This window comes from Ipomoea nil, unplaced genomic scaffold (assembly GCF_001879475.1).
Source record: "Ipomoea nil cultivar Tokyo-kokei standard unplaced genomic scaffold, Asagao_1.1 scaffold0188, whole genome shotgun sequence".
Lineage (NCBI taxonomy): Eukaryota > Viridiplantae > Streptophyta > Magnoliopsida > Solanales > Convolvulaceae > Ipomoea > Ipomoea nil.
The window spans coordinates 2578816-2716072 of NW_017616616.1; the positions used below are offsets into that span (position 1 = coordinate 2578816).

At 35.7% G+C, this 137257-nt stretch overlaps 20 protein-coding genes and 5 long non-coding RNA genes across 41 annotated transcripts; 14 read left to right on the forward strand and 11 right to left on the reverse strand.

Moving 5' to 3' along the window:
* Positions 1–443: 443 nt before the first annotated feature.
* On the reverse strand, positions 444–4016 carry LOC109182523. Its single transcript, XM_019332663.1, has 7 exons — positions 3700–4016; positions 2502–2762; positions 1777–2418; positions 1482–1655; positions 1230–1369; positions 794–904; positions 444–682 (listed from the first exon to the last, which is right to left on the reverse strand). Exons 1-7 carry the CDS (start codon positions 3862–3864, stop codon positions 601–603), a joined length of 1575 nt encoding a protein of 524 aa, XP_019188208.1. The 5' UTR covers positions 3865–4016; the 3' UTR covers positions 444–600.
* Positions 4017–5137: 1121 nt separating this feature from the next.
* Positions 5138–8022, reverse strand: LOC109182532 (probable dolichyl pyrophosphate Glc1Man9GlcNAc2 alpha-1,3-glucosyltransferase). Its single transcript, XM_019332675.1, has 4 exons — positions 7149–8022; positions 6489–6695; positions 6058–6295; positions 5138–5718 (listed from the first exon to the last, which is right to left on the reverse strand). Exons 1-4 carry the CDS (start codon positions 7926–7928, stop codon positions 5330–5332), a joined length of 1614 nt encoding a protein of 537 aa, XP_019188220.1. The 5' UTR covers positions 7929–8022; the 3' UTR covers positions 5138–5329.
* A 596-nt stretch (positions 8023–8618) lies between these two features.
* Positions 8619–11012, forward strand: LOC109182541 (ATP synthase subunit delta', mitochondrial-like). The gene is made up of 2 exons (XM_019332687.1): positions 8619–9068; positions 10397–11012. Exons 1-2 carry the CDS (start codon positions 8802–8804, stop codon positions 10739–10741), a joined length of 612 nt encoding a protein of 203 aa, XP_019188232.1. The 5' UTR covers positions 8619–8801; the 3' UTR covers positions 10742–11012.
* Positions 11013–16483: 5471 nt separating this feature from the next.
* On the forward strand, positions 16484–17361 carry LOC109182551. Its single transcript, XM_019332698.1, has 2 exons — positions 16484–16755; positions 16881–17361. Exons 1-2 carry the CDS (start codon positions 16631–16633, stop codon positions 17101–17103), a joined length of 348 nt encoding a protein of 115 aa, XP_019188243.1. The 5' UTR covers positions 16484–16630; the 3' UTR covers positions 17104–17361.
* Positions 17362–19562: 2201 nt separating this feature from the next.
* LOC109182560 (probable receptor-like protein kinase At5g47070) lies at positions 19563–22633 on the reverse strand. The gene is made up of 4 exons (XM_019332711.1): positions 21583–22633; positions 20608–20868; positions 20382–20504; positions 19563–20289 (listed from the first exon to the last, which is right to left on the reverse strand). The coding sequence occupies exons 1-4, from the start codon at positions 21931–21933 to the stop codon at positions 19741–19743; spliced, it is 1284 nt and encodes a 427-aa protein (XP_019188256.1). The 5' UTR covers positions 21934–22633; the 3' UTR covers positions 19563–19740.
* A 1793-nt stretch (positions 22634–24426) lies between these two features.
* LOC109182589 (60S ribosomal protein L37a) lies at positions 24427–26071 on the forward strand. Its single transcript, XM_019332742.1, has 5 exons — positions 24427–24530; positions 25195–25234; positions 25488–25576; positions 25661–25743; positions 25832–26071. Exons 1-5 carry the CDS (start codon positions 24528–24530, stop codon positions 25893–25895), a joined length of 279 nt encoding a protein of 92 aa, XP_019188287.1. The 5' UTR covers positions 24427–24527; the 3' UTR covers positions 25896–26071.
* Positions 26072–26356: 285 nt separating this feature from the next.
* Positions 26357–29146, reverse strand: LOC109182567. The gene is made up of 3 exons (XM_019332723.1): positions 27703–29146; positions 27207–27468; positions 26357–26835 (listed from the first exon to the last, which is right to left on the reverse strand). The coding sequence occupies exons 1-3, from the start codon at positions 28848–28850 to the stop codon at positions 26656–26658; spliced, it is 1590 nt and encodes a 529-aa protein (XP_019188268.1). The 5' UTR covers positions 28851–29146; the 3' UTR covers positions 26357–26655.
* A 1745-nt stretch (positions 29147–30891) lies between these two features.
* Positions 30892–34032, reverse strand: LOC109182578 (putative casein kinase II subunit beta-4). The gene is made up of 5 exons (XM_019332733.1): positions 33499–34032; positions 32940–33158; positions 31943–32052; positions 31677–31842; positions 30892–31498 (listed from the first exon to the last, which is right to left on the reverse strand). Exons 1-5 carry the CDS (start codon positions 33728–33730, stop codon positions 31368–31370), a joined length of 858 nt encoding a protein of 285 aa, XP_019188278.1. The 5' UTR covers positions 33731–34032; the 3' UTR covers positions 30892–31367.
* Positions 34033–35418: 1386 nt separating this feature from the next.
* Positions 35419–37285, reverse strand: LOC109182596. The gene is made up of 3 exons (XR_002054389.1): positions 37143–37285; positions 36098–36174; positions 35419–35715 (listed from the first exon to the last, which is right to left on the reverse strand). It is a non-coding gene; the product is annotated as an uncharacterized LOC109182596 (long non-coding RNA).
* A 706-nt stretch (positions 37286–37991) lies between these two features.
* Positions 37992–40021, forward strand: LOC109186995 (uncharacterized protein At1g28695-like). Its single transcript, XM_019337162.1, has 3 exons — positions 37992–38252; positions 38345–38728; positions 39282–40021. Exons 1-3 carry the CDS (start codon positions 38094–38096, stop codon positions 39852–39854), a joined length of 1116 nt encoding a protein of 371 aa, XP_019192707.1. The 5' UTR covers positions 37992–38093; the 3' UTR covers positions 39855–40021.
* Positions 40022–43095: 3074 nt separating this feature from the next.
* LOC109182603 (nucleolin-like) lies at positions 43096–48458 on the forward strand. 2 transcript variants are annotated; one of them, XM_019332754.1, is made up of 12 exons: positions 43096–43599; positions 44244–44797; positions 44880–44969; positions 45073–45312; positions 45755–45976; positions 46064–46364; positions 46440–46729; positions 46824–46936; positions 47028–47134; positions 47262–47338; positions 47434–47527; positions 47793–48458. In XM_019332754.1, the coding sequence occupies exons 1-11, from the start codon at positions 43326–43328 to the stop codon at positions 47524–47526; spliced, it is 2361 nt and encodes a 786-aa protein (XP_019188299.1). In that variant the 5' UTR covers positions 43096–43325; the 3' UTR covers position 47527; positions 47793–48458. The 2 variants fall into 2 exon arrangements, with proteins under 2 accessions (XP_019188299.1, XP_019188305.1); XM_019332760.1 differs by having other exon boundaries at positions 43097–43599; positions 47031–47134.
* A 7821-nt stretch (positions 48459–56279) lies between these two features.
* LOC109182614 (ankyrin repeat-containing protein At2g01680-like) lies at positions 56280–59325 on the forward strand. 4 transcript variants are annotated; one of them, XM_019332772.1, is made up of 5 exons: positions 56280–56431; positions 56475–56556; positions 57319–57368; positions 57780–58381; positions 58454–59325. In XM_019332772.1, the coding sequence occupies exons 3-5, from the start codon at positions 57362–57364 to the stop codon at positions 59198–59200; spliced, it is 1356 nt and encodes a 451-aa protein (XP_019188317.1). In that variant the 5' UTR covers positions 56280–56431; positions 56475–56556; positions 57319–57361; the 3' UTR covers positions 59201–59325. The 4 variants fall into 4 exon arrangements, with proteins under 4 accessions (XP_019188317.1, XP_019188327.1, XP_019188311.1 ...); XM_019332782.1 differs by having other exon boundaries at positions 56280–56556; positions 58454–58756; positions 58830–58993; XM_019332766.1 differs by having other exon boundaries at positions 56280–56556.
* A 1086-nt stretch (positions 59326–60411) lies between these two features.
* On the forward strand, positions 60412–62625 carry LOC109182655. 2 transcript variants are annotated; one of them, XR_002054392.1, is made up of 3 exons: positions 60412–62024; positions 62118–62167; positions 62330–62625. It is a non-coding gene; the product is annotated as an uncharacterized LOC109182655 (long non-coding RNA). The 2 variants fall into 2 exon arrangements; XR_002054391.1 differs by having other exon boundaries at positions 60412–62167.
* Positions 62626–62953: 328 nt separating this feature from the next.
* LOC109182637 (ankyrin repeat-containing protein At2g01680-like) lies at positions 62954–66127 on the forward strand. Of its 3 annotated transcripts, XM_019332794.1 has the most exons (5): positions 62954–63253; positions 64004–64053; positions 64157–64318; positions 64521–65129; positions 65202–66127. In XM_019332794.1, exons 4-5 carry the CDS (start codon positions 64557–64559, stop codon positions 65946–65948), a joined length of 1320 nt encoding a protein of 439 aa, XP_019188339.1. In that variant the 5' UTR covers positions 62954–63253; positions 64004–64053; positions 64157–64318; positions 64521–64556; the 3' UTR covers positions 65949–66127. The 3 variants fall into 3 exon arrangements, with proteins under 3 accessions (XP_019188339.1, XP_019188335.1, XP_019188345.1); XM_019332790.1 differs by having other exon boundaries at positions 64004–64385; XM_019332800.1 differs by lacking the exon at positions 64157–64318.
* Positions 66128–66689: 562 nt separating this feature from the next.
* LOC109182663 (pentatricopeptide repeat-containing protein At1g02150-like) lies at positions 66690–73184 on the forward strand. The gene is made up of 3 exons (XM_019332813.1): positions 66690–67232; positions 67949–69217; positions 72957–73184. The coding sequence occupies exons 1-2, from the start codon at positions 66825–66827 to the stop codon at positions 69167–69169; spliced, it is 1629 nt and encodes a 542-aa protein (XP_019188358.1). The 5' UTR covers positions 66690–66824; the 3' UTR covers positions 69170–69217; positions 72957–73184.
* Positions 70534–73233, forward strand: LOC109182670 (pentatricopeptide repeat-containing protein At1g02150-like). Its single transcript, XM_019332822.1, has 2 exons — positions 70534–71005; positions 71753–73233. Exons 1-2 carry the CDS (start codon positions 70598–70600, stop codon positions 72965–72967), a joined length of 1623 nt encoding a protein of 540 aa, XP_019188367.1. The 5' UTR covers positions 70534–70597; the 3' UTR covers positions 72968–73233.
* A 3849-nt stretch (positions 73234–77082) lies between these two features.
* On the reverse strand, positions 77083–81427 carry LOC109182704 (probable WRKY transcription factor 12). Of its 2 annotated transcripts, none has more exons than XM_019332868.1 (4): positions 80630–81427; positions 80374–80447; positions 79524–79691; positions 77083–77428 (listed from the first exon to the last, which is right to left on the reverse strand). In XM_019332868.1, exons 1-4 carry the CDS (start codon positions 80981–80983, stop codon positions 77266–77268), a joined length of 759 nt encoding a protein of 252 aa, XP_019188413.1. In that variant the 5' UTR covers positions 80984–81427; the 3' UTR covers positions 77083–77265. The 2 variants fall into 2 exon arrangements, with proteins under 2 accessions (XP_019188413.1, XP_019188420.1); XM_019332875.1 differs by having other exon boundaries at positions 80633–81425.
* A 13945-nt stretch (positions 81428–95372) lies between these two features.
* Positions 95373–96287, forward strand: LOC109182780. The gene is made up of 2 exons (XR_002054433.1): positions 95373–95522; positions 95899–96287. It is a non-coding gene; the product is annotated as an uncharacterized LOC109182780 (long non-coding RNA).
* An 8455-nt stretch (positions 96288–104742) lies between these two features.
* On the forward strand, positions 104743–105919 carry LOC109182730 (nucleoside diphosphate kinase 1). Its single transcript, XM_019332899.1, has 4 exons — positions 104743–104890; positions 104999–105047; positions 105268–105499; positions 105587–105919. The coding sequence occupies exons 1-4, from the start codon at positions 104840–104842 to the stop codon at positions 105702–105704; spliced, it is 450 nt and encodes a 149-aa protein (XP_019188444.1). The 5' UTR covers positions 104743–104839; the 3' UTR covers positions 105705–105919.
* Positions 105920–106170: 251 nt separating this feature from the next.
* LOC109182680 (ELMO domain-containing protein A-like) lies at positions 106171–111456 on the reverse strand. Of its 4 annotated transcripts, none has more exons than XM_019332840.1 (10): positions 110936–111456; positions 110595–110694; positions 109990–110099; positions 109168–109236; positions 108956–109071; positions 108733–108787; positions 107582–107702; positions 107194–107241; positions 106966–107060; positions 106171–106672 (listed from the first exon to the last, which is right to left on the reverse strand). In XM_019332840.1, the coding sequence occupies exons 2-10, from the start codon at positions 110692–110694 to the stop codon at positions 106574–106576; spliced, it is 813 nt and encodes a 270-aa protein (XP_019188385.1). In that variant the 5' UTR covers positions 110936–111456; the 3' UTR covers positions 106171–106573. The 4 variants fall into 4 exon arrangements, with proteins under 4 accessions (XP_019188385.1, XP_019188392.1, XP_019188401.1 ...); XM_019332847.1 differs by lacking the exon at positions 110936–111456 and having other exon boundaries at positions 106171–106514; positions 106545–106672; positions 110595–110801; XM_019332856.1 differs by lacking the exon at positions 110595–110694.
* Positions 111457–119142: 7686 nt separating this feature from the next.
* LOC109182745 (protein DOWNY MILDEW RESISTANCE 6-like) lies at positions 119143–120724 on the forward strand. Its single transcript, XM_019332924.1, has 3 exons — positions 119143–119396; positions 119771–120018; positions 120117–120724. The coding sequence occupies exons 1-3, from the start codon at positions 119154–119156 to the stop codon at positions 120685–120687; spliced, it is 1062 nt and encodes a 353-aa protein (XP_019188469.1). The 5' UTR covers positions 119143–119153; the 3' UTR covers positions 120688–120724.
* Positions 119388–120297, reverse strand: LOC109182759. The gene is made up of 3 exons (XR_002054408.1): positions 120211–120297; positions 119793–119888; positions 119388–119708 (listed from the first exon to the last, which is right to left on the reverse strand). It is a non-coding gene; the product is annotated as an uncharacterized LOC109182759 (long non-coding RNA).
* On the reverse strand, positions 120448–122435 carry LOC109182766. Of its 6 annotated transcripts, none has more exons than XR_002054411.1 (3): positions 122285–122435; positions 121522–121600; positions 120448–120631 (listed from the first exon to the last, which is right to left on the reverse strand). It is a non-coding gene; the product is annotated as an uncharacterized LOC109182766 (long non-coding RNA). The 6 variants fall into 6 exon arrangements; XR_002054420.1 differs by lacking the exon at positions 121522–121600 and adding an exon at positions 120760–120821 and having other exon boundaries at positions 122276–122435; XR_002054431.1 differs by having other exon boundaries at positions 120448–120590; positions 122276–122435.
* Positions 122436–129220: 6785 nt separating this feature from the next.
* Positions 129221–132048, forward strand: LOC109186547. Its single transcript, XM_019336572.1, has 7 exons — positions 129221–129385; positions 129808–130281; positions 130821–130964; positions 131200–131294; positions 131382–131565; positions 131665–131823; positions 131908–132048. The coding sequence occupies exons 2-7, from the start codon at positions 130153–130155 to the stop codon at positions 132046–132048; spliced, it is 852 nt and encodes a 283-aa protein (XP_019192117.1). The 5' UTR covers positions 129221–129385; positions 129808–130152.
* Positions 132049–132374: 326 nt separating this feature from the next.
* On the reverse strand, positions 132375–133774 carry LOC109182719 (uclacyanin-3-like). Its single transcript, XM_019332887.1, has 2 exons — positions 133549–133774; positions 132375–132924 (listed from the first exon to the last, which is right to left on the reverse strand). The coding sequence occupies exons 1-2, from the start codon at positions 133703–133705 to the stop codon at positions 132530–132532; spliced, it is 552 nt and encodes a 183-aa protein (XP_019188432.1). The 5' UTR covers positions 133706–133774; the 3' UTR covers positions 132375–132529.
* Positions 133775–137257: the final 3483 nt, after the last annotated feature.

Genomic DNA, 137257 nt, shown 5'->3' on the forward strand with positions numbered 1-137257 from the left:
CATTTTTCTTTGGGAAGATAATGGCTTGAGAGCTCACATGAGCGGTTTAAGTAATATATTAAAAGTGAAGACTCAAGATAAGAGCTTTACCCAATGTTATGTTTTTACCATAGACATACATTGGTCATTTCACTTAAAAAAAATTGCTAAATAAGGAAATCTTTGAACGAGAAACTTTGCCCTTTGAACGTGAGGTAATGGATTTAGAAGGGCAGGTGAGTTGGTAATGGATGTAGGGATACTAGGACCCTAGGACCCAGTGACCCACTATCATCTCTCTTCCAATTAAGATTGGAAAAATCGCTAGACAGACGTCTGGGGATTGCCTAGGGCGCCTAGAGCACATAGTTGGCCGACCGCCTAGCGCTTAGGCACAATTTTTGCAACACTGGTTCCAACTATTACCCGGGGTCCACTCGTGAAAAAAAAAGAGGATAAGGGCAAGAATAGGGAACAAGGACTACATGAAAACATACTGTGGAGCATATATTACACCTTGCAAAGAAAGTTACAGAGCTAAGATGGCAACTGCAGAAAATGCATATATGTATATGTGTGTGTCTGTATGTATTGTATGCATAGAATATTCACAATTTTGCATCATTGCAAAGGGGTTTCTGTGGTTGAGATGGAACTTTGCCCGGGACCATTACAAACGTTGCATCTGCAAACCGGGCATACCCTGAAAGGAAAATCGGAGAATTAAAGTAAACGCAACTGGGAACATTTCCCGTGGAAAGCGGGCAAATAAAGAATCTAGTAGAAAAAAAAAAAAAAAAAAGGTGGAACATACCTGTTTACTTCTTTCAGCCATTTATCAATACATATCATGTGATATTCATGATGACAAGGGAGAACCCTCAGTTTGTCGCCATCTTCATACTCAGCCAAACAGATATAGCACCTGTTAAGGAATAAAAAGAAACAGCGCCCATCAGTTATGTCCCCAACTACCACGCACCGTTGGTCTCGCTATCATTCAAGCACATCAGGATCCGGAAGACATATAATTGCAGTTTTCTTTTATAGTCATTGCCTCAAATGTAATAAGTGTTTTTAACAGTTAGTACAAGGTGAATATGGTGATCCAACATTTTAACGGTGTTTTGGTTTTGATGAAAACAAATCAACGCTTTTTAGCAGTTATTAGAGAAAGTAAATGGCAACGACTAAGGTGTTTTGTTTTGATAATCAAGAATGGCATTGTTTAGCAGATGAAGAAGGCTTACTGCTGTGTATCACCCAACGCATTTTCAACGGGATCTAAAGTTTTGTGGTATTTGAGAGGAAATGCATCTACTGTAGCTTCTGGAGCTGGGAGCGAGAACGTTGATAGTGAGAAAGATTGTCTATGAATCTCGTCGATTACCTACAGAACATAAATAAAAGAAGGCGTGTGAATGTTTATACAACAGCTTTCCTTTCAAGAATATATACTCACTTCATAGAAAAGAGGAGAAGGATAGGATCTTAGAGATAACCTCAAATAAGGCCTCGGCAAGCATGATTATTCGTGAAATACTTGCAAGGGTACTGAACTCTTCAGATGTGAAGAATGACTCGCACGAGCATGTACCATCAGGGTGGAGCCCGGATGGGCAAAATGATGGTTGTGAAACCCGATTTCTGTGGCCTCTGTGAACTCTTTCAGAGATCTATAGGCGTATACAACAATTGTTAAAGAACACCATAATCAAGAACCATATGGAAATGCTATGAAGCATATAGAAGACAATCAATCATAAGTTATAGGAAAGAGTGAAGAAGATAAAGCACCTCTGATCTTGATGGCAATCGTCGTTCGTTTCTGTGATGACCTGTTTCTCCTAAGTAACTGGAACCATATCCAACTCCATCATAGTGGAGATCACCATTCAAATCAATAAGCCATCTGTCATGAGACCCTAGATCATCAGCATTTCCAGTGGCAAAAACAATTGTTGGGGAATCATTATGCCTCCTTAAACTGTGTCTCGATAAAGCATCCCAAAAGAGCCTCCTACTATTTCTTCTTGCTTCACGGTTATTTATATCAGCAACACTACTAGATAAGATGTTGGAAGAGATACTCACCACATCAACATGAAACAAATCTCTAATGCTTCGATCCTGATCCTGATCCTCATCATTGCCCGCCAAAAGAAATCTTGAACTAGAAGTTGTAGTTACTTGAGGGTTATCATCCCCAGGCAATGCAAGTCTTCTAGCCGACTCAAGGACTTCAGAAACTGGCCCGGAACTAGAGCTGGTGTCATCAGTTCCAGGATGTTCAAGAAAATCCCCTCCTTCTGGACATGAGTTCTGCACCTCCTGCACTACATTGCGTGAATTTTCACCATCCTTTTCAGAATTCTGGGTATCAATGTCTTCAACCACCATACTGACTGTTTCAATTTCTGAGATCAATTCACGAGAAGCCTGTTCACAGAATTGAAGCAACCACATCACTATCCCTCCAATAATGCTATATAACAAACCATAGCAATATAATAGTATCTTACCAGATGGGCTATTGGCTGCTTATTCCTCAAACTGCGGGTCCTATGGCTGCTAGCTTCAATATTTGGTAAAGCATCACGAGATATGTCCTCTTTAAAGCTACTACTACTTTCTGATGAAGTTCCAGGTTCAAATTCGGAACTAGCATACCCAACTTCTGCACTAAATATTGAAGATTCTGTTACAGTTTCTTGAGAAATATCATTAATTGGAGCTTGATTTTCCAAGGAACTTATTGGTGAGTTTTGAGGATAATCTTCAAGCTGCATATGAAGAACGGCAAATCATAAAGTTCCAAAAAGAGAACCATAACATCATATGATCCATCAGATAAGAAGCAGCATGTTACGAACATTGTGATGCCATTTCATCACCAAGCTCTTTAATGAGCATTAGCACATTCCAAAAGAAAGAAGACATTAACCTATGTGGCATTGCCATTAAAAAAAAGTTACAGAAAACTACTTCTAGTAATTCAATGGAAAAAAGACTGAATCATTCCAAAGCAGGATTTCAAGGTTTATGATGCAAAAGTTTAATGTTAAATTGCAAGGCAAGCATAATTGGATTCAGAAGAACTAAGGACTTTTTAGTTTCTTAAAGTTAAATTCCATTCCTTATGGCAGAAAATGAAGAACATATTCTCAACCTCCTCAAACAGACTTGTGTATTGACAAAAAGCTTAAGATCCAAGCTTCCTGACATCGCAATTCCAATGTTAATCTCATACCAATATCAATTACCAAGAGCACATTTAAGATAACAATCCAACATTTGGGCATCAATTTGATACTTTATCCACTCATCCACTTTTCACGTCCTTTGGTTGGTAATCAAAATTAAATTTTGGGCATACAATTGGACGTACAAAGATTAGGGTTTCCAATTAATTTCCTTAAAAAGTTTGAAATAAATCAAAGAGAACCCAACCACCCACAAAAAAAGAACAGATTTAGCTCCAGATCATTACAGTTGACTTTTGCCGGGCCAGAACCAAACTTTACTTAAGAAAAGAAAAAGGGTTTCAAATTTCAATCTGCAAACCCGCCATCATCAATTAAACAATCAAAAATTCTCGCGAAACACGAAAAATCCAGGAAAAAAAAAAAAAAGAAAACGAAATCAACCCCTCAACAATCTGAATCATCCAAATTAAAATCAACCGTGTGGGTATCATTCGTAAGGATAGAGGAATGATACCTCGAGGGTTGAACGAGAAGTGGAGGCACCACAAAGGAGAGAAGACAGTCTGTGCTTTGATGCCTTGGGTCTTGACTGAGAAGACCCGGAGCCAGAGGATCTTTTGGGTGGCGAAGATGATGATAAAGAACCCCCGATGCCTAAGCGACTGCTGCTAGAGCCCATGCTGGTAAAGATGGAAAGTTCAATTCACAGTATTTTCGGGGAAATGGAAGACAGAGAGCGGGAGAGAGAGAAAGGCGCACAGACATGAATGGCGAGAGTCATCGCAATTCGCAACCCGATTTGTTTAGGATGGTTTACAGTTTACTCAGACCTTTTATTAAAACGCGTTATCTAAAATGGTTGTCTCTTTCTTTAAATAGAAGTTTAAAAAAAAAAATTATATTTGGTATAATTACATTAGATACTTTATATGCGTCCAATGGTACCCGGGTTGGACTTCCACTTGGAAGATTGTGAGTTCGAGCCTCAGTGAAGGCATTATTAGCTCTTTGTGTTTCAGTAGGTTGAGAAAGTATATGAACAGATACTACAATGTAATAGAGCTAGTAGCATTCAAAAAAAAAAAAAAACATTAGATACTTTATAAACCAAATTAAAACTCATTTTGAAAACCCGAAAAATGATTTTTAAAAAATCTTTTTTGAGTTTTCAATGTTTGGATGCAACAGGAAAATCCAGTCAACGAAAAAAATGGAGCCATTTTGGTGAAAAATGATTTTCGCCAAAATGTTTAAACATACAATTCTATTCATTTTTACATAAAATGAACTAAACACACCAAATTTTTCAAAATTCAACCTGAAATGGAAAATGTTTTCTGTCCTGCCTGCTTTCCAAATGCACCCTAAAATTGAGCGAATTATATAAGCAATATTTAGACAAGTCTAGTTCTCTCAAATGAGAGGTCTCAAGGTTCGAACTCTAGTTTATGCACCCTAAAATTGAGCGAATTATATAAGCAATATTTAGACAAGTCTAGTTCTCTCAAATGAGAGGTCTCAAGGTTCGAACTCTAGTTTAGAGCATTGACTCTTTGTACTTCATTAAGTTGAAAAAGTATGTATGAACCGACTACATTATAACAGAGTCAATAATATTTTTTTAAAAATAAAAAATAAAAAATTATACCGTGGACCAGGATATACCTTGCAAGGTGAATTGTCTATTGATCTTCTCGATTTAAGAAAGTCAACTATGAATAATTTAAACTAATTTACCTATATTTTGTAAATTAGAGTCACAAGGACACCTTTGAGTAGTTGTTGGCCTATTGTGAGTTTTCTCGTCAATCAAATAATAGTAATATATGAAAAAACCATTTCCAGTTCTTCATAATATGCATGAAAAACCTTTTTCATTTCCACCATTTCTCAACAATCTTCTCCAGCTATTTGATGATGAATCATACCCATGTTCACATTCATGGAGGAAAGAATGAAATTTCATGGCAGAATGGGCTCTAGGCAACCATCCCCACATATCTTAAAACTCAACAAAATTGTTCACAAAACATTCTGCAAAAAGAGGCATTACAAAAAGTCCTTTTCTTTGGATTAGCATCCTATCTACAGTCAAATCATAACTCAGCAAGCAAGAAATCGCACATTTTGATCATCGATAAAAGTCAATTCGACTGGATAATGCGTCGAACTTGCCAGATCCAAGAATACGCGATTCCAAGGGAGCAGTATATGGAGATCATCATAAGGGGTAAGAAAGGAAGCTTCTCACCGAGGATGAGAGGATGGAGAAGTAGTCCCCATGTCTCAACAGCCAAAAGCCCCAACAGATAAGTCTTTCCCAAAAATCCAACGAGGAAACCTTCATTCCTCGAAGCACCAGAAGTTTCCACTTCGTCGCCTTCTCTCCTCTGTGTAGCTCGTTTTGGAGCGTTGTTGGAGAAGTGAGAGGAAAATCCCAACCACATAAGAACAGCGTTCAAAAGCAGTAGCAAAACCTTGATAGGATATTCTTGAGCTTCAAATAGGAGAGGGAAAAGCGAATAGCAAGAAACTGCATAGAAATCGGAGTTTCACATTAGTCTTTCGATTTGTTTGTCACAAAAATGTCCAACCTCCACAACACTTCTACAAGACAATAATTTTCCAAACAAAATGTGGTCTTTGGTGATTTACTGTGCAAATTTGCAAGATTAGTGACCTTTTCAGCTTTTCCCCAGGTTTAAATTTTGATTTTTTTTATTATCTATCAATATAATCTATAGGACACAATCTGTCTGTCCGAGTAATAAAATATTAAAATGAAAAGTAATACAAAGCAAGACAGTCATTTCTAATGCCTTAAACAATCAGTTAACGATAAAAATGCAAGGATTAGAATATGGTAAATTACCTATTGACAAGAAGAAATAATGCTTTGCATCTTCAACACTTTTCAAGGCAACAACAGCCAGAGGTATCACAAAGTGAAGTGATGCTTTCTCATGAACATGCCACCCGAACAGAAAGCCACACGAATAAGCATAGGCTACCCATCTAGTTATCATTCCGGGTTTGGGATTTTTCCAAGCCTTTAGAAGACAAGGAACAAGTGCCAGCAAGACCATTCCTAAGGTCATTAAAGGAGTCACCTGAATTTAAGCATAGTCTGAAATAAGATCATTACTCCGAATTTGAATAGAATTTGTAGAAGTTAACAAGAACACGTCATGTTACGTTTTTGGTCAAAGCATAAGCATGAATTCTGTCATCTATGAGCCAGTAGTCTAAGTAAAGGCAAATGACAAAACACAAATATTTAGTAGCAAGAGATTAGTGTAGTACCGTGGGTAGTACAGCAAAAGGAGAGGAATCTCCGACCAACCCACCAGTGAATGAAGCAGCTGGCGCCTGGATGTTGAAACCGAGTTTCACAAGTACAAACGCAAGAACTTTATCAAGAATTATATAAAACACCCAGAAATTCGGAGCCCAATATGCATGACAGAGTCCCCTACCAAAAGGAAACATGCGGCGAAGGACTTGCTGTATCTGTAAAGGTATAATAGTTCACACATTGGTCAATAAAGGATATATGGCTCAGCAATAAAGAGAACATTCTCCATTAACAGTATCATATACTAAACAGAAACTACAGTATACTTGGTCAGAATAAGTCACCAAGGCTGGCAATAAGTGACCAAATGCTCGTGGCAATTCTATATATGATGCTTCCATTTCTAGCATTATTACTAAAGTTTGCAACTAAGAAAGTCTGGCAATAAATTCGTCAGTAAGGAGAATCTTGAGCAATCAACTTAGCTCAAATGACATTCTTAAAGTCAGGGATTGCACAAGAAAATTTGTTGCTCCTTAAAGGAAGCAATCTGAAACCTTTAATAACAATGCTATAAGCTAATATACTCCAGAAAATTGTATACAAGTGATTAAAACTTCATAGAAAGTACAAAGAATGCATTTTTTTGAATCAAACAAGAGAATTACCTGTCCATAGTACAGGAAAGGTCCAAAAGCTACAGCAAAAACAGCCACAACCACACTCCCCATCAATACCAGTCTCCCAAACCCCTTAAACAGCCCACCCCTGCAATAGTGCCTCAACAAATACACAAAATAAACAGGCGCAGCCACTGCAAATAAATGCTTAAAGCAAAGCAAAATGGCGAACAAGAACCCTCCAAGCAAGTCCCTCCCTTCCTCTAAAGCCGAAAGGGAGAGCAGAAGCAGCCCCAAGAGAAACCCATTGTACTGAAAATGCAAATGGTCCACAATGATCAACCCAGGCGACCAAACAACTAAGACCCAGATCAAGATCCGCTCTTTGAGCTCCAATTTTCGGGTCAGCCGATAAACTGCGTACACCAAAACGGCATCGGAGAGGATGACAGTGAGTCTTTGGAAGAGGATAGTGGCGGGGGACTTGTGGTTGAGTCCGCGGCGGAGGTCGAGCATTATAGGGTCGAAAAAGGGGGCGAAGAAGGAGAGAAAGCGCTCGAAGTGGGCGAATAGCGGCGGGTAGTCGAGAGTCCAGGGGCTAGTCTCGTCAGTGTACCATTGGGAAAGAGGGAGAGAGTGGGTAATGGCGAGCCAATTGCGATGGACCTCAAAATCAGTGCTGTGGTATGCCGGGACCAAGAGGATCTTAAAACAAGCGGCGGCAAGGTAAAACCAGACAATCTCTGAAATGGCGGAACTTGGATTTGGGATCTGGGCTTGCTTGTTGCTCTCGCCACCGCTATGGCGGCGGTGCTTCCGGTGGCTCATTGCCCTGAAACAAGAGAAAGTTGCCGCCTTTGCGGAGGAACGAGGCAAGCGTCAACGGGGAAAGGGAGAGCTAGAAAATAGTTTTGTTTGTTTTTTTTTTCATTTTGGTCCCAAAATTATGAGATCATTTTTATATTTGGCCCTAGATTATTAATTTCTTCACATTTAAACTTATGAATTTTAAATCCTTACCATATTTAGTTTATTTGACCTAATTTTTATCATCAATTTTAAATCTTGATTATTTTATTTATTTGACCAACTGGTTAACGGCGACCGATTATGATTCTGTCATCGCCAACAGTCAGATTATCGTCGGAAATTTATAAAATTGATGCTGAAATTCTAATGACTTGTAATAACAGATCATTTATTAATTTTTAAACTTTATTGTTTTAATATAATGTTAAAAGTTTAATTACATTTTTTAGTTAGAGAGCTTGTGGTCAAAAATAATTTTGGAGGGTTCGCGCTTCAGTGAAAGCGCTACTGACTCAATAATGTCTTAACTGAGACTCGAACTCACAATCTCTTATATGAGTTCAAACCAAATGTTATCTGAGCACAAAGTATTTGATTGTAACATGATTAATAACAAGTAAAATTTAAGAATTTATTTCAAAAAAAAATTAAAAAAAATACATAGACCGTAACATTTAGTCCGTAGTCCGTACTCGTCCCTTTTTCTTTTCTTTTTTTTCTTCGCCGTAAATTCAAGAATGCGATAGCGCAAAAACGAAACCTTTATGGCGAGAGAGAAATAGAGAAACCCGTATCCGGCGAACGCCTCTTATGATTGCCTGAGACAGCAGCCTATTTGCTTTCCCATTTCTCCGACTTGCGAGCCGAGCGATCTCCGATTTTGGTGCCACCATGTTCCGTTACGCCGCCACTCGCTTGTTGAACCGATCGGCATCCCCCGTCGCCGGAGGATCGCGACGATTCTCCACTGATCTCGCCTCCGCGCCGTCCGCCGATGAGGCCTTCGTGTCCGCCTGGAGGAGGACGGTTCCTAACATTGACCCACCCAAGACCCCTCTCTCCTTCATGCAACCTCGCCCGCCTACCCCTTCATCTATCCCCTCCAAGCTCAAAATCAACTTCGTTTTGCCCTATGCTTCCGAGTTCTCCAACAAAGAGGTCTTTTCTCCATTATTCTTGCCATTTTTTTGCTTAGTATTGTTCTTTCATTTCTTTTTGACTGAAAATTTCCTGTGATTTGCTTTGATTTTATGCTGTAATCTCACTTTATTATATACATATCTGTGTGTTCCAAACTTTTGGATTGCCTCAAAAAGTAATCTAATGGGTTTGACATGTTTGTGCTCATGGATTTATTTAGTTGCTTGCATCCTCACAAATAAAATTGATTGGTCACTTTTTTTGGGTGACTGAGGAAGTAAATCATCCCGGGTTGCCCATAGCTGACCGGCTCAAACTAAGAAGGCCAATCGGCCACTTCCGTTAGGAGTTGAACTTGTAACCAAGTCAAAAGCCTAACCAACTTGGATGAAGTTGCCCACTTTAATACTTCGTAAGATGGGTGATGAATTTGTATGGTTTTGAAACTAAAATTTTGCTTCTTTCATGATGATGGATTAGCATATTATGCTGGATTCTTGTTTGTGTTTCTATTGTGATGATGCATGTCGTGGAAAACCTGATTGTTTAGAATTGGCGTATAAGTTATATGACATAAATGGAATCGCAAGAAATGTGTTTTCATAGCTACAACTATCGATGAGTGTGAAGTGTTTATGGAGTCGCAAGAAATGTGTTTTCATAGTTACAACTATTGATGAGTGTGAAGTTTATGGAGTCTCTAGAAATGTGTTTCCATAGCTACAACTATCGATGAATGTGAAGTTTATGGGGTCGCAATAAATGTGTTTTCATAGCTACAACTATCGATGACTGTGAAGTTTATGTTACTAATAACCACCAGGGAATACGAAGTGTCAGATTATCCTCCACTAGTTAATTGCTTCAACCCAAACCATGATACGTTTAAGACTTTCGAAAGGTTGGAAGCATATGGTAGAAAGAGACTTAGTAGTTTTTATCTTATGTTGCAGTGAATGTGTCCCCTTGGTAAGATTTTATTCTATTGATTACATATATAGTCAAATGCTTACTAAAGATCACCTTATAGGCAAATGGCTCATTCTACAATTGGAGCAACATGAACCATTTCTTTTCTGAACCACGATAAGTTAAACAAAAGCATTGCTGTAGAATCATGTGGGTGTAGGTTTGTTTTGTATAGCATGAGTGCACAAAGTCTCTAAGAATGGTTAAATGTTCACATAAGAATGAACGTAAATGGAAGATTAATTAATGAGTCAAGCCAAGTTCAGAAATGCTTTGTCCGCTTGTTTGCGCATCTTTATTCTGAATGTAATGAATAATGATCATCAACATGGAAGATTATGTTGCCAGCAGCTGTCTTATCTAGTTATGTCTTGCAGGTTGACATGGTTATAGTACCAGCAACGACCGGACAGATGGGTATTCTTCCTGGGCATGTCGCAACAATTGCTGAGCTAAAGCCTGGTGTCGTGTCTGTGCATGAAGGGAATGATGTGAAGAAATATTTTGTTAGCAGTGGATTTGCGTTTGTCCATTCAAACTCGATTGCTGACATAATGGCTATCGAGGCAATTCCCGTTGAACAAATTGATCCAAGCGCTGTGCAGAAGGGGTTGGCAGAGTTCACACAAAAGCTCAACTCTGCATCTACTGATTTGCAGAAAGCTGAAGCACAAATTGGGGTGGATGTGCTCAGTGCTCTTAATTCTGCTCTTACAGGCTAGGTGTGGCTTTCTCTTCTGCTCGGTTCAATAATTATCTCCCCTTTTGTCTATCTCGACATGCCTCATTAAATCTTCCAATTCCATCCCTTAATCTAGTACTTCGATTTTTATATTTTCTCTGTTGGATAATGGAATGACAAGTCATTCTTGAAACAATTATGACACGCCCCTTGGGAAAAACCGAGTGGCAACTGGCAAATGCTCTTGTGATGAGAATCTCTCTCTGCATCTCTCATTATTTGCAATATTATGATGTTTCTTCTTCTTATGTTGCAAGAATTGCATACTTATCCCCATTCTGAGCCATTTCGCCCAAGAATTGGAAGTTTTGGCAGATTTTTTGGTTTGATGTTTGGGAATGTCTTATTTCTAATAAATAGACCACTCACAGATCTGTCTGATGAAATGATGAAATGAGATTGCTTTTATGTAGTATTTTCTAGCCATTGATTAATATTGACAGTGCAATAATTTTTGGTTTTTCTTGTCTTCACTCAGCACTACCACCTTTTTTTTTTTTAGTGATGAGGGAAACTTGCAGTCACTACCCAATGACGTGCATTAGGTAAACTTCGTCTTGTGGTCTGGCCAGCAAAGGACCATAAGGAAGTAAATAACACTAGGTTGTCCATAGCTGGTCGACTCACATCGAGAAGACCAATAGATTGCTCCCATTTACCCACTAAGAGCACAACCACCTTTTTTTTTTAATGATGAGGGAAACTTGCAGTCACTACCCAATGGCGTGCACGGGGTAAACTTCGTCTTGTGGTCTGGCCAGCAAAGGACCACAAGGAAGTAACTAAGCCTAGGTTGTCCATAGCTGGTCGGCTCACATCGAGAAAACCAATAGATTGCTCACATTTACCCACTGAGAGCACGACCACCTTTTTTTTTTAGTGATGAGGGAAACTTACAGTCACTACCCAATGGCGTGCACTGGGTAATCTTCGTCTTGTGGTCTAGCCAGCAAAGGAACACAAGGAAGTAAATAACCCTAGGTTGTCCATAGCTGGTCGGCTCACATCGAGAAAACCAATAGATTGCTCCCATTTACCCACTGAGAGCATGGCCACCTTCTTTTTTTTTTTTAGTGATGAGGGAAACTTGCAGTCACTACCCAATGGTGTGCACTGAGTATTGTGGTCTAGCCAGTAAAGGACCACAAAGAAGTAAATAACCCTAGGTTGTCCATAGCTGGTCGGCTCACATCAAGAAGATCAATAGATTGCTCCCATTTACCCACAGAGTTTAACTTGGGGCCTTATCGTTACCAAGCCAAGAGTCCAACCAACTTGTTTATATATCAGCATGGCTACATTGTGGTGCCATTACTCATTAGATTCATTGCCATATGCCCATAAAGCAGGATTTGTCATCATCTTACCAATGAGATGGCAGAAATTGTGTCATAGTGTACAGATGCATCTTCTGCATTATTGCAGCATGTATTTGCTTCTTGAATGACACAATAAAATCTCTTCCTCCCCTTCCCCACTGCCCCTCTATAGGTCACTTTCTCCATTGCATTGAAATTATCATTGTAGGTTAACCTAACAGCTTGAGACTATTGATAAGTGAGTTGCTAACGTAAATGCAAGATCGGATTTTATCAACTCTTTTGTGTGTGTCATCTTAAGAGTCAAATGTTGCATATGTGACGTGGTTTGGGACGAATTTAAATTAATTTTAGTGATGAGAATATCGAATGTTTTATAACACACGGGATAGGATAATGCTTTTCTAAGCATTTTGTATTGGCATTCTGAATTATTATGATTAGGAATTGAAGACAGTGACTTAAGGCCTTAAGGGGGGGACACAACTTCCCAATTTATTTGAGGTGTAGGGGACAACTGGTGATAACAGACATTCTATGAACTTGATCATTATAATAAATTCCAAAAAAAATGGGATGGTCACCCTTACAACACAAATGGTGTTCACATGCATTTTCTAGTTTTTTAAACATGTACATTCATGCGCACAAATAATTTTTCTCAAATCTAAGCTCAAATTAAAATCTCCGCTGTTTGTGGTAAGGATCATATTTATATTGTACATCTTATTATTGAAAGAAAGTTTTAAGTGAATTTTTAAAAAATAAAAACTAATACTTCTTCTTGGCATATGATATTGGGTATCCTCTCCACCACCGAGAAATGAATATGGGTTCAGTTCAAGTTCTGCTCACAAAGCTTGACTCTTACAGACTTATCCAAATATATATATATATATATATATATATATATATATATATATATATATATATATATTAGCCTAGAGTTATTTAACGGGGCACATTCTTTGTAAAGCATATATAACCTTACAGTTACATTAGTTGTCTGCTTACCAAATATCTCAATCTATTTGACTATACTTTGAATACTCCATAAATGATTCATATATGTTTTCAAATGAAAAAAAAAAAAAAAAAAATTACTTGAATATAATTTTTAATTATTATTTTTTCTTTTGTACTATCAACTCTATTATAAGGTAGTATATGTTCAATATATTTTCTTAACCGAAATTCGATCCTATGATATTTCATGACGAAGAGTTACAGAGATGCTAACTGAGCACAAAATGGACTATTATTATTATTAAAGAGATCAATAATGGAAGCATACCTAATCATACTTTTGATAGCTTCCTCAAAGTATGCGAACTATTACATTCTAACATAATTACGAAGTAAAAAAATAAAACGAAAGTAGTCAAAGTACATATAATTAGTTTGGAAACAATTGAGAGGTGGCATGCTATCATGCACCGCTAGATCCAGGCCGTAGATTCCGAGCCTTGTTTGGCGCGATGATGGCATCACATAATTTAATCAAGCGCCACGTATTAATGAGGCGATTCCCCGGTAAGATGTCAAGGACGCAAAAGGAAAATACTTAGTGTACTCCCATATTATACTCTCAACTTGTACTCCTTCTCACATGTTCTTGATTTAGACATTTTTCTGTGGACCCACATGCTGATAATAACCAATCCTGGTTTGCCACCTCAGGGAGTATAAATGAGGGAGTACAATTTGGGAGTCTATATAGTAGAACTCGACGCAAAATAATTCGGCTGACCGGCGGGCACGGGCAATAAGATCCCGGGCAGGAAGACAACGACCTTAAATTTAGTGCTGGTCCCACGGGTGGGTCCCACCTGCGTCTCATGATTGGCTTTCATTGGTTGGAAGGTTGTGTGCGTGTTTTTTAAAATATTAAAAAGTGGGACCCGCCGTTTCGTGTCTTTTATGGGTTGTGGGGCCCTCGTCTTACGCAGCTTCCCATCTGGGAGGGAGAGGAGAGTGTAACGGACAAAAGAGTACAGCGTGAGCGTCATTCATTATTCATTTCTACTCATTCCCATTTTTTGCTTTATTTAAAAGTTGGGTCCAAAAGTTTTGAGAATTTCAAAATTTTGCCTCATGATTCTTATTTTATTTGTTGTTTTATTATTATTATTATTTTGGTCCAAGGAATGAGAAACTTATTAGAAGAATTGTGTGTTCAAAACCTGCACCCTTCGTGCTCACAATACACCTACAACAACCGTTGAAAAGATAACAAAACGATATTGATTATCCTAAACTCCTGATTATGAAAAAAGCAAGAAGCAAAGAAGTCCATGAATCTATTATGTCCCTTGTACATACACTCTCAAGTGTTTCCCCCCTACCTCAAGCAGACTTCAATGATATTAGCCGTGCTATCAGAGTTAGCAATAACCTAGAAAAGCAACGAAAGGATATCAATACACCTAAACTCCTTATCATGGCAAAAAGAGTAAGAAAAATGAAAGTATACGACTCTGTTATGTTCCTTGTATACTCTCAAGTAGTCAAGTGTTCCATCCACCTCAAGCAAACCTCGATGACATTAGTTTTGGCACCTTGATTCAAACTCAGCAGTCAACAACAACCTAACAATAGCATGTGATCTAACCTATTCACTTATTTTGTTTTATTTATTAAAATTCAAATGTTTTTATTAAAGGAGACAATCTGCGTGTTTCCAGAAAATAGTAGACTAAATCTTCATCTTTTTGTTTTTTTCCGAAAACAGTGAATAAGGGTTGTTATAATACATAATAGTATTGTTTAAATTGTAAGTCATCCTCCCAGATACTCTGTCGTGTCAGAATTTGAGGCCCTTAGGGTTGGAGATTTTAATCTTTTAAGAATAATGAATTGTAAGTCATTCGATAGAGGGGTCAAATTTGCAATTCAAACGAAAGAAATGTCATAATATATAAAGTTAGTGAACTTATAATAGATTCCCTATAACGAGTGGGAGCAAAGTGCAAAAACTGATTCTTGTATAATTTTATTAGATGCAATGCACTTTGCCAAACTACCATAGGCCCTAGATTCCAAGCCCAAGGATTCTGGAGAAACTGCCACTGGTTTTTAAATAATATAATTCTGTACCCAAAATGCCCCACACAACAATTACTTGCCCTACCTGTTTTTTAGCTACTGGGCCCACAATACTAAATACTCCGTACTTTATATAAATTTTATGGTAAATTTATACTGTAATATCGAACTAATGTTACTATTTTTCTCTTATTTTATATGTATGGTTCAGTTAATGAAATTTGATTAAATTTTTTTAATTTTAATTATAGTCATAAATTCATAGTCCACTTTTATCAAAATATTCACATTTGATCATAGTATTATTGTGACATGACCATTTTAGTCATCTACCAACAAAACACTTTTAATGTCATTAAATACAAAGTCATTTCAATCTTCAATTACGGATTAAAAAAAAACATAAAAATATAGCGGGTCAACTCACTTTGTATAAAAATGACTGAAATACCTTTGTATTTAGCAGCATTTCAAAGATGTTGATAGAGGCCCAAAACTGGTCATATCACAATAATATTATGACCAAATCGAATATTATGATAAAAAAGAATTAAAAATGGACTGCGACCTATAAATCTAAGACAAAAAAATATATGAGGAAATTTCAATTTTGGTCATATGACTATAGGGGTTTTGTTAATTTCAGCACCCGACTTTCAAAAGTGTCAATTTAATACCTCGACTATGAAATTTTTATCAATTTTGGTCACTCCGGTTAAATTGCCGGTCAAATTTCGCCGGAAAAACTTAATCCTTCATTTAGTCTATAATTTGAGGGGCAAAATCGTCTTTTAAATTTTGGTAAAATCGTCTTTTTTTCCGGCGAAATTTGACCGGTAATTTAGCCGGAGTGACCAAAATTGACAAAAATTATATACTCAAGGTACTAAATTGACTCTTTTAAAAGTCAAGTGCTAAAATTAACAAAGCCCATATAGTCATATGACCAAAATTGAAATTTTCTCAAAATATAATTAACTCTTATTATATTATTTTCTCTACATCAATTCTACTCAAATGCTAATGTATATATAATAGTCCGTGAACAACACATGAGAAATAAATCGTATTTAAAAAAAATGTGTTACAAATTTAACTGAAAAAGTATCGATAAAATCAAATTCGTAACTTTTTAATTGTAAAATTGTATTAGATAGAAAATTTCTAATAATAGGTTGTCCCAAAATTAATAGTCCTATATACATATTAATGTAGGGCAAAAAATTATTCTAGAAACTGACACTGGTAAACATATGATTTGTCTGTTGGCTGTACAGTTTTGCTAGCTTGTGTTAATTAAAATACTTAAAAAATAAACCAATCAACTTATAATTGACAATCTCTCTATATATAAAGTTGTTGAATCCTTCTCTTGCCACTGGCATCTTCTCAAAATCTCCATTTTCTCTCAGCTCCTCCAATCTAGCTTCATCATCTTCTCTCTCTGCATCTGCATATCCATTATATTCTCAGACAGAAAAGATCAAAAGAAAAAGAAGAAGAAAATGGAGTCAAGAACAGCTTTGTATTATACTGGGTGTGAAGAACACCAGTATCAACCCCATTTTCTTGATGCTTGCTTCCTGTGCCAGAGATCTTTGGGTCCTAACAGTGACATCTTCATGTACAGGTTAGCTTCCCCATATGCATGTATGTATATATAATATTTCTCGAACTTATAATCTTGTGGTTACTAAGTTAATCTTCTGATCTAAGAATCTTGGTTAATTGGGGTTTTGTTGTGTGGATTTGCAGAGGGAATACACCATTTTGCAGCCAAGAATGCAGGCAAGAACAGATAGAGATGGATGAGGCTAATGAGCAAAGACTGAAGCTTTCATCTTCATCTTCTTCAAGATCTTCTTCTTCTTCAAAGGGATCATCAAAAACACAAAGACAGACAGCAACCCAGGAATCCACAACCCAGGAAACTGACACCAAGAAAGCTGTAAGAACAGGCACAGTGGCTGTGGCTTAATCACACTACAGATCAGAGCTCTCAAGTATAAATTATCTGTAAATAATACTGGTGGATATCAGATGGAGAGAGAGAGAGAGATCCATCAGACAATTTTGAATCTTTTTTGTTTTTTGTTTCTGGGTATTTTATTGACATTCTCCTCTTCAGATGTTGCTGAGATCTATGTTTATACATAAATTGAGATCCCAAGAAATGGGATGTTCTTGCCTTCTTGGAATTTGCAATCTTTAATGATGTTTGTATACAATATGCAAATCTGAGGCTGATGAACATGTTCATAGTTACATCTTTCTGAGATTAAAAGGTTAGAAAGAGAAACAGTTGATGAGAGATTCATATGAGTTGCTAGAACAGAACATATCAGGATTGGATTCTCTGCAGTTATCAGATTCAATCACCACATCAAAGATACAGTCAACTGTTGATAGAGTAATAAGCAGGCAAACTAATTAATATAATAATGTTGATGGGTTTATCATATAAAATAGTTGATGTTATGTGATACTGTATCAGGTTTAAAAATGTAAAAAATGTTATGGAGTATATTACATATTTGAGATTCGTTATGTCTAAGCTGATCTTATAAGTAAGTTTTTACGATCATAAAAACGATTATTATCTGTAAAATAGTACTTTAATTATGTTGGATATGCTTCAATGGTTTATATAGATCGGTTCTTCAAAGTCCAAAATACTTGTATATTAGTAGTCTTAATAGTCCCAATTTTATACCTCTCTTAGTTAATATGAATTGATTCTTGTACCTTAGAGCACCACCATTAATAATTTTTGCTCAGTTTTTGAGGAATTTATAGCTGAAGTGAGGGGAGAGAAGAGGTGAAACCCTCCTGCAAAGAGTAGTTTTTTATCTCTAACATGGGTCCCACACAAATTAAAAAATGATCGCGTTTTCTTGCGTGACGTGCAATATAGTGCCCAAGTGAACACGTTAACTGCGTTTTTTTTCTTTTTTTTCAATATTGCATCATATATATATATTTTTCCTTCTTTCTCCCTTCTTTCTCTCATAGTTGGCACATCAAAATCCACAAAAAATTACTCCTATTTTTGGTAGTAAAACAAAATTTGAATTTGTTAATCAATTGAGTTAGGTATGAGATGAAGATGATTCACTTGAAGGGACTTTATGGTTAATTAAGTTAGAATCTTCTACATAACAGTGCTGTCAAGCTGAAAGTGAGGGGATTAAAGATAAGAGGAGCTGAGTCACACCTCATCAAACAATGGCATCATTTGATGGGACACCACTTTACTGATATAAAAAAGTTACAATTTTTAAAAAGACTTTTAGCAAGGTCATCAAGAAAGAATTTAAAAAGGATGCAACTCCAATAAAGTTAATTGAAAATTTATTCTGATAATCACAAAGTTTTAAGTTTAACTCTTTACAAAAATTGTCTATTAATTTTCTTGATTTTATCTGTATTTTGTTTACTAAAGTTTTAAGGTAAATTTCATTTGATACATAAATTCAATAGCAGTTACATGTTTTTTTTTTTTTTTTTTTGTAAATCAAAGAAAAAGTTAAAAGAAAAGGTGTTTGATAGAGAACTGTGCAATAAGCAAATGCCAAATGAGCAACAGGCAAAAGCAGGTGGAGACAATTCAATCAAGAGCTGTCCATAGTACTGTAGTGAAATGGATTCATTTTCAAGCCTGCAAAGATGAATATAATCAATTAAGCAAAAAGGACATGAAACCTTTAACATAGTAGAAAGCAGACAGTGAAACATTGGGCCTATGTGTCACCATTTCAATCCAACTTGCTTGCTCTTCCATGGTTTTGTTTGATACTAATACACAACTGAATAAGAAGCTTCACTTAAGACTTACTTTCAACAACAGGGTGGAGCTTCGATTTCTGCCACGTATATATAGGGTTCAGGTTTGAGTTGGGCTCCTTGTGTGCAAAATCTCACAGTGAATATTGATGTAGTATGAGATACGATTCTTGAGTCGGTTCCGAGTTCGGATCCTTTACCTACTCCGCTTGTTGGTTTAAGTTCTAAGGCTCGGAATACTTGACAGTAGGTCAGAGGCTTCCAAGCTAATAGCTAGCGTGTAGAAATAGTCAAAAGTCCCCCTCTTAACAATAAATGATGTATTTATAGGGAAGAGGAGGGAGCAAGTTCCGGTCACGCGGCACGTGAAACACATGCACGGGCTTAGCCACGTGCTCTGATATTCTTGAAGGCCTTGCATACTACTACTAGAACTAGGTCAGTAGGTCGGTCACGACCTGAGTAAGTCAGGGCGTAAATATCATAAAGGCACCTTTGCAAGCTGCCCTTAACGGAACTCGGTAAGCGAGGAGATCGGGAGCGTGCGGGTACGAGGTCGGGGCGGGCCCAGCTCGCGAAGAGGGTCCGATACTGACCATCATACACACACGATTATCGAGAAATAATCTCTATCAAATATATTCCGAAAAAGTTGGGAAGTAAATATTATATTCGAAGTTGACAAAAACTCATATATAAGCTCTCTACCTAAGCCAATTTAACATAGTGCAGACAAGTTGAAACCTTTATATACTTCCTAACCATGTTTCTAATCTACACAAATACTGCACAAATATCAATCAAGTTATGCAGAAGAAAATAGCATTTTTTTTCAAGTAACTTTAGCCCTCTGCATGATCATAAACCCTTTTCTGCTAAGCCCACCAACGCGTTCGCTTAGTTTAGCCAAGTGTGCTATCCGTCTTTTTTCTGATTCTGTAGGCCCATTCTGCTCGGGCTCTTGGTCATCGTCGACTGGATCTTCTGCAGCAGACTGGAAACGTTCGAACGAGGGGCTGTTTTCGCTGCAACTCTGAATGATCTGTTGCAGAGTTTCAACTACTTCGCTCATTTTCGGTCGAGCCTTTGGACTCTTAGACAGACAACTATCTGCTAACTTTGCAATCCTCCTAGCTGCACTTTCTGAGTACTGGTTTTCCAGTCTTGGATCCATTATCGTGCTGAATTTCCGACTTTCTGCAGGGAAATGCTTAATCCAGCTCAAAAGTTTCTGTTCTGAGCTCGGTCTGCTTCTCTCGATCGATCTTCTTCCCGTTAGGATCTCGTAGAGTACAACGCCAAAGCTCCATACATCACTCTTGGATGTGAGATGACCAGTTTCGATGTAATCCGGGGCTGCATATCCATACGTTCCTACAGCCTATTCACACAAAACGAATTCTATGGTCACTTATATGTCGAAAAGCAATTTTTTTTTACTAATAAGTGTCGGGTTTTATGAAGGTAGCTTACTGCTGTGGAGACATGAGTGTGAAGACCCGTCGGGCCCTCCCTAGCAAGGCCAAAGTCCGAGAGCTTTGGGTTGAAATCGTTATCTAACAACACGTTTGAAGACTTGAAATCTCGATATATAACCTGTACCATTGAGGTAGGACAAGGTTTAACTAATTCAGATGCACACAATGGAAACGTCTCTCTCTCGTATAAAGCTTCAAAGATAGAGACATGGACGACAAACCTGAATTTCCAATTCTTCGTGCAAATAAGCCAATCCCCGAGCTGCTCCCAGCACTATTTGCAGTCTTCTTTGCCAGGTAAGAGCGGGATAAGCCTTGTTGAAAAGATGGTCTTCGAGACTCTTGTTCTGCATAAATTCATAGACGAGTAGTCGCTGTATACCCCTCTCCCCATCAACACCACAATATCCAATTAGTTTGACAAGATTCGGGTGCTCCACAACCCCGAGAAATTGCACTTCTGCTACCCATTGTTTATGGCCCTGCAGTGGAAATAGCGGATATAGCTAAGCAATCTATTCAACCCAAATTTCCTAGTAAGATTCTTGTCTATAATAGAGCCTAGGAGATCCTATATAATAAGCAAAGCTTATAAACTTGCAAGAAAAAATAGATGGTTTTGAATATCAGCCACTACCTGAGGGTGTGCATTGGGTAAACCATGCCTTGTGACCCTAACCGGTAAATGACCATAGCTAACTGACTCAAACCAATAAGGTCAATAGGCCACTCCCGTTGGGTGTCGAACTTGTAACCTTACGGTTACCAAATTAACAGACCAACTTGGCTGGGGTTGCCCCCGAGAGATATCTATGTTGGCAGAATAAATCATTGTTGTTCTATACCCAAGACATTAAACAAGGCATAATATCATTTTTATGGAATTATTACTCATTTTGGAAGCATAGATTATGCAACCTTAAAATAATCCAAAAGCATCCACAATGACATCAAACAGAACAACAATTCTAGCAATAAACATTAGCTAAAAATCGATGTCAGTGTTATAATCTAAGATTGAGCCAATGTCACTCAACTGAGCAGTAATGCACGTGATCAAACCACACTAAAAGACTGAATCCAATAAATTAGCTGGTCTAACCATGACCTTATAAACCCATATGTTTCTCTCTTATTTTTCAACGTGGGACTCTTAACAGTCAGAAAGCGTAAGCAAAGGGGCATGGAGGTTATACCTGATAACCGTCTCGATTGAGTTTCTTAATAGCAACGACAACAGGTTCACCATTTTCATCAACGGGCTTAATTTTTCCCTTGTAAACGCACCCGAACCCGCCTTCGCCAATCTTCAACAACCTGCTGAAATTATTGGTTCCCTGTCTAAGCTCACTGAAAGAGAAGACTCTCAGGTTCTGAGCTTTCCCTTCATACACCTCAGAGAAACTGGGGTGGGATGAAGCTGAACATGAAGATATTGCAGCCCTCTCAGTTCCTGAAACATCTGATTTACTCTCCTCTTTCAACACTGGTGCAGATCTTTGCCCCCTAGCTTTGCCCTTTTCCTTGAAGTAAAACAAACAACTCATTTTACTTGTTTTTTTTGGCCTTTTTGCTCTCTTTCTCTCCAGATTCTATAAAAGCTATCAAGACTCAATTTCTAGCTCCCAAAACAACTATTTTTTTTTTGCCTTTTTGCCCTCTTTTTCTCTCCAGAATCAACAAAAGCTATCAAGATTCAATCTCTAGCCCCCAAAACTACTCATTTTACTTGTTTTTTTGCCCTCTTTTTCTCTCCAGATTCTACAAAAGGTATCAAGATTCAATTTTTAGCTCCCAAAACTGACATTTCCTCTGACACAAAACAAATGACCAACAATACAGATAAACAACTACTATCAGGACATCAAGTTTAGCTCTAGAACAGAAATGATAGCATGCAAGATACACAAAGAAAGAAGAAATGGGGAGATTCAAGAAGAGTGAAGGTGTGATCCAGGCCAAAAAACATCCTTTAGAATTCAAGAAAGAGAGAGAAATGTAAGCATATATATGTAATCTCAGTGACTCAAGAAGCAAGTTTTTACTTTTATTGCGTATATACGCGTCTTGCCTGGTTTTGTTCAACTGCTAGGACTCCTTAGCCAAGAAAGACACCAGATTTTCAAAGCAGCAGACGAATAGAGATAGCTTGTGAAACTTTCTTGTAATAAAATATGTATATGTATATACCCGAAGAGTGTATGTCAATCTTTTCTTCTGTTTACTGAGAAAAGAGCTATGAATCTTTCTTTGATTTGGGTATGAGGTTGACTGCTCTGATCTGGATTCTAGGCTGTCTCTCCCTCTTCTGTCCATGTCAGGGATGGTGGCTTTAATAAATATATATTTGTTTGTGTGTTCTTTGACTTCATCTAAAGGGAAGCCCGAAAGGGTCCTACGTTAAGGTCAATACTGAATAGCAACAGGAAACCGGCAATTTAATATGGGTAACATCATCCAACAAAAAATTGGGTTTATATTTTTTAAAGGGAAAATGACACTTTTTCTCCCTGTGTTATATGCTTATAGCACTTTTTCCCCCTGAGTTATTCATGCATTCACATTTGTCCCCTCAATTATTATAAAAGTGGCGGTTTTTCCCCCTGATAATATTAAATGGACATTTCTACCCTTAAAACAAATATTTTATTTATTTCTCTTCTTCAACAAATTATTGCTTATACGTAGGGATGACCACGGTTCGGTTCGAACTGAACCAAACACTATAGCAATCAAATTAAAAAATTTCGGTTATGATTCATAACATAACCCAATATTTGGGTTTCCGTTTATTAAAATCGTGAACTGGAAAAAAATGGATCATGAACCGTGAACCAGAGGTTCAAATCTGATTAACTACTAGCAATAGCTTAAATTAGAATCATAATATTTGCAAATAGTGTATGTTTTTTTTCGCATTTATATTGACTCTCACATATAAGTATATATAATCGCGGTTTGAGTTTTATTTTGAACCGTCGGATCACAATTTTGGATCCAATTTGAACGGTTGGTTCAAACTTTCTTTTAAAATTTTATTTTTTATTTTTAAAATATTCTAAATTCAACACTTAATGTATTTTATTTTTTCAAATCGTGGTTATAATTTGTTGGAGAAGAAAAATAAATGAAATATTTATTTTAAGGGTAAATATGTCCATTTAATATATCAGGGGGAAAAACTGCCACTTAAATAATTTAGGGGGAAAAAGTGCTATAAGTATATAACAAAGGGGGAAAAAGTGCCATTTTCCCTTTTTAAAATTATTTTGAAATTATTTTTTTAATAATTGAATTGGTAATTTATAAAAAAAAAAAAAAAAGTCAATTACCTGTAAAAAAAAAAAAAAAAAACTAATTAAATAAATTTAGTAGGTAAATATAATTAATTAGCCTTTAATTTAGTTCATGATGGGAATTGGGCAAATTATGTTGTGCATCCGTATGCACCAAGCATGGTGCATACGGATGCAAAAACGACGTCGTTGTAATAAAATGCGCGTCTCCCCTTAAAAAAAAAAAAAATCAGGTTCGAAACTATAATTCCATAATCGATGAACTATATTTCCATAATCGATGAACTATAATTCCATAATCTAATCTATGAATTAAAAATTTTAGAATGAATGAACTAAAATTTCAGAATCGATGAACTATAATTCCAGAATTGATGAACTATAGTTCCATAGTCGATGAACTATAATTCCATAATCCATGAACTAAAATTTCATAATGAATGAACAAAATAATGTTGTTACTAGGAATCGAACCTGAATTTTTTTTTAAAGGGGAGACGCGCGTTTTTAATAAAACGACGTCGTTTTTGCATCTGTATGCACCATGCATGGTGCATACAGATGCACAGCATAACTATTCTGGGAATTGAGCACTTGACAATAGTACATGAGCCTATTTGACACTACTCTTTTTTTTTTAAAGAAGCATTTTGGGCCAATATTCGGAAAATAGAAGAAGCATTTACTTGGGTTAAATGGGCTGTTAGCCCAAAGTACAAGATCCAATATTGGCCTATATAATCCCCAAAGCGCTAATCGGGCGAAATCTAGGGTTTTACACTTTCATTACAGCCGCGTCATCTTCATCCCCAACCCTCAGGCAGTCTCTGCATTGCTCAATCAAGATGGTACTTCCTCTTCTGTAATTATTCATTTGCGCTATTATTTTTCCCGATTTTAATACTCCGTATATGAGCTAAATGTATACAATTTTTTTTTTTTATTAAAAAGAAAATCTATATGCAATATGCTTATCAATATGATCTGATTTGAGTGATTGTTATAGCTGGTGATTATCTTCAATAAGAAATGATAATATATGAATTTCTCTCTTTTACTAGTTGAAGCAGAGAGGTGTTATTTCATATAATTATTATCGTTGTCGTGCATTATTAAATAATTAGGTATTCAGTCTAATATAGATTTCTATGTAAAATGTAATTGAATATCAGTGAGATTATATTTGTGTTTGAAAAGTAACAGAAATGCTGAAGTTGCACAAGTACTGGACATGGCTTATTGGTTGTTGAGCTATGAAGGTTTTAAATTTCAGTTATATGCCTGTTGCTTGCAATAAAATAATTCCTTGTTTTTTTTTGAAGCTGTAGTTTTAATATGTGGGTTAAATTTAAGCTTATGTGTCAGTTTCTAGCTAAGAAAAAAGGTTTATGCTTTTTGTGTTATTGTCTTAGATTTTCCATTTGGCCGATTATTGTTGCTGCATTATGAAATCCTGTGCTTACTTGTCTTGGTTCACATTCCTGTTGACATGAATTTTGTTGATTTATTCAGACCAAGAGAACCAAGAAGGCTGGTATTGTAGGAAAGTATGGTAAGTAGATTCTCATGTAGATCAAGATTGTATTCATGTATTGTATCATTGTTATGCAAGTAGTAATGCATGTTGGAGACTGAGTATTTTCTTCAGAGCTTCACTTTGAAAGCATTTCTAACATTAAGTTGTTTCATTTTTTTTTCCGACTAGTTAGTCAGTAGTAGTTCATGTTTGATAAATGTGTGAACTCATAGTTCTATGCTTTGGGGTGCTATGTGCTTACCAAGTCACATCTCTGCCAAAATGCCAGGTACCCGTTATGGTGCGAGTTTGAGAAAACAAATTAAGAAAATGGAGGTTAGTCAGCACAGCAAGTACTTCTGTGAGTTTTGTGGAAAGGTTAGTTCTTTTTGTCATTTTGATTGTTATTTCATGTCCTGGTATGTATAGGATTGAGTGTATTATAAAATTCTACCTTTGCAGTACGCTGTGAAGAGGAAGGCTGTTGGTATTTGGGGATGCAAAGATTGTGGGAAAGTGAAAGCTGGTGGTGCATACACACTGAAGTAATTTCTCTTCTGATTCTCTGTTCTGTGTTTTTTTTTTAATTATTCTTGTCGAAGTAATAATCTGGGGTTTCCCTTGTTTTTGCAGCACTGCTAGTGCTGTGACTGTTAGGAGCACCATCCGAAGGCTCCGAGAGCAGACTGAGAGCTAGATTCATTTCATTTTAGATGGAAGTCAAGTGTGAGGCTTTTGTATTACGTTTTCTTTGGATCTGTGACTTTGCAATTAGAAGCAATTTTTATGTTAGCTGAAAGTTTTTGATATGTTTGAATCAACTTAATATTACCGAGTATTTATGATCTCACTTGATTCTAGACTTCTTCATTACATGTTCTTTGTTCTGGTTCCTAATGTTTTTTGTACTATCACGATTAGCATTGTGTCATTTGCATCAGGTATTGTGCCAATTTAGACATGGTGATAATGATCGGGAATCAAACGTTTCCTTGATCCTTTCTTTTGCTTTTTGCAACAATTGTTATATCGTAAACCATGACATGTAGTCATATTATTAAACATGATGCCACTTATAATGTAACAAGATGCATTGATGATGTTACAACTTAAACAGGGCACAAGAGAAGAGACAAAAAAATGTCATGTATTATTAGCTTGTGGCATAACAGGAAAAGATTTGTTGCACCAACTTCATTTAATTTCTCACTAGTCATTAATATACATACAGGCTGGCTGGATAACATTTTTCCTCAGTCGCCAGCTCTCCCTTTATACAGCTACCAAAAATTTACAGTGACCAACTAGCAACTCAATCAGCAGCTTGCTTGTATGGTCATGTTGTACTTGTACTATACTACTATACACTAATACCACTTCAAGTCTGTAAGTTCCACAGACTTAAACTCAGTCTCCAGCACTCAAAAGGTTATGTACACTTAACCCCATGGAAGTCGTTACATTACAGGAATAGGGAGCTCATCACTGTTTCTGCGGTGATGCATTTCTTTCTGCACCGCTTTCACTGCTGCTACTCTTGCTGCATTAGCTGCCTTGTTCGCTGCTGCTACTGTCCTGTTCACTCTTTCGTCAACCTTTGCCACATTGTAGGCCTTCTTGGCTGCATGTCGTGCTTCCTGAGAGATGAAGAGCCATTTTAACATTAAACACACTACTTTTTTCTTTCCCCTATTGTTGGATTCTAGTTCTAGAATAAGATTCAATCCTGATTTCCATAGGATACCCAACAAGAAAGTTCAAGTCATGGATGGTTCAACATGCCAATTCTTCATGGAATGGATATAGGGTCAGAATTAGCATGCATGCATTGTAAGTATGTGACCCTCGGGATCAAACTGTCCTAAAACCTATGGCGTAAGTAAATCCTAACCGGAACAGTGATTGCTAAAGCCACAATTTATCATGTAAATAATAAGAAGATAGGTCAATAACAATAAGCATTCTCCAATTATCTACACACAAAAATAACTATGAATGATGATTCTACCTGGACGGCATTCAACACTTTTGAGTGGTAAACAGCCACGGGAGATCCAGGATAGGGCACACTCTGTGTGCTTGGAAGGTCAAGAACGCCATTATGCCAGTGACCCGAATGGGTTTCTCCATTCCTAAAAGTATATGTCCCCAATCCTTGTCTTCTTCCCTCGTGCCAAGCGCCTTCAAAACGATGCCCATTGGCAAAATGGTACACTCCAAATCCGTGCATCTTATCAGCAAAATATTCTCCAGCATAAGTGTCAGAATTCCTAACACACGAGAGACTAATAAATCAGCAGGGATCAAAACACTATTGATTCGAAAAACAATTAAGGCTTCAACATAGATATTTCCTAAATGTAACTCATTCCAAGAACTCCAAATTAAGAAAGCATGCTTATTAAGACACTGCAACTATCGAATAAAGTTCACTATCTTCAGACTCCAGTATATGAATATATGAATGTCCAACAACAACAAAAGATGAAGATTCTTAAACATGCCTGAAATGGTAGTGGCCAAGGCCATGCTTGACACCCCATTTGAATTCGCCAACATATCGGCTACCATCCTCACAGGTATGCACCCCACAGCCATGGCCCTGGCCATTTGACCATTCTCCAGCATAAACATCACCAGTATAAAACCGATAAACGCCAAAACCATGCCTAAGTCCCTGCCTATATTGGCCCCTGTATTGACTTCCCCTTGCCCATGTCTCCACTCCATGCCCATCATACTTGCCATCAACCCAATCCCCTTCAAATCTTCCACTCATGTAATAATAGTAAACTCCACTCCCATTACATTTCCCCTTATGAAACTCACCCTCATACACATCACCATTGCTATATGCCTGCACCCAACACCCAGAACTCACTTTCTTGTCATACTTTGGCCAAGAACCGATTGACCAGGACACAGGCAAACGCCTTCTGGAGACATGGCTGGATAGAGGGAGTTTGATTGGGAAAGACCTGGCAAGGAACAAACGGATAGAGGGCAGTCTGGGGAGTGCCAAATGCAGGGAGAACAAAAGCGCTGCTGAGAAGGCAAAAGCGGAGAGGAAATCAAGAAAGATGGAGTTAGTGGGGTGGGAAACGAGGAAATAGAAGAAAGGCAAGGAGAGGAGGATGATGAGGCGGAGGTGAATCCGGACGACGCGGCGGAGGTGGTAGAGCTGGTGGTAGAAGTGGGAATGGCCCAGAACCCTAAACGGGTACGGGCCATTCGCGGAGGGCGGGGCGGAATAAAACGGGTATTTATGCAGAGAATTGCTCAGAGTGGGGGATTTGGTCATCGAGTTGATGGAAGAATTGGAGGAATTATTCCCGGGGAGAATTCTCTTGTGAGCGGTGGTCTTCCCGCCGGCGGCCACCGCGGCCGGCGAGGTGGAGGCGGATGCAATCGGACGATTTCCGTCGTTGATAATGATCTGGAGAGTGGCATTATCATTGCTATTATTATTATTATTACTATTATTCCCGGCGGAATGAGAAGAACCGAAGATCAAAGCATGAGGATCGAGGCGGCAAATTTGGGAGTGCTTCTGGTGAAGCGAGGAAGAGGGAGAAAGCAGAACCGGATTGAAATCGGAAGAGACGCCACTGCTTTCTTTCCCGATCTGAACTTCAGACTTCTTCTGATGCATTACCTATACACAAACACTCTCTCTTCACTTCATCTCTCTCTCTCTCTATCAACAAAAACTCTGTTATCTCTGCAAACCAATCTCCGGAGAAAACAGAATTTCATCACTTTCTAGAATTGACGGTTGTGAATTTGCGGTTGACTTTCTCTTTCTCTCTCTCTCTCTCTCTAATATACCGGTATATATAGATATAGATATCGATATATGTGTGTGTATGTATGAATGTGGTGTATGATGGAGGAGAAAGCGGGCGGAGCGGCCGCAGTGCAAAGTGGCGATCGGCCACTAGACAATAGCGGGATAACCAATAAAATAATCCGTAATAAATCCCCAAAATTCTTTTGCCCTCTTAATTTCACTTACTACCATAATGCCACTGCTACTTGAAATATGGATTTTTTTTCCTGTTATTTGTCTTATATATTTATTATTTATTATTATGGATAACTATCATTTTTAATTGAAGTGATAAGTTTTTGGAAAAAGGTTCAAATGGTCCGTAAGTTAAAAAAAAAAAATCTATTTAAATTCTTTAAATTTGTAAAATTATTTAATTAAATACAAATCAATACGTATAGCAAGTTAATTCTTCTCAAGTTTGACACGTATTACTTTTACAATATTTTTTATTAAAAAAAAAATTATTTAAAGAAAAAAGTGATTTAGCCACCGACTGGGACACTCGTCCCAACAATGACGGTCAAACATGAGGTCTAAATCTAGACAATCTGGAACAAAGGCCATCCCATGCCACCCTCGTTCCAGGCCGTTTGCAGTCCGATTATTCGTTATCTTCTTTTGTATTAAAAAAATTAATATTTTGATCATGTTTGATAACGTAATTAACTTATCAGTCAATTTTGACTTATTTAACCATTATTGAGTATTTGATTATTTAGCTTTTTTAACCGTTTATTACTCCAAAACGATAAAATTCAAAAAATTACTCAAAATATTTTTTTCAATAAGCTTTTTGGAAAAAATATTTTTGCATGTAATTAGTTATGAATTAACAATTAATTTATCAAACATCTTTCTACAATCAACTAATACTATCAATTAATCAAACTCACTAACTCAATTACCTAACAACTATTTATCAAACACCCCTTAATCAATTTTCCATTATAATTGTTTTTTGTCCGTTCTAGCCGCCATGAGGAAATATATTCAACAACTAATATTCTAATGAGATGCCTCAATTCAAAAATAATAATAATTAAAAATGATAATTCAATAACTGCAACTATCCAATCTGATATTGATTTAAAGGCCAATTACATTTTGTCTCTCAATTAAACAAAGTTCAAAAGGTCTATTGCTCCAAGAACTAAAATTGAACTCTTTTTTTTTTTTCAAAAGTTAAGAATGTACAACAAAAAGTTAGACTAAAACGACAGGTTAATAAAAGAACTAAAAAAAACACATTTCCCATTATTATTTAATAAAAGAAAATAAATAAACAGGATTTATAAATATCAATTTGGGATGAGGAGTCTATATCTCAGAAGGATGGGGTGTCTCTGAAAGTAAATAATAAAAGCACTTTACACATGACACAGCAGTGAAAAGGAATGAGGGGCAAAGTGGAGGTAGCTGCAAAGAGAGAAAAAGAAAAAAGCAAAAGCAATGATAGATACAACTCATAGGCACACACAAATTCTATATTCTTGTAAGTTCAAAGGGAAGAGTGCATCATAACTAAACACAACCAACCACAATAATAATGCAAGTATTGAAATAAAACAGAAGGGTTTGGTTTCACAGTAGGGCCTAAGCTTTGTCAGCATTATGGAATTCCGCAAATATCAGAATGGCAAATTATTCTGTAGACCCAGGTCCAAAGATACACAATTTATGACCTTGTATTGTATTCGCAAATTCTCAAAACTTAGAAACACAATTTATATTCTAGAAGTTCACAATTCCAAGACTAAAAATACACAATTTAGGACCAGGGTCCACCTTGCAAGGTGGACCTGGTCCATGGTATAACAACTGTACAGAATCTAGAGAGTTTGTTTATAGTAATAATAAAATTAAAAAAATTTAAAAGGGTCCATATCAGATGTTTGGTCACCCAACATTCAACTAGGAAAATACCAACAGGTCTGACCATGTACAATTGGGTTAAAATGCTATAAAAAAGACTGGAATTGGTACATTACCTTCACCATTAAATGAAACTTGTAACACTTGAGACTTGAGAGGGGTGGAGTGGGGTTGGGGGTGGGGGAAGAAATTAAAGTATAAACATATAAGTACAAAGTTGGTTACTGATGACAATTATCAACCAGGATAGAAAAATGCACGCCTAAATTCACAGTGCAGACTAAGGCACGAGTTTAGCTTGACAGACTGGGTATAGGTGCTTTCTGTTTTATCAACAAAGTAGTTCCTGCATATCAAAGACCGCTTTGCTTTACCTGGCTGCTAACGACTTGCACATCAAGGGAGCCAGATCGGAGTTCTCTTGGAAGAAAAATGATTATCCCAACACAATGCCACCACTTATTTTCATGGCTTGTGGAGTTTGAAGCCGAATACTTTTGGGATATAGCTCTGACTTGGTTTTTGTGGCTTGAGGTGTCCATAAGTCATCAAAAAGAGGTGAGGAAATGTAGTCCCAAAATAAGCTCCGTCAATATCTTGACAAGTGAAGGAAATCAAATCCAGGGGATACAAAAATTAACAATGGAAAGGGTGAAGTAGCATGAATCAGGTCATACCAATCTAAAAAACGAAGCAGAGGCACAACAAAAAATAAAAAATAAAAAATAATAATAATAACAATAAACATGAAAAGCCAGTGCATCAAAAGGATACTTCCTTGGTACTTGGATCGTGGATAGTAGATATCTTCGCATCTTGGGCAATATATTTTAACAGTACTTGAGCGTGGAATGTCAGACTGCCCAACAGGAAGGCAAGGCTGTCCACAGCAATAAACTCGTGGGCACCTCCCAAAATCATAGTTTTTGTACTTGTCTAACTGTAAAAGGGTTTAACAACAAATTACACAAGCTAAGCAAATGAATTACCAAAGTACTATTGAAATCCAGATAATGCATTAATCTTGAAAAGCACACTACCATTGCAGTCAAGCCCTTGGTTGTCAGAATATATCTCACATGAATCAGGCCGTACAACATTTCTGCTGCTGACTCAACAAGTTCATTCTGCTCTTCAGTGAATATATCACCTATGCACATACATAATAGGGAGACAATAATGACTCAGAACTTTTATCTAACCACTAAATTCTTGTTTCAAAAAAAAAAAAACTACTAAATTCTTGGGGACCTTCCCTACTTTACTTGTCCATTTAAGCTCAAAGTGAACAAAAATTCAATGAAACAACTTAAGAATAACAATGAAAAAAGCCTCCGGATCATATACAATCATTTTACATAAAAGAATCCAGATTTACCATGTAAATTTAAGAAAATTAGATGTCGCATTGCAGACCAGAATACTGACTACCTAGGGTCACCACAAGGTTCCTTTTATCCTTGCATCCTATACTGGAGGAACAACCTATTGTAGGTTATTTCTTATACTTAGTCAACAATTGAGTCTAACATTTTTTAACCTATTTTCCCTAGGTTTTTTGGTTCAATACCAAAAAATAATTTCTCCTCTACTCTCTTTCCATCTGATGTATACTAAATTGCATATAAATCCCAAGCTCAGAATTGTATCCCTCAATCAATACAAGAGAACTCCAATTGGAATATGGGATCTCTCATTGGCTATATATTTTACCAAGTTGCATATCAATCCAAGGCTCAGAATTGTATCCCTCAATCAACTCTGGAGACAACCCCAGTGGAAATATATATACTACTAAGATTGTGTCGTAAATTATACAGCGTGCAAGGAATCGCCTAGCAAGGTGAGCCCTAGCTTGATGTTCATAATATTTCAATTTAATGTCATTATTATATTGATCATTGTGTTTGAAGTAATATTCAATATCAGAATGTTCATCAAACTGGAACTAAATGTACATGACAGTTGAAGTAAATCCTTATTGGGGCTCATGTGAGCGATGGATTATAGATACCAATTAAGAGCCAAAGAGCTTACCATGGGAGGACTCAACATCCAGAATGAGGTCAAGTGCATAATCATAGTACGGAACTTGACTGCTCAATCCACAAAGGTTGAAATCATCTTGTATGTACTCATCATCAACTTCACAGAAAAACTCATTTCCTCGCAGGTTGCAGAACCATGAAATCCACGACGTATCTTCCCCATCAGAACCGCTAACATCAGACTCTTCACTGTCTGTTTCAGATTCATCTGCAAAATATTTCATTCGTAGAAAGGGAAGATATTTCATTTCGACACATGAAAATCTCAACGTAATTGGAAGGAACTAACTTGAGCAGACTAAATCACATATTCAAAGTTCAACAATTTGCAGTGAAGCCCAGACTTATCACATCTTAAGCAAACAAGAATTAATTCTAAAAATATGATCTTAGAGCTATATTACTAAACTAATCTTAGAGATAAATAACAACTCCATAATCCATATGAGTATGATAATGTCCAGACTACATAGTATCTAAAACACCACGAATGAGCATAATAAAACAAAAAAATTCCAAAAATGGAAAAAAAATCTCGAGGGACCGACCATCGGAGCATTTGTTCTTAGTGGTAAGAGTGGAGGAAGAGCGGGCGTCGAGCTGCTGCTGCTGCAGCGATTTGCCGGTGGCGTTGGAAACTGCCTTATCCTTCAAGGCCCTGGAGGTGGAAGGCGAAGACTTCTCCAAGTGCTTATCCAACGCATCGTTGATTCGCTTCCGATCCAGCGGCCCCTCCGCGATGTCCGTCCTCAACGACGCTCCTCCACCTCCTCTGTACATTTCCTTCCCTGTACAACCCTATATATATTCCTATCTGTCTGTATGTATTGTATGTATGGGTGGGAAATCAGAGGAGAAGTGAAAACCTTGGAATCACAAGTATGGAGAGGCTGCGAAAATTGATATCTGTAGAGAAAGGAAGGGAAACAGAGTGCGAGCACAGACTGTCTGAGGAAGACAGGGAGTGAGAGAGACGATGATATCTAGGGTTTCTTCGTCTACAGAGAGAGAGAGAGAGAGAGAGAGAGAGCCTCCTATAGTCCTATGCTCCTGTAAGGTTCTCTTCTCCCCCCTGTTTCTTGTTTTCTTATTCTTCAGTTTTTTTTTTCAAGGAAAATGACATTTTGATCCTCCAATTATGGAATATAGAATATATATATTTTTGAAAAATGATATGTTAACCCCGTAATTATATAATGATGATATACTCTGTACTATTTAATACTGTTGCAAAAATCGGCCTAGACGGGCGCCCCTAGGCTGCCGTCTAGGTGACCGATCGCTTAGGCGCCCAACTTAGCTAAGTCCATTTTGCTAATTTATTTAAATGATATATATATATATATATATATATATATATATATATATATATATATACCCATACACGTGCATTGCTTTTCTTTTTATAATTAGTTGTCTAGACGACGCTAAGCGCAACTCTTTTTATAATTAGTTGTCTAGACGACGCTAAGCGCAACTCTACCGCATGACTAGCGCCTATTGCAACCATGTTTTTTAATATAATATAAAATAATTTACACTAAAAACTATTTAAATGTAAAAGTGTCACGCCAATAATAAGAATAATGGCGTAATTCCTTTTTTCTTATGGAGTTTATAAAATAGGCATCCATAGTATTGATTTGCACTCAATTTCTCCTCAACAATGCATCTATAGTCTCCATTAAATATAATTGATTTAATCCTTCAATTTTCCATTCCCAATCCACCATGTATGAACACAAAGTATCAAGTCATAGTTGATCTTCAAAATTGTCAAAGGGACGATAAGCACAATAATTTCTGAATTCGAAAAACCTTATAAGTCCTAATTTCTGAATTCGAAAAACCTTATAAGTCCTCCAATCGTACAGGATCCTCTTGTAATCTATCAGAAGGGAGGATGCCCCATATGCCAAGCCCAAGTGATTGATTTATTGTTACAAATGATTAATTGTTAACATCACTATATATTACTCCTTAACGACACATCTAAGAAATTAAAGATTAAATTATGTTGAAACATTGATTCAATATACCACAAATGTGGCCATAATTCAATGCCCAAAAGAGTGAACATACTATTCTACTTATCTGTTTTTTTGGGTGCACACTGTTCATCCTACCAGATTTGATATACAAGAAGTCAAGAACCATTATATGCACCTGACACAATTGCGAGACTTAAGAAAGAAACTTGTCTGCTTTGATGTCATTATTGTCCTCAGAGCATCACATGTATCCACAATAGTGTTTGCAAAAAAAAAGTCTTTCTCCCTATTGGATCCAAAGTTCTTTTTTCTTTTTTTTTGAAGAAGAAAAGATCCAAAGTTCTATTCATCGTGAATTTACCTGGCTTGGAATTTAGAAAGAGGGAATAATGGTAGTACACTTGAGGATAAAGATATTAGGAGAAGAATTATGCATTAAGGAATAATCCCATCAATATGCATTAAGGCAAGAAGCAAGTTACCTAAAAGACAAAATTACTAATCACGTGTACCACAATGTTCAACATCTATAGGTAAATGCAATAATACAGCTTATCAACATCCACATTACTCTAGAGTTATACTGAGAATACGTTATTAGCCTCTGTAATTCGAGCCAAACTGCCTTTAAAGAAAGGGAGGTTTCAGCAATCTATATGAAATACACTGGGGCATTGAGTAATTGGAATACCAAACACTCCTTTAATCAATATCAAAACAGAGTTTTCATGAGAAGAAAGAACGACTTCTATTACGCTCCAGCCGAGCTTCTCTCTGTCACAACCACCAGAAGCCAAAAAGGGGGGAAAAATCAGATATACCACACAAATGACACAATTCTAAATATAATTACATAAATAGCCAAAGACCACATTTTATACAGTTGGTTAGTCTAGATATATGTGCAGAAGAATTGATTCCACAAAAAGTCTGGTTCCAGTTGGGCAATGATCCTACTCATATCCTAGATGAGTTCCCAAGCATCATAAAAGAAACAAAACGCCATCAATGCAACTTTTCTTTTCCACATACAAAGATGAAGAAAAGAACAAGAGGAAATATAAATGAGAGGACTTTCCAGAGCACTAGTACCTATTAGATTAAAGAAAATAGACATCATTAACAGGTGGAAGGAGTTTGCAGATAGTAACAATACCTCCTTTTTCTTGCATTCCTTGTAATTGTCAAAATGTTCCTGGCATTTACTCTTGTCCGTGTGAAATTCTTCTAAACCTGAAAAGTGCACATAGTATAGATGGGGTAAAGCAAAGGTACTATTCCTCAAATACTGGCACATGAAAAAAAAAATCTCATTGGATAATTTATAAACTACTTATGACTGTCCATGGACTCGGAGTGAACTCTAAGCCCATTAGTCAGAACCTCTCTTTCAGATATTAACCTGCTTTCTTCTGGCTGGAAGTACCCCACAGAACCTACATGCTTACTGCCAACTGGGTGTAGTAGAAGTGGCATTTTCTTTTAGATAGGTAAAAAATGTACAGCACACAAGTTTCTTTTGTTCGAAAATATGATCCCCAGACATTTGTTTTATTTTTGGATGGCACGTCATGGTAGATAACTATCAGTGGATAAACGGGAAACTGAGAATTGTGTTATACATTAGATTGTGAAAACTTAGCAATTAGGAGCATCTGTTTAACTGTTCTTCAACTTTTGCTATCGTAGCAAGCTGTACTTTCATGTTCTTCACCTATACAACCTTCCTAGAAGAGTACCCGATAAACTCAAGCACCACCATTGGCTTCAAATACTTGGTAGCTGATAAACCAGCAACATGAATTGGGAACTTCGTTCTACTGATCAAAGCTAAAAAGCAATCCTATAGTGTTTTCTCGTGCTTCAGAGCTTGGTCTATTGATCTTAAGACTTACTCATATGTTATAATAATAAACCCTAAACCCTAAAAACATAGGTGATCACAGAAACCAACGAAGGATGGGATTAGACACCGAATTATAGAGCTTCCTTAACAATATTGGGATGAAAATACTCATAATCAAGTATACAGATAAGCATACATATAAATTAACGAACATGTATATTTAGGGATCAATTAAAGAGATAAGATACAAACAAAAAAACAAAAAAAAAAAAAACAAAACAAAAAACAAAAAACAAAAAAACAAAAAAAAAAAAAACAAAAAAAAAAAAACAGGAGAAGCGCTAGTGTTGTTTACATTTTAGTGAGGCAGTGTATTGAGGATAGCAGTCGGAATCTGCGAGCTTCGCCGCACTTGGATAAGGCGGTGCCTGATACTTCGAAGACTCCATCGCCACTTCCTTTCTCTCTCTTCTGCTGGTTCGCGGAATTGATTTATTTATAAGTCGCGACTTGACCCGATTTCAACGAATGCAATGGTCTGGTCTGGGAGAATGGGCTTGTACACCGGCCCAATTCATCAGTGATGCATATTTATTATTATTATTATTATTAAGTATCATCATTTTGGACTTTATAATACTTATTCCATTTCAATTATATTTCTAGGTATACCAAATATTGGAATCGGGTAATTATATTTCTGCAAACTAAAAACTGAAATTTAATTTGCCACATTATTCATCTTTCATGAAATTGCATTTCTTTTCTCACATAATTTCCTCCCTCCAACCAAACGCCCCGTCAACCGTTGGAAATTCAGTTATCCCTCGATTACCATCTAAATTGTCCAATAATGTCCATCTTTAATGTAGTTTACAAATTTATATTTATATAGAGTTTATATATGAATAGTAAATTTAATATTTTGAAAAAAAGTAAATATTGTTAAATGAATTGAATAAGAAGCACAAAATAAAATGGCCAACGAGAACGTTTTTATTACCCTTATCATTTTAAATCGATTCACTATAAGTAACTTAGTCGAATTTATTTTAATTTGTTAGTACATATTCTTAAATAGTGATTGGAGATTTGGAGATTTCCAGCTGCTACTCAAAAACCCATAAAAGGAAACCAATATTAAAGATGTATTTCATGATTTATGAAAAACCCAAACTCCATAATTTTTAACAACAAAAGCCCCAAAACTACTAACAAACCCCAAGAGTTATTCGTGTCTATGTATATATATCTATCTTTGATCCAAGCACCTCAATTGATGAGATTCAAACAGGGAAGGTAGATCATGACAGCAATCAAAACGGATCGTCATCTTCACGCCAAGAAATATTCCTTCAGCTCACTCGCGATGCTCTCTTTCTTCTTAGCTGCATTAATCTGTCTCTGCACATTCACTCCCTTCTTCTCCGTCTCCTTCCTCACGCAACAGCACTTCATTCCGCCGGTAATTTCACCAATTCCTTCCTCCATTCATCGTTTCCGTTCGAGTTTGCGCGAAATTCTGATCGGATTTGGGCGTTATGCGTGCGTGTGTAGGTGACGGAGAGAGACTACCTGGAAGAGGCGCTGGAGAGGGCGTCATCGGCGAGGAGCAAAACGGTGATCATAACGATAATCAACAAGGCGTACGTGGAGCCGGTGAACGAACATAATCCGTCGATGCTGGATCTCTTCCTCGAGGGATTCTGGGAGGGAGAGGAGACGCGGCCGCTCGTGAACCGGTTGCTGGTGGTCGCCATGGACCGGACCGCCTACCAGCGCTGCGTTTTCCGGCGGCTGCACTGCTACCGCCTGAGGACTAACGGCGTCGATTATGCCTCCGAGAAGATTTACTTGTCCAAGGGTTTTGTGAGTATGATGTGGCGGAGAACTCTCTTCCTAACGGATGTTCTTAAACGGGGTTACAACTTCATCTTCACCGTACGTAATTCTTCTTTTTTTCCCCCATTTTTTTCTCCATTTTCTCAAGATTTAAACGCGTTTTAAGCACAATTTACTTTTTAAAAATAGAAATTCAAGATTAACGATAATAAGATGTATGAAGAATGAATCTATAAACCCACCCAAATATAGTCATATATTTTTTTGGTCCTGCAAAGTTTTTATAGAAGACACATTTAAACCCGTATCATACTCAACTAATCCTGTTAGTACAGAGCAACTCAATTAAGGGGCAAAAGTATCAGCCAGACTGGTTACTAATCCTGTTTGCACAGAGCTCAATTAAGGGGCAAAAGTACTGACTAGACTGGTTTTTTTTAGAAGTTCAAACTCACCTTTGACAAGAGTGCACGGCTACTCACCTCAACCAATCTGGTTAATTATATAGTGTTATTCATAGCCATGCACTAATACATAACATAAACGTTTAATTTATATCTCACAATCCCTCATCACATGTACATTGCATGCATGAGCTACCCAAAATCATATCAAGATTTTAAAACCCAATTAATTAAAGTTTGTGCGGTAGGACACGGACATAATGTGGCTAAGGAACCCATTCCGGCGGCTGAGCCACAACGTTTCGGAGGACATGCAAATAAGCACCGACCAGTTCAACGGCGACCCCTGGTCGGCATGGAATCCGATCAACACCGGCTTCTACTACGTCCGATCAAACAACAGAACCATCGCGCTGTTCGAAACGTGGTACAGCTCGCGGAAGATCTACCCGAGCCGGATGAAGGAGCAGGACGTGCTGGCGAAGATGAAAAGGCAAGGCACGCTGGAGGAGCTGGGCCTGGTGGTCCGGTGCCTGGACGTTCTCTACTTCAGCGGCTTTTGCAGCGACAGCAGGGACGTCACGGCGGTCGCCACCGTCCACGCCAACTGCTGTAAGACCATCCGGGCCAAAGTGGCCGATCTGCGGAACGTCCTCAGAGATTGGAGGAGTTACAGGTCGTCGGCGCCGTATTCTAGTCGAGAAGAACTCGTGGAGAATTTCGAGTGGTCGGACCATGTTTCCTGTAAAAATTCCTGGACGGTGCCTAACACGACGGCGGCGGTGCAAGGGCCGCCGGCGAGTTCGTTTCAGGACTACTAGACTACGTACGAGCTGAGGTCGATCGGTTGGACTTAGCTTGATTAGGTACCAAGTTATATTAGCAGTATACCACGATGTTTAAATTAAATGCTTAATTATGTAGCCAGTTGAGTCTAATGTGACGTTGTTTTAGAGTATTGCACATAATATAAGCGTACATATACTTTTATGGCAAGATATATATTACCCAAATTAACCATTTGATTATCTCATAATCTTTTTGAGTACTATTGACTATGTGTAAAGTATAATATATGTGTTAAACATAAAATACAAATGTGCAATACAACTATCAGCTTAAACTTTTAGTTGAGATGATCCACTTGTTGTTTGGAGCCCATCAAAAAATATCGCTTGTTCACTATATCGCGCAGGTTGTTGTTTTGATTTTTTGTTCATATTAGTGTTTTGGATGTCATTATATTATGATTAATTGTTTTAACTTTTTTATTTTTTTATTTTAAAAATATTTATTCTTATTATAGGGTTATGCATAACCAAACATCAATATCAGTAATTATTCTAATTTCATCATATTACGTATACTTTCACCAAAACGCATTATCATTACTAAGTATATTTAATTTCCATTATGATTCCAATCAAGGCCATGGCCAGGGCCACGCAGGGGCCCAAATATTACATACGTAGTATATATGTGCAGTGTGCCCCCAAATTGTGGGGCACTTTTATTAAAAAAAAAAATATTTTATATTTATATTTTATATATTGGTGTATGTGTACTTTATGTATAAAGAAATCAAGGCACTTTAAAATTCTAAAATGTTTATATTCATAATTCTTAAGGACTTGATTTATGTATAAAGTTATAGTCTCATAACTTATAGGAATTGAGGTGGGCCTATTTGATTATTGTAAAAATTATTATATATAAAGAGTAAAAAATCACTCTTATTCTTATTATATAATGCATACACGCGAGATATGTATTCACAACACAATAATTCGGTCTTAGTAATCATTAATTTGAAGTGCGTTGTTTGTGCATTTGGTATCCTCAATTTTTTTTTATTCTTCACGATAAAAGGATGAAGGTATGTAAATAATTAAATATTTTAATTCTTTAATTCTATTCAAATTTTAAAATTATTAGTTCAATAACTAACCTTAGCTAGGAATTTTTTGATTGGTGAATAACAATCTAATTTCTTGTATTTTGATACTACAATTGCAATATCAATTAGTCTTAACTATTTGCATTACTGTTGTTTATGCATAAAGAAGTTTTGTAAAGTTAAAGTTGTTGAAATCTTACGTATGATCAACTATATTGTAAAAAAAAAAAAAAAAAAAAAAAAAAAAAAACTCAATGGATTGATGAATAATTTTACATCTAAACATGACCGAAGAAAAAGAAGAATGTCACTTTTCAAGTGAAATTTTGAATAATAAATTTGTTATAAACTATTATATATTTTGGTACATACAATACAATATATCTTATATATATATTTACAATTATACAAAAAGAGGGTTAATGTTAATTTTCGTACAGGACCCTAATTTTCTTAAAAACGACCCTGATTCCAATTCTCATGTGCGAACCAAACATATCTTAAATTTTTAATCAAAAGTTACCAATCAATTACATTGTAAATAATTAATTTTGGTTAGGCAACAAAAACCACAAATAAAGATACAATCATAATTATAAATAAATACCACAAATCATAAGTTTAATACTATAATGGATTAAGATACATCTTAGTATAAAGAAGTATAAAATATAAAATAGAGGAAATTTTAATTTTGGTCATATGACTATAGGGATCTTGTTAATTTTAGTCATTGACTTTCAAAAGTGTTAATTTAGTATCTTAACTATTCAATTTTTGTCAATTTTGGTCAATTCGGCCAAATTTAGCCGGAAAATTTTAATAATTAAAATAATAAGGATATTTTGGTCATTTCACGCCTCTTTTCTTCTTCTCTGGCGAGTCCATCCATTTCTCTCCCGTTTCCGACATTCTTTCTCCCTGTAAACCCTATCTTTAATATCATCAAGCCTCATTTCCCCATCACCTTAGTTCATTTCATTTGTCAGGAACGGGAGAGGAAGGGATAGACTCGCTTGGGAAGAAGAAAAGAGACGTGAAATGATCAAAATACCCTCATTATTTTAACAATTAAAATTTTATGGCAAAATTTGGCCGGTAGTTTGGTCGGAATGACCAAAATTGACAAAAATTACATAGTTAAGGTACTAAATTGACACTTTTAAAAGTCATGGACTGAAATTAATAAGACCCCTATAGTCATATGACCAAAATTGAAATTTCCTCATATAAAATATATAAACTAAAAGTAAGTGTAGTCAATAAGACTCGGCTCATAAGTCCCTAAACACAACTATATACACACACATTCTAATCGTTTGTGTAATGGTTGTACAAACAGCGAGTGACGAGGAAAATTCACAGTCCGCCTAGTAACCTTAATAGACAATGGACTACTAGGTAAACTGCACTTTGTGATCTTAGCGGTAAAGGATCACAATGAGATAAATCACATTAGATTACCAGCTCAATGCAAGAATACAACATATCGCTTCCACTTAAAGCAAAACATGATAATTTGTGACTACAAAATTAATAGTCCGACTAATTTATTGTAATTGTCACAATATTGTTTATCATAACATACACAACTAATGAGATTTTATACTATCAGTGAAGCCTCCTGAATTAGTCGAATAACATATTGTTCTGCATCTGAATCTTCTTGTTCTGTCTCTGCAGCAGAAAGAAACTCCTTTTAAAATACAAGCTAACCACATTATTATACTCATTCCCATATATATATCTAATAATGCATGCAATTCATTTAATTTGACTGACACTATTAGAATTATAATTATGATTATTGTATTTGAGTCATAATATGACTCCCTATCATAATCTTCATATAATTCCTCTTGTATATATTCTCCTCACATATACATTATAAAACACAGTTCACATAATACAGTTTCCTTTAGTTTTCATCTACACTACTTATCGAACCTGATGAAATTTCATCTAGGATTTATAAATTGAAATTTCATCTAGGATTTCTAAATTGAAATTTCATAAAGGTATGGGTTTGTTTTATAAACATCCCTAAAACTCAGGGACATGCATTAAATATACACAAAGACTTTGACTCCCGGGAGTCGCCGTTTTACACGTGCCAAGTGTTATAGCTGGTAAAATACGCGCCCCCAAAAGCTTCCGTCTCCTAGTACAGGTGCTCAAAACTTTTCCCTCAGCCTATAGAAATCGATCTAGGGTTTCCAACTTTTTTCCTTAATTGCGCGCCGGAGCTTCGTCCCAATTTCTTCATTCCACTAAGTCGGGTGTATATACACGCTTCTACTTCACCTAAGATATTCAGAATTCCGTTTTCGCGATTCAGTTTTTTTAATTGGGTTTTCGGTTTCCTGTAATCTCGAATTTTCTCTGAAGAACAGCTATGCCTCCGAGAAGGAAGACGTCAGGTGGCCCGGGTACGAAGAGAGGGGTTCGTGTCACGCGGGCCGCGTCCAAAGTCCAGCCGCATCCCCCCGATGAAGCGTTGAAGGTGGAGCAGGTGAAAGAGGAGGCGGAGGAGAAGGCCATGGAGGAGCTCAGAGAGGAGGTCAAGCTCGAGGAAAAGGCTCCCGTTGCTGAGCAGAAGTCGACGCCTGCTAGGGTTAAAGAGGAGCCGGATTCGAGACGTGTGGAGTGCGGATCTCTTGCTTATAAGAGTAAGTGATGTTTTTGTAAAATTTAATTTTGTGAATTCTTGCTATAGATCTCTTTATAGTGTTTCCTGCGTTCAAATTTACTTGTGTGGTTACATGAGGTAGTTTAGCTATTCGTCTCAATAGTATCGAATTAATCTGGTGAATGGTCGTTTTTTTTTTTTTTTTTCCATAATATTAATTAGATAAAAGATAGAATTTTGCCACTCTGTATGTTCTCTGGTATGGGTGTGTATAGCTTTTCATAGTGGGATACCGGATACAGAGTAGCATTTTTTAGGTCAAGTATTTTCCAAGGTGGCTTGTTTAGTCTGCACTAGCCATTTTCAGTCTTGGGGAAAGTCTAGGACTATAGGAACATGGGTTCAAGTTCTATTAAATGATAACTTCAAGGAGGAAAGAGGACATGTGCTGCCACACGGCCCACACTGGCAGCTACTTTCCTTTTGAAAGTGTTTTTATATGCTTTAGTCCTACCTCTAAACGATTTACCTTAGTTGCAGTTTTTGAAACTCATTTGATTATGTATATAAATAAATAAATAAAAATTGAGGCGCTTAGGCTGGAAACTATCTTGTCAGTTGGTGATTGAAATCTTATATTCCAATCTGTTGATGGTCCTGGATGTGTATCTTTTTTCATGGCAGAAGAATATGAACAGAAAGAGTCTGTTGATGAATATGAAAAAGGTGAAAGATTAGATTTGGAGGATAATGATCCTGAATACGAAACCGAAGAGTATGGTGGCCCTGATTATGATGATAAGGGAATTGAACATGAGGATGTGCAGGAAGAGGGAGAAGAGATAGAAGAACATGAGGAGGAATATATTGGTGATGAGGGAGAAGGTGATATGGTTGAGGAGGAGGTTGAAGATGTCAATGAGGACCTTGAGGGTGAAGAGGATGATGAGCAAGTTGGCGAGGAGCATGGTCAGATGGTTGATGACGCTGAGGAGGACGAGCATCATGAAGTTGTTAAAGAAAGACGCAAGCGCAAGGAGTTTGAAATTTTTATTGGTGGCTTGGACAAGGATGCTACAGAGGATGATCTTAGGAAAGTCTTCAGTAAAGTTGGTGATGTTACTGAAGTGAGGCTTATGATGAACCCTCAGACCAAGAAGAATAAGGGATTTGCTTTTCTAAGATTTGCAACAGTTGAACAAGCTAAGCGAGCTTGTACAGAACTCAAAAATCCTGTGGTATTTTCTTGATTCAGTAGTTCTTAAGGTAACTGATTTGAAATTTTTATAAAGAATATCATTCTTACAGTCAAAGTTCCAGGTTAATGGAAAACAGTGCGGTGTTACTCCAAGTCAGGACAGTGATACTCTCTTTTTGGGTAACATATGCAAGACATGGACTGAGGAAGCTGTAAGTAGACTAGGCAGATTAATATTATCATCAAGCATCAAGTTATTAGATCATTTAAACCATTGCTTAACAGCTGTCACTTTGATATTCACTTTGCCTCCAGTTGAAGGAGAAGCTGAAGCACTATGGTGTTGATAATATTTATGATTTGACACTAGTTGAAGACACCAACAATGTGGGAATGAACCGAGGCTTTGCATTCTTGGAATTCTCCTCTCGTTCAGATGCTATGGATGCTTTTAAGCGTCTCCAGAAGAGAGATGTTGTTTTTGGAGTTGACAGGCCTGCCAAGGTTTCGTTTGCAGATTCATTTATTGACCCAGGTGATGAAATCATGGCGCAGGTAAACACTTTCAGTCCATGTTCTCTGAACGCATATATAGGTGAAGTTGTTCCATTTCTATTTGGAACGTCTTTCATGCGCATGAATTTATGCCTTGCATATTTGAAGTGACTTGACTCTTTGGATTTGATTTGTCTGAGTACTGTCCTGTTTTACTTTAGACAAGATCATGCTTTTGCCCAGCTCTGGTACGTGTGATATGGAGCTGCTAATAAAGGAAATGTTTTGTGTGGGGGCATATAAAGATCAAGCTTCCAAAAATACTTAGAAATTAGTAGAATGAATATTGGCAATATACTGACCGTAGTGTCTAGGCAAGATTTGTTTTTAAAATAAAAATAAAAATTATTTGGTAGCTTGCGTTCTATAATTCAGTCTTATGTGCTGGGATTGTATTTCTGCTCTCTCAGTCTCTCTAACTGACTGCTGAATATTAATTCAGGTCAAAACAGTCTTTATAGATGGTCTTTCAGCCTATTGGGATGAGGCTCGTATTAATGAACTACTAAAAAAATATGGGAAGATTGAAAAAATTGAGCTTGCTCGGAACATGCCATCCGCCAAGAGAAAGGATTTTGGATTTGTCACATTTGATTCACATGATGCTGCAGTCTCTTGTGCCAAATGCATTAATAATGCAGTGCTAGGCGATGGGGATATTAAGGTTTATTTTCTGATTCCATGGTTTATCTAGTCTTTGTCTCTTCTAAGTTGATTTCTTAAAGGGTTTTTTTTTTTTTGAATCTTTCAGGTTAAAGTTAGGGCTAGATTATCAAGACCCCTTTCAAGGGGCAGGGGAAAATATGGTTCACGAGGAGATGTGAGACCCGGCCGTGGGCCAGTACGAGCTCCCAGGGCCCCATGGGGTCGTCCAGTGTCACATAATCTCTCCGTACGTGGAACAAGAGTTGGTACACGTGTGCCACCTTTGGTTGATCGCAATTTTAAACGGCCTGCTGGTTATAGAGATAGAAGGCCAGTCATTGCACCACCACCTAGGGCCAGACCTGTGGCTCCTGTGCCTAGCAGGTCATATGAGAGGAGGCCGCCTGGTTGGTATCATTTCTCTGTTGTTTTTACTAGCTTTTCCTGCACCTTTGCATGAATATTAATGATTTATCTTACAGCTCCTGCATATTCAAGAAATAGTTCGAAGAGGGATTATGGAAGCAGAGCTGCTATAGACTATGCTCCCAGAGTGCCTTCTGACAGACGAACATCCTATAGAGATGAGTATTCTTCCCATGGATCTGGCTATCCTGATTTTCCTGGAGGAACATCTAGGACTGCAGTAAGAAGAGCTTATGTTGATGATGGCTATGAGCAGAGGTTTGAAAGACCCCCTCCAGTGTACCGTGAAAGCCGTGCTCGTGAATATGACTCTATATCTGGCTCAAAACGTGCATACACTGCACTGGTATGTGATTATGATTTGTGGGATGTATTAGTATGGTTTATCACATTTTTTTGTCTGATGTAAGTAACGGACTTAGCTTCTAATGGAAATGCAGGATGATGTTCCTCCTCAATATGTTGAGGCAGGAGTTCGCCGTTCTCGTGCACGTTTGGAGTATGACTTTGGAGGACGAAGTGCTTCTCAGTATGGGGATGCCTATGGTGACAGGTATAGTAATGTTACTCTAAAGCGATTAAGTGATAAGGCTTCGATTTCAAGTTTTAGTGATGTGCTGAATTGTCTCCTAACTAAATGATAGCAGACCCGGGAGGCCTAATCTTGGATATAGTAGCAGCAGAAGTTCTATGGCTAGTCAAGATTCTCATGGCCTTTATAGTAGTCGCCAGGGTATGGGTTATGACAGAGGTGTGTTGAGAACTAGCATGTTTTACTTGTACAGGATATCTATTTGATTTTTTTTTTTTTTTTTTAAATTTTTGTTTGTGTATCTGTTGTGTACTCCTTGGTTAATTGTGAATCCTTCTTTTGGCAGGCTCCTATGGTGGTAGTGATGTTGGTGGAGTGTACACTTCAGGCTATAGTGGTGATTACATATCTCATGGCAGTGATGTATGCTTTTAGTTCATTTACCCTCTTTCTAGCTTAATATATCTTTTGCTATTGACCTCTTGACCATGAATGTTCTGTCTATCTGCTAAAATCAGATGGGAGGCAGCTCTTATTCATCGATTTATTCTAATCGTGACCTGGGTGGTGGTGGCTATATGAGGAGTGGTGGTTCTAGATCTTATTATTGAGGTGAGTCATATTTTGTTTGTTTCTTTCTTGCCATTTGAAGTGCCTAGTTAGTAGAGGTAGTGGATTGCTAGTATGCTATCCTTGTCTTCTTCATCGCCAGCCCCTCCCCCCCAAGATGAACAGATAAGAAAATTAGGGTAACAATTAGCAAGGTGTGCTCCTCTGGGATGTGGTTCCTAGAAGTCATATGTTCTGTTTGTTCCTCACAAGGTCATTGAGGATGGAATGAGCAATTTGGTTACATGTCAATTTGTCTATCATACAGATTTGAATGGACAAAGAGGCTGCAGGACCTGCACTAGTTGAAGGCTGCATCATTTTGAATTGGAAGTATATTGAGCAAATAAAGCCTCTTTGTGGTTTGATGGCAAGATATGATAAACACTGGATATTGATATAAGGACGTGCAACTTGGAGGAACTTAGATCTAGTGTATTGAGCTTTGGATGTCTCATATTTTTCTGCTGTAAGGAAACTTAAGAATTGTAGTGATGTGACTGCTAACATTCTGGTATTTATAGTTAATTTTTCCTACTCTCTTCCTTTGGTAATTTGATGTAAGAGTGTACTTGAATAAAAAGAGGAGCACGGTTCAAGTGCTTGTTATCTTATTCACAGCTCAAGGCATGTGGATACATGGTCTTGTGGCTTCTGGAAAGGTTTGGATGATTGCTACATCCCATTTTACGCGATCTGTCTCAATGTTCTGTAATGGACTGCAAGAACAAGGCAATGAACTGAATGCAAAAAGTAGTTCTGGAAACGTGTTATGGTGATATAAGTCGTAAGACCAATTGATTATGCAAAGGGATCAAAATTGACAGACACAGGCTTCTGGAGGTGTGAGTTTATGGTCTCAATGAGAAATATGTTTTAAGTATATCTGGAGTTGAAGAGATATATATTGAAATTACTTCTTCTTTCAGTGTTATTCAATTGCTTTGGCTTTTTATGACCGTCTGGGTGTTTTTGCATGTTACATTCTAAGAAGCTAAGATGATAGGAAGAATGAGGTTGTAAATCTTGTTGGGATAAAGCTTCTTCCTCTGTAATGCAAGTTTGCCTAATATTCTCGTTCTGCTAGGAAATAAGGTTTTACCTAAATATATCTATGTTGCACTTGCATTTGAAGGAGATGAACACTACCGAGCTTGCAGATGCTCTTTCATGTGGTTTTTTAGGAAATGGCTTTTGCTGTGGGAAAAGTTGAGTTCCATGATATTTTTTCCCACATAGCATGATTTAAGTATTGTTCTTTTGTTGGTTGGCAGGACGGTGTCTTGTGAAATAATATTAGCATAACTAATGGTGATATTTTAGCAACAATTTAAAAGCTTAGTTGTAAATTATACCATCTGCCGTGATGAAGTCATTGGAGCAGAAATAATTAGGAGACAAATTTGGTTATGCTTTTACTAGGACTCCTGCAAATGTGTTTTCCCATTACTTGATGAGTTTTAGCTCGAGTTGAGTTTCTGAAGTTCAAAAAAATAAAATAAAATAAAAACCCTAAGGCTTGGAAGTTAGGTACACTACTTGTTATAATATGACTGTTTTGTTTTTCTTTAATGGGGTGTGGGGGTTAGGGTTGTGCTAGTTTCTTTTATAGTGCTGCCTGTATGGTGTCTTATCTATGGGTGCTTATTTTTTAGTATTCCTTTTTCTGAAATATTATATTTTCATAGAAAGTTAACAATGCCAATCAGTACCGGGTATAACCATGTATATTTTGCAGCTGTTCTAGTTACTATCCGGCTCTTGCCATACAATACTCGGTTCAATCCAAAAACATATATGGTTGTACCAGTACTTGGTTCAATCTAAAAGCATTACAATGCTAATGGTATAACCATGTATACTTTTGCAGTTGTACTAGGTACTATCTAGCTCGAGTCTTGTCCCATAGTACTTGGTTCAACCCAAAAGCATACATGGTTGTACCAGTACTTGGTTCAACCCCAAAGCATTACAATGCCAATCAGTATCGGGTATAATCATGTATACTTTTGCAGTTGTACTAGGTACTATCCAGCTCGTCCCAAAAGCATACATGGTTGTATTCGGTATTGATTGACACCTTAAACTTTCTTATATTTTTATCAAAGTTTTGTAAGTTTTTATCATTATATGTGTGCCTGCATCTCCATGTCTGCTGGGTTTTGTCAGATGAACTGTTTTTGTTCAGGAGTGAGGAGTACTAACTGATGTATGAACTGAAAATTTTGATTTTTTTTTTTTTTTTTTTTTGGTGATGAGGAAAACTCACAATCTTGTGTAATAGTATTCAAACTGCATTATGAAGATCTTGTGCGAAAGGCTTGACTAAAAGGGTATTGAGTAGAAATATCTTTTGGTTTCATCTGTAACATTTCTGCCATCTCCTGAAAACATTATGGGATGTTGTGTTTTACTGTATGAGAAGTGGGAATGTCATTTTGACTCTTAACGTCCAATTATGAATGCCTAGGAGTGCACCAAGTAAATGTGAATATAGACTCGAAATCTTATTAAAGAATAATGCTACTTGTATCAGATAATAATATTGTTCCATTGTCACAATTTTGTTTTAAACTACTTTTCACAATGAGATTATAACTTATGGATGGTCTTCCATGAAGTGATGAAGTTTATAACAAAAGTAAATTTATATTTTTACTAATATTTTTTAAAGAACAAGCAAAAATATAATATATAATATTGGTATAACAACTCTAGTTTACTTGTCCTTTAATCAAACTCTAACACGGCGTTTGGTTTTGGAGAGGAGAATTACGTGGGAAAAGAATTGCAATTTCATGGGAGATGAATTACTGAGAATAAAGTGAGAATTTAAATTTCAGTGTTTGGTTTATAGGAATAGAATTTGGGGATAATTTTTTATATAGATGTCATATAAAGGTACAAAATAATGTCATCTCTTAGTTGTGGTGCTTTAATTTTTATATAGATGTGATGATTTATTACCCATCAAAATGTCATGGAGTTATGTTAATCAAGAGAAAAGATACCAAGCTTGTCCATGTTATAGAGCACATTTTTGTATTTGTCAAAAAATTGTTAATTTAACTTGTTTTTTTTTTTTAAAAAATATAATTGAAATATTGAAATTTGATCTTTTAGAAAAACGAGAGTATGATTTATTCGTTGTTAAGTAACTTATGGCTTTTGTTGATTTGGGGAGAGTATTTTGGATAAATTTACAAGTTTTATTAAAAAATTTGTTTCTTTACCCTTGTAATTAATTTTATCAACACAACACTAGCGTCAGGAACCAAACTCGCCACTTCTTAAGGACTAAAAATAGATACACTAATAACGCATGAACTGAATCAATAGATGCGGTAATAATGCATGGACTGAATCGTCACTACGATTAGATTCGCTACTTTTCCAAAATAAAAATCAGAACCCAAAGACAAGAGAAGCAAGAGGACCAAGATCCTGAATGGCCCGGCCCGGCCCGAATTAACCGGGCCCGACGTAGTATATAGATCGGAGCCCGGGAATGAACGCGGTCTGTGAACTGAGGTGCATAGAGAATGAGGGTGGGGAGAGCGATGGGGATTTCCAGGGTGGTTGACCGTCTTCCCATGCCGATGATTTCTAATTCCAAAACTCAACAACCCTTCTTGGCTGTGAAACAATGAAACCATTTCATCTTCTTCTTCTTCTTCTTCATCTCTGCTTCTTGATTTATCATTTTCATGCCAAGAAAAAACGTTCTTGTGAACTTCAACCTCTGGGATCTGAAGTGGAATTAACTCTATAGTTCTGTATATGCTGCTTCATATAATTATTGTTCTGTTGTTATTGTTGTTGATGTTGATGGTGATGATGTTTGTGTAGGCTGTGATGATAAACGGATTTTTGTTCAGTTCACCGGGTGGGGGAATGATCCGCCCCGTATCTTGGCGGGGCGACCGGTAGGTCTGCAGCCATGGCGGTGCGGCTTCTCCTCCGCCCTATTTCACAGATCTGAGCCTCGTTTTTGTTGACAACTAAACCCTAAACCCTAAACGAGAAAGGTATGATCAAAGTACACTGTGTGGACTTGTGTTGCGCGGATCTCTTTAATCGGATCATGTTTCAGTTTCCTGTTAAACTGAACCGGAAAATTAAGATCTGAAAACTAAAGAATGAGGGTATAGAGAGATTTATGGGTTTCTATGGGTGGTTGCCCCTCTCTATTACTCAATGATTTCGTTACATTTTCTGCTCATTCAACAGCCCAAACAACAAGAAATGAATGAATAAATAAAGGTGTTTATTTCATGCATGCATTCATAATCCATCTTTTTCCCCTGTTAATTATTACGGAGTATATTTTGCTACAAATAAGTTGCAGTGATGAAACGTTGTTGGTTATCATGCTTCTATTGGCTGTGATGATAATATGTTTGAGTTGATTGGGTAAGGAAGGACGAAGCCGTATCTTGGTGGGGCAACCATTGGTTTGCAGCCATGGCGGTGTCGTTCCCTTGCTTGATCACATTTTGTTTCTGAGCCATTGCTTGATTGTGTTGCATTTCTGGGCTATTGTCTGTAACTCTGTATTGCATCACTGAGAGCAACACTTGGTTGAAACTGTGAGGTTCTTCAACTAAGCTTGTTAATCTTTTCTCTATGATTCAATTTGTTGATTAGCTGCAGATTGAGACATGGTTGAACTGTGATGTCTCATTACTCTCATTGTCAACAATCACAGTTGTTTTCAAACTAATGTGCGAGGTATGTTGATTAGTTTGAGATGATTCTTGAATCACTCAAAAACCAACAGTACAGCCCATGCTCATAGCTTATGAGGAAGGCTATGGATTCTTTCCACTTCATTGCTATGAATGAGGTTTGCAGTCTATCATTTCACCATTCTTGTCTTCGTTATCCTGCATTCCTGCCATTCTGTCAAATTTGAAGTGATGGTTCTGCTTAAAGCCCCAGTTTCAAGTCATGCAATGATCACATATAAATGTCAGTCTTTTTTCTTTGATAGTAGCATGATTGTTGTTGTTTTTTTCATACTTTTTGCCCGTAACACCCAATATTACCCTGCAGTGAGATTTGACTCAGGGTATGCCACAAAAGTTTGATTCGCTTATTAATGGAAGGCTTAGTCCATAGCTTTCTTTAACATGGTGGTCGGTCTTCGGACCTTGCAATTACATTAGTAACAGTAACTTGGTTCTTCCCATCCCTAATCTTGTAATTAGACTGCAGTCCTAAAGATTTTGACAGAATATCTTTGAAGAAGTATGCCATGTTCTAGGGCAAATGCTAGCATCCAGCATTCAAGAGAATACAGAGATGATCAACACTCCAATACTTCAGAGAGCTTCACCCCTTTGCAGCGGAACCTAAAGTGGGCATATCCCACACTGGCCTTGTCTGAGTCATTGAGTCACCGTGATCTTTCCAAATGGGCCGAGGTGTGGAGGGTGCTTTCGGTTGGGGATTCAACTTTTGGGAGAAGAGAGCTTCACCCCTTGCTCACCTTGGGCAGTGGATGTGAGTTTTCTGTAAATCAAGGGGATGAGATATGAGTGTCACTTCAACACAATATAGGGATGGGTCTTGGATTTTAATCACTACCCGTTTATTTTATATGAAAAATGTTATGTATTATGAACTATACTTGTTTGATAAACTTAATTTGAAATGTGTTTGTAGCATCTCTTTCTTAATTAGATAATAATAATACTCATTTTGTTTTATTATTACGGAGTATTATTTTTAAAGTATTACTGATTCTATTACCACGCATTATCTCTCATTTTACATTTTATTTTGTGTTTAGTCGGTTTAACTGTTTAATGTTAATATATAAAATTTATATATTTAAAAATTGACTTAACTAATAAATAAAAAAAAATATGATAATAAGGTATTAAAAGTGTAATTTTTTAAATTAATCTTTTTCATGCCCGTCTTAAGTATTATTATTTGACTATTTTAACCTTCCAGACTCGAACATTTGCTAGCTAGACACATGGGCCGGCCCAGCACAACATCGCTGGCCCTCATTGTACAGTAAATTCCTCGACATATTATATCGTGCATCCCAGGGCGCACAATGCATTGCGATTGCGCCGTGGTGCAGGATATAACGATTGATATTAAGGAGCCCTGCATGGGTGATAATCTCCTTGGATGAATGTAGAAAGAATGAGGTTGCGGAGATTTGCCGGGATTTCTCAGGGTGGTTGACCGTCTCTGCATGCCGATGATTTCATCTTTCATCAACAATCAACAGCCCTAATTGTCGGTTAACGTTTCTGATGAATCATTGCCCAGAATGGTGCGGGCTAATGGCCGCCCTTCTGGGTCTGCTGGTTTCTGTGTATTCAATGAATCATCATCATCATCATACATTCACCATTCATCAACTGCAACGCTATGAACCTTTTATGGCTTATCTTATGGGTAGCCATTCTTGATCTGCTTGAACCTTCAGATCTTCGGTTGCCTGTTCAGATCTTCGGTGTTATTATTATTATTATTATTATTATTATTATTATTATTATTATTATTATTATTATTGGTTATGTAGGCTGTGATGATGATGATATTTCTACAGTTCATCGGGTATGGAGGGATCCGACCCGTATCTTGGCGGGGCGACCTCTAGGTCTGCAGCCATGGCGGTATGGCTTCTCCATTACCAAATCTGAGCCTAATTTCTGTTGGCAAGTGATTTGCCTAAAGAGTTAATTGCATTTTGGTCCCTTGACTATTAGATTGTAGCCACAATCTGCTCATATGGTAAAGCTTATTAATCAGATTTCGTCTGATCCCTGTTACCGCACAAGAATGAGGGTGTAGAGAGATTTGGGTGTTTCTATGGCGGTTGCCCCTCTCTATGCTTCAGTGATTCCTTTAGGTTTTGTCCACATGCAACAGCCAAATATTTCATTACAACAACAAACAACATATATATATCATTCATCATTCTGTTTCTTAATACTGGGTAAATAATTTACTGCATTTTAGCTGCAATGAGAACATACAAAACAAAACAAAAACATTGTTGGTTCCGGTTGATATGTAGGCAGTGATGACAAATATCTTGATCTGATTGAATAAGGAAGAAGTGAGCCGTATCTTGGCGGGGCAACTGGAATTTTGCAGCCATGGCGGTGTTGCTATCCTTGCTTGATCATATTGCTTGTCTGAGCCTGTTATCTATCTATCTATGTATCTATATCTGTCTGTCTGTCCATCTATCCAATGCTCATATTATTCCTTGAAAGTCCAGTGAGTTTCCATTCACGGTTGAAATGATGTGTAGGGGCATTTATGTTGTTAACAGCCACAGTATTTTTGCCACAATTGTGCAGGCTATGATGATTTGTATATTCACCCTCTTGTATATGTTAGTCTTGGAAGCAACTGACCCTTACCTTTGGCAAGGCATACTTATATAGCCTATGAAAGGGACTGATTTTCTCTTTCCTCTGCATAGCTATTGAGATTGCAGCCAATGTTGTATCTGTCTGTTCTTATTTTATTATACATCTGAGCTTGTTCTCACTCACCGTGCACATTCTTGAAGATCAAGTTTTTTTTTTTTTTTTTTTTTTGGCATACAGCATCCGGTATTCACCAGTCTGAGATTAATCTGAATTCAGCCTAAGTTGCTATTACAGTGTATGATTCTTACTCAGCGGAAAGTTTGGCCAAGAGCTCTTTAACATGACACACCCCTACAAGAGTCGAAACTTTGACGTTGCATAGTTGTCTACTTACCAACTATCCCAAATAGTTAACAATGACGGTAGGGGTGCAAGAGAGATGGCCATGAGGTTTGCAGGCATTTTGGTTTTCTCTGGGTATAACCTGTTGCTTAACTTTCTCTGTAGATTTATTTTCTTTAAGTGTCACTCTCGAAACCTCAGGTTGGACTAATGCTTTGGTTTGCTTATCTTTTTGTGGCTGTTTTTATTTTGTTCCGTAAAGCTCATCTTGTAGATGGTATTTCTTATTGTAAGTCTGTAAGATTACCTTATCTGGTAAGTCAATTATCTTACCTTTCATTATCCCACTAAACTGCTTAACCGCTGCAATGCTATTTCGTTGTAGACCTTGGCTTGAATTAAAAATCCTTGCAATCTTAGTATAAGAAACAAGTGTTTCTCCTAGATTCACATTATTTTGAGGCTAAAATTCTATAGGAGAAAGTGACGAGGCTGCTGAAAAGGGAGATGTTCTGCTGCCCAACTTGAACAAGAATGATTCCCTGCTTTCTTCTCAGAGGAGTAGCACTAGCAAGCTGTGAGACACCTGTTCATATTACTTGCCTTGGTGACCACTTAAAGTTTGTGAAAGACGTTATTGAGACCAGATTTTGCTACAGAACTGAACCAGAATGGCTTCAATCTCTTGCATATTGCCTTGATAATGGGGGTTTTGGAGATGGAGAAGGAAATGCTGAAGGTAGATCGAAATCTCCTCAGGGCAGGGAGAAGAATACCTTCTCACTATGCTGCTTTCAGTCCAACAGCTCAAGACGAGAATTCCCTTCATCTAGCTGTCAAGAACCATTAATTGAAATCCCTCAAACTTTTTTTTTTTCGAGCATCTGAAACAAATAACAAGGAGGATTTAAATAAGGAGGATGACCACCGTTTTGCATCTTGCAGTGTCAACTAAACAATATGAGGCAAGTGAAAATGATCTTCCTTTTGAAATGTTTACAAAATTGCATTCATATATCATCTTTTTACCTTTTAATAATAAAAAAGAAAAATTCAATGGCAGGTTGTTAATTTTGATGAACCTTGTGTTCCTAAAGGCACAATTGAGTTGAATTCCACCTCTTGATATTCTGGTCTTGGAAGCTGGAAATGGAGAAATTAAGAAATAGGTGAAAGCTTGCAATCTCCGCAACGGCAAACTTCATCTCAAAATTGGGTTGTTTCAGTTCAAGATTCATCAAAAGACCAACCAAGCAGAGGCTGAGAAGGGACCAGCCGCTCCCCATTTAGCTGCTGCAAGACTACTTCAAATATGATAAGACTAAAGATGCTCCGGGAAAAGTAAGAGATACCTTCTTGTCATAGCCAATTTAACTGCAACTGCAACTTATCAAGCTGTTCTTGGTCCCCACCATGTGGTGTCTGGCAAGATGATTTTTGGTCTGATAGTAATAATAGCATCCAAAATGATGCCAAACAGAACCTACCACACTCTGCTGGACAAGCAATCAATCAATCATGATTTAGTTTTTAACAATGGGATTTGTGCCCTGAGCCCCTGACAGTTACCATGGGATACTGTTCTTTTCTGTAGTGTTGCCAATCATATCTTACCATGGTGAGAATTGATTAACTATTAGGGAAAAATAACCAAGTTTTATGTCAAGACATCTGTATGAAACTATTCAAATATACATCAGTTCCAGCCTATAAATGTGTCTGATCTTTTACTGAAATTCATGATATTATTTCTTATAAGCTTTGTACTTGTGCAGTCATGGTTTACATTATAAATTGAAAAATCACATTGTTGAACAGAAAACTCTTTCAAAAATCACTAAGTGGAAATATTCTTTAGTACAAAATCGAAGTCTACAAAAGCTGTAGTAGTGTGTCAATATTACCTTATAGTTAATTACATATAAAATTTTGAAATACTATCTGTCCACATTGCTACCTTATTAATTTCTGAACAAATGATTAAATATTTCCTAGTCAAATATATTATCTAGGAGCAGAACAATTAATTAATAGCATTGACTCTAAGTTGCTTGTGGTGACACAATCTGCAAACTAATCCTGATTTCTCTGGCTGACTTGCAGGCATGGATGAATACTTAAATCGGATAAATGAACATCTCAAAGGATGTTAGGTAGGATAAATACTTTGAACACAAGACTTACCAACAAATAAATACATCAAATACAAATACTGTGATCAGAGGACAATCACTAGTTTGTGGGTTTTTTATATTGGGATGAGGGTCAGACATGCCTTCGAGCTTTTCCACAAAAATGCAATTAGACCTTTGATTTGTGTTTCGAATCCATGGCTAAGGATTCTGACTTCAAGATTCTTATCACTTGTGTGAGGCCTTGATGTTTGAACACAGTTTCTGGTATATATATAACATCTTGGTAGAGCGAGTAAATGTGATGTAAGCTGCAATTAATCTATATAAATAGGCTCTTAGTCAAACTAAACTGATGTCACAACAAAATTCTTAATGTATGGGGTTCACATTGATAGGATTCTTTCTTTATATAAATTGACCTGACTGCAGGAAGTGATACTATAGGTATCTTCGGAAGAATGGATGAAAGGCTGTGTGAGATTGCCAGGACAGGAAACGTGGAAGACTTGCTGAGACTGACAGAAGATCATCCCCTTTTGCTGCATACTATTTTGTTGGAAGGTGGAGAAAATCCACTACACATTGCTTGTATTGCAGGGCACGTTGGTTTTGTGAAGAAGGTGATTGGGCTTAAGAAAGAATTCGCTATGGAGCAGAATCAAAATGGTATGACCCCATTGCATATCGCCTCTGCAGCTGGGAATATCGAGATTGCAAGAGAGCTGCTGAAAATAGATAGCAATCTTTGCCTGGTCAAGGGAAGAGAACAAAGGATTCCTCTTCACTGTGCAGCAGTTAAAGGAAGAGTCGAAGTTGTTGAAGAACTGCTTGGAGCTTCTGGAGATTCCATAGCTTACATAACAGCTCGTAATGAGTCTGCACTTCACCTTGCAGTGATGAACTATCAATATGAGGTTCTCAAGGTCTTAGTGGAGCACCTGAAGAAATTCAACAAGGAAGACATCGTAAACCAAAAGGATGTCCAGGGAAGCACAGTTCTTCACCTTGCAGTATCAAGAAGACAATTCGAGGCATGTGTTTGACTAGTTGTGTTCTCTCGTTCTTTAAGCTCTGCTACTACTAATCTTTAGATGATTGAACAGGTGATTTCCCTGATGCTTAATGAAGAGTTCGTCAACAAGAGTGTGCTGGACATAAATTCCTTAAACAATGCAGGTCTCACCCCTCTGGATGTCTTGCTGATTTTTCAAAGCGAAGCAGGTGACAGAGAAATCGAGGAAATGCTAAGAAGGGCAGGAGGTGCAAGGGCAAGAGACTTCTCCCTTCAATCTCTAGAGGCTGATAGAACCGCTACCTCTGATGTTGACCAAGGAAGGCCGCAATCGCCTGCTAAACAATTGCTGGACTATTTCAAATATGACACCATCAAAGACTCCCCAGCTAGAGTAAGAAACACCCTCCTCGTGATTGCTGTTCTCATTGCAACAGCCACTTATCAGGCTGTGCTTAGTCCTCCAGGTGGCGTTTGGCAGGACGGCTCAAATGACCATGTTGCTGGGAAGTCAGTAATGGGTTCACTCAACCCAATAGCATACAGCCTCTTCCTGGTTTCCAACTCTGTTGGATTCTTTACATCCCTTCACATAATCGGCCTCCTCACAAATGCATTCCCTCTGCAGCTAGAACTTCAAATTTCACTTGTTGCACTTATCTTTACATATGATACCTGTATGACTGCTATCGCGCCCAGCAGCCGCATATCTATCATGTTCACTGTCATCTCTATAGTCCTTCCATTTCTGGCACCAGTTCTGAGCAATGGGTTGAGAAACTACCTCAAGGCACCAAGGTGTGAATTGCCACTTACATCCAACTCAAATTCTAGGTAGGGTACTGATACCAAGGGCTTGATTTGTAATATCTGTGCACCCATGCTTTTCTTTCCAGATTAACTACTTGGTTTTACATGTATGACTGCTATTTTAGGTTGAAGCAATTGTACCTTCTTGTGCTAGTCTACTAGACCACTATCTATATAAACTCTTAAAATTCTTGCAAACCAAGATACTTGTTCTTAGTTGATGCAATGGATGACTTTGAAGCAATGGTTTCTATGTTAATGCATTCCATATTGGCTACTAATGAAAATTCAGGTCAAAATAAATGCTTTCAATTAAATCTATACTATACTCATGAGTTTTTTTTTTTGTTGTTTTTTTGTTGTTTTTTTGTTTTTTTTGTTTTTGTTTTTTGTTTTTTTTTTGTTTCTAGTGATGAGAAAACCAATAGTTACTATTTATTGAGTAAATCTCATCCCGTGACTGGTAAACCTAGATTTTTCATAGTTAATGTGACTGGTAAAGGACCCCATAATGAAGTAAATTGACTTAGATTTTTCATAGTTACTCATGCACTGAGACGCTGAAGTAAATTAGCTTAAATTGTTCATAGTTGATTAATTTATTAGTTAGTTACCGGGAATGATATTTCATTCCAGGCCTATTTCACGAGCTAGATGTATAATTAGTGATTTGAGAACATTTACTTGTGGCGGATGCGGGGAGGGGTGTTTTTTTTTTTTCTTTAAATATTAAAATAAAAGTTAATTTTGTAATCGTCACGTTATTCAACTATCAAGTTAACATGTCACTTTAATTTTTTTTGAGTTGGATAACTTAATTGCGGTTTGTTGTGTATTTCGATAGCCGCTTATTTCTAATTTTTTTCATTCCTACTTTTTTTTTTTAGTAATATTGATTCTATTATAATGTAGTATTGTTAATTTTATTTTATGTGCTTAGTTTGGTTAACTGTTAAGTGTTCATATATAAAAATTATATATTTAAAAATTAATTTAACTAATGAATAGAAAATATGACAATAAGATATTAAAAGTGTAATTTTTCCTAAATTAATTTTTTTCATGTACATCTTAATAAAATTATTTGACTATTTTTAACCTTTCTTCCAAACTCGAACATTTACTAGCTAGACACGTGGGCCCTCCCAGCCCGACATCGCGGGGCCTCATTGTACAGTAAATTCCCCGACATATAAAGGAGCCCTGCATGGCCGCATGGGTGTTAAACTCCATTCTTCCCAAAAGGCTGAACCCTAGGGTGTTAAACTCCATGGATGAAGTGTAGAAAGAATGAGGTTGCGGAGATTTGCCGGGATTTCTCAGGGTGGTTGACCGTCTCTGCATGCCGATGATTTCATCTTCCATCATCAATCAACAACCCTAATTGTCGGTTAACGTTTCTGATGAATCATTGCCCAGAATGGTGCGGGCTATTGCCCGCCCTTCTGTGTATTCAATGAATCATCATAATCATCAATTCACCATTCATCAACTCCAACGCTATGAACCTTTTATGGCTTATCTTATGGATAGCCATTGTTGATCTGCTTAAACCTCGGTTTTGCAGTGAAGCTATACGCGCTTGAAACTACAGATCTTCAGTTGCCTGTTCATGTTTGTGTTGTTGTTGTTTCTGTTATTACTACGGAGTATTATTATTATTATTATTGGTTATGTAGGCTGTGATGATGATGATTTTTCTACAGTTCATCAGGTATGGAGGGACCCGACCCGTATCTTGGCGGGGCGACCTCCAGGTCTGCAGCCATGGCGGTATGGCTTCTCCATTACCAAATCTGAGCCTAATTTCTGATGGCAAGTGATTTGCCTAAAGAGTTAATTCCATTTTGGTCCCTTGACTGTTAGATTGTAGCCACAATCTGCTCATATCGTAAAGCTTATTAATCAGAATTCGTTTCTGATCCCTGTTACCACACAAGAATGAGGGTGTAGAGAGATTTGGGTGTTTCTATGGCGGTTGCCCCTCTCTATGCTTCAGTGATTCCTTTAGGTTTTGTCCACATGCAACAGCCAAATATTTCATTCCAACAACAAACAACATATATATATATATATCATTCATCTTTCTGTTTCTTAATACTGGGTAAATAATTTGCTGCATTTTAGCTGCAATGAGAACATATAAAACAAAACAAAAACATTGTTGGTTCCGGTTGATATGTAGGCAGTGATGACAAATATCTTGATCTGATTGGGTAAGGAAGAAGTGAGCCGTATCTTGGCGGGGCAACTGGAATTTTGCAGCCATGGCGCTGTTGCTATCCTTGCTTGATCATATTGCTTGTCTGAGCCTGCTACCTATCTATCTATGTATCTATATCTGTCTGTCTGTCCATCTATCCACTGTTCATATTATTCTTTGGAAGTCCAGTGATTTTCCATTTACTGTTGAAATGATGAGTAGGGGCATTTATGTTGTTAACAGCCACATTATTTTTGCCACAATTGTGCAGGCTATGATGATTTGTATCTTCACCCTCTTGTATATGTTAGTCTTGGAAGCAACTGACCCATACCTTTGGCAAGGCATACTTATATAGCCTATGAAAGGGACTGATTTTCTCTTTCCTCTGTATAGCTATTGAGATTGCAGCCAATGTTGTATCTGTGTGCTTGACTGTTCTTATTTTATTATACATCTGAGCTTGTTCTCACTCACTGTGCACATAGTACATTCTTGAAGACCAAGTTTAAGCTTGGCCAAGTGCTCTTTAACATGTCGCACCCCTACAAGAGTCGAACCTTTGACGTTGCATAGTTGTCAACTTACCAACTATCCCAAATTGTTTGGTTAACAATGACGGTAGGGGTGCAAGAGAGATGTCCATGAGGTTTGCCGGCATTTTGGATTTCTCTGGGTATAACCTGTGGCATAACTTTCTATGTAAATTTATTTTCTTTAAGTGTCACTCTTGAAACCTCAGGTTGGACTAATGCTGTCGTTTGCTTATCTTTTTGTGGATTACCTTATCTGGTAAGTCAATTATCTCACCTTTCATTATCCCACTAAACTGGTGCAATGCTATTTCGTTGTAGACCTTGGCTTGAAACCTTGAATTAAAAATCCTTGCAATGTTAGTATAAGAAACAAGTGTTTTTCCTGGATTCACATTATTTTGAGGCTAAAATTCTTTAGGAGAAAGTGACGAGGCTGCTGAAGGGGGAGATGTTCTTCTGCTGCCCAACTTGAACAAGAATGATTCCCTGCTTTCTTCTCAGAGGAGTAGCACTAGCAAGCTGTGAGACACCTGTTCATATTACTTGCCTCGGTGACCACTTAAATTTTGTGAAAGACGTTATTGCGACCAGATTTTGCTACAGAACTGAACCAAGATGGCTTCAGTCTCTTGCATATTGCCTTGATGATTGGGGTGTTGGATATGGAGAAGGAAATGCTGAAGGTAGATTGAAATCTCCTCAGGGCAGAGAGAAGAATACCTTTTCACTATGCTGTAGCCTGAGGCAAGATTGAAGTAATCAGAGACCTGCTTTCAGTCCAACAGCTCAAGACGAGAGTTCCCTTCATCTACCTGTCAAGAACCGTTAATTGAAATCCCTCCCAACTTTTTTTGCGAGCATCTCAAACAAATAACAAGGAGGCTTTAAATAAGAAGGATGACCACCGTTTTGCATCTTGCAGTGTCAACTAAACAATATGAGGGAAGTGAAAATGATCTTCCTTTGAAATGTTTACAAAATTGCATTCATATATCATCTTTTTACCTTTTAATAATAAAAAAGAAAAAAATTCAATGGCAGGTTGTTAATTTTGATGAACCTTGTGTTCCTAAAGGCACAATTAAGTTGAATTCCTTTAATAAGATGGTCTAGCACCTCTTGATATTCTGGTCTTGGAAGCGGGAGATGGTGAAATTAAGAAATAGGTGAAAGCTTGCAATCTCCGCAACGGCAAACTACATCTCAAAATTGGGTTGTTTCAGTTCAAGATTCATCAAAAGACCAACCAAGCAGAGACTGAGAAGGGACCAGCCGCTCCCTATTTAAGCAGCTGCAAGACTACTTCATCAAATACGATAAGACTAAAGATGCTCCGGGAAAAGTAAGAGATACCTTCTTGTCATAGCCAATTTAACTTCAACTGCAACTTATCAAGCTGTTCTTGGTCCACCATGTGGTGTCTGGCTAGATGATTTTTGGTCTGATAGTAATAATAGCATCCAAAATGATGCCAAACAGAACCTACCACAGTCTCTGCTGGACAAGCAATCAATCAATCATGGAAATCCCAACTCCATTTCATATATGAGCTGTTCTTAATTTTCTACTCTATTGTGCCCTGACAGTTACATATGATACTGTTCTTTTCTGTAGTGTTGCCAATCATAATACCCTAACCATGGTGAGAATTGATAAACTATTAGGGAAAAATAACCAAGTTTTATGTCAAGACAATCTGTATCAAACTATTCAAATATACATCAGTTCCAGTCTATAAATGTGTCTGATCTTTTACTGATATTATTTCTTATAAGCTTTGTACAGTCATGGTTTACATTACACATTGAAAAATCACATGGTTGAACAGAAAACTCTTTCAAAAATCATAAAGTGGACATATTCTTTAATGCAAAATTGAAGTCTACAAAAGCTGTAGTAGTGTAGTCAATATTTCCTGATATTCAATTACCTATAAAAGTTTGAAATACTATCTGTCCACAACAAATGATTAAATATTTCCTAGTCAAATATATTATCTAGGAGCAGAACAATTAATTAATAGCATTGACTTTAAGTTGCTTGTGGTGACACAATCTGCAAACTAATCCTGATTTCTCTGGCTGACTTGCAGGCATGGATGAATACTTAAATCGGATAAATGAACAGCTCAAAGGATGTTAGGTAGAATAAATACTTTGAACACAAGACTTACCAACAAATAAATACGTAAATACAAATAATGTGATCAGAGGACAATCACTAGTTTGATGACTGAAACATGTAGGGTGCCAAAATGCAATGTTTGTGGGTGTTTTATATTGGGATGAGGACCAGACATGCCTTTGAGCTTTTCCACAAAAATGCAATTAGAGCTTTGATTTGTGTTTCGAATCCATTGCTAAGGATTCTGACTTCAAGATTCTTATCACTTGTGCGAGGCCTTGAGGTTTGAACACAGTTTCTGTTATATATATTAATATATAACATCTTGGCAGAGCATGAGTAAATGTGATGTAAGCTGCAAGTTAATCTATATAAATAGGCTCTTAGTCAAACTAAACTGATGTGACAAAAAACTTCTTAATTTATGGGGTTCACATTGACAGGAGTCTTTCTTTAAATCTTTATATAAATTGACCTGACTGCAGGAAGTGATACTATAGTTGTTATCTTCCATCGGAGGAATGGATGAAAGGCTGTGTGAGATTGCCATGACAGGAAACGTGGAAGGCTTGCTGAGACTGACAGAAGATCATCCCCTTTTGCTGCATACTGTTTTGTTGGAAGGTGGAGAAAATCCACTACACATTGCTTGTATTGCAGGGCACGTTGGTTTTGTGAAGAAGGTGATTGAGCTTAAGAAAGAATTCGCTATGGAGCTGAATCAAAATGGTTTGACCCCATTGCATATCGCCTCTGCAGCTGGGAATATCGAGATTACAAGAGAACTGCTGAAAATAGATAGCAATCTTTACCTGGTCAAGGGAAGAGAACAAAGGATTCCTCTTCACTGTGCAGCAGTAAAAGGAAGAGTCGAAGTTGTTGAAGAACTGCTTGGAGCTTCGGGTGATTCCATAGCTTACGTAACATCTCGTAATGAGTCTGCGCTTCACCTTGCAGTGATGAACTATCAATATGAGGTTCTCAAGGTCTTAGTGGAGCACCTGAAGAAATTCAACAAGGAAGACATCGTAAACCAAAAGGATGTCAAGGGAAGCACAGTTCTTCACCTTGCAGTATCAAGAAGACAATTCGAGGCATGTGTTTGACTAGTTGTGTTCTCTTGTTCTTTAAGCTCTGCTACTACTAATCTTTAGATCACTGAACAGGTGATTTCCCTGATGCTTAATGAAGAGTTCGTCAACAAGAGTGTGCTGGACATAAATTCCTTAAACAATGCAGGTCTCACCCCTCTGGATGTTTTGCTGATTTTTCAAAGCGAAGCAGGTGACAGAGAAATCGAGGAAATGCTAAGAAGGGCAGGAGGTGCAAGGGCAAAAGACTTCTCCCTTCAATCTCTAGAGGCTGATAGAACCGCTACCTCTGATGTTGACCAAGGAAGGCCGCGATCGCCTGCTAAACAATTGCTGGACTATTTCAAATACGACGCCATCAAAGACTCCCCAGCTAAAGTAAGAAACACCCTCCTCGTGATTACTGTTCTCATTGCAACAGCCACTTATCAGGCTGTGCTTAGTCCTCCGGGTGGCGTTTGGCAGGACAACTCAAATGACCATGTTGCTGGGAAGTCAGTAATGGGTTCACTCAACCCAACAGCATACATCCTCTTCCTGGTTTCCAACTCTGTTGGATTCTATACATCCCTTCACATAATCGGCCTCCTCACAAATGCATTCCCTCTGCGGCTAGAACTTCAAATTTCAATTTGTGCACTTATCATTACTTATGATACATGTATGACTGCTATCGCGCCCAGCAGCCGCATATCTACCATGTTCACTGTCATCTCTATTGTCCTTCCAATTCTGGCTCTAGTTTTGAGCGTCGGGTTGAGAAGCTACCTCAAGGCACCAAGATGTGTATTGCCACTTACATCCAACTCAAATTCTAGGTAGGATACTGATATCAAGGGCATGATTTGTAATTTCTGTGCATTTCCATGCTTTTCTTTCCAGATTTACTACTTGGTTTTACATGTATGACTGTTATTTTAGGTTGAAGCTATTGTACCTTCTTCTACTAGTCTACTAGACAATACACTATCTATATAGTCTCTTTAAATTCTTGCATACCATGATACTTGTTCTTAATTGATGCAATGGATGACTTTGAAGCAATAGTATTCTATGTTAATGCATTCCATATTGGCAACTAATGAAAATAGGTCAAAATAAAAGCTTTCTATTAAATCTATACTCATGAGTTAATTTTTATTTTTGAGTAACGAGTGAAACCAATAGTCACTATTCGATGATATATTGGTATGCCTTGGGTAAATTTCATCTTGTGACTTGGTAAATGATCTCATAATAAAGTAAACTCATCTTGTGACAGGTAAATGATCCATAATCAAGTAAATTCTTGTGACTTGTAAACTTAAGTTTTTCATTGTTACTTGTGCACTGAGACAGTGAAATAATCTGTTTAGATTGTTTATAGTTGATTTCTATAGTGTAATTAGTATTTGGATCAGCTTAGATTGTTTATAGTTAATTTCTGTAGTTTAATTAGTGTTTGGGTTCGAACCTATGGTTGGAATGAACTAGTAATAAAAAGAAAGGGGAAGAAAATTTAAAACTTAAGGGCAATTCGGTAATAAAATGAAACTTCACATTGAGTAAGCTTACCTTATCTTCAGAAATGTCTAAAACCCTAAATTCAAGTTTTAATCTTATATGGAGTAAGCATGCCTTATCTTCAGAAATGTCAAAACCCCTAAATTCAAAGCTTTAATCTTTACTCTTCTAGCAAAATTCCGGGCCCCGGCAACCATGCTACTACAAGCCCCCGCCACCGCTACCTCGAAAGCTCCGCTCTTCCGCCACCGCCAACACGGCAGCCTGTCGTCATCCTTCTTCCATTCTCTCTCATTTCCGTCTGGGCTTTCAAGCTCGATACTTCCTAAGCCCCTGACCACCGCCGGTGACCCCGCCTCTGTTGCTATCACCTGCGCTTTGAAATCGAAACCCCGCGGCCGTGGCACGGTGGACTACGAGAGGAGGCAGAAGGGGCGGTGGTTTGACATTTACAAGAGATTATCTTCAATGCAGGACCCGGAAGCGGGCGCTGCTAGTGTGTTGAACCAGTACGAGAATGAGGGCAAGAAGATTTCAAAATTTGGCCTCTCTCGTGTCGTTAAGGAATTGCGCAAGTTCAGGAGTTACAAGCTCGCTCTTGGGGTAAAAAAACACTAATTGATTCCATCAAAATTTTGATTTCTGCTTGTTTGTTTGTTTGTTTGTTTTGATTTTTGATAGCTTATAATGTTATCTGTGATTCTTTGAGTGAAGAGAAAACCCGCAGCCACTCTCCAAGAGGGCATTGGATAAATCCCGCCTTGTGACACTTACAAAAGATCACAAGTAGCGAAACTAGCCTAGGTAGGGCACCGGGTAATTCCTATCTTGTGACCATAGCGGGCAAAGGACCACAAGTAGCGAAACTAGTCTAGGTTGCCATAGCTCACCGACTCAAATCAAGAAGGCCAACAGGTCACTCCCGGTTAAACTTATAACCTTTTGGTGACCAAGTCAACAGTATGATCAACTTGGTTGGGTTCGAGCCCTCTCTTGTATGGAAAAACCAATATGACCCCCTTAATTGGGTCGGCCCGGTGCGAACAGAGATTAGTACCAGCTTAAAGGTGTCTGCTACCGTTAGGGTCTGCTCTCAGGACACCTCGTGGTTTAACCCAAAATAAAACTTGGTTGGGTTGCCCCATTCTCATTTCTCAATGATTCTTGATTGATTGTTTGGTTGACTAACTATAATCTAAAAGCGTGAAATCTCAAAGCTACATTCTTGACCTGACTAACTTTTTGCTTGATGGTGGATCATGAAACATGTCCCTGTAATGAACTAATTGGAAATCAGTTCCTTATTGCATATTGTTCAGGTCTACGAGTGGATAGAGAATAGACCGGAGAGGTTTTGGATGACTTCGAGTGATATTGCTATTAAACTAGATCTGATTTCCAAGGTGCACGGGATTTCTAGTGCCGAAACCTACTTCCACAAGTTGAGCGATTCCTTGAAGGACAAACGAGTATATGGTGCGCTTTTGAATGCATATGTCCACGCTAGTATGAAGGAAAACGCCGAAGCTTTGTTTGATAAGATGAGAGAAAAAGGTTTTATGACTCAGGCACTTTCATGGAATGTTATGATGACCCTTTACATGAACTTCAAAGATTATGGCAAGGTGGATGCAATAGTCTCGGAAATGATGGCGAAAAATGTTCCACTAGACATGTATTCCTATAATATCTGGATATTATCGCTTGGATCTCAAGGTGCCCTGGAAAAGATGGAGCAAGCATTCGAGCAAATGAAGCTTGAAACGAGCATCACTCTCGGCTGGACTACTTTCAGTACGATGGCTACAATATACATTAAGGAGGGGCAGTTGGAGAAAGCCGACGAGTGCTTGAAACAGATAGAGATGAGATTCCAAGATCAGGGTCGTCTTCCTTACCATTATATCATCGGTCTTTATGGTAACATTGGTAGAAAGGAAGAGGTACACCGTATTTGGGATGTTTACAAATCGAAATTTCTTAATATTCCGAATGTTGGTTACCGTGGTGTAATTTCTTCCCTGGTGAGATCGGGAGATATTGAAGGCGCGGAAAGTATTTATGACGAATGGCTATCGAAAACCTCAACGTATGACCCTCAGATTGGGAATATTCTTTTGGAATGGTACGTGACGAGCGGGCTCACAGAGAAAGCCCAGGCATTTTTTAACAAAATTGTCGAAGCTGGAGTGGAGCCAAACTCGAGGACATTGGAGATTCTTGCTGAAAACCATGTCCGAGTAAGAAGAATCTCCGAGGCACTGTCTTTCTTGAAAGATGCTTTTTCAGCTGCAACATCAAAAAACTGGAGACCGAGGCCGGCAACCATATCTTCAATTCTCGAGCATTGCGAGCAAGCAAACGACGGGGCAAGTAAGGAGCTGTTATTTGCGGTGCTGAAGCAAGTGGGCTGTCTTGACGACGAAAATTACATGTCTATATGTAACGGGAAGCATACCGGAAATGAATTGGAAACAGACGATAATACTGTCGAAGAGAGCGAAAGGGGAGCTGAACTGATTTTCAGCCAACTACATTGATGCCCAGAACAACTTCCACTCTTCTTTTCAGGAGGATGCAGCCATTATTAATGTGCTTGCCAAGAGTCTGAAAAGTCAGATTTCCAGGTTTCAGAAAAAAAATTGACTTGTCTTTTGCAGTATTGGCCTGGAGAAGAAGCAATCTTTCCATATCTGCTCTTCTTGCCTGCAAGTCTGCAATTCTCACCATGGAATAGAAGCGTGTGTTGTACTGGGCATTGGACCATTGAATATATTGTAGGTATGATTCCACACCAATGTATGGAAATTCAAATACAAGGAAATTTTGATATTCTGTCTACCTTTTTTTTTTTTTTTTTTTTTTTTTTTGACACCACAGCCCTCCCCTTTCTCCTCTCCTTTGTGCTTTTTAACTTTGTATTAGGCCCTCGAATTTTTGTAAGTTGCAATTAAGCACATAAACATGTCACTAGGGTTCCGACGGTTGTTCGGTGAGGTTGCGGGCAAAAATCGACGACGAGCGACCAGTATGTCGTCGGAGAAGGCATTACAGTTGGTCGCCTACCAATTATTGCTAATTTTCATCTGGAACCTCGTTGGACAACCGTTGGAACAGGTCACTAATTGATTTTTAGGCCTTGATGTCGCCATCTCCGTTGACGGAGAAGGCAGTTTGGTCACCTTCCCCAATTGCCATCTTCGGAGACTTGATGGTCGTCCGTCACCGATTTTCACCCGAACTCTAGTGACATGTTATTTCAGGTCACTAATCGATTTTGGGATTTGACCTCACGTATAAAGTTCGGATGTATATTTGCTCATTTTCTCTTTGAAAATTTTAAATAAACAAACAAATAGGTAAAATCTTGCAGCAACGTTTTTAACTAATTATGACTTTTTGACTTATAAGAGAAATTGAGAACTAGTTCAAAGTATAAGGAGCCCACATCGATAACACAAGAAATCATAAACATAAGACTGTAATAATTCTACCTTTATAGAATAATTTTTTCAACTTCTCCTATTCTCGGTCTATTCTTATGTAAACTAGGATTACTCTATTGTTTCTCATGCATCTAGAGCATCACATTTTCTCTTAACTTCCTTATTCAATATCTCGATTTATCGGAACATTATTTTATCCTAATAACGATTTAAGTCTAAATTTAAGAATCTAGTCTTACCAGTAAAACCTTATATTTTGAAAAAAAAAAAAAAAAAAAGTTTATAGGCATTTTCACAAAATCTAGTCTTACCAAGAAATCCTTATTTTTTGAAATTTAGAAAAAAAAAAAATAGATAAAAACATTTATGGGTGAAATTAAAAAAATAAAGACGTTTATGGGCATTTTCGCAATAAAATGAAATTTCATACTGAGTGTGCTTGCCTTATCTTCAGAAACCACTAAAACCCTAAATTCCACAGTAATTACAAAATTACACCAAAAAATCTGGAACCCCTGCAAAATGCTGCTCCGGCTCCCCACCACCGCCACCTCCAAAGCCCCACTATTCCGCCACCGCCAACACGGCCGTCTCTCTTCACCCTTCTTCCACTCTCTTTCATTCCCATCTGGGTTTTCGAGCTCGACGCGACTCGAGCTTGTGACCACCTCCAGCGGCCCTACCTCTGTTGCTATCATCTGCGCTTTGAGATCAAATTCCCGCAGCCATGTCACAGCGAACTACGAGAAGAGGCCGAAGGCATCGTGGCTTGCCGTTTACAAGCGATTATCTTCGATGCCGGACCCGGAAAATGGCGCGGCTAGCGTGTTGGACCAGTATGAGGATGAGGGCAAGAAGCTTCCCAAATTTGTTCTTATTCGTGTCATTAAGCAATTGCGCAAGTTCAGTCGTTACAAGCTGGCTCTTGAGGTAAAAGAAAACTAGAGATTTTGATTTGTGATCTTTTTGATGTTCTGACTATAGCTTATAATGTTCTATATGGTTGTTGATTGATTGTTTGGATAGTTTATCTATCAAGTCTTGTTTGGTTGGATTTAGACTTAAATTGGTTTAGGCTAACTGTAATCTTAAAGCATGAAATCTCAAAGCTAGATTCTTGACCTGATTATATCAACTTTCTCTACATATAGCTTTGAATGGTGCTGCCCGTATGGGCAGCTCAGTTGGTTTTGGGTAGTAGATTGTGGGCAAAGACACATGATCCGTTATTCCGTTTAAAAGAAGTGGGAGTTACACTCAATGCAGTCGGCTCCTTGTAGGCACGAGGCACTAGGCACCGGATCCTCCCACATAATGGGTTGCTTGGTTTTAGGGTGGTAGATTGTCGGAAACGGCACATGATCGAGTTTGAAAGCCGTGAGAGTTACATCTAATGTGGTGAGCTTCTTGTAGGCACTAGGCATTGGTCCTCCCACCTAATGGGCTGTTTAGTCACTGTGATTTGCTCCTCCACTATTTTGTTGGGTCGAGGGTCACCGTGATTTATCCCTCTATTATCCTGTTGGGTCGGAGTGTGGGGGTCTTAGGGCAAGAGAATTTTGCCTTTTGTGGGCAAGCATTGAATGGTGGACCATGAAACTTGTCCTTGTAATGAGCAATTTGTATGCTTTCATGGAATAATAATTGGCAATCAGTTCATTTTTGTATATTGTTCAGGTGTATGAGTGGCTGGAAAATCGAAGGTTTTTGATTACCACAAGGGAGATTGCTATTAAATTAGATCTAATTTCCAAGGTTGATGGGATTTCTAGTGCTGAAAACTACTACCTGAAGTTGAGCAATTCGTTGAAAGACGGGCGAGTATATGGTGCACTTTTGAATGCCTATGCCAATGTTAGCGAAAAGGAAAAGGCCGAAGCTTTGTTTGATAAAATGAGAGAACAAGGTTTGATAAAATACGCGCTTCCGTGCAATGTTATGATGACCCTTTACATGAAACTCAAAGAGTATGACAAGGTGGAGGAAATAGCATCGGAAATGATGGAGAAAAATGTCCCGCTAGACATATATTCCTATAATATCTGGCTATCGTCGCTTGGATATCAAGGCTCGGTGGAAAAGATGGAGCAAGCATTTGAGCAGATGAAGCTTGACACGAGCATCAATCTTGGCTGGGCTATTTTTAGTACGATGGCTACAATATACATTAAGGCGGGGCAGCTTGAAAAAGCTGAATCTTGCTTGAGAGAGATTGAGAGGAGAATCCAAGGTCAGAGGCGTCTTCCTTACCATTTTCTCATTAGTCTTTACGGTAGTGTTGGTAAAAAGGAAGAAGTACACCGGATTTGGAACGTTTACAAATCAAGTTTTCTTAATATTCCTAGTATGACTTACCGTGGTGTCATTTCTTCCCTGGTGAGATCGGGGGACATTGAGGGTGCAGAAAATATTTACGATGAATGGCTGTCGATAAACTCAGCATTCGACCCCCGGGTAGGAAATATTCTATTGGGATGGTACGTGAGCAATGGGTTCACAGAGAAAACCGAGGTATTCTTTAACCAAATTATTGCAACCGGAGGGCAGCCAAACTCGTGGACATGGGGGATTCTCGCTGATCACCATATGAGAGCAAGAAGAATCCCCGAGGCTCTGTCTTGCTTGAAGGATGCTGTTTCGGATACAAAATCAAAATACTGGAGACCTAGGCCTGAAACCGTATCTTGTATTCTCCAGCATTGCGAGCAAGAAAATGACGGGGCAAGTAAGGAGCTATTATTCGAGGTGCTGAAGGAAGCGGGCTGTCTCACCGATGCAAAGTACATGTCTATATGTTCTGGGAATGAATTGGAAGAGGATAATAATAGTGATGACGAAGAAACTAACGAGGGCGCTGAATCGATTTTCAACCAACTATTACCTGCAGCTTAACAAGCTTAGCTTGCCAAGAGTGAAACGTCAGATTTCAGAAAGAATTGACTTTTGGCTTGCTCAGTATTGACATGCAGAAACCATGTTTTTGCTTGCCTTGTAACATATTCCATATTGCTCTTCTTGCCTGCAATGCTTCACCAAGGAATGAAAGCATATATCATGGCCCTGTTTGATAACATAGGTAGCTTTATCAGTTAATTTTGGCTTATTTGACTATTATTCGCTGTTTGACTCGGGTAAATAATCAATGAATGTTTGATTAATTAGTTTTTTGTAACAGCTTATTACTCTAAAATGATAAAATTCAAAGACTTGCTTTTTCGATAAGCTTTTTGAAAAAATCATTTAACATGGAATCAGCTATCAGTTAACAGCTAATTTACCAAACACTTTTCACAATCAACTAATGTTATCAATTAGTCAAACCCACTAACCCAATCAGCTAACAGTTATTTATTAAACACCCCATTATATTTATTGGGCTTTGGAGCATTGAATGTTGTAGTGAGTTTATAAGAGCATCATTATCAGTTGGGAATATTATGGGGATATTGTAAGAGTGATTAGGAAAGAGAAGATGGGAGGGGAGAGAAAAAAGAAAGAAAAAAAATAACAAAACTTAAATTTAAAAAAAAATAGATAAATGAAGCGTCACAGCGTGCCTGAAGCGTCACACATGCGCGTGCAGTGCACGTGCCCGTGTGGCCATCGCGTACAGTTTGTGTTTTGTTTTGTTTTTTTTTTTTTTTTTTTTTTTTTTTTTTGGTTTTCTGACATTCTTTTTAAACTTTACAGGAGAAATAACTCCCTGATTAATCTCACCCCACATCTATAAATAACCCAACTCAAGTTATTTCATCTTATATTAACCCAATACTATGCTCTATTGTGGATGCTCTAATTTATATTGCTAATTCATATGATTCCACCATTATATTATAATGGAAATTTTGCTTTTCAGTTTAGTTTGATACACATACACTGCTGGGCACCAAGATCCTCTGGCTCTCCTTGATGCCTTTAAGTTTGTATTTATATTTTTATATTCATAATTTAGGATTTTTTTACGGTGCTTATTTTAGTACAACCACACCAGTCCTGTGTAGACAATTGTAGTATCTTAATTTGCACCAAGCATAATTACACCAGCACTGTACTATATAGTTTATAAATTTAATTCAAATAGCGTCTTAAAAATTTATTATGTTCTTAGTATCTTATGTCATTATAGTTTGGTCACCTTTAAGAAAACATTCTTGGCTCCACCATTATCAACATGAGACAGATTTTCGAAATTAGCTAGCCAGGCAACCTTTATTTTGAAAAAGATAAGAAAAGAAAAGGCATCTTTAATTTGCAGGAAGATGTCTAGAAGATATATATATATATATATATATATATATAGTTGAGTTCAAATTACGACAACAATATATAGAGGGCTATGAAGACTAATAATGGGCACACAACAAATTAATAGCAGACACACAATTTAATACATAATAGCACACAAGAATACATGTAAACACGAACCTAGACTTTATTAATTAACAAATTTATGTACGCGACATACAAATTGTTGCACACGACTACATTCGGTCATGCACACGACATACAGGCTAATGACACACTACATCTGTCCTCACAGTCCTCTATAATATACTCGTCCTCATTTGAACTCAACTCTTTCTCTCTCTCTCTCTCTCTCTCTCTATATATATATATATATAAATTCATGTGCAGATCTGCACCGCCTAGTATGCATGAATGCACTACCACGTGTTGCACCAGGGTGTGGTGCATTTTTATCGTGCATTTCACCCTAACTAGTGTATTTCTAATACGGTGCATTTATGTATACCTGGTGGTGTAGATTCGCACGTTCACATGAGAAACTTTGTCCGCATTGTGTAATATATATAACATAATATATTTATAGTCGGATTAAATTTTTAGTTGAGTGTTTTACACACTTGAGGGGCGCGTTGCACAACATGCAACAAAATTCTTGGTAGATTATTTATGCTTAATTAGAAAGAAATGGCAGTGATGGTGGTTCTGCTAATGAAAGATTTGATGATGACTCACTAATTTCTGTGGATAAAATTAACATACCAGAAATATATAGCTAGATCAAACTTGTGAATATCTGAAGGACATGCATGCATAATGCACATTTGACTGTTTCAAAACATTATAGTATCTCTTATATACTTAATTGACTCTTAATTAGTCCACCATTAGTGGATTTTGCATGTGGGTGAGATCTTATATACTAGCTAGACAGGCAAGTGCACCAGATCAGAAAGATTAGTGTCTAGAATATCTTTTTTCTCTGTAATAATAATCTATAGGACCTCATTACTAACTAGTTGCAAAGACATAACGTTATTTCCTTATACTTGCGTAACAATTAATGCCACGTTCTGATGACAAGATACTGGACTCGACCCTGCAAGCGTATTAGTAATATATATATATATATATATATATATATGTTTGCAATGGTTTTTATTATGTGTGATTAGGGATGTAATCTTAGCCTTAAACTCCATAAAAATCAATTCGATTAACTCGAAACCAAAAATCAATGGCATGATACCTTTTAAACTGTACATTTTTATGCACAAGAACTCAATCCAAACTTAAACACCCAATATTCGTGACAGGAATCAAACGGCCATCACCCTTCCATTGAAAACAAGTCTTAAACGCGAGCTTTCATTTATTAGACCAATGCCTCGAATGCAACCACAGCTCATTATTACATGAGAAAGAAGCTGGGTATGTAAGTGCATGCAAAATGGCATGTTTACAATAATCATTACCTAGGATGTACTCACAATTAAATTGAAGTAAATGGGATTTGATGAAAGCTTAATTAGTTGGGAACCCATATATATATGTTTAACAAACATGGTGGTGATATTTACATTTGCAAGAAACAATCAATATGCCCTACTTGGTCAACAAAAAGAATCACTACACTCATTACGTACACTTCATCATCTTATTAACTAATAAGTTCTTTGGTTTAGTTTCAATTCAAATGCACTAATAAGCTAGCTACCTTCATCCACTAACTTACTTAAGAATTAGACTTCTTTAATTTTATACTACTAATTTGACTTTCAATGTGTTTCCTGGATATCTAAGCAACTTAACCATGACTAGATAATCTGTCTTTTCATAGCTTACTCAGATCAATACACACACACACATTCCGTGCGGACTTTCAAATGCGGATAATACTTTCCGTGCAAATTCATCATTAGGTATTTATAAATGTAACACGCACTGTTTGAAAATGCACCACAATAAAGTGCACCAATGCACCACAAAATGCACAACACCTCACCGCACCTAATGATGCATTTCTGAACATTTTGTGATGCATTTATGCATACCTAGTGGTGAGTGACCGCACGTGAAGCACTGTCAGCACGTGAACTTGACCATGTATATATATATATATATATATATATATATATATATATATATATATATATATATATATATATATTAGTCATATTAAGTTATGACTAATATTTGTATCATTTTGGTCATATAATATTGGATTTCACCTTTCAAGTCTAACTAATAGTATTTCAAATGAAGTCCAGCTATTATTAGATCCTATTTGATTTGATGAGTTGTGCTTATGGATCCATTCATAATAGTATAATAATACCCCCAATACTCCATACAAGAGGAAGAATACCCAAAAAAAAAAAAAAAAAAAAATAGAAAGAAAAAGAAGATCATAAGAAGAAAAAGCTTGGTCACTTCATATGAATAAGATGCAGGGAGAATAAGAGCATCCATAATAGTGGAGATATTTTATGATTTTTTAGGAGTTTTTTAAATGTAATTAGAAAAGAGAATATGAGAGAAGAGAAAAAAAAAAAGAAAAAAATAAAAAATAATTTTAAAAATATTAATAATAAACACATTGTGGATCTAGATTCATGTTACTACATACCCCGATGCATGCATTCATAAGACTACTCTTCGAGAGTCAAGACTTTATATAAAAGAGAAAATACAACTATACCCTAATAGAAAAAACATTTTTTTTGGGAGACCAATAATAATGTAACAATACATAAATGACAGAGCTGAGCTAGGTAATTTGTTGATGAAACCCTTAGGAGGATAATATAGATACAAACATAGGATCCGAGGACATATATTATTTATGTTCGACCATTACAGATATTTATATATATAATGTTATTATATATATATATATAAATATGGAAGTAGTAAGATATATATATATATATATGTAATGTAGTCTAGAAAGAAGTGAAACAATCATGTTCAGAAGAGTTGGAGTCATCGCAGGGGGAATGATTGTGTCTACCTTCATAAGTTGTTATTACCATCCTGCAATCTTCAGAAAGCCGTTCCACTCTCTTCTTCACCCGACAATTACTGTGTGTACATCGGTAGTAACTTCTGCATACATTTCAACTCTTAGCTTTCTTCATTAATTATCTATATAACACGCATGTGTGTTTGTTCAATATAAATATATACATCAAATACTAAATATACAGTATGTAGTCCATTATTCACTCTAAAGTTTTAGTTAAGATATATCTTTTAATTTGTGTTAAAACTAGTATTTACAACATTGTAATACTAATGTGTGTATGTATATATGGTTAGATCATATTATAGAGGTCTTATTCTTTGGGTCTTCTCTAATGCACCCAAAAAAAAAAAAAAAAAAAACTTTCTTGATACCAGTCTAGTGAAATCCCCTAGCTAGTAGTTAGGCATAGATAAATAGTTCGATTCCTGTTAACATAATCTGAATCAATTAAGTAGTATATGGTTTTTCTACCACAAGTTATTTCTGTTGTGTGGTTTAGGGGGTATAATACTTGAGCTGGGATTTACCAAGCGCCTGTCCTCTCAAGTAGTAGTTATGTATTTTTCTCGTCACCCAAAAAAAGAGATAAATATCATTTTATAGTTAATTTTACTTTTAGTTTATGATATTTATACACTTAGTATTGTGTGTGTTTTTTTTCTTTTAAATTTGATCATATTTCATTTTTTAATTTCAAGTTTCTAAAAATAAGGCTAAATTTGACAGAGAATTGAAGTCAAGAATGCAAGTGGTGAAATTAAAATAGTAGCTACAATTAAATGTAAAAATGCATCCTTGTGACTAAAACTAGAATTAGCTCTAACATTTTATATAACTCTATATAACAAAATATTCATCAAAGTCATATCTTAAATGGTACTAAAATGAGAGAATTAAACACTACACACATATACACAAAACCTAATATCTTGATTTGAAAATTAGATATATGGATCATATATTATATATGTTTTACCATACCATTTAAGCATAAAAGCATTTGAATATATAAGAAAAATGAAAAAAAAATACTTTCGATACTAAATTTTATGTCAACTGATTTGATATTACTTGCGGTAAGTGTTACAATTTTTTATATTTATTTATTTCGTATTATTCATGAATATAAATATTTTACTTCGAGCGTGCATCAATTTTTGTATCAAAATGTTGTTTAACTTCGTTGTTCAATAGTCTCGATTATAATTTAATTTAGATTAATATTTTAATTTAAAAAAAATTAAAATTATGATATTTGAGTCAAGTACACTCCACATTCATGTGCAATTTTTTTTTTTTATTTCAAACTTTTTAAAAGAACTTCAGTAAAAGTTTAGTCAAAGTGACAGCCATCACAGGGCAAAAGAAGACAAGTAAAATTTAGAGTGTCAGAAATGAACACTGATGAAGATTCACAGATGTAATCTAGGGCAAGGACAAATGAATCTTACCCTATATGTTATCATTATCCTTAATATTCTGGCCAGGAATTCGACAAAATCTTATCCCTAATTATCAGTAATCTTTGGTTTATTAACAATTAAGGAAATGAAAAAAAAAATTGTACTAAAAAACCAACCAGGAATACACTGTACTACTAACATTCCCATCCACTTCAGAAATCTGTCAGTAATGATAGCCAATCTGCATTATTCTGTGTACTCCTAACAACTCATTTTTATATTCTTTCATTATGAGTTGTACTTTTTATGACAATAATTCAATTTTAATTATAAAAATTTAACCTATAATTAAAAGATAAAACCAAGCATTAGTCAACAATCTTCTAGATAAAGGGCATATATCATCCTATTCAATTAAATTTTTTCTTTTTTTAAAATCAAACTCTCAATTCCAGTAGCTATTGACCTTCATCGTTTGAGTTATTTTTTTTTATTTTTTTTTTTTTTGAAAGCCATCGTTTGAGTTATTTAGTTATGCTTAACCTAGTTGATTTATCTGCTGATTGTGACTGTGACTTTTCCTAATCGATCACTCAATATCCCTTAACCTAACACGCATAGAAGGGTTGATATCGACCCTTCGTAATTGCATTAGCCCTTCGTTTACTAAGAGTATAACAGTTCGTTTATCAACTGTCCAAAAAGGGTATGTTTAATTGATTGAAGAAACATGCATATATTATGATGAAGGAAAATTAATGTTGTGTTATACCTGGGATGAAGGCTGTTCTTGACAACTTTCTGCCCATATTTCCTCCATTTGTACCCATCATCAAGAACATCAACATCGCTCCTTGTTTGGAAGCAAAATCTGGGCTCTCTCAGCTTTCTCCTCACTTTCACTTTCCCCTTGTCAACCAGCGACGACGAGCTCCTCCACCTGCAAAACCACAACCTTATTCTCATCAAAAAACAATTAAGGAAAACTAATGTATGTATATATATATATATATATAAATGTGTTCTTCCAAGTGGGCTGCTATGTGCAGTTCTAGCAGGTACAGTGTTTTGAGCATTATTATGTATGTTATAGTGGATCTACCACTTCTTGTCCTTCTCAACCTGCACTATACACTAAACTCTACATACACAAATATAGTGAGAGAGAGAGAGAGAGAGAGAGAGAGAGAGGCTATGTTAGAATTAGAAACCGAGCAAGTAATATAAGGATGTTTTGTCTAGATATACATCATCTTCTTGGATGTACGATTCTGATGATCGAGATTCAAGAAAATATGGATCGAAGCTTCTGTAGAGCACCAAAAGGAGATAGTGCCCAAAAGAGGGTATCAACTATCAAAAAGTTTGAGAGAGATAAGAGAGAGAGAGAGAAGCAGGCAATACACCTACAGGTTAAAAGACATCACCTTCAATCCGTGGAAATCTGTCCAAAAGATATATACATATAATAATATACAGAGAAAGGTGGGGGTGGGGGTAGGGGGTAGGGGATTTGTTTCATTTATTTATTCTTATTTGGTTTCTGCATTTTTTGAAGAAGATGAAGATATGAAGAAGATATATATATAGAGAGAGAGAGAGATGTATATATATATATATACCATGAATTGTTACCCTCAGCTGCATTTCCACTGCAATTTTCATCGTTTGCACCCTTAGGATCCATCGTTCCAACCTATTAAAGAATTAAGGAAGAGTTCCAGGAAGAAACTGTTAGAAAAGTGAACTTAATTCAACAGAAATATTTAATTAGTTTTATTCAACAGAAACATAGGAAATCGAAGGAGAATCTGCCCCATAAAGTATGGATACATATGATGTTTTGTTTTGAGGACTAAAACAATGAAATCCAACTACTACCTGGTCGTTATTATTCCATGAAGGTCTGTTGGAAAGCTGCGGCTCGGAGTGGCTAAACCCTAGAGAAGCAGTGGCGGCGGCGGCGTTGCTGGTGGACTTGGCGGCGGCCGCGGTGGTGGAGGCGGCGTTGCTGCAACTGCTGCTGCCGTCGAGCGGCTGAGACGAGGAGGAGAGAGGGGTTAAGAAGCTCATCACCGCCTGGTTGTGATCCTCGAACTGTACAAACCCCATTTCGTGATGCATAGCCGCATGAGGATGATGATGATGATGGTGATGAGGATGGTGGGGAGTGGAGAAAGAGACTTGTAATCCATAATTGGGTAGCCCTGATCTTCCTTCATCACCTTCCATTCCTCTCTCTCTCTCTACCTCTCTCTTTCTTCTTCGGAGATATACGATGATGATGGGATTATCCTACAACACAGACAGACAGAGCAGATAGATAGATCCTGTTCAACCAAGGTGGTTTAGTTTCTGATCCAAACTCTCTCTCTCTCTCTCTCTCTCTCTCTCTCACTCTCTCTCTCTTTCTCTCACTGCATATATATACAGAAAATTAAACTGTCTCTGGTTTTGCTTACTGGGAGATCAGATGCAGTGTTTGGGGTGCATGTAGATGAGCTTCTTCATTCGAGGCAATCTAGGTATAAAAGAAAACTAGGGTATTGTGTTGTTGTTGTTGTTGGGGAGTACTAGAATTTCATTTGTTGCTAGCTGCTACCTTGTACATACATGGGGGTACTCTCTCTCTCTCTATCTCTATCTTTTGAGGAATTAAGTACTGTTTGGCCGGGGTTTGGTCAATTGGTAAACGCTCTGCGGATTTTTGTATTTTTATTATTTTTATTTTTCGATGATTGAATTCTTACTGCCTTCAGATTTTGGTGTTGGTATATTTTGGAAAAGTTTCAACAAGTGCCGAAATTTGTACAAGACCTTTGACTCCTCCAATAGACCAATACTTAGCCATCCACCCTAACTGCTACTATATGTATATATCATATCGAAGGGTATTTTACTAGGGGCACCCCAAGCTAAATTCATTGGGAATAGTTCACTTGGTAACTATAAGATCTTAAGTTTTTATTGTGTAGATAAAACATTTACTATTACACCAATAGTTATAGCTAGTAATGTTAGGTAGCCCAACCGTTTGATGAACCCATGATCCTGGCTTTGATATCAATTGTAGGATCAAACATTTATCACTATTGACAGATAATATACTTTTGACGACTAGATGTATAAGTGCTCGACATGTACCCCATGGGACACGAGGAACAATCCGCGACCCGAACCAACCCGCTTCAGTAACAAGACCCAACATGAATTGAAACACAATCTCATCATATGCGGTATTAACTATAGTGTATTCCGGGCTCAGTCCCAACCCCGTAGCTCGGACCGGGTGTCCCGGGCTGATAAGACCTTTTTTACTAGAAGACAAGCACAGTAGGTAACGCACTACCCGGTCGCAGTAGGCCGGAGTGAGCATGTCACGAATCTTTTCACATGTGGACCCATTGGCGATGCCTCCGACCTCCCCAGTGCATGCGCTACATGTGGCACACATCATGTCGAGCCCCCAGCATGTGTTCCTTACTTAACCCTTATGAATACTGTATTTATTGCTAACAGAAGGTGAGGGACTTTGCTCTGTCAAAACTCTTGTGAGCTCGGGACCCTCCGACCCTCGGTCTTAACTACCCTGAACTAAATAGATCGGAGGAAGAGATCAGACAAATAACCCAACCTCCCCCACTTCAAGAATGGGACAACAATTACATAAGCTTTACCTGACAATAAAAAAAGTAGGGACTTCAGGAATCTTAAGGCACGTGGCAAAATCCGCAAGGCCTCCGGTCTGCCCTTCTGCATGAAGAGCACGCGTCACACATGACGGGCTTCCGGCATGTGTTCCCTTCATTTCCCCTATAAATAGAGCATTAAATGCAAATGGAGTGACTTTTTTGACACTTTCTTCTGCATACCTACTTTTAGCCCAGGAACCTCCGACCCACAGTTGCGTAACCCGAGCTTAAAGACTTAAACCAACAAATAGACTAAGACAGGATCCCTATACGATCGAACCCTCGTACATTACATGTCCATAGGAATCACCATATTTACTACATCATGCTTAAGGTATTTTTCAGCTTAAGGTGCGCCAGTTCAGGACACCTGATCATTTGCATTCATGTTGCCGGGACGGCAGGATGCACATTTTTTTTTTTTTTAAAAAAAATTGACTAATCCCTGTTCGCTCTAAGATGCACGGGAGCTGACCCAAAGAAAATCATAACTTGTGGGAATCAAACTCAGGTTATCCTGAAATTCTCTCCACAAAGAGAGTTCATTTGTCACTTGAGTTATGAAACATTCAAAGATGATAATATATGATTCATAGTTAATCATTTTGATAGTTCAATGTTTATGTGTTACAGATGAAGGCCAGATTAGCGCACAACCCATTGGTGGAGTAATGTAATTAAGTCTTTGTTCCTGATGATAAAAGTCAGCTAAGCGTGTAATTAACTTCCTGGCCCGGCCAGTTCAGGATTTATTTCGTTTTCCATGAATTCCCTAAATTATTCATGTTATTCCTATTACTACAGCTGGACAAAAAGTAATCATGGGTGAAGACTATGTTGTTCTGACGTTCAAACCACGTATTTACATTTTTTTCTTCCTTTCTTTCTTGTTTCTGCCTTTAATGAATTAATTTCCATAAATCATGGTCAAATTGTACTTTGAATATGCTAAGCCTCAATTAAGTTGGACAGTTCTAATTACTAAGTTTTTGTTTGCGTTTTCACTTCAAGAAGGTAAGGATTAAGCAATCATTATTACACTAGCGCTAAATAATCCATTTTCTAATACCTTTCAGTCTTAATTGCATAGCATGTTTATAGTGGGATTCGAACTTATGATGTGTTTAGCATTACGTCAAAAACTATAATTAGTAGTAATTGCTCAATTTTATTTCCTTATACTTGCGTGGTAGTTAACACCATGCTTTGATAGCAAGATGTTGTATTTTACTCTCCGATATCAGCATATTAATTCCTCCACAAAACTAATTGTTGGGCGACTGCTTGGAGAGTCGAGTCCACCATCTTGCCATCGAAACGTGACGCTAATTGTTACACAAATATAATATAACAAACTTGCTCATCATTCGCTACTAGCTATAACTTTTGGTGTAATAATAAACGCTTTATGTTGGCAATTGCATCAGAGCAAGTATGATGGGTAGTTAAGGCTGGTAGATGCACCGTTACACAGTATTAAAAAAAAATAATTTATGCATTCACTACTAGTTAAGCACCCCATCATTTCTTCTTCTCCTAAATACTGCATATTAAATTAGTAAGTTAAGTCACTACGGACAACCTCACCCGTATTCTGCTCAAGGAAGATGGTTGCATCAAATTATTAAGTACAAGAAGTTAAAATAACAAGATGGTGGAATAAAATCAAAGTTAAAATAATTGATACTTACAAAAGGGGATTATTATATTGCTTGATCATGTAGTAATTGTTGTCCCCTTGAAGCAAGGAAGCCCAAGGTTTGTTGGACAGTGGACCGATCCTCAAACAAACAACTAAAACTTTCCATTCTAGGTAGCACATTCATATTGTTTTTTTAGTACAAGCACAAAGAAATCAATACAACTCGAACCAATGACTTCTCATTTAAGGGAGTCATTGCATATCATTTGGTCACAAGATCATTAGCTCATATTATTAGTCCAATAATTTGTTTAATTTGCTTGAAAACATTCATTTTATATATTAATACATTATGATTTTACCTATATAGTGTATATGCCGATAATACTGAGTACAGTTATACATATATTGTTTTTTTGTTAGACAAGATATACTATATATAAGTATCAGTAACTATAGTATCTGATACAATTAAATATATCATATACTTTTTGAAATAAAGTATATCATATATACATATAAGCATATAATATTGGGTATATATATACTTTTTAGTTTTTTTTTTTTTTTTTTTTTTTTTGGGTGTTACAGTGGGTACTATCAACACTCAAGGCAATAATACTTAGTACAATTAATTAAGTATATCATACATAACAGTATCTTTATGGACTATGTGTGTAGACTGAAATTTCTAAGGTCTCATACACCTTGCTTATTATCAACATTAGATACAACTAAAAAGTTTTTTGGACCAAAAGATCAGATACTAATCGTACTTAAAGGAATCTTGAATTGCTTAAACATGTAGTGCAAGGATTCAAACGCATATGTATACATCAACACTTTTAAGAAAGTTGTTAATTCTCTGAATGAGATTTGACTAAAACTCGATTGAATTAGTCGCATCATATAAGTTGTGAATACCAATACACACAGTATTAACAAAACAACAAATGATTGTATCTAATATATATTTTGGTAACAAGTATCTTTACAATACTTATCTATAACTTAGAATTTTTTATTTTTATTTTTAAATATAGATTGGGCATCATATTGTGTTGGTATATTTAGATAGATGAGATGTGAGGTAGATAGGAAAAGCAAGGAGAAAGATGAGACATGCAAAAATTCTAGAGCGCAATAATGAGTGGGTGTAGGGCCATCACAATTTCCATCCATGTCAAGAGAATGTCTTGTATATATTGTATGTATATGTATGAATGAATATAATGGTTGTATGTATATGTATATGTATATATGTGTGTAAATATAGTTGAATGAAAGGGACATATTGTTGGAGAGTGAAACATATATAGCTGATGATAAGCCTCTAGCTAGCTCATCAAATCCTGCCAAATCTATTTCCAATAGATGCTCCCTCCCTCCATTGTCTTCTCACTCCACCCTTCCCTGCAAAAAGATGAAACAAACTATCACACTCACTTCATTCATAATAACCCCCATTCATCATATATATATATATATATATATAGATGTGTATTCAAATGAGGACAAGTATATTATAGAGGACTGTGAGGACAGATGTAGTGTGTGTCATTAGCTGGTATGTTGTGTGCATGGCCGAATGTAATCGTGTGTTAATGTTTGTATGTCGCGTGCTAGATTTGTTAGTTTATAGAGCCTGGATTCGAAACCCGATGTTTACATTTATTCTTGTGTGCCATTATGTATTATGTTGTGTGCCTGGTATTAATTTGTTGTGTGCCCATTATTTGTCCTCACAATCCTCTATATATTGTTATCTTCATTTGAACTCAACCCTCTATATATATATATATATATATATATATATATATATATATATATATATATATATATATATATATATATCTTTCTATGCATAAATAAATAATAATAAAATAGAAAAATTCAATCAGGCAAGTTAATTACTTGATAATTATAACGCTCTAACTTTTGATGAGAACGATTTATTAATTTTCTTGATTTAAGTTATGTGTAATATTTACTCAGTGCATACCTTTGAGTAATGACTGCGGGTTCTCTCATCACCTAAAAATAGTTGAAATATCATACATAAAAATATAGTAATGTAGGTATGTTGAAGTATTTATGAAGCTTATAAAAAATTATATTATAGATATACTTCCATTGCTTTTTATTTTAAGAATATGAGTTTTTAACAAATTGTTTGTATATATCACATCAGGCCACATGTCTCTTCTATTATTGACATATCAACTTATTTAATAAATAATGGTTGTTTAATAAAGAAAAACAGACAAAAAAAATTATAACTTATCATGATTCATGAAATTATTTGATTATATATATATATATATATATATATATATATATATATATATTATATAAACTTCAATATCTCAATAAATGTAAGAGTAAATACTACACTTTCTAAACGTATATTTGTATTAGCAGTAAATTATTATTGTTATTGTTGATGTCGTTGTGTATAGCACCCAATGACCCAAGTGAGACTAATGTCACGGACATAGAGTCTGGCACAACACACAACGCCCTTCCAGCATCTTGGGCCCCTCATACTCGCGAACCAGCCTTACCCTTATATAGTCATATGTATCAAACTGGTTTTGTCCTACCATAGAGCTCATTAGGAAAACGACAATAGATTCCGACCAATTGTGCCCTTAGAATCACATCGATCCTTTTCATAGTCAAGTCCAAGATTCGACCAAACCTTAGTGTCTAAGACAGAACAAGCCTAACGCTATTGACGCCCCTTTACCCATTTGACATGTTAACCAGTTGGCTGATTCATTCCTTGAGTCTTAGCCGTCATGGAAAACCGTCCGTAACACTAATCTAATGTAAATTTGACCATAATCTCACTGAGCTCTCCAATATAGTGACATTAATTCAATCTAGTTCACATTTATATAACTATTTAACATGACACATGTTATGATCGATTCTTTAACTTTATAATTGTATTAATAACCTACTCATTAATTAATTCTGTTAACGAACAAATACACAAGTTGACTCTCAAAACTTGTAATTGTATTATAACCCACTTACCAACTGAATTAAACAACTACTGAACTATAGAATTCCTTAGCTTTTTGACATACACATCATGCATATATATATCCCTTTCCATTTGGAGTCTCTCTCGGCCTTCCACTCACTCTCACCTGTCATTTAATCCACAGTTACGTTGATAAAGAGATAATTTGAATGGATGGTCCCCTTGCAATCCCCCCCCCTACCACCTCAATCAAAGCACAACATAATTAAGTTGAAATTTGTGGTCGGTTCAAGAATTTTCCCAGGTTAATCTGATGATGATGATCAGAGCTACTGGTTTGGTCGTCTGGTCCTTTTTAATTTACACCATTTTGAAGCATACATCGTGGGCTGTTACTGTCATTCTCGACCATTCATTGCTACTGCTTTTTGCATCATATACTTAATTGAATAGCTATTATTTGAAAATATGTTTTGAGTGAAATTTCTTTTGTAATTTAATTGATAAATAATTATAAAGAGATAAATTAATATACATCTGTCTGGTTAGGGTGTGAAGATTCTTGAGATTGAAATTCAACTTTTTTGGGATCAATAAATCAATTTAGGTTATTTATAGTTACCTGACTCAAATTAAAAAAACTAATAAATAACTTTAATAAAAAGTAAATTTAAAATATATTGGAATTTTCATGTGTGATATCTATATATGCTGTCCATTACAGAAACCAGTATAGATTGAAGTATTGTCACTCTCTATGTATTAAGTAGCTCCATGATGTTGGGAAAATCAGTTTCATGAAATATATATTTTTTCTTCTCTCTCTTTCTAGCTTTCTTCCCCTGGATCTCTATCTCCCTCTGGAAAATCAAATATATATATATATAATAAGATCATGCATATATGAATATGAAAGAAAATAAGACTAAGGGGATAAGAGAGAGAGAGAGCAGCCATTTTGATGCATAGAGAAAATGAGGGCCAGGGGGCAATGCAAATAGGGTTCTGAGCTAGTGGGACAAGGAGCCGGTGGTCTAGAGTGTAGTATAGGGAATAAAAGAGCTTTGCTGATCTGACCTGTCCTTATTGTGTCATCCACTGCATTAAAAAGCTCATTATGCTTTAATCTTTATTGCTAGCTGCTTTTTTAATTGGGGTTTTGTCTAAAGCTACATTAAATAATAATAATAGAGTTAGTTGGTGACAATTTTAAATTTAGTCTCAGACTATTAATTTTGTCATTTTACATCTTAAATTTTATCATTTTTTAGATACTTTAGTCCATTTTATAATTTTTTTTTTTATTTTTAGTAAGAATATTTTTATCTCTTCATATTTTTCTTTTGTTATTTTTCGATTTCAACCAGTTTAATTGATTTAAAATTTTACTAAAAATTAGTTGAAAAATATGGTTACTAAAAATCAGAGGTTACCTAAACTTCTAAACAAATTAAATCGGTTAAAACCGTAAAAATAACAAAAAAAATATGAAGAGACAAAAATGCCCTTACTAAAAATAGAAAAAGTCATAAGAAAGACTAAAAGTGTCCCAAAACGATAATTTGAGATGTAAAATGACAAAAAAATAGTCTGAGACTAAATTTGGAATTGTCACCAAAGACAAGAGACATCTGACGAAATTAACTCATAATAATAATAATAATAATAATAATAATAATAATAATAATATATTATTATTATTATTATTATTATTATTATTATTATTATTATTATTATTATTATTATTATTATTATTATGAAAAAGATTAAGTAGGTCCCTGAACGTTACTTAAACAATTAATTTGGTATTTAAACTTTCAAAAATTATAATTAAATCTATAAACATGTTGTTTTAGAGCATTGATATTCAAAAACTCATTAATGACCTATGATTGCAGGTCATTAGGGTTTCGGCCAATTTAAACGAGCTTCCGATCAATTTTCGACAACAAAACACCAATGATCAAACAGTTGTCGGTCGCATTTCGGGAAGGAAAGCAAGTTGGTCGTTGCCTTCTCCACCGAAGGAAAAGGCAAACCAACTGGTAGCTTTCTCCTTCACAGGAGAAGGAGACTAACTTGTCCCTTTCTCCAAAGGCGACTGGGCGACCGTTCGTTCGCGCTAGTTGCGGTGTCCTGTTGCCAGAGATTGGTCGGAGGCTTATCGAGTTGGCCGGAGGATTCTCAGAATACTAATGACTTATAATCACAGGTCACCAACTGGTTTCTAGACTTCAATGCTCCAAAATAATGTGTTTATGAGTTTAATTGCAACTTATAAAAATTTAAGTGCCTAATTTATTTTTCTTAGAAAAGTTTAGGGACCTATTTTATCAATTTCCTTAATAATAATAATAATAATAATAATAATAATAATAATAATAATAATAATAATAATAATATTATTATTATTATTATTATTATTATTATTATTATTATTATTTGGTGTTTTATACTTTTTTTATTAAAAAATTATTATTTTATGAGGTATTAGGTAGGATGGAATTGTAATTTCATTTCTACCCAATTAAATTTCATGGAATTGTAATTTTATAGTTTGGTTGGAGGATATTACAGTTCCCTCCAACCATGAAATTACAATTTCTAAGGTCCCTAAGAATTACAATTTTAATTTTGTGAAATTTTAATTCTAAAGTGAATTATTATTTCACCTTTTTTCTTATTATTCTAAACAAAAAGTTAGACAAAGATTGGTGATTTTTTTCATCAATAATTTAAAAGTGGTTGAAATTTTTTACTACCATCAAAGATATTAAAAAATAAAAATCTTTGAAAAAAAATCTAATTTCCAAACATCAATAAAAGCATGGTTTGATAGTCCGATGGCATAGTTTTAGGAAAAGTTTGTTGACAATAAGGGCAACCCCATTACAAAGATTGTTCACAGGTTTTTTTTTTTAAATTACGGCCATGGATGAAAGAGAAGCAAGTGAGAGAATGCTAAAGGTCCTCCGACAAATAATGTGATTTTTGTGGTTCCAATGCTAGCACCTTTGGGAGACGACAAGTAAAATTTTAAGAAAAGAATGATTCGCTCGACTCGTGCTAACCACCTATCCATCATATCCATTCGTCCTTCCCAATTTTTTTTTTCATGTTTTTATCAAAAATAATAATTCTTTTTCCCTAGGATTATTATTATTTTCGTATATATTCGGCTATCCGCCAACAAAAACTCCATGAATATTGTATGATGATTTAACTATCAAGTTAAAAAAAAAAAAAATAGTTTCTTTTGGGTCATTGATTAGGATCGGATATCAAATTGCACATCCGATTACCGCGCTAACAAATCAAAACCTCTCATCTTAATTTGGATTGAATCACCAACTAATTTTGTTTGTCTAAGAATGGCCGAATGTTGTGTTTATTTGATACCTATTATTAGAATATAAAGAGCGCAAAAATAACCTTTGGAAACTTTAAAAAAAAAAAAAGTAAATAAACTTGGTAAAAGAATGATGATATGCAGAATAAAAAGAATAAAATTGATTATATCCTACGTACAAGTAGCCTGTCGGCATAGACACATTCTCTTCAAATCTTTTCAGGCAATAATAAACAATGGAATCGAAAAAAGAAAGAAAAATATAGAGAGAAAGCACAAGTAGTATTATAAAGATGTCTAATCTTACTGATTTGTGAAGATTTTCTGCGCATAAAGTTATGTTGCCTCTCTCCTCCTTCCTACAAATTCCTATCAATACTACATTCTATTTATCTGACAACAATTTACTTTGGCATTCCCTTTCTCACACACAAACCATTCTTCTGATCTGTTTCCAATAGTAACATTTTCATTTTTATTCCAGTAATATATCATAGCAGCCCCATTATGAGTTTTTTCTTAAATTTTTTTTTTTTTTTTTGGGAAATGTTACTTATTTGAATAAGAAATAAGAGAAGATAGATTAAGGTTTAGAAAAAAAAAAAAAAAAAAACACCGTCTAATGGACGCGTTAGGGTGACCACCAATTCAACTGGTCGCCACACTAACTTTTCTTTGGGAAAATTGTAAAAAATGTCCTTCTATAATATACATATTATTAATGTCACCCCTGAATTATGAGTGATGTAAATGTTGCCCCTCAATTATCAAAATAGTGCACATATAGTCCCTCTCGTAATGGATCTGTGCACAATGTATGTATATATATATATATATATATATATATATATATATATATATATATATATATATATATATATATATATAACTGTAAAATAATAAACAAACATAACTACTATCTTTAAAATTTTAGTTGAAATAAATGCATATTTTAAGGGTCATCATTACACTAATATGTAGATTGGACATCGAGTAATCATAATATTCTTTCCTTCTCCTTAGAGGTTAGAACAACTTTAACCCAATAGTTTTAGTGGAGAAATTTTTTAACAATAGGTGGATTGTAGATAAATAAACTTGTAGTTAACAGTAATATCGTAGTTAATATATTATAACTTATCAAATATAACAGTGTTCTAAGTTCACAATAGATGAATTGTAGATAAATAAACTAAAAATATATAATATATTAATGGTAAGTACATAATTTATGTGAATGTATGTCAACAAAGTGTATAGTAAACCATGGTACATGATATAAAAATTGGGTTCGGAATGGGTGGACCTTGAGAAAATGTCAACTATCACGATAAAATAGTTACTATTATGCTAAAAGCAATAGTGCATAACAACAATATATACCACATTCCAATGACAAATACTAGACCCAACACGATAACACCTAGCTACCTCAATTACATAATCAAACATCACGTAATATGTTCTGATAGTGATTATTAGATCAATAGTTCATTGTACTAAAATTATCTAATAGTAAATACATAACTTTATTTCTTTACACTTGCATAATAATACATTTTAATACCATAACGTTCAACGTAAACCTCTAAATAAACTTCCACCAAATACAAACTCCTTTTAAATTAATGTTTTAAAAAAATACAAATTATTTTAATTTGCTAGATGCATGGACCCACCCAGGCCAGTGTGCACACGTGTTTCAGGAATGTAACACCTCCCCCCCCCCCAAACCCCCCAAACCCCCCAAGCAAGCTAGTGCCACCATCATGTCATGAGAACTAAATATAAGAAGCTCCATGCAAGTTAGTTGCCAACACTATTAAAAAAAAAAAAAGTTTCCAAATTCAGTAATTAAGTATGTAGGATATGATTTTATCAAAAGATTATAAGAGCATTATCATCTATAGTTTATTATTTAAAAAAAAAATTGTCAGGTCAACTTTTTTCATTTTTTTCCTTCTTTTTTCTTTCTTCTTTTCTCTTTCACTCCTCTCTCTCCTACTTGGTTTCTTAAAGATTGTGCAAAAACCAAGTTGATGGTGATTGTGGTTCTATAGCAATTACTTCATGAAATAAGCTAGCTTTTTAATCTGGGGTATGGTTAAGTGACAATTACTCATCAGTCATACATCCTTAACCAAATATCAAGGATTCGATCCTGGACTTTGTGTACAGAGCATACTTAAATCTCCATATCAACTATTCCAACACTTGTTTCATACAATAGAGAGTCCCTACAATTCAACGAGTAAATTAGTTACTAATACTCCTGGCTACATCCAAAAGGAAATAAGCTAGCTTTTTGGTGCCCAAGCTCTACCCTAACACCACAGGGTTAATTTTGAAAGAAAGTTATAAATACTTCTTCTCTTTCCTTTTCTAGTTAGTTAAAGTGACTAAAATATTACAGTCTTTATTTCATTTTAAATAAAAAGCAATACAAGAAAAGTGAAAGTGCTTACCACTACGTTAAATACTATAGTTAATAGTAAATACACAATCTTATTTCTTTATACTTGCATAACAATCAACGTTGAGTACGTAACTTCAATATTAAGATATTGTATTTAACTCTCCAAATCTCCACCCAACAAAAAGATACAGGCCAGTATATATAGGGAAATATATACACATCTGATTTGTTGCAAACAAGCTAAGAAACATGAATGTACAAGTTGTAAACCAAACAGAAGCTGAGAGAGAGAGAGAAAAGAAAATGTGGCATTTGAAAAAAGAAGTTTACCTACGTATCCGACAACCTCATCATTTCATATGTAATGTTCAAACTTGCAATAGATTGCCCTAACCCTCTTCCACAGAAATTTCTTTAAAAAAGAAAAGAAAAGAAAGTTGAAGCAATGAGAGAAAGAGAGATAGATATACACAGAGATAGAGATAGAAAGAGAGAGGGGGTAAGCAAAGAGGCAGGCAATATATGTGATGAATTCCATGCAGCAATAATGGCCATTTTCAATCAGTGTTTATAAAGTCTTCCGAAATTCATGATGATGGAGTGTGGCATCAGATGTTTGGTGGGGTCTAACGTTGTCTCTCCATTTAATTTTATTCTATTTCTTGTCTCTTGTGTTTCGTATGTTTGTTTAAACACACCCAAGAAAGAAGAGAGAGAAATCATAAAATTTTCAACTTCAATTTCCTTCTCAACACAGAATTGAATGTTATATATGCTATTGTTGAGACTTAGTATTCTTTCACCAACCACTACTCTTATCCAATATCTAACATCCAACATTTACATACATAATGCATATATATATAGATGAAAATATGCATCTCATAATCACATACAACTTTATACTGATTAACTTGTTTAAATTGAATATATATATATATATATATATATATATATATATATATATATATATATATATATATATTGTTTGGATAATGGCCAGTTGCCCACAACTCAGTTGGCTTAGCCTATGGGTTCAGCCCAACAAGCTCATTTAGCACGAGGAGTAATGACAAGCCATGCACCAAATGGCCCAACATATTATAAGCGGCAGATTATATTATGCACCACAGTCCATAATCGATTATGCACCGCGCGTCTTTTTTTTTAAATGAAAATTAACAGTGTTTATTTCCGTCGTTTCGCACCCTTTTGCAAAAAGTAATTCTGTTATTCAATGTCATTTTGTAAACACTGCAGTTTCAGTTGAACACAACTACAATTTCATTTTGATATAACTATAGTTTCATTCGATATTTATAGACTCAAATATGTGAAAATGTTATTTAATTTTATTTTATATACACTATAGTTTTATTAAAACACAACTACATGATCATTTTGATATAATTACAGCTTCATTGTACAATATACACTCGAATATGTGAAATGTTATTCAGTTTCAGTTTATATACACTGCAGTTTCATTTCACTATAACTACAGTATCATTTTGATATAACTGCAGTGTCGGTTTGGATATACTGTAGTATCAGTTGGTGTTTAATACACCAAACAAACGGAATCCGTTAACTCTAACGGCGGGCCGTTTCTTTACTTAAAGAAACGGCGCCGTATATGGGCCGCGGTGCATAATCGATTATGCACCGCGGTCTATAATATAACAACTGATTATAAGCGGCAAATTATATTGTGGACTAGGTCCCCAATACATTGTGGTCTAGACATCAAATATACACTCCAGTTTCATTTCAACACAATTATAGTATCATTTTGATATAACTACAGTTTCATTTTGTATACAATGTAGTTTCATTTCAACATAACTACAATTTTATTTCAATTCAATTCAATTGCAGTTTCATTTGATAATATAATAAAAATAATACGTGAGACAGTGTCAGTTTAAACTTTAGATACACTATAGTGTCTGTCGTTTTGGACCATGGTCCACAAAACTTTGTGGACCGCTGTCCACGGTATAATTGTTGATGTTAAGAGTTTATGTCTATTATGTTAAGAGTTTATATATGTGTATTATGTTAAGAGTTTATGTGTATTATGTTATGAATTTATGTGTATTCTACTATACAATTATGTACATTCGAAACAGTGAATTTTTTTTTTTTTATAAGTTAACAACGAAAACGGGAAACATAATTTCTATAAAATAAATAAATTAAAAAAAAAAAAAAAAACAGATACAAAACGACATTATTTTGACCAAGGCCCACACGATATATATAATTTTCCATTATAAGCCAATTGGTATACCATGGACCAATTGCAAATATAAATTTTTGTAGCCTAACTTCTGTTAATCAATAATGCATGCATCCCACACGTAAGCTTAGCCAGCCTCCCAAAGAGCATGTAGTAAGGCAGCAAAAGAAGCGTGTTGTAACAACGCGGTTGCCGGTGGGTCACACAATCTGCGCTGGGCAGCAATATAATATAAAAGGAAAGGATGGGGACATGCCCAATCTCTTCTTCACCTTCCCCGGCCCGCCCGCCCGCACAGTGCCAAGTAGACATGCCCGCCCCAGTTTACTCTATTTTGCTCCCGTACTCGCCGCCGCGAAAGTCCTATGGGCAACCAACCCGCCGACGGTTTTACTAGGGCGCGCGAGTACTCAAACACGGGGGCTTCCACGCAACAGGGTAAAATGGGGAGGTCACCCGGCCACAATTATATTCGTCCCTCATTTTTTTTACCCAATCTCTTCTTCACCTTCCCCGCACAGTGCAAAGTCAACATTTCACAACCATAGAAGCCTCTCCGGTGTTTGCGTATTCCCCATAGTACAATGTATTTTGCCCAAAAAAAAAAATCATTAGCTAAGGAAACCGTGTCACTAAATACATTGTACTATGGGAGTACTCAAACACCGGACGGGGCTTCCACGCCAACAGGGTGAAATGGAGGCGTCCAAGTTCACTCCCGGCGGCTCTTGATTACCCGCCACAAATGTGCCTCTCACTTCTATATATATCAGATTGTATTGTGATATTGTCCATTGTCATTTTAATCTTGCAGGGTTCACTCTCCTCGGGAATTCAATGCTATTTTGAAGAAGTGAGACTGGATCGAGTTGTTTGAGCCTCCTTCGGAGATTGCTGACATGTTGGATACTGAGAAGATCGATGAGATTGTCCTTTTGTAGAAGGGATGATTGAACGTTGTTGTTTGGGTAACCCCTCCCTCTCCCCATAAAATATATATATATATATATCCTTAGTTTCTAAATATTATTGTGATTAAACCTTAGTAAGGATGGCCGGATTTAATTCTCGCCTCATACATTTAGATTAGATGTGTGTTTATTTTATTTGTGAATTGATATGATATTTTAATCTTGTTATTTTAGAGTTTGTTATAGTTAGTTGTATTGGGTTGTTGTTGATGTAATATAAGTTTTTATAGTATTTGTCAATGTTTTCTAAAAAAAATAGTAAAGATGAAAATATACTTATTGTTATGGTTCACATAACAAATATGATCCACATAATAATTTTTCAGTTGGCCACAACTCAATTGACTTAGCCTATGGGTTCAGCCCAACAAGCAAATTTAGCCCGAGAGTAATGACAAGCCATGCACCAAATGGGCCAACATATTACAAGTAGACCTAACAATTATGGATACGACCCGTTAACACGACACGAAACTGAACACGAAAATAACGGGTTAGTGTTTAACCTTAACGTGTCTTGAGTTGACCCGTTATGTTTCGTGTCTTAACGAGTTAACCTGTTAAACCTATTAAGAACCCGTTTAACGTAACCCGTTAATATTATCGGTGTTAACTCGTTTACACAAACTTGTTTGTAACCCGCTAAAATCCATTGTCATTTAGGTAAGAACCATTGTCATGAATGAGATTACAAAATATATCATGAACATGACTAAGGATTAATTTACTTCATTAGGCCAAGATCATACACCAATTATTGATGTTCAACAATCTAAAATTTCAATTTTATTCTTAAAGCTAGCATGTACTTCTTTAATTATGATTTTGGATGTTATTTTATCATTTTTATGAATGTTATAAATTGAATATTTTTTAGTTTGTTTGATGGATTGAATTGTAGGTTTAATTTTTTTTTTATACAACTTAACTTTAAATTTTATTTTTTAATATATTAATAGGTTTAAATGAGTTTCGTGTCATATCGTGTCGCCACGACCCGAAACCTGTTAACAAAATGTGTTTATCGTGTCAACCAGTTAACAAATCGTGTTCGTGTTAAAATTTTGAACCCGTTAACCTTAAACGTGTCGTGTCCGTGTTTAGCCTTATCGTGTTCGTGTCGTTATCGTGTCGACCCCTTAACGAACCCGTATACACGAATTGTCATGTCTAATTACAAGCCTAGTTAACCATACCAATTAACCAATAGTTATGTTGTGCAACCGTGTGCACCATGCATGGTGCATACAGTTGCAAAACGGCGTCGTTTTGACTAAAAGCGCGCGCCCCATTTTTTTAAAGAAAAAAAACAGTTTTGATTCCCCTCAACAGCATTATATTGTGGATATATAGTTATTATGAATTATTGTGGATATATAGTTATGAATTTATGGATATTTAATTAGTTCATTCATTGTGGATATTTTGTTCATTCATTGTGAATATTGTGTTATTCATTCATTTTGGATATATAGTTATGAATTTGTGGATATATAGTTATGAACTTGTTGATATATAGTTATGAATTTGTGGATATATAATTTAAATTATGCACAAAAAAATGCTATTGCCGGGAATCGAACCTGAATTTATTTTTTTTAAAGTGGAACGCGTGTTTTTAGTCAAAACGACGTCATTTTTGCAACCGTATGGTGCACACGGTTGCACAGCATAATTTGCGTCAATTAACTTGGCAAATTATTCTATGGATCTGGATCTAAAAATACACAATTTATATATTGAATGTTCATAATTTACATAATGAATGTTCACAATTTTTATATACTAAATGTTCACAATTTACATACTAACAGGGCGTTTGGTTAGAGGAAATTTAAATAATTAAATTTCATTCCCACCTAATTTCAAAAGCCACTAAATTTCTTTGTTTGGTGGGAAGGTATTGCAATTCCTTTATTTTCATGGAATTAAAATCTCATGTCCCCCGTAATTTTAATTCCATAGATTTTAGAAAGAAAAAAAATGATAATCATGAAACAAAATTACCCCTTACTTTCTTTAACTTAAAATTGATGCCCACAACATTTTGAACTTTATACTACTTATTCCCTTTTAATTCTCATATATACCAAATATTGGAATTAAATTCCCAATAATTAAGAAGAGTTTTTTCAAGTAATAATGCACCATTTGTTGCAGCCATGAAATCACCATCAGCATTAATTAATAATTAGACAATAATCTCCTTCAGTAAAGTTATATACATACAATACATGCATGCAGCTGGCACACTATCTGCGTGTTGTAACAACCCTCAGATCCCATCCAAAGGGCGTGGAAGCTGATCGAGCCGCAGCAATATAAAAGGGTTCATTGCAACGAACAACCAGGCAGGGTACATTATTGAAGGTTTCTCTTATTGTGTTAGGCCTGGCCGGTAATCGGAAACTCATGCAGTCATCTGCGGTTTTTCAAGTCAATATTGTGGTGGCTAAGGAAGGATGGATTCCATGGAATGCGAGTAATATTGGGCTGAATGATTTGTACTATGGCGAATACGCAAACACGGGAGCAGGAGCTTCCACAGCTAACAGAGTCAATATGGTTCAGCTGTGACTGGAGATAGATTTATCGGTAAGGGAATCACCTTCCGAAACACAGTTGGAGCCTCAAACTTCCAAGCATTGGCGTTTAGGGCGGAGTAAAATGGGCTGGGTATCATCTGATTACCAGCCCGGGGAAGCCACTCAGTTCCCGGTGGAAAACCTAATCGATGGTAACTCATGGATACCAGAGACGGGTGTGCCCTATACTCCTGGTCTATAACCAGTTACCATTTTTGTCTTTCAGTGACTTGGCTGTGTGCTAGCTAGCCAGGCCATGTTTGGAACATCTATATGAGAGGTCTGTGGGTATCCTCAATGGATAAGCTGAAAAAGTAGTTTATGAACAGATGTTAAATTGTAATAGAGTCAGTAGCATTTTATCAATTTATATAAACATTTTATTTTCTTCTATAACAAACATTGGTAAACGTAGTAAAAGTAGTTTATGAACAGATACTACATTGTAATAGAGTCAGTAGCATTTCATCAATTTATATAAACATTTTATTATCCATAAATCCCCATTACTGCCATTTTTTTTAGTTTGAAATATGGCATGTGGCATCACCATGTTCCTGTTTTTTTTTTTTTTTTTTTTTTTTTTTTTTTGATTGTCTTTTCAAATAAGCCGAAGCTTTTATTGAATGACAAAAGACATAATGCTTTACAAATACCTTAGGCCCAAAAGTAACCTAAGGTTAACAAACAGCAAGGGCTAAAATAGCATAAGTGTACTCAGGGCCGAAAGGCCTTACAAATTAAAGGGCTAAGTATAGCCTAAACTGTCCATGGGCCCAAGGCCCTAACAATGAAAAGGTTCAAAAGAACTAAACAACAAAAGGCCTAAGCTGCCCAAAGGTAAAGAAACACACGGCCCAAGGCCTTCTTGCACGGCAAATTAATGCATGGACTATGGTCAATATAGCTGTGTGGACCATGATCCAAATCGCCATCGTTTAATACCTAAAAAAAGAATCTTTAGATTTTGATGCCGTTAATCATTTGTTTCCTCTCCTTCATCGGTCATGTGGACCATAACATAAAGTACATTTTTAATCTACTAAATGTACATTATAACATATAATGTACACTCAGTACAAAAATAATGTACATCTCCTGAATACAATGTACTTTATTTTATAATATACAAAATTGATCCATACAATTTGTATGGACCATGATTCACACAATAATGATTGAGATGTATTTGATCATATATTTTATTTAATGGATACAGCCTGTTGGTACAAATTAAAATATATCAGCCTGTTGGTACAAATTAAAATATATATATATATATATATATATATATATATATATATATATATATATATATATATTTAGTTGATATATATTGATTATGTTGATCATGATTGAATCAAAGCAAATTATGGTGATTTATGTATGTGTGTACGTGTGCCCTAAACCCTAGGGTATAGGATTTAGGGTTTAGCGATCGACATATGTAAAAGAAGAACTAATTAATTAAGATAATGCAAATTGAAATTTATTGTGTGTCATTGTATTTAAATTATTCTAAAAAAACATACATGAAAGAAAAAAATAACGAAAATATTATTCTTGCGGGTAGTGTTGAAGACATACCCCTCCCATATTTTTCTTATAATCTTCTCCTATTGTTAAGGCATATGGTTGAATTTTTCAATACTTGATTATTGAATAATTTTATTTTTTAGGATGGAGAGGATTCAAAATCAACAAATTAAATTAAAACCAAAAATAAACCATATATCCAGTTCATAATATTGAGTAGGTAAGGTGCATGTATTGCATGCAAGCCACTACTTCACGGTGAACGTAACATGCATGATATGGAAGCATGCATGTTGTATATCATGCCTAAATTCAAGCTAATTAAGGAAGATAATCAAGGGATCCTACACTATAAAAGGGGCTTTAATTTGTGTAAGAGTTGAAGGGGTGAATATAAGGACCCGATTGGCCGTGGAAGATAGATACATTTTAATTTCTTGCTATTTTGTATCTATCACACTAGTTTTATATATATATATATAACGGTGTTATTTTGTAAGATGGGTTATTGTCTGATTTTGGTTTTTGGATCTTTCATTGTAGGGGTAGGAACCTATATTTCTCTTAGAGATATTCTTGGAGGTAAAACTAACCTATCTCTTACCTCCAAGAATATCTCTAATAGAAATATAAGTTCCTACCATGGCAATCAAAGATCCCAAAACCAAAATTATGACAATAACACACAACTCTATCCCAAATCTTCGACAATTTACGTTAATCTTGAGGTAGCATGCACATGGGAACAGAAATAACAATGTGACATTCAAGAAGTTCACATCTAAGTGCATTGGCGGGACGAAACTTGGATTGCTGTCTTTAATGGCTATCGTGATGGAGGCTGTTGATTTTATGACTTTTGGGTAATCAATGGCTGACAACGTCACCATTAAATTAACATATTATGTGCCTTCAACTAACATATATTATGTGTCTAAAATTTATTTATAGACACAAAATATGTTAATTGAAGGCACATAATATATTACCGTAAATATATAATTAGATGTTATTTTTTAACTACAAATGTTAGGCATACCCTGGTTTATGGTATAATCTAAAAACATAATAAGTCTCAATCAAGGTTATACTCTTGATTTATGTCCTTTTTGTATGCTAATAGATGTATACATTTTATTTTAAATCTTGTACACTTCAATGTTAATAGACAAAACTACCCTTACACCATTACTTTTTAATTCTTTAACATTTATAACTACATCATTATTACCATACACTTATATCTATCATATATTTTTTGAGTTAATACCCAAAATCGTCCTCGACTATAGTGGTTTTTCTCAATTTCGTCCTAAACGACTTTGGTGGCCTAATATCGTCCCAGACTTTTGTGTTTCGCTCAATTTAGTCCCAGACTTTTGTGTTTTTGCTCAATTTAGTCCCTCATTTGTTATTCTGTCAATTTGGTGTTAAATAAATAGACAATTCATTAATTTTAATATTGGCATCTCTTTACTCATAGACATGTGAACTGCGAAATCCTTTTTTTTTTTTACGAATTACTCCCAGAATTACTCCTAAAACTGCGAATATAAAATTTGATTTGCAGGTCCGGGAGTAATTCTGAGTGTAATTCGTACAAGAAAGAGGAATTTCACACTTCACAAGTTGAAAGTAAAGAGAGATCAAAATTGACATTACTGAACTGTCCCTTTATTTAACACCAATTTGACGAAATAACAAATGGAGGACTAAATTGAGCGAAACACAAAAGTTTGGGACGATATTAGGTCACCAAAGTCGTTTAGGACGAAATTGAGAAAAACCATTATAGTCGAGGACGATTTTGGGTATTAACTCTATATTTTTTCTATCCTTTAATTATCATTTTATTAAAATCATTATATAATTAATTTAATGAATTTTTTTGACAAAATTAATTTAATGGTTGATTATATTTCAATTAAATTTCTATGAATTGTAAATCATATGTATGTACAAAATACATATGTTATTTGTGTATATATAATTTGATTATAATTTTTAATTATTTATATTTATTAATATTTTAATATTAGACATGAATTTTTGCACATCGCTTACAAAAATGATAGTTTGAAGATATATCCTATATGCCAACCTCATCAGGAAAAATAACAATTTCATATTGGATTTTGAGTGTTTGTTGAACAAATGGGCCTAAAATATAAGCCCATTTCAATGTATGGTGGTGAAAAACTGAAAATCACAAGTTTAAATGTAGAAATGGGCTTAGCTCATTCAACTCGGCCTAGTAAGGGAAGTTACGCGTACTGCCCCAAAATCACAAGACCTGTCCATAGGCCTATGTTAAATTATTTCAATTAGTAATTAGCTATGTATATTAAAACTGATGATAAAATTATAGAGTTGCTACTTGATAGAATAAGAAAATTTCTAGAAGTTTGTTTTCTCACGTGAGAAATAATTCGTTGCAATGATCATAACTTTTCAGTTTAACTTTCAATGTTAATCATTCATCTCAAGAAAAGCTAACAACAAACTATAATTGAAAATGATTCATTACCTAAAAATAAAACTTAATAGCTTTCATTTAAATAATAATAATAACTTTAAAAATCGATGATTAAAATAAAAAAAAATAAATGGTAATTAAATGAGTAAATCTAAAATTAACTCGACTCAAAAACTAACACTTTTTTTTTTAATTATAAGGAAGGGGATACCCAACATATACAAACTACTTGTCTCAAAGTGAGGTTCGAACCTATCACCTTCCACTTGAGGGAGTAACCTGATACTAATAGACCACAAGTCACTTGATACTTTTTTTTTTTGTTTAATTTTGCCTTGCGGACACGGCTTTTTATAAATATATATATATATATATATATATATATATATATATATATATATATATAGATAGAGAGAGAGAGAGAGAGAGAGAGAGGGGGGCGGAGTTTAAATTAATTTTTTTTTTCTTATTTTTTAAAGTGAGTGAGCCCCCTGTTAGTATTTTTCCACAAAGCTTGTCTAGCTACTAAGCTATATATCCAGAGAGGATGGCATGAGTACTGTGACAGCATTTTCCCCAAGGCCGTCCTGGGTAGATTTTAACCCCCTCCAGGTCGGACGCCGTCCTAACGATACAGTTTTGGATGATAAATTCGTCCTCATTATCATATTTGCCCCGGTCTTGAGCTGTGATAACGTTGATTTTGTTGGGTGGATTTCTACAGTATATATTACTGTTCTGAATGACCGACAATACTGGCGTTATTACCGTTCAATGCCGGAGCAAATATGATAATGATGGCTGATTTTTTTGAGAAGAAAAGGAAAGCTTAGATTAAATCATGATAAAGAACATTACAAATGAAAGGAGGGTTAGCAAACCATTCCATACGTTCAGACTTAGAAACACTCCCTAGCTAAGAGGTGGGCAGTCCAGAATGTGGGACTGTAATATCATATATGTACATATTATGTTTGAAATTTATTTATAGGCACAAAATATATTAACTGTAAGCGCATAATTATGTTTACTCTAAACATATAATTAGATGTTATTATGAACTATATGATCTACAAATGCTAGGTATACCCGGGTTCAAGGTATAATTAATTTGAAGCTATAATGCTATATGCCAACCTCGAGGAAAAATAACAATTTTCTATTGGATTTTGAGTGTTTGTTGAACAAATGGGCTTAAAAATAAGCCCCGTTTAGATGAGGTTTGTTTAACGGATTAACTATATTATGATCTCTCAATTATATTTAAATTTTGTTGTTACGAAAGCATTATCAAATCACACTCACACTATATATCAGTAGTTTCACATTCTCACAAGAAGTTGATTTTGAAGTCTGTCATCTAATTATTTCACATGTCTAATTGTAACGCAATAACACCTATGTAGCTTTCTCAAATGAGAGGTTACAAATTCCAGTGGAGGTACTAACTCTTTGTGCTTCAGTAAGTTGAAAAAATATATATGAACAGATACTACATTGTAATAGAGTTAGTAGTCCTCAAAAAAAAAAAATTAAATATTAAATTATTTCCATTAGTAATTCTCTACGTATAAACTATTAAAATTGTTGATAAAATTATAGTTGCTACTTGCTAGAATAAGAATATTAGAGCTTTGTGTTTCTCGCGTGAGAAATGATTTGACACAATGATCATAACTTTTCAAATTTATCTTCAATGTTAATGATTAATCTCTAGAAAAACAACATATTACAATTGAAAATGATTCGAAATCTGAAAATTTAATTTAATAACTTTCATTTTTAAAAATATTAATACCTTGTGGTCGAATGGTACCAAATTGAACTCCTACATGAAAAGATGTGGATTCGAGCATTGTAATAGGGTTAATAGTATTAAAAAAATAACATTAAAAATTAATGACTAAAATAAAAAATAAATGATAATTAAATGACATGTTTAGAAGGAGAGGAAAACATTTGTCAAATTCCACTTGTGACTGACGGCCCGACGTTGAAAATATGTCCAAACCGTTTGTTTTGGACAAACGGACCACAACATCGAATATTCCGCCGCGGCTGCTGGGTTAGGGCTTCAATTTGTCCGCTGAGTATCACTATAAAATCTTACGCTGCTGCGCTCTGCCTCTCTCTCGCATCCACGTTTTCATCGCGCAGTAGCAGCTTCGCTTCATAGAAGACTCAAAAATGGAGCAGACTTTCATCATGATTAAACCTGATGGTGTCCAACGCGGCCTGGTTCGTTTTCGTTCTTCATTTACTTACTGTTTGTCCGAGGAAAAGGAGCAATACAAGTACTGTAGTGTATGTAATTGATTGCGTTTTCGTGTTGTTGTTTTGGTTCAGGTTGGTGAAATCATTGGTAGGTTTGAGAAGAAAGGTTTCTCTCTCAAAGGTAATAGATTTATGGCTCTTTGATTTGATGCTCTTCCTTTCTGTCGGCTTTGAATTGTCGGTTTATATTGACAAACTGATTTAAGGTTGTTTGTGGATCTATATATTCGATTGTTGGCTTAGTGTTCTGGTTTGTTTCTCAGTATGAATAGTTAATTAGGGCTGGGCTGTTTTTTGTTGATCTGAATGAGTGTGTGGGTTGTGAATATATGGATGTGTAGGTTTGAAGCTCATCACTGTTGATCGTGCTTTTGCCGAAAAGCACTATGCTGATTTGTCTTCAAAGCCATTCTTTAATGGACTTGTTGAGTACATTGTTTCTGGCCCTGTTGTGGCAATGGTGTGGGAAGGAAAGGGTGTGGTTGTAACTGGCAGGAAGATCATTGGAGCCACAAACCCCTTGGAGTCTGCTCCGGGCACCATCCGTGGTGACTTTGCTATCGACATTGGGAGGTATATACTTACTCCCTTTCAACTCATCTCGTGTTCCTTTTATGGATGTGGTTCAAATTGTTGTGTAACACAAACTATTATGTGCAGGAATGTCATCCATGGTAGTGATGCAGTTGAGAGTGCAAGGAAGGAAATTGCCCTTTGGTTCCCAGAAGGTGTTACAGCATGGAGGAGTGAGCTTCACCCTTGGATCTATGAGAACTGATGATATTTCTCAGCTTTAGTAATGGCTTGCCTGTTGTGGTTCCTACTTGAAAGAGTTTCTTAAAGTTGTTGTGTTTTGTTTACTTTCTATAGTCTTCAAGCAACAGTCTGAGGTTTAAATTATGGCAGAAACGTTATGCTAGAATGTATTGTCGTTGTTATTTTGGTATCTTTCTCTTCAAACATGCTTATTTTAATAAGAATAAACTATAATCTTCAACAATTCTACCCCCAAGATTTTAGGTTGTCACTAATCCCCAAAATGCTTAAACAAAGCACTAGAGACTGATGGCCAATGGGCAGCCCAAGGTCTCAGGTTCAAATCCACTCCATTGTGACATGCAACAACTAAGTAAGGGTGCTCATGATGGTGTGTTACCTTAAGGACTAGTCTAGAGAGGTATCAAAAGTAACATGAATATCTTGTGAATGTTAACATAGGTTTATGTGTTGAGTAAGATTTAGGTTACTCAAAATGCACAAAGTGCATATTCTTCAATCATGGCAAACCATTGGCTAAGAATCAGGAAAAACAGTCCAATTTGTATTTGAAGAGGAGCATTTTTGTGTAGCAGCCACAAGCTCAATTACAAGAACCTAATGAGTAATAAAGAATGTGATGAAGAAACGTGTCATTGACAACAAGCACTATCCAGTCAAAATAACTCGTGAGTAGAGAAACCTGGAAGCTGGAAACTGCAACCAATGAATGCCGCGTGTAATGTATGTTTTGCGAATGAAAACCACTCACGTCTAGACTGTCAGCAGTACAAAACTATTTCACTGTCCGTACATGGGGAAATCTTCGGATCTTCCAGCCATGTTGTGTAACCGATTTCACTTTTAGAATGTCAGCAGAGTATAAAACTATCAAGTGAGTAGGCTGTAAGAGGGCAAATCTTCCAGCCGTGTTATGTCTTCTAGTAGAAGTTCCTTTTCTAGCTGCCTCCGCGTAGCCTTCATGACTGACTGAATAAAAAGTAGCCAAAAACAAACTTGGTACAGGCCTCTATATTGTGTAGATATATCACAAGACATGGTGGATGCAGATCATGTTTAAAGTAATTCTAGGCACCTCTTATTTTCAAAGTAACAAACTAGTACAGTTATGTATGCTATTCAACTGCTATACCCAAACTACCACTTTTAATTTAAGTATATAAATGGCAGAAGCTACCACATATGCAGTTTTAATTAATGAATAATGATTGCTAAGAAACTACTTAACCCAAACAAATCTCATAAAAGTTGAAAGCACATACATTGAAATCCATATATGATGCTCGCATGGAAAGCCACTGGTGATCCATCAACTTGAAAGTAATACAATATAGAAGATCAAATGCTGATTCATTCTCTGTTAAAAGGATAAAATGAATTAAAAGCACACACACAAAAAAGAAGAACAAGAAGAGAAACCACACAAAGTTATTGAAATTATGCAAAAGCAAAGTCACCATTAGGACCATGAACTACACTCCAATATTTACCTGCAAGAAACTTCAAGAAGGTTGCTCCAACCAGGTTTCGAGGTTTTACTGCAGAGGCAACACAAATTAGATAATTGAATCCACTAATTTCCCAAAGGAGCCTAGAATACATTTGGATGGTCTACACATTTATACAAATATGAGTTTCATGACTAGTGAGTGGTTTCAGAAATTTCAGATGAGAAAATTCAATTTACTGAAGTAATCATTAGTCACAAATTCACCATGCATGAAAATTTGTATTGCTTAGAACTTTAGAAGAAAATTCACACCTTTTAAAATGCAGAGTGAAATAATTCAACAAGTGCAAGATAGAATGCACATGAAAACAGAAGGGTTTTCCAAAAAATGAGTAGCAGCTACAATCATAAAGAACACAAACTTATACCTGCTTCTAGATCTAACATCTGGATAAGCATGAATGTGATGTTGACACCAGCAACAGCAAATGGGTATTCCCACATGGACCGGTCGCCTTCCCTCTTTTGAAGAAGATCCTGGAAGGAATTCTGCAATATAGCACCAGGAAGCAAAAATTGGGAATTATTAATAGAAAAGAATCATGGTATACATGTACAGATAAATTCAGTTACTTAAGCTTAAAACCTGTACTATACTTACATATTGTATACATTGACTTTTTGAAAAAGTAGGGTAGAAAGGGAAGACACTATACATGTCCAAGACTCACATGTAACAATTCATAAAAGAACATAACAGTAAGACTGAGAGTATACATTCCAAAGCCACTATGATAGTTTGGTTCATACATCACTTAAAATCCAGAGTTTCCTACTTTCCTGATATAGTTATTATTAACTTTAGATCAATACTATCATTATCCTCCTCCTTCACGATAAGATCTTTTATTGATTTATTTATTCATTATTATTTTTTGCTACAATGATCTAACAACACTTAAAATCATTATAGAGATTCTGAAGAGAAACAAGACAAGGACCAAGATAGGGCAAACAATGTACAATATCATTTTAGATGCTCAGACATTAACAGTTTCAAACTCTAGAGCTACTTGTGTCTTAAAGAAGAAACATACACTTCATGTAGTTAAAGATGATCAAATGTTACGAAGGACAAAGACAAACACTGGCTGCCTGCCAAGTGCCAACCTTCTGTGTCTAGGAAGAACAAGGAACTACAAGTCGGAAACTGATTTAAACATCTTTTTGGAAATCTTTACTGGAGCAGAAACAATAACAATAGTTAATCAAGACTTGCATGGCTGAGAAGTCAATTATCAATCACATATTTCCCTGGAGTAAAAGAGCAAGTTCAATATGAAAACATTCTAAAACATTTTCCCAATTATACAAGGAATTGGTTCACATTCAAAAAGCAACATTAACACTGACTGCAAACCCATAAAATGATTGGAGAAAAAGAAGCATTTGGCCATAAATCTAATTCAGCCAAGTGAAGTTTTGAGTCAGAAACACACATGAAATGAAAAGTTAATTTTCCAAGTAATCTGGAGATCATCCACCAAAAGAGAAGGAATAACAGTTGGAGAGGACTTACCGGAAAGTTGTTAGCAAAATATAATAAGTTTTCCAGGGATATAAATCCACCACCCCTAAAAAAAAAAAAAAAAACAACAACAAATCATCAAGATTATAAGTAGCCCAGCTAACAAGACCAAAGACAATAAACACAACTAAAATAAGCATTCAGAAAGAGTAATAGCCAATTAGCCATGCAGCAAGTCAAATACACTTCTACAGTCAGCAGAGTGCTGATATACCTAAAGTCAGTAGCTGGATCTTTGCCTTGCCAACCCATTTCCTTCCACTGCTCAGATATTAGGTCACGTAGTTCCTCTTCAGGAAAGGCAGCATTCCACAAAGCCCTTAAAGCTGACTGTTGGAACCAGGAAAAGCAAGCAATAATGATGGGGAATATCTGTACAACTCTGTAGCTGTTTAAATATTTATCATGCATTGTTAATAAGTGTACCTGATGTTCTGGAATTGACCTGTCATAAGAAATATCCATACGACTCTGTAACCTCTGCAAGCACTCTTCCTGGCATCACCAAAGTCAGTCAACATCATAACCTTAAACCCATTGCATATCTAGTGAAACATGTAATTCAGAAAAAACAGACACTTGACAGACTATTCTAGCACATATAATGGCACTTGTGAAAGCATGTGAAATGATCATCTATAAATATGCATTACACATATTAGACTTCCTATGTGTGTGTCTGTTCATGTGGGCATGCATGTAGCATGTCACACATTCTAGAAACCTGACTAGCCCCAAATATTTTAAATGGAATGAGAACACGGACACTTGCCCCCACTCATTTTGGAATTTAAGCTATATTACGAACATTTATAACAAATTCTATTATGTACCAAAAAATTCCGTAACAATGTTCCCCAATCCACCACTAAGCTTTAGAGAATATTCATATTAACAAGTGAACCCACCCCACAACTCATTCAAAATCCAGGATGCACCCCTAATGCAAACATCTAAATTGTTAATAAAGGTTGGTTTACTTGCTATTTGAAAGTATAATAAAAAGCAATCACTTGTGTAACCGTCAAACTGATCACATTTGACAAAGAATAAAGTGAGAAACAAGTTCAACCACAATCAGGAGAAGTGCCCAGAGAAGGCCATCATGTATCATGTATACAAATAAAATGCCTAATAAGCTGGGGTAAGCAAATGCAAACAACTAGATACTAGGATGTATTTTATGGCCATTATTAATACCATTGACAAAAACAAGAAACCTAGGCTTCATTGGCTCAATCATAATACCTGAGCAGGTGTTAAATTAAATGAGGGGCGAGCATCACTCTCTCTTGCCTGAGCACATATACATGAAAGCCCTCTGCCAAGCCATGCTGCAGATCCTGCTACAACCTCCGCTGTGGCAAAAGAAAATAATTGGCTGAAGGAAACCACCAAAATTTTAGATACCAACATCAACTTGTTCCAATTCATCATACTAGACAGTGATAACTTCATTGTTAGAACTAAAAAGAAAAAATATATATAAGGAATTCTATTATAGGTTAATTTAGCAACTAAATAGCATGATCCACCCATCCACCAAAAGAAAATCCACAGAATTCATAGATTACATGAAGTGCATTGATATAATACTATCTAGAAGTGCTCAAAAACTACTTGTGTCATAGAATCTAGCAACTCGAAAACATATCATGAACCACTTCTAACCAGCTAAACAACGAACATCCTGATGCAAAACTCCTGGTCGACAATCATCAAAGCAAGTCCGCAAGCAATCTATCTGACCATTCTCGTCAGTAATAAATAAGAACGAACCCCTCAGGGCAACAACGACAATAAACAACAGAAATTCAAATTCAGAAACCGGGGATAGCAAATAGCAAACTCACCGCAAATGTCAATGCAATTAGGCATGAACCAAGCTAATTTCCAATTCACAGATCCAAAGCTCGCATCAATTAGAGACACCACACAACTAGTATCTAACATCTACAGACACAGAGAAAGAGACATAGAGAGATACCGCACAGACCAAATAGCTACTGTAGGTAGATACGTAGAGAGAAATGTCAACTACGAGATATTTTATCTTAATTTATTTTTATTTATTTATTTACCTACTTTTCTGTTTTATCACTTGTATGCTTTCCTATAATTTTCGCTTTAAAAAAACAAAAAACAAAAGTAATTGTTAGGCGAAAAAGGATAGAGAAAGCCGAAGAGGACGAACCAGAATCTGAATGACAAGTGTTGCTCCTATCAAGGCCTTGCGAAATTCTCCTTACCGCCACGAAAGATCCTCCTCCTTTCTCGTCCATTCACTCACATAATCTCTCTCTCTCTCTCTCTTTCCACGGAATCAAAATTCGAGCAATGAGAGGCGATCTACAATGCGGCGAATTCGAATCAGGAACGCGAATTACAGACGCGAAATGCGCGATTCCCGCCTTTGTGTTTTTATGTGCTCAAGATCTGGAATTCGAACAAGAACGCCATATCTGATCCTCTCTCTAACTCCGCGCGCGTCTGCTTATTATGTAAGCGGTTGATAAGTATCGCTGAGTATATGTAGGAGCTAGGAAGGAGGTATATACTCAGTTTCTCTCTCTAGATTTTCGGCATTTATGCTTTGTAGAATGTATTTGCTCTGCTACCGAGTACCGAGTGGGCGGGACGACGACGCAAGGCAGCGCTGCGATGTTATTCTCTCACTACTTTGCTTACGTGCGTGACTGCGTGTACCCGTCATTGTGAAACTGTGAAAGAGTCACGTGCATTTCTATTTCCTTTTCCCAATTAATTTTTTTTTTTTTTTTTGCAACCCAATTAATTCTTCATTAGTAAATTATATTATAAACAAAATTCTAAATTGAATTATAATAGCCACAATATGTGAGTTATATCTAAAATGAGGTGGACTAATTATCATGATTTATCATTTTACTATTTTGTTAAACTGAAGTATGAGACTTTGATGGATGAAATTTTACTTTTATGAACAAGGCTAAATTTGAACTTGTCTCCTTTAAGACACTAATTAGAACACGTTTACTAATTAGAGAATTTCTTCAGTTTTCATAAAAATTAAAAATTTTGATAATAAAAAATAGAAAACATGTTTAGTACACAGTTTTTTATTTTGAAAATTGAAAACAATTTTCAAATTTTTTTTAATGAAAAACATAATCATATATCATCTATTTTGTTATATATCACTATAATCATGTTATCAATGTCATCTACTTGCATATTTATTCATTACTATAATTACATTTATTATCGTCTTATTTTATTTATCATCATCTTTTATATTTTATACTCGCAGTTACTTAGCTTATATAACTAATTACATAGTATTTCAAAAACATTTTTTAATGATTAATCATTTAAGTATTACACAAAATAGACTTACCACTTTCTACTTCGATACTTTTCTTTCTTGTCATTTTTCTTACAATATTTCATCCATTAATCATTCTCTAAATCGATTAAGAAACAAGATGTGTTAGGGTTAAAGATTAAAAATGTAATATTTTTGACATTATTTGAAATTGTATTTAAAAAGAAAAACATATAACCATTACTAACAAAACTAATCCAATTTTCTATTTAACTACTATATAAATTCTTTGTAGAACATTACTTATTTAATTAATTTGTAATCTAGTTACCTACTTATAGATAGTTTGGTAGCTAGTAAAGTACAATAAATAGTGTGATAGATGGTTTGGTAGTTAGTAAAATACAATAAATAGTGTGATATGGTGTTGTTACGTTTCAAAATATATTTTACAAACTCTATATTTTATCATTACGATAATATATTATATTATTGTAATAAAAGTAAAACACAACTAATTTTCATAAAAATAAGTTCAAATTATATCAATTGACTAGCTTAGGATTAGAATATGTGCAAATTTAATGATAAATAAAATTTATTATTATCCCAATAAACATACATGCATGGTCTACTACATATAGTGATGAATATGAGTTTCATTATTCACAACTCTATGTTAGTCGAGTCCGTTATATATACACAATCTTTTTAAAATGATTTATCTCTTATTTGTGATTTGTAAATTATTACAAGAATAATATTATCAAATGTATATTCTTAAATAGTAATATAATTGTAGGTTTTCTTCGTCATCGAAAAAGAATATGAATATGAATAATACTTCCGATGTGCATAACATGAAATTTCAGTGACAATTATGGTATATGCTTGATTACATGGTGCATATATGTTTTTTATTTTTTTTTGAATTCTATTGACTCTATTACAATGTAGTATCTGTTCATAACTACTTTCTCAATTCACTGGAACATAAAGAGCCAATAACGCTTCTACTGAAGCTCAAACTCACAAGTCACAACTTCCCATATATATGAGAGTCAAACCCGAATGTCATTAAACCACAAGATCTTGACAATACGAGTATTGATGGTCAAGACTTAATGATAAAGTTGCAGTAATTAATTAATTAATGCGAAGTAATAATGGAATGTTTGCTTTAATTTAATGAATAAAATATAATAATAAAATAAAATATAATAATATGGACTCATTTTTGTGTGATCAAAATTTGAATTGATGAAAATCTAAAGAACAATCGTTCACATGGGATGTTGGCAAAGTTAGTGGTCGCTTGGCCGCCGACCATGTGTGATGGGGAGACTACTTCATTGAAATGGTTTGACCCTACATGCCCCTAACATCATGTTTTCACTTTTAGCATCAATGCCTTATGATTTAAGCAAAAAAATAAAAATTTAAGTAATATATATTTCGAATTTAGTTTTTTTTTTTTAAAATGAATTAATAAGTTCAATGATGAAAATTGTTAGGGCGTGTTGATCCGATCAACTATGCATATAAATCATTAGGAATCTCAATTCTAAGTATTTTGAAGTTTGAATGTTATCTAGAAAGAGATTGGACAACTTGTTCAATTATTATTATTATTATTATTATTATATTATTGGAATTGATGATCATTATGATTTCTTAAGCTAATTTTTAATGAATATATTTAGAATAAAAACTCCTGCAAAGAGTGACAAAGTACTTCGTTATAAATTGTAAGGTAACTCATTTTCAAAACTTGAAACCAAAACGTCTAGTTAAGCTGGAAAAGACTCGCGTCATCTCATTCATATAACATATTGATAACTTGTTGTATTATTACCACATAATCAGTACAACTGCAACGATCAATTAATAGAAAGAAACATACACTTTTTTATTCTTTTATATTATATTATTCATTTCTTTATCAAAAAATTATTAATAATACAAATATAGTATTAAATTTTTTTTATCATATATAAAGAATTACTTAATTGAGATCAGACATCTACAACAATAAAAACAAATTACTTTTAAATTAATGGTTTTGTAATATGTATATAACTAAAGAATACTAAAAGGTCAAGATTGCTTCGAAGGAAGATTAAAAAAAGAAGAATTATTACACTCATGGCTGCATGCATGATGATCATCAACGACAAGCACTACCTAAGCGCCGCATGGGGTCGGTCTGAAAAGGTATGGTTTCTCTTTGCCTGTTAGGCACCTTTTCCAGCATATAGAATTATAGATATTATTTTCAAAAAAAAAAAAAACAAAAACTATAGGTATATTTTGTGAGGGTTTAATTTGGTCTCTTTTTTATATCTATTGCATGTGGTTTGGTGGTAAGTGATAGCTGACTGCAGAGGCAAATAGACAATTTGGTGGAAATTAGTTAGCCTTTTTTACACATGAGCTAGCCAATAACTAAAATGCATATAAAGAGGAGATATGGTCCCAAGGATAATAAGGTTAGAATAAAATTGTAATTAGTAAAAATTTATTAGTTATTTTTAAAAATATAAATATTGGGCATATGTTTTTGCGCATCACGTATAAAAAAGATTAGTAATAATAAGAAGAGGAAAAAGGATAAAGTTGTCATTTGTTTTTGGAATTTCAATTCCGTTGGTTGTGGAATGGCAATTATGATGAGGCTTAGGATTTGCAAATTCATGGTTAGAGGGAATAAAATTGCAATTTCTTTCAACCACACAATAGAATTGTAAATTCCATAGAATTTGGTAGAAATAGAATTGTAATTCCTTCATACCAAACATCCTATAAAATGCTTTTTAAGTGATAGATCGAGTAATGGTTAGAATCTCACCACAAATCGTTCAGAGATGAGTATCACCAATTTAGTATGAGATTCGGGTGGAAGAACATGAGAAGAATATTTTTAAGTACCATTTCATATTTTTTTGTCGAAATCCCATAACAACATGCTCCCAAGTTTCTATACAATTACTAGTTATCACACGTGCATTGTGCGAATAATTCAATGCCCAATGTTTATTTTTAAATTAGTGTTTTAGAATTTATCAAAGTATCATTCAGTTTCCTGTCGTATATCAATTTAAGATTATCAATTTTTTCATAAAAGTAAATATTTCAAAAATTCATAAGTATAACTTAACAGAAATAATGTTGGATTAATTGGTGCAATAGCAATTTTAGAGGGAAGCATCATCACTGGACAATACCCAAGCATAGTTTTTGCCACATAAAATCCTATTAATTGGCGTGACTCATGCTTCATTTTGTTGCTATTTTCGCCAGAAATGAATTATTGATTTGATATAATCACATGTTGTGATCCACTACAATTTTAGTGTTTTGGTGCAGTGCACCTTAAAAAAACAAAACCAAATATTCTTTCCGCCAAAAGACAATGATAATTGACATAGTTTCTCATAATATGTTGAATATATACTTTGACCCTGTTTGGTTTAATAGTTAGCTTATCAGCCAATAAACTTTTTGTAACAACTTATTATTGCTCTAAAGTGCTAAAATTCAAAAAGCTACTCAAAGTAGCTTTTCTTATCAGCTTTTTGATAAAGTATTTTGCATATAATCAACTATCAGCTAACAGCTAATTTACCAAACACTATTCTACAATCAGCTAATGTTTTCAACCAGTCAAACCCACTAACCAATCAACTAACATGTATTTACCAAATACCCCTTTTAAATTAGGTGTGTCCCTTCATCAATGCCCAATGCGTGATTTTAATTAATTGACCAAATTCCATGTCAAATTGTATATTGTACGTATTTTTTAATACACTCTAATATATTCATAGTATGTATATGTTTAACACTTATGTCAATTTTGGTTGGGATGGAGTTCGAACCTAAGACCTTCATTATGAAAATCAATAAGTTAAGAATAAGAAATAGTTAACAAAATATTCCGTTACTAAAGTTTACGCTGACGGAATACAAGGGTATTTAAGAAAAATAAATAATATAATAGATGGTAAAATAGAAAAAAAAAATACTAAAATCAAAATAATATGAACCATTCATTTCAACAAACAATTACACCAACGGCTTAACTTTATTGGCTCTTATTAGGTTTGTATATATATTATACCTCTTTCCTCTTGTTGGTGGCAAATTAATGTGAATCACATGCCAAAACGACGTCGTTGAATTTTATGAGTTAGAATAATGTACATTATGTGTTAGAATAATGTATTTTATGTGTGGTAGAATAATGTACATTATATGTTAGAATAATGAAACTTTTTGGGTAATATAATGTATTTTTATGAATTAAAATAATGTACATTATGCTTAAAATAATTAGCATTATGAATTATAAAAATGTACATTACAGCAAGTCACGTGAAAAAGAATTACATGAAACGATGTCGTTTTCGGACTGAACCACGATCCATGCAATAACTATTGCTTGTTGATTAACTGGGCCATTTATAAGGAATGGCCCGATCCATGACATCTTAGTTTCCCAGCCCAATTTGATCGAAGCAGCTAATAAGACCAAAGTGTCAGCTTGAGCAAATTATATTGTCCACCGTGGTGCATAATCGATTATGCGTCGAACTTCAAAACGACGTCGTTTTGTTTAATGAAAAGAAACGGTACCCGTTTCGCGTTGTTTCGTAAAAAGTAACTCTGTTATTCACTTTCATTTTGTATATACTGCAGTTTCAGTTCAACACAACTACAGTTTCATTTCGATATAACTATAGCTTCATTCGACATTTATACACTCAAATATGTGAAAATGTTATTTAATTTTATTTTAAATACACTATAGTTTCATTAAAACACAACTACATGATTATTTCGATATAATTACAGCTTCATTGCACAATACACTCAAATATGTGAAATGTTATTCAGTTTCATTTTATATACTATACACTCAGTTTCATTTCACTACAACTACAATATCATTTTGATATAACTGCAGTTTCATTCGATAATATATAAAATAATACGTGAGGTAGTGTCGGTTTTGACATACTATTGTGTCAGTTTAGATATAGGGTAGTTTCAGTTGGTAATTAACACACCAAAAAATACACTCTCCGTTTATATAACGGCACGTCATTTCTTTACTTTAAGAAACGGTGTCGTTTTGACCGCGATCCATGATATAACTACCGGTCAGCTTGTTCTCCGATCCCAAGTTCCAACCATTCGAGGAAAAGATAAAAGTAAAAAAAAATCTCCTTCCCGCCAACTATTCTAACGGTTCCAACTTCCAAGATTCCCATTTTACCCTGCTACCGAAACTAACTACTCTATAAAGGAGCCGGAGGCCAGAGCTCCTATTTTTTAGTTACGCTCTGATATCTTCCTTCCACACAGAACTTCACTCCATCTTCGTCTCTGCGGATTCTGCAAAATGCCTCTCCCCGCCGTGATACTCCGTGCAGTAGCCGCTGTGAAAGCATATTTCCGTCGGTGCTTCAACTTCGAAAACTTAACGGACTTGGATGCTTTCTCTCAGGACACTTTCAATATCCTCGCCGAAGTAATATACTTTGCTTTCTCTCTGATCTCTTTTTATGTATACGTTTGCAACTATGCATATACGCAGTTTACATTTATGTCAGTTGTATAATTGTATATATTCTCTTTCTGTTTTTTGACCTCTAATTTGCTGAGTATATATATTTCAAGACAGAGTTTCTTTCAGAAGATATTACGGTTTTGAACTTTGAATTTGTGGAATCTATACTGATTATGCACAAATGCTGCTCGAGAAAATGTTGATAAGCATGAAGTAAAATAATAGTTAGACAATGTGTAATTTCTTCAATGTTGATTGTTTGTGAATTTGTGGAAAATATATTATTGTAGCAGTTATATATGTGATTATTGAATGCTATTCTGTATTTTTTTTCTCCATGTTCTTGAGGATTAGTATTTGATGGTTACTGTTTGTGTTTCTTTCCTTTTATTGTTGATTAATTCTTGAATTCATTTAAAGTGTTTATATCATTCATTTGTGTCTGCTAATTAATTACTCTGATCCGTTCTTTATGCAGAATCCGCAGAGACGAAGAAAGAGCGAAGTTCTGTGTGGAAGGAAGATATCAGAGCGTAACTGAAAAATAGGAGCTCTGGCCTCCGGCTCCTTTATAGAGTAGTTAGTTTCGGTAGCAGGGTAAAATGGGAATCTTGGAAGTTAGAACCGTTAGTATAGTTGGCGGGAAGGAGATTTTTTTTTTTTTTTTTTTCGAATGGTTGGAACTTGGGATCAGAGAACAAGCTGACCGGTCGTTATATCATGGATCGGCCCATTCCTTATAAATGGCCCAGTTAATCAACAAGCAATAGTTATTGCATGGACCGTGGTTCAGTCCGAAAACGACTTTGTTTCATGCAATTCTTTTTCATGTGGCTCGCTGTAATGTATATTTTTATAATTCATAATGTTAATTATTTTACGCATAATGTACTTATTTTAATTTATAAAAATATATTATCTTACCCAAAAGTTTCATTATTCTAACATATAATGTACATTATTCTACCACACATAAAGTACATTATTCTAACACATAATGTACATTATTCTAACTCATAAAATTCGACGACGTCATTTTGGCATGCGGTTCACACTAATTGTTTGTTGAAATGAATGGTTCATATTATTCTGATTTTAGTATTATTATTATTTTTTCTATTTTACCATCTATTATATTATTTATTTTTCTTAAATACCCTTTGTATTCCGTCAGTGTAAACTTTAGTAATGAAATATTCTGTTAATAACTATTTCTTATTCTTAACTTACTCATCGATTTTCATAATGAAGGTGTTAGGTTCGAACTCCATCCCAACCAAAATTGACATAAGTAATGAAATATTCTGTTAATAACTATTTTCATTTATGGAAGCAGCTCCCCCTACAAAAACAGTATCCAGTCAATGTATTCAATGAAACTGTACAACACCAAGAACTTTTAACACATTCAATGATAAAAGATAATTTGGAAATCCATATTCTCTGCTACTTATAAATATGGGAATGATCTGAAAAGGCAACTTCATCTAGTGTACACTACACTACTGCAAAAGGAGTAAATTGTCGAGAACGTACATGATGGAGAGCTCTGCTTTAGCAAGTGCTTCATTTACGAGTGCAACATCACTTACTCGAAGGGGGTTAAGTCATCTCCCGAAAAGTTACATTCTCCCGCCATCAGACCGCCCCAACTGCACCCAAAACACCAACTCCTCTAACTTGCCAATCATCGATCTTTCCTCCATGCAGCATCCTCTGCTTCGCTCTCGGGTGGTTCAGGAAGTACGTCTGGCCTGCAAGGAACTAGGTTTCTTCCAGGTACATACAATATCAACAAATGTCCATGTTACACTGTAGTGTAACACGGATGAGAGTAAGAGAACTATCGCTTCTCCTAGAAAGAAAAAAGTCCGAGCATTTTATCTATCATTCATGTCAATGCATGCAATTTTAGATGATTATTTGAGTAGTATGTTCTAATTTCTCATAAGTGCCATGATGGAATACTACACGCACCAAGAAAGGCAGGAATTTGAGCTCATTGTGTAAAAGTCACATACTTTATGCATGTAGTCATGTAGATGTGAGAATTAGTTTCATCCAGAGTGTAAGGCAACTTACTAACTAGATCTGCACATAAATTATGACATGTATGAAGCATAAAGCACATAAATATACTGTATGCATGGCAGGTCATTAACCATGAAATCCCACCTTTGGTCATGAATGGTGCCTTAGATGCTGCAAATGCATTCTTTAATTTGCCAAGCGAAGATAAAATGCAGCTGATGTCTGATAATGTTCACGAGCCTGTGAGATATGGCACCAGCCTAAATCATGTCAACGACAAAGTTCACTTTTGGAGAGACTTCCTCAAACACTACTGCAATCCAATCTCAGCTTGGATTGATTTGTGCCCTTCAAACCCTCCATGTTACAAGTAATTATATATTCTTTCATTTTCTTTAACTATCCTTCATTACGAAATTAGATAGATATACGAGGAAAACATTTTTCAGTATATATTTCCTTGTGCAGGGAGCAAATAGGGAACTACGCAAAAGCAGTGCATGAATTGCAAAAGAAGCTAATGGAGCTAATATTCGAAAGTTTAGGGTTACATCCCACTTACTTAAAAGAAGACATTGAAGAAGGATCAGAAGTCATGGCTGTTAACTACTACCCAGCATGTCCTGAACCGGAACTTGCATTAGGCTTGCCACCGCACACAGATTACAGCTTGCTATCAATCACACTTCAGAACCAACAGGGGCTGCAAATCCTGGACCGGGATAAAAATTGGCATTCAATACCAGTTATAGAAGGGGGCTTAATTGTTCAACTGGGAGATCAAATGGAAGTACTGAGCAATGGTCAATACAAGGCTGTCATCCACAGAGCAACAGTCAACTCAGAGAAGTGTCGAATTTCAATTGCTAGCCTGCACAGTCTAGCTCTGGAGAAAAAGGTAGGACCAGCACCAAAGCTTGTGGATAAGCAGAACCCATTATCCTATAAAGAAGGCGGCTTTGGTGATTTTCTCAACTTCATTTCTGGCAATGACATCACAGCAGCAAGGTTCATAGACACATTAAAAATAAATAAATGAAGCAGTCAAATGATGAATGGCAACCTCCAACCAGACTACCAGAGGGACAGTTTCTTAAACTATCACTTCTACCTTTGACTTCTCATTCTCTACAATTTGGACATGGACCTACACTTTCACCTCTTCAATCCATGCTGTTTGACATATACAAAACTAATATTACTAGGCTACTCATCAACTTCTCTTAATGTAACTCTGAAATAATATAATAAAGGAAGATGCTCTTTATTAATATGTTTGGGGGTAATAAAGACTTTATTTGAACTTACACTCGAGCAATTTTGTCTCTTATGTGTCACCAATATTGGTTAGACACTTAGACACCTAGCATCCTTTTGAATCACATAATTAATTTTGTTAATCCTAGACAGGTACCCACACATGCAACTTGCCAGACAGTTGAACTTATAGAAGTATGAAACTTGCCACGGTGAATAGTTAAATTGTCGCTTTATTACATCAACCCCAATATTAACATGCACAAAATGCACACCAATCATTACTATGCCACTAGAAAAGATTTAAAAAAACAAACAAACAAACAAAAACAATAGAGGGAATGGGTGAATACTTAATCCAAATTATGCTGTCATCCTTGGAGGCTGCAGATCATATTTTCTCTCTGGGAGTGTCACTCCATTTCATAGTAGTTTTCTCGAGTTACACAGTTATAAGAGACTAGGGAGGATTTCTAAATATGATACAATAAGTGACTACATCATGAATTTGCTAAATCTGGCATCTACTGCAGCTAATTAAGCTAAATGAGGCGATGATTTCTTGTCTTGGAAGCATATACTCTGCTAAGTGTTCAGAGAGAAGAAGGGAGCTTACATTTTGAAGGCAACAGCAATAAAGCAGTTGCATTCAAGAATTGCTAGCACATAGATTCCATGATCACAAATTGCAACAACTGCAGAGCCATTGAGACCACCATTTACCAACTTAGCCAGAACTATTTTAATTTATTTAGCAAAAAAAAAAAAAAAAGGAAAAGGGGCAAATATTGCATACAGAGCAATGTTATCATTGATTTTGCTTAAAATCATCAGTAATAGCTGATTGCAATTAGTTTTGCTTCTTGTTATCAATATATAACTTATTCAAACAATTACTGAAACTTCACAATCGCTTAATATATCCTGATCATAAGCTGAAATTGAACAACTGCTTGGTGTGTGTGTGTTTGTGTCTGCATGTATATACTCAATGCTCCTATCTAACTATAATTTTCAACAATTTCTATCAATACCGTATTTAATTACGGGAAAATGCAAGCGCCCGATGCTGAGCTTCAATTAAACAATTTTTTTGTCGACCAAACACGATGATCACAAGATCAGCTATCGTAGATTTGATAATTATGAATTAAAGCAATTACATCTCGTCTAACTCTTTTTCTAGACATCAAATCGAAGAATCAGCACAGCAACTAAAATACACTGAAATTGATTTTTTTTTTTTTTTTTGGGGGGGGGGGGGGGGGGGGGGTGTTATTTATGGATATACCTAGCAAAAAGGGGGGAAATAGAAAGCTGAAACAGAATTACACTCCTAAATGGCTTAATTGCAGAAGAGATGAACTTACGAATAAAACCTGTTCTATGATGCATCTTCCTCGCACTCAGTTTCCCTCTTCCCTCCCTCCATTGACGTTGCGCTTTCTTTTGATCTTTTCTGTTTTTTTTTTTTGTTTTTTTTTTTTTTTCATTTTCAGTTGTTCCGTACTTCCGTACAGCGCTTATATTTTTAATTGATACGGAGTACTTGTTATATCATCGGGTTAACGTTTCTATTATATTATGTATCTTAATTTAAAAATTAAGGATTCGTGACCTCTTCCCTCACTGTCGCTGGTGAGACGAGATTTTTGATATAAAAAAATTAACTTTAACTTAAGTTGTTTATAGATGATGATGGGTTAAAAGTCAGAGGATTAATAGCCATATCAATTACTAAATTAATTACTCAATCAATTGGATTGGATATAACCGATATTAGCTTTGTTTGATAACATAGTTAGATTATCAATTAATTTTGACTTATTTGATCACTATTATAAATTTAAAAAAAAAAAAAAAAATACTCAAAGAAACATTTTCCAAACACTTTTTTACATATAATTTACCAAACATTTTTTTTACAATCAGTTAATACTATCAACTAGTCAAACACAATAACCCAATATTTACCAAACATTCTGTAATTAGGGTTGTTAACGAACCGAACATGAACGAATGGAGGTTGTTCGTGTTCGTGTTCGTGTGTTAAGGTTTTTAAAAATCTTATTCGTGTTCGTATGTTAAGCGTTCATTAGTATTCGTAAACACATTCACAAGCGTGTTCGTATGTTAAGCGTTCATTAGTATTCGCAAACACATTCACAAATGTGTTCGTATGTTAAGCGTTCATTAGTATTCGCAAACACATTCACATACGTGTTCGTTAACGTTTGCGAACACGTTCGTTCACGTTCATGAACGCTTAATAACCAAACATAGGCTTATGCTCATGATCACAATTCGTTCGTGAACAATAAATAATCTATGTTCGCAGACCATAACCAAAGAAACAATACAACACATTTTGTTCACGAGCTCATAGCAAACAAACCAACAACTGTTTATACTTTGTTTGTTTATGAACCGAGCTTAAATTTTATTCATTTATGTTCGTTTATATCTTATAAAAAAATAAGGCAGAAGTGTCAAATAGCCCCATCTACTATCGCGAAGTGCTCAATTTACCCCACGAACCAAAATATAGTGTAATTAGCCACACGAACCATCTAAATTTGTTCTAATAGCCTTTTTCGCAGGTAATGAGCCAGTTGCCTATGACGCTTCCCGGTTACGCTGAGGTGGCTTGTCTACGTGGCAATAATTAACAAAATTTTGATACAACTCATCAATATTTCCATACAACTCATCATTGACGTGAAATTAGGCATTCCCAAATTCCCAATTCGTGAAACCTAGCCCGACACCGACACTGGAGAAGGAGAAGCGTTGATTGATCTGACGACCTGCACCATTGACGACCTGCGTGTTGGAGTACCCCTCAACGACAATGGAGAAGCCAAAGTCGACACCATTGGTGGTGGACTACACGTCGACGCCATTGACAACCAACTAGGTAAGCTTTGCTTTGCTTTGAAATAAATAGACGAGCAAATGGTTTTGTTGATTTCTTGCTTTGTTGTCATGCTCTGAATATCTCAAAACAAATATACTATGCTTATTGTTCTGTGGTCCAGACAATATTAGAAAAGTTAAAGTGTTGTGGTCCTGCTATAGGGTTGTGGTCTGCTCTTTTTACAGTATTCGAAAAGTTAAAGTGTGTGATGTGGTCCTGCTATTGTGTATACAATGTCTTGTAAAGGTCTTGTGGGGGGTCCTACAAAACACTAGGCTTAAATTGTTTGTTTGTTGTGATTTTCAATTTCTGTATTTAATAATGGTGAGAACATGTGAAACAGATGACTTTTGTCTAGTTGTGATTTTTATACTGTGCATTTGCTTATTCTATTTCAGGATGTCAGATACTATTGAATTACTTATTCACCATGGTGGGAACTTTATAAAAACCCCTAGCCTTAAGTATGTTGGTGGAGAAGTAGAATCTGTAAAACTTGACCCAGACTTGGTATGCTATCCACATCTTATGAAGTACATAAAAGAGCAAAAATATGGAAACATTATATCACTAACATACAAATTACCTGAAGAATCTTTTAAGTGCTTGAAACTTTTAAATAATGATGCTAGCAGTATGCACTTAGTTGAGATTACTTTGAAGGGTAAGAGGTGTGAAATATATGTTGAACATGGGTTAGATGATCCAGATTTGGTTTCTATTTTGAGCTTACCTTGCCCTCAAACTGCAGAAACAGAAATAGAATATAGGGCTCCATCTGGGTGTTTGAGTGATATTGAATTGGATTTTGATGGCTTTGAATTTGGAAATGAGGGTGGTGTTGGGGCAGAAAAAGGAGGGGAAGTAGGATCAGACTTTGAAACTGAAGGTGGGGCAGATAGTGATGGAGAAACTGATGGTGGACCTTATAGTGATGAAGAAACAGATGGTGGGGCTAATGATGGTCCTGATGATGGGGCAGAAACTATGGGTAGGCAACTTGAAACTACTACTGTTGATGAGCATGAAGGAAATGGATCTGTTTACTATGATTCTGATGATCCTCCTACCATTCAAGAAGAGAATGACAATGATGTTGGTGAAGAGGTCCAATCCAAGATGATGAAATCTAGACATCCTATATATAATCCAAAGTCTGATCCACCTCATATTGAGTTAGGAATGTTGTTTGATGATAATGTGCAATTTAAAAATGCAATGATTAGTTATGCTGTACATAATAAAAGAGACATTTATTGGAAAAAAAATGAACATAAATATGTCAGGACTGAGTGTAAAGGAGAGGGCTGTCCATTCTATTGTAGTGCAGGGTGGGAAGATAGATACAAATGCTTTCAAGTAAAGTCAATTAATCTGGTCCATAGATGCAATTCAAAGTACAAGCTAAGGGTTGTGAGTCAAAAGTGGCTTGTAGATAAATTAGAGGACAAAGTCAGGAAGGATCCTTGCATTGGCTTTACTCAACTGAAGAATGACATAAGGTCTGATTTAAAGCTCAATATCTCCATAAGCATGGCTAGAAGGACTATCAAAGGAATTATAAAGAAACTAGATGCAGGATATGAAGGGCAATTTAAGAGACTAAGAGATTATGCTGAAGAATGTCTCAACTCAAATCCAGGTAGCACTGTTAAGATAGAAACAAATAGGGTTGTTCCAGATGCTCCATGTGTGTTTCAAAGAATATATGTTTGTTTTGCTGCTGTTAAAAAAGGGTTTGTAGAAGGCTGTAGGAAGGTGATTGGGTTAGATGGGTGTTTCTTAAAAGGTATGTTGAAGGGAGAGATTTTAACTGCGGTTGGTAGGGACGGAAACAACCAAATGTATCCTATTGCCTGGGCTGTTGTTGAGATAGAGAATAATTCTTCTTGGAGATGGTTTCTGAAGTTGTTGAAGGCCGATCTAGGGATGTGGGACACCACTGACTGGACAATTATGAGTGATCAACAAAAGGTATGCAATTTAGTTTTTGTACATGTTTATTTACTGCTTTATTTACTGGGATTGCATTGGTATTTTTGCACTGATTACTTCTAAAATAACATGTGGCTACATTCATATTTGATAGTTAATGGTAATTTGCCAATTTGGACATGTTTAACACTAGGATTGCATTAGTAATTTGCCAATTTGGATTATTAAAATTTCAAATTGACAGTTCATTTAAGGCTTTCCTATAGTTTCACAGTTTGCCAATTTGGTGTATTAAAATTCCAATTTGGATTATTAATAGACTTGAATTCCAAGTTACTTACATGTTGCCAATTTAGCTTATTCACATCTAAATGAACTGTCATTGGATATTAGCTATTTAAAACCCTTTTTAATATGCATTTTCTGCAAATCCAACTCAAATAGAGTGTTTACATATACTTATCTTATAGGAAAACCATGAATTTCAAGTTACTAGAAACTAACATGTAGCTGCATTCATAAAATAAAATTCCAAGTTTCCAGAAACTATCCTAACAGATTGCTTATTTGTTGCAGGGTCTTAGTACTATTATTGCAGAATTATTTCCTGGGATTGAGCACAGGAATTGTGCAAGGCATGTTCATGCTAACTGGAGTAAAAGTCATAGAGGCAAGGTGATGAAAAAGCATTTCTGGCAATGTGCTAAGGCTACCACAGAAGCACAACTACAGGAAGAACTCAAAGCATTAGAAAAGATAGACTTGAATGCAAGGAAAGACTTAGACAAATACCCAATGAAGATGTGGTGTAAAGCCTTTTTCAGGACAGAGGTGAAGTGTGACATAGTGGACAACAACCTTTCAGAAGCCTTCAACAACACACTCTTAAAGGCTAGGTCTAAACCCATAGTTTCAATGTTAGAGGATATTAGAGTCGGAGTGATGAAGAGGATTGCTGCGAAGAAGTCATCAGTTAAAAAGTGGAATGGCCAATTTGGGTCATTTATTATGAAGAAATTAAATGACAACATTGTTGAAAGTGTTGGTTGGGAGGTGGATTTTAATGGTGATGATGGATATGAGATAAAGAAGGGGAAGCATCAATATAAGGTGAGCATAGAAAGGAGAACTTGTTCTTGCAGATCTTGGGATCTCACTGGAATCCCATGTTCACATGCAGTTTGTGCTATTTTTGACAAAGGAAGACAACCAGAAGAGTTTGTGCATGATTGGTACTCTAAGGATGTGTATATAAAAACATATGCACATGTGATTCAACCCTTAAATGGTGAGATTTTTTGGCCAAATACTCAAAGTGATAAGATGCATGCACCTGCTCCAAAGAAGATGACTGGAAGGCCTAAGAAAAAAAGAAAGCAAGAAGAATCAGAACCTAGGCCTTCACAATCCACTACTCATTTATCTAGGAAGGGGAGAGTGATGACTTGTGCACAGTGTAAGCAAAAGGGACACAACAAACGTTATTGTCCTAATCAACCAAGTCAGACTGCAAGTTCAAGTGCAAGAGGTGGGCATTCTGGTGCAGCAAGAGGTGGAAGGCAAGTTGGGCTTGGTATATTTACAAACCCACACACTGGAGAAGTCACACTAAATGTAAGGAATGATGTTCACTACTTTACTTGCCCTATTGTTGTGTTACTTTGGAAATAATTAACTTCTGGTTTTATTTTTGTATAGCGTGGACTACCAAGTCAACGAGTGATATATAAACCTAGAAGGGGGAGGACCAATACACCAAGCACAAGTGGAGGGAATTAACTCTGTTGTAGTTCTCTGTTGGCAGTGTAGCTATGTTTTGGATATGGCTTGTAACTATGTTATTTTTTATTTTTGCAAGTCTAACTGTTTCTGTAGACAAGCCAGTAGATGTTTGAATTACCATTTGAACTCTGTTTTAGAAGTGTAGATGTTTGGCAGTAATGAACTCTGTTTAGCAGTGTAGATGCTTGGCAGTAATGAACTCTGTTTAGCAGTGTAGATGCTTGGCAGTAATGAACTCTTTTTGGCAGTAAATGAACTATGTTGGCAGAATTTTGTGTTCATTATTTGGCAGTAAATGAGCTATGCAATTTTGCAATGAATTGGGCAGAAACTCAGTGAATGTTTGTGTGAATTTGGCAATCAATTTTGCAGTGAATTTGGCAATGAATTGGGCAGAAACTAAGTGAATGTATGTGTGAATGGTAATGAATTCTGCAGTGAATTTTGTTTCATTTTAACCATTTTAACCAATTAAATTGGTATTGGCAGAATTTTGCTTCATTTTAACATAAACACAGCTGAATTTTACTTCATTTTACCCATTTTAACCAAATGAACAAACATGAATCCCTGGCAGTAATGAAAAAAAATGCTCAATGTTTGGCTAAGGCAATAACACAATTACCATTGGCACAATGTTATTAGCATTCATACAAAAACCATACATGCCATTCGATTGAATTCTAAAACTAAAACAATTAAAAATCATACAGACTCTTTACAGAAACTAACACAATTAACAAACAAATCAAAAACCACTTTCTCTTTACAGCTTTCTTCTCCTTCAATTTCGTCCGCTGCAATTCACTCTCAAACATTGCACGTAGAATACCTATTTCAGTCATCAAATCAGCCCTCATGCTTGCAACCAATTTCTTCAATTCCTCAATTCCCTCTGCATTTTCAGTTTCTTTCCAAACAAAAAAACCACACCCAACACCCTCCTGAGCAAAATTTAAAACAATTTTTTCTCATTAAAAAAAATTAACAACAATCTATAAAATTAAGGATATAAACGCACCTTCCACCTTTGACATCCATAAAATTTCTTCCCAGAATCTCGGGTTGTGCAAATTGGAGCCTTCAATCCACACCTACAGTACATAGGGGGATCATACTCCAAATTAGGTCGCACGCTAGATGAAGCCGAAGATGATGACATGACGAGAATTCGCACACCCAAATCTGTTGACGAAGCCCAGACGCGCTTGGAGATTGAAGAGTGAACGACGTGGTAACCTGCGATTCAGGTCGTCTGAACGGAGAAGATTGAGGTCAGGAAGATTGAAGAGTGAACGGGCTGATTTGTAGGGATTGAGGTCGTGGAGATGATTCAGGTCTTATAAACTGAGAAGAAAGAATGACGTGTTCTACTAGGGTTTGAGCTAAATAATATATTCCATGTCATTAAGAATGTTTTCCACGTCAGAAGAATGGAAAGGCAACTGGCTTGTAACCTGCGAAAAAGGCTATTAGAACAAATTTAGATGGTTCATGTGGCTAATTACACTATATTTTGGTTCGTGGGGTAAATTGAGCACTTCGCGATAGTAGATGGGGCTATTTGACACTTCTGCCAAAAAATAATAATACTCGCTAATAAAAAAAAGAAGGAAGGAGGAAGAAGAAAGAACAAAAAGAGAAGGCACTGAGATTTTAACGCCATTTTACGTGCCCGCATGACTACCTTCAATGCTCTGTGCGCCTGTGACTCTCTTCCCAACCTCTATCCAACATTTGCATCTAAATCACTCGCGCATAGTTTAGATTCCGGTCGTTTCTCGCCGGAAAATACCTCAGTGTCCGACTGATCTCATCGTCTTCAGATCGCAATGAATCCCGATTAGTACGTTATAGTATTATCTCGTTCATTCTCTACTGTTTTTTTGCGTAATATCAATTATCATCATCATCAAATAGTTATATACTTCATTGTTGTTGTTATCATTGTTACTATCAATTTATCGTCACCATCATTATCAGTAGCTCTTTAATCTCTGCGTATATCAGGGATCGTCGCTATTGGTCTTGTCATTAACGAATTTATAACCCTATACTTTAGAATATTTGTAAGCTGAAATCCAATTTTTGTTTAATTATATTCATTCAATTTTGTTGTATTTGAGAAAAAAAAAATACTTCTTAGTAAAATTGTCCAGACAGTTCATTTTCGGCTTGTGAAAGTAAAACCTGAGAAAATGCAGTGTTTTTGTTTGACCTTTTGCAAGTTATTTGATCTGTGAAACTGATTGGTGCCATTTCTTACAGCGATTATCTTTTCAAACTTTTGCTAATTGGAGATTCTGGAGTTGGGAAGTCATGTCTCCTTTTGAGGTTTGCTGTAAGTTGATAGGATGCTATTTCCATGTTTGCCATTCTCTTCCAATATAGTATACTATGCAGATGAAACAAGTAGAGGATTCATACTGAGCTTGCTTCTTCCAACTTGCTTCTTGCTTCTTCCAACTTCCAATATTCCCATTTTACCCTGCTACCGGAACTAACTACTCTATAAAGGAGCCGGAGGCCAGAGCTCCTATTTTTCAGTTACGCTCTGATATCTTCCTTCCACACAGAACTTCGCTCCTTCTTCGTCTCTGCAGATTCTGCAAAATGCCTCTCCCCGCCGTGATACTCCGTGCAGTAGCCGCTGTTAAAGCATATTTCCGTCGGTGCTTCAACTTCGAAAACTTAACGGACTTGGATGCTTTCTCTCAGGACACTTTCAATATCCTCGCCGAAGTAATATACTTTGATTTCTCTCTGATCTCTTTTTATGTATACGTTTGCAACTATGCATATACGCAGTTTACATTTATGTCAGTTGTATACTTGTATATATATTCTCTTTCTGTTTTTTGACCTCTAATTTGCTGAGTATATATATTTCAAGACAGAGTTTCTTTCAGAAGAGATTCTGGTTTTGAACTTTGAATTTTTGGAATCTATACTGATTATGCACAAATGCTGCTCGAGAAAATGTTGATAAGCATGAAGTAAAATAATAGTTAGACAATGTGTAATTTCTTCAATGTTGATTGTTTGTGAATTTGTGGAAAATATATTATTGTAGCAGTTATATATATGATTATTGAATGCTATTCTGTATTTTTTTTTCTCCATGTTCTTGAGGATTAATATTTGATGGTTACTGTTTGTGTTTCTTTCCTTTTATTGTTGATTAATTCTTGAATTCATTTAAAGTGTTTATATCATTCATTTTGTGTCTGCTAATTAATTACTCCGATCCTTTCTTTATGCCTTGTTGGAAACACATACAGCTCTACTCTACACTTTTCCTTGTTAGTACATCCATGACTGCTGGACTATGGCTCCAATCTGAGGGTGACGTTGGGGTGCCCTTAACTGTTGTTGGAATTTCTGGAAGCATGTTTTGTCTTTTTGCCACGCCTCGAGATTACGAGGTATATAATGGATCAAGATCATCTTCTTATTATCTTTTTTGTTTCTAGTGAATGCAAGAAGGCCACTCTTATTGTAATCTTATAGTGACCAAGTTAATAACCTGACCAATTTGGTTAGAACATGCTTCTTATCTAATTTGTAGGCTTCTATGTACCTACTATCTTTGGGCCTTTGGACACTCATATATACTATCTTTTCTGTTTCCAATATATATATATATATATATATATATAGGTGTTCAGGAGTTTCTCTCTGTATGCTGCTGCATTTTTTATGGGGGCTTCTTGGTTGCCTTGCACTCAACCTTACCTCAACTTCTTTGATCCAAAGTAAAGATTTGAATCCTAAACATGAATTAGACTTTAAACTTGAATGAATTTTTGTATCTAAAATCTGATGTCATTTTTAATTTGCAGTTACATCATTGCTGTTCTTTTGGGTAATACTCTGTGCGTGGTCGTTTTCCGGACAATAACCAGGTGGGTAAGAGGACGAGAAAGATTTGCCATTTATTCCTATGCCGCATTTTACTCTACTATACTATCAATGGTATGGACGGGCTACGCTTTCTACTACTTCAATGTCTACTTGGTTTTAGCGGTAAGCATCATATGAGCTAGGATCTATATATAGCATTTCAATTTTGTGTATGTTGTCCATTATATATATTCTTAGCGTGTTTCCATTGTGTTGTGGCAGACGTTTTTGTACTTGGTACTCATCTTGGTGTACGTGATGCTATATAGCCAAGAAATGGCGGCGAGAGCTGCTGCGGGGCAAGAAATCGACTCTGTGAATTTCAGTATGAGATTCTTCACTGACGCTCCGGGGATTTGGATCTACTCTCTCGTTCTCCTTGTGAGTAGATTGCTTCATCTTGAGAGTTTAGCTATGGGTTTCGTGGCTAGATCTGATGTTTTACGTATATATACATCCATGCAGTTTAGGTTCGCGGACGAGGAAGGATTGAAGGGTTGGGAACTACTAGCAATGCTTAATCAAGCAATAGCGGAACGCAGACAAGCAATGAAGCAAGGACCGAAAACGGGGAAAAAGGGGAAACGAAAGGGGAGAAAAAACTAAAGATTTCATACTTTAGATACTATATATATATACCACTCCTTACAATTGAGATTACATACTTCCGTTCCGTTCCCATTCACTCTCAATACTGATACTAATTTGCCTTTTTAGTTTCTCTCATTATTCAACCTAAAAAATATATTTCTCTTATCACTCTACACAAAATATGCATTTAACCCTTATTCTATGTTTGGTAAAAGATTGGCCTATAAGTCAAGTTTGACTTATTTGACCAATACAAATTTACCAAACATAATCATCTAACAACCATTTACCAAACAAACCCATAATCAAACCATCAAACCATTTAGAATTGAACAACACCCTTTGCGTAAACAAGGTTAATCAAATAGCTTTATGTTTACTTATTTCTTAAATCAAATTACAAAATTAATCCACAATATGTAAATTTAAAAAATCACACATAATTAATAATCAAGAAAACAAATGTATATATAGCCGCGCGCGCACTGCCTCTCGCCTAGCTCATCAATGCCAACAAGGCTCCCAAGGCAAGCGAAAACCCAAAGATGCCGCCGGAGCTAACCACTGCACCGTTGGGAGAGCTTTTTCCGGCGGGGGTGGGAGTGCTGGGAGGAGAATCAGAGTCGGAGGGGGTGGAGGGTGTGGTGCCGGAGGAGCGAGGAGAACCACCGGCGGGGGTGGAGGAGCTGCCGGACTGGACATTGATCGCCAACTTCATACCGGTTTGGCAGTGGCCAAAACTGGGGCACATGAAGTACATCGGACCGGCCTTGCTTAGCTTAATGGTTGTTTTCCCGTCGGTGAAAGATCGCAAGGCGTTTCCGGCGTTACAGTTATCATAGTCGTCTTTGCTCACCTCGTCTACGCCGTGGCTTCCGCCATAGTTGAACACTGTTTCATGAAATTGATAGTGAATATTCATAAAAACTCCAACTTAATAATTCAACTAATTATATATATATATATATATATATATATATATATATATATTTGAGATCCTTAGTCCGTAAATGACCATAAGGTAAACCAAAAAAGCAAGAAAACTAATTTTCATTAAATCAATTTTCGAGTCAACTCTTAAATAGAAATTTTGTGTCTGTATAGCAATGTTGAAAAAATAGCTAGGCGCCGCGGGCGCTTAAGAGGACGACCCCCTAGCACCTAGGTGCCGATTAATCGGTGTCTATACCTAATTTTTGCAACTCTGTTGTATAGTATAACATCTTGCATGTATCCCAAGACTAATTCAAATCCAAATCGAGTTAAGTAATTTGACTCTTACTTGAAAAATGTCTAGTTCAGAGTTTTTTTCCTGAGTCTGTTAAGATTTATATAGAAATGTAATATTTATAAGGAGAAGTGTAATATTTATTAAAAAAATTTACCCGGTCTCATTAATAAGAAGCTATGATCTAAGACGGTCTTATAGGAGGTTTTGTCTTGGTATGAATATTAAGAAAGATATAATCGTTAGGTTTATAGTACATAATAAAAATGTGATGAAATAAACTTTACCAAGACTATCGCCAACGGTGAACGTTTCACTGGCTGCCCATGTGGTGTAATCGCCGGACTGGCTCCACCCGCCGTCGCCACCGACGATGTGGTCCTTGGCGAAAGCTGCCGGAGAAGCCAGCAGGAGGAAGAGAAGAACAAAAGTTGCCATTGCCATATATATCTCTAAAGATGTTGTGATTAGTGTATATATGAAATGTTGAACTTAAGGATGATGCGTAGACGAAATTATATAGTTATATATAGGCAGGAGAAGATAATTAAGGAATGATTAAATTAAAGACGGCTAGCTGTAACTAAAGATTAATAATTTCCCAATTATTATGATGGGTTTTAATGATAATATTATATGCATGCATGGCCACCTAATGTTTGAACATGCTTAACGTTTGTCCATCGAAAACGTTGACTTTTCGTAGCGTATAATCATAAGCTCATAATATGTCGAGATTCCATTTTTCTTGCATTTCAAGCTTCAATTTTGGGTGACTCGGCTCGGATAGGTCTATCTTAAGTTCACAAAATAGATGTTGGTGAGTGGTCTTTTTTAAATTTACTTTTGTTAGACAACGGGATATCTTGAAGGGCTCTAAGTATAGGTGACATCCCTTTAAGTCCGTACCATACTCAGATTGATACATTTCTCACTGAACTGGTCCAATTAAGAGATAAAGTGCTCATCAAATTGATTTTTCCATACAAGAGGGGATTTGAACTTCTAACATCTCTTAAGAGATAAAAGTGCAGTGCACAATCACTCACGCTAACCAAGCTGCTTAATTGGTGAATGGTTTTTATTTATCTAGATCGTATGTGTTGAGCATATAATATATATATAAATATAAATGTGCAATCTAACTATCAGCTTAGGTTTTTAGTTAAAATGAAACATATTTTTCAATTTGATAGTAAAGTCATACCAAAAGTTATGAGTTCAAATCTTTGTGTTTCACGATGTAGCTATTTTTGTGTGTTTAGTTGTTGTAGTTTCTATTTTTTAATTTTAAATTTCAATTCACCATAAAATGTCATAAGTGTGAGTGGCAATTCACGAATATAATATTTTTTTTCCCTAAATTAGTGCCACACCTAATGCTTAATTTAGATGATATAAAAATTAGGATCATGGCAGAGAGTGGGTATGGCAATTGATATTTTTGGTTTTATATATTAATTGTTAGTTACAATATTCTTCCTCTTAATTAGAAAATGATTGTCACGTCTTGTATTTAAATCAAATCAACTTGGTTTAGTTGAATTGTTGAGAATCCTTGCCTAACCACTTCATCCCTATCAGAGGAGAGAAACATCCGGGGAGGACCGAATAACTAAATGGGAAAAACATGATTTTTATACTTAAAAGTTGTGTAAATTTTTTTGTCAAAATCTTTGTAATCGAATTAATTACATATAGTTTTTCAAAAAAAAAAAAAAAGATTTATCTAATGCAGACATTTAGACAGTAGTTGCAGGTCTCTCCCGTCATCAAAGAGAAAGAGACATGCAATATCATGAAAGTCACGAGTTTAATTCTTACCAACACATTTTTGAATAAGGCCGTCACATAATATTTTATTAATACAGTTTATTTATCATATGCGATTGGGGTGCTATTGCATCCAATGCGTATATTCGGGTAGTAGCTGTAGATTTATCACGTTATATAAAATAAATATATTAAGAAAGAAAAACAGAAGAAGAAAGGAGAAACATGCAATAATGTAGTCACACGTATATAGTCAATGGACGGGTGATATTCTTTTAATAATGTTAGTTTTCCTACATTATTTGACAATTGGCAACCAGATCAGAGTAATGGTCAACTGTCGTTAACGAGTAGAATAATCCATGTTCACGTTAAAAAACAAAAAACAAAACAAAAACAAAAACAAAAAACACACACACACAATTTATAAAAGTAGGTAAATAGTACCAAAATTATATATATCAAATAGTTGAGATGAAATTTAAGGGGTGTTTGGTTGGATGGAGAACAATTTTTATGGAAAAGGTTTTTTTAAAAGTGGAGAAAAATGTATGTTAATATATGTTGTTTGGTTCATGAAATTCTTGAAAGTTGAGGAAAGCAAATTTTGTACACGAATGGTATTTTGTTTTCGGCAAGAATTGGAAAGAAAATAGAACATGGTTGGACTATTATATCCTCAGAAAAAGTTCTTAATTACATAGGTATTGTTGTGAAATTAGATGAATCCTCGCTTGAACATTGTATCGTTTACAACTCAAGAATACAATATAGAATAAATAGAAAGAGACAAGAACACAGAGAATCATCAAATCTTTTATTAATCATCCTTCAGTATAATATATACATATACAAAGTTCTAGTATAATTACAATACTACAAAAGGATGAAGAGGTATTATCATAATATAATACCTATAGTGATGTTCACATATATTTATTCACAATATGTATAATTTCAAATAGAGTTAATACCCACTTTGGTCCTCCGACTATTAGCTAATACTCGATTTAGTCACAAAGTATTAAAAGTACCCAATTTAGTCCTCTAACTTTTAAAATCACACCCAATATGGTCCTCCGTTACAATTTTCGTCTATCCACCGTTATTTTGAGGGCAATGAAGTCAATTTACTTGGTCCAAACCTGTTTCTTCCTTTGGTTAACGTCGTTCGAGGCCCCTCCAGCGATCGAGCCACTGCATGGACAATCAGAGGATGCTATTGGAGATGCTGAGCATAGTGGACTTGTCTCTACTTCGCTCCATGAGATTGAGCCTACTCTATTGGGAGCATGGTGTCACTTCATTTAAGGAAGGAATGTGCTTTATCAACTAAAATGACACTTATGCCCTTCAAAATAACGGTGGATAAATGACAATTCTAATGGAGGATCACATTGGGTACCATTTTAAAAGTTAGAGGACTAAATTGGGTACTTTTAATACTTTGGGACTAAATCGTGTATTAGCTAATAGTCGGAGGACTAAAATGGGTATTAAGTATATTAAAAATGTAGTTTTATTTATGGTTCATATAGACATGATCCATGAAATAATGATTGGAGAATATCGAAGTCAATCATTATGTTGTGGAACCGTGCCCACTTTGCAAGGTGGGCACGGTTTCAAACGACGCCGTTTTCATGTGGTTGAGTAACGGTGTTGTTAGTGGCACCGTTATACTCCATAATTTATATACTGTAGATTCATAATTTCTATACTGCAGATTCATAATTTCTATACCGTAGATTCATAATTTAAATACAGTAGATTCATAATTTCTATACTGCAGATTCATAATATCTGTACTGTAGATTCATAATTTCTAAACTGTGTAGTTATCAAATTATGAAAATATAGTTCTGTGATTTGTGAATACAGAGTTCAACAATTGGGAATATGAACATCGAAAATTATGAACATATAGCTCTATAATTATGAACATATATTTATAAAATTATGAACATATGATTCTATCACATGTTTACAAACCTAATACTGTAGATTCATAATTTAGATAAAGTAGTTTCATAATTTCTAAACTGTGTGATTGCGAAGAGAGAAATACCGTTTGATTTTTTTTTTTTTAATTAGAACAACATCATTTTCAACGACCAGGACTATGTGGTCTAATGGTATCCGGGTTGGACTTCCATTTGGAAGGTTGTGAGTTCAAGCCTCAGTAGAGACGTTATTGGCTCTTTGTGTTTCAATAGGTTGAGA

What these genes read in the sequence shown, in the direction of transcription:
- LOC109182523 (XM_019332663.1), bottom strand. Translation starts at nt 3,864, where the DNA reads ATGGGCTCTAGCAGCAGTCGCTTAGGCATCGGGGGTTCTTTATCATCA. An exon ending in GATTGCCATCAAGATCAGAG is followed by an intron (nt 1,656 to 1,776) that starts GTGCTTTATCTT and finishes ATACGCCTATAG; the next exon opens with ATCTCTGAAAGAGTTCACAG. An exon ending in TTGCCGAGGCCTTATTTGAG is followed by an intron (nt 1,370 to 1,481) that starts GTTATCTCTAAG and finishes TATGTTCTGTAG; the next exon opens with GTAATCGACGAGATTCATAG.
- LOC109182532 (XM_019332675.1), bottom strand. Translation starts at nt 7,928, where the DNA reads ATGAGCCACCGGAAGCACCGCCGCCATAGCGGTGGCGAGAGCAACAAG. An exon ending in CTTTCCTGTACTATGGACAG is followed by an intron (nt 6,696 to 7,148) that starts GTAATTCTCTTG and finishes ATACCTTTACAG; the next exon opens with ATACAGCAAGTCCTTCGCCG. An exon ending in TTATTTCTTCTTGTCAATAG is followed by an intron (nt 5,719 to 6,057) that starts GTAATTTACCAT and finishes ATTTCTATGCAG; the next exon opens with TTTCTTGCTATTCGCTTTTC.
- LOC109182541 (XM_019332687.1), top strand. Translation starts at nt 8,802, where the DNA reads ATGTTCCGTTACGCCGCCACTCGCTTGTTGAACCGATCGGCATCCCCC. An exon ending in CCGAGTTCTCCAACAAAGAG is followed by an intron (nt 9,069 to 10,396) that starts GTCTTTTCTCCA and finishes TATGTCTTGCAG; the next exon opens with GTTGACATGGTTATAGTACC.
- LOC109182551 (XM_019332698.1), top strand. Translation starts at nt 16,631, where the DNA reads ATGGAGTCAAGAACAGCTTTGTATTATACTGGGTGTGAAGAACACCAG. An exon ending in AGTGACATCTTCATGTACAG is followed by an intron (nt 16,756 to 16,880) that starts GTTAGCTTCCCC and finishes GTGGATTTGCAG; the next exon opens with AGGGAATACACCATTTTGCA.
- LOC109182560 (XM_019332711.1), bottom strand. Translation starts at nt 21,933, where the DNA reads ATGAGTTGTTTGTTTTACTTCAAGGAAAAGGGCAAAGCTAGGGGGCAA. An exon ending in TCAATCGAGACGGTTATCAG is followed by an intron (nt 20,869 to 21,582) that starts GTATAACCTCCA and finishes TTTCCACTGCAG; the next exon opens with GGCCATAAACAATGGGTAGC. An exon ending in ACGAAGAATTGGAAATTCAG is followed by an intron (nt 20,505 to 20,607) that starts GTTTGTCGTCCA and finishes TCAATGGTACAG; the next exon opens with GTTATATATCGAGATTTCAA.
- LOC109182589 (XM_019332742.1), top strand. An exon ending in TGGTATTGTAGGAAAGTATG is followed by an intron (nt 25,235 to 25,487) that starts GTAAGTAGATTC and finishes CCAAAATGCCAG; the next exon opens with GTACCCGTTATGGTGCGAGT. An exon ending in GGTGGTGCATACACACTGAA is followed by an intron (nt 25,744 to 25,831) that starts GTAATTTCTCTT and finishes TTGTTTTTGCAG; the next exon opens with CACTGCTAGTGCTGTGACTG.
- LOC109182567 (XM_019332723.1), bottom strand. Translation starts at nt 28,850, where the DNA reads ATGCATCAGAAGAAGTCTGAAGTTCAGATCGGGAAAGAAAGCAGTGGC. An exon ending in CTTGGCCACTACCATTTCAG is followed by an intron (nt 27,469 to 27,702) that starts GCATGTTTAAGA and finishes CTCGTGTGTTAG; the next exon opens with GAATTCTGACACTTATGCTG. An exon ending in AAGTGTTGAATGCCGTCCAG is followed by an intron (nt 26,836 to 27,206) that starts GTAGAATCATCA and finishes TTCATCTCTCAG; the next exon opens with GAAGCACGACATGCAGCCAA.
- LOC109182578 (XM_019332733.1), bottom strand. Translation starts at nt 33,730, where the DNA reads ATGTACAGAGGAGGTGGAGGAGCGTCGTTGAGGACGGACATCGCGGAG. An exon ending in CCAAGGGCTTGACTGCAATG is followed by an intron (nt 31,843 to 31,942) that starts GTAGTGTGCTTT and finishes ACCCTTTTACAG; the next exon opens with TTAGACAAGTACAAAAACTA. An exon ending in ACGATCCAAGTACCAAGGAA is followed by an intron (nt 31,499 to 31,676) that starts GTATCCTTTTGA and finishes TCACTTGTCAAG; the next exon opens with ATATTGACGGAGCTTATTTT.
- LOC109186995 (XM_019337162.1), top strand. Translation starts at nt 38,094, where the DNA reads ATGACAGCAATCAAAACGGATCGTCATCTTCACGCCAAGAAATATTCC. An exon ending in AACAGCACTTCATTCCGCCG is followed by an intron (nt 38,253 to 38,344) that starts GTAATTTCACCA and finishes GTGCGTGTGTAG; the next exon opens with GTGACGGAGAGAGACTACCT. An exon ending in GTTACAACTTCATCTTCACC is followed by an intron (nt 38,729 to 39,281) that starts GTACGTAATTCT and finishes TTTGTGCGGTAG; the next exon opens with GACACGGACATAATGTGGCT.
- LOC109182603 (XM_019332754.1), top strand. Translation starts at nt 43,326, where the DNA reads ATGCCTCCGAGAAGGAAGACGTCAGGTGGCCCGGGTACGAAGAGAGGG. An exon ending in CAGAACTCAAAAATCCTGTG is followed by an intron (nt 44,798 to 44,879) that starts GTATTTTCTTGA and finishes TCAAAGTTCCAG; the next exon opens with GTTAATGGAAAACAGTGCGG. An exon ending in GTGATGAAATCATGGCGCAG is followed by an intron (nt 45,313 to 45,754) that starts GTAAACACTTTC and finishes ATATTAATTCAG; the next exon opens with GTCAAAACAGTCTTTATAGA.
- LOC109182614 (XM_019332766.1), top strand. An exon ending in TATCAAGAAGACAATTCGAG is followed by an intron (nt 58,382 to 58,453) that starts GCATGTGTTTGA and finishes ATGATTGAACAG; the next exon opens with GTGATTTCCCTGATGCTTAA.
- LOC109182637 (XM_019332790.1), top strand. Translation starts at nt 64,557, where the DNA reads ATGGATGAAAGGCTGTGTGAGATTGCCATGACAGGAAACGTGGAAGGC. An exon ending in TATCAAGAAGACAATTCGAG is followed by an intron (nt 65,130 to 65,201) that starts GCATGTGTTTGA and finishes ATCACTGAACAG; the next exon opens with GTGATTTCCCTGATGCTTAA.
- LOC109182663 (XM_019332813.1), top strand. Translation starts at nt 66,825, where the DNA reads ATGCTACTACAAGCCCCCGCCACCGCTACCTCGAAAGCTCCGCTCTTC. An exon ending in GTTACAAGCTCGCTCTTGGG is followed by an intron (nt 67,233 to 67,948) that starts GTAAAAAAACAC and finishes CATATTGTTCAG; the next exon opens with GTCTACGAGTGGATAGAGAA.
- LOC109182670 (XM_019332822.1), top strand. Translation starts at nt 70,598, where the DNA reads ATGCTGCTCCGGCTCCCCACCACCGCCACCTCCAAAGCCCCACTATTC. An exon ending in GTTACAAGCTGGCTCTTGAG is followed by an intron (nt 71,006 to 71,752) that starts GTAAAAGAAAAC and finishes TATATTGTTCAG; the next exon opens with GTGTATGAGTGGCTGGAAAA.
- LOC109182704 (XM_019332868.1), bottom strand. Translation starts at nt 80,983, where the DNA reads ATGGAAGGTGATGAAGGAAGATCAGGGCTACCCAATTATGGATTACAA. An exon ending in GCTGAGGGTAACAATTCATG is followed by an intron (nt 79,692 to 80,373) that starts GTATATATATAT and finishes GTGGTTTTGCAG; the next exon opens with GTGGAGGAGCTCGTCGTCGC. An exon ending in AAGAACAGCCTTCATCCCAG is followed by an intron (nt 77,429 to 79,523) that starts GTATAACACAAC and finishes AAATGTATGCAG; the next exon opens with AAGTTACTACCGATGTACAC.
- LOC109182730 (XM_019332899.1), top strand. Translation starts at nt 104,840, where the DNA reads ATGGAGCAGACTTTCATCATGATTAAACCTGATGGTGTCCAACGCGGC. An exon ending in ATGGTGTCCAACGCGGCCTG is followed by an intron (nt 104,891 to 104,998) that starts GTTCGTTTTCGT and finishes GTTTTGGTTCAG; the next exon opens with GTTGGTGAAATCATTGGTAG. An exon ending in TTTGCTATCGACATTGGGAG is followed by an intron (nt 105,500 to 105,586) that starts GTATATACTTAC and finishes TATTATGTGCAG; the next exon opens with GAATGTCATCCATGGTAGTG.
- LOC109182680 (XM_019332840.1), bottom strand. Translation starts at nt 110,694, where the DNA reads ATGTTAGATACTAGTTGTGTGGTGTCTCTAATTGATGCGAGCTTTGGA. An exon ending in TTAATTTAACACCTGCTCAG is followed by an intron (nt 109,237 to 109,989) that starts GTATTATGATTG and finishes TGGTGATGCCAG; the next exon opens with GAAGAGTGCTTGCAGAGGTT. An exon ending in GGTCAATTCCAGAACATCAG is followed by an intron (nt 109,072 to 109,167) that starts GTACACTTATTA and finishes TGGTTCCAACAG; the next exon opens with TCAGCTTTAAGGGCTTTGTG.
- LOC109182745 (XM_019332924.1), top strand. Translation starts at nt 119,154, where the DNA reads ATGATGGAGAGCTCTGCTTTAGCAAGTGCTTCATTTACGAGTGCAACA. An exon ending in AGGAACTAGGTTTCTTCCAG is followed by an intron (nt 119,397 to 119,770) that starts GTACATACAATA and finishes TATGCATGGCAG; the next exon opens with GTCATTAACCATGAAATCCC. An exon ending in TCAAACCCTCCATGTTACAA is followed by an intron (nt 120,019 to 120,116) that starts GTAATTATATAT and finishes TTCCTTGTGCAG; the next exon opens with GGAGCAAATAGGGAACTACG.
- LOC109186547 (XM_019336572.1), top strand. Translation starts at nt 130,153, where the DNA reads ATGCCTCTCCCCGCCGTGATACTCCGTGCAGTAGCCGCTGTTAAAGCA. An exon ending in CTTTCAATATCCTCGCCGAA is followed by an intron (nt 130,282 to 130,820) that starts GTAATATACTTT and finishes AAACACATACAG; the next exon opens with CTCTACTCTACACTTTTCCT. An exon ending in CTCAACTTCTTTGATCCAAA is followed by an intron (nt 131,295 to 131,381) that starts GTAAAGATTTGA and finishes TTTAATTTGCAG; the next exon opens with TTACATCATTGCTGTTCTTT.
- LOC109182719 (XM_019332887.1), bottom strand. Translation starts at nt 133,705, where the DNA reads ATGGCAATGGCAACTTTTGTTCTTCTCTTCCTCCTGCTGGCTTCTCCG. An exon ending in CACCGTTGGCGATAGTCTTG is followed by an intron (nt 132,925 to 133,548) that starts GTAAAGTTTATT and finishes TTCATGAAACAG; the next exon opens with TGTTCAACTATGGCGGAAGC.